Raw genomic sequence first — 144,179 nt, 5'->3', positions numbered from 1 at the left:
AAAAAAGATGACTAATAGTGTTAAAACCACTTATCAGTATGGAAAAGAGACCATTCTGACTTTCATTCAGGTAAAGAATCCAGACATTTTTTTAGGTTCTCCATTAATTTCAAGGACATAAGCTACCATACAAGATATGCACTGAAATACCTCATTGAATTGGAAACCTGACTCCTGACAAATTGATAAGATTTTTTTTCTCTTCCCCAAGAGCTGCTCAGTACTTCTTCCTGCCATATTTTTCCAACTCTACACTGCTTTTTTTTATATCCGTTCTATTCTGAGTGCTTACTCACAGGTTTCTATCAGGCTCATGACTTTACAGCATCCCGAATGCAGGATGTAAACTGAAGCATGCATGCGTCAGTTAAACACCAATGTCATTTTAAACTCATTGTACAGCTTTGACTACACAATGATTAGCAGGTCAGACAGCAAAAAGCTAAGAATAGGTCATATAAGGTTTCTTACAAAGCTAAAATTTTAAGAACAAAAAAGAAAAAAAAAAATCCATAAAACTGCTTAGCTCACATCCACAGAAATGTGAACCTGTTTACAGAAGGTTTTGACCCAACTTATGGAGAGAACTTATCCATCAGTGAGCCCAGGTTTTTACACTTCAGCTGCTCACAACTCAACTTCCAGCATCTTACCAAGAGAAACAGGAGTTTCTCTCATCCCCTCTGTGACACATTGCACCAGTAGCAGCTCAGGATCACATTTAGTGTCTTAGCTTTATGGCATAGAACACACTCCCGCCCTTCATTCTTGCCAGGACATCTTCAGGTATAGGAATCTAGGCTCTTCCTCTTTCCTTCCACCAGCTCACTCTAAGATGGCAGGAATTCTGCTTTTTCCTCTGCACACACACCTCCCTCATGAATTTTAAGAGGTTCTTAAGAAACAAGAAATATCCAAACTAAACAAAAAGTTTGGCCTTTGCTCAGCTGGTGCTCTGCACACTGTAGAAGTTTGCTTTCATAAGCCATCTTCAACTCATAATGAAACATCTTATCTATATCTGTTTTTCATACTTGTGATTGTAGGAGTATGTTAGCAATCTGCAGAAAGGAGACTTTAATAAAGATGCACCACAAAGATCTCTGAAATGCAGCTCGTGGGAAGGAGGGCCTTTATTAAGAATTGAGTACCTTAAAAAATATGTCTTCTTACCTGTGCTGATTTCATATACTGGTGTGTCCATTATGGGGGGAGGGGTGTGCAGGAAAAAAAAGGAAAAATGTGAATCCATTTTCTTTAAACATTTTGGGGTGCATTGCAAGATAGCCCTGGTCTGGCAGACCCTGAGTGCACTAACACACCATAAATAGCTGTGACCAGCCTCAGCTGAGGCCACTCCACACCCTTGAGCCCAGGAGGTCTTTTCAAGCTCAGCCCTGGCCTTCCCTCCTTGCCTGGCCCATGACAGAAGAGTGCTGCTCTCCACAGCTACGGCTGGCCACTGAAGATCCTTAATTTAGGCTCTGCCCCACTGACTTTTCCTGGCTCGACCTAAGCCTAGCCTTATTGCTGCATTCCTGCTGGGTGATCACTGGCCTATGATCCTAACCCTGACCTATGGATTGACTGTGGATCTTTGTAATCTTATGGAATAGTTCAAAGTATGTAGTGAAAAAGATCTGTGTTTGCATGCTTCATCTGGGTAGATGTTTTTGTTTTGGTTGGTTGGGATTTTTTGCTCCTAACCCTGACCTATGGATTGACTTCCCAGCTTGACCTTCAATCTGCCTACAGCCGTGACATTGTATGATGATCCGAAGTCCTGGTATTACTTGGTCACCACCTACAGATCTGTCCTGCTTGGCTCTTGTGGGTACTGGAGGGTGGGCTGGGACTAGTGAGGCCCTTATCCTGATACTCCGGGGATCACCCTTGACTTCCATCTCCCCATCCCTTAGCGAGCAGCCCTGATCTCAACACAGCTTGTATGCACAACACAGTACGATCAACAGGCACAAAGCTTACTTTTACAAAGACAATCAAAAGATTATTTGCTGCCAGAATACTCTCTTTTGGGAGAGCAAAACACAGGGGCTGAGAGTCCTTTTCCTGCCTCCTTTCTTTAAATTCAGCATTTCCTTGGTTCATCACGTCTAATCTTTGTGTGCATTAGACATGCTTGGCTTAATTATTTGAAGACAACCATCAGAAATACCAAGTAAAATGAATTTCAGAAGATCATGACACCAAAAGTCACACTTATTCATGTGGAATTCAATGCCCCAGCTCTGGTTTAGTCACAGGTGGTATTACCTATAGTGCAATAGAGGCAGCTTGCTGTAGTTTACCTGGCACACCTTTGGCTGACCCATTCCTGGAATTAGACCTTTCTGTCCTGCACCATGATTAAAACAAATTCTTACTAACTACTCCACTGGGAAAGAAAGTCAATGGATGAGAATTATCTGGAATTTAACTTACTTTTCTTCAGCTTCTCCAAATTAATGGGTATACAGTTGGTTTTCGATGAAGTTGTGGTACTAGCTGCTTTTCACTTCTGTTGTTGTAAAGGTGCAAAACAAATTAGGGAGAGACATCTCTCCCACAAGGGAAGAGGACAGCAGCACGAGAATGGAAATAAATAAAATTAATATGCAATTAATAGTTTTTATTACTTTAAAGTAGATATAATGAACAATTTATTTCAAAACACCAAAGGGAGAGTTACTTTTACAGACTTCAGGGATCATTTGTTACAACCAGAAATAAGATTTTCATTTGTCAGATCATCAGTCACTGTCCTACTAGTACAACAATCAGCAGACCCTGACTTGTACAAATGACCATATGGGAGTTTTATACAGGGGACATATATCTGCCAACTATAATATTTTCCTAAAATAAATAAAATTTATTTGTACCTTTAGAGCTATAATGGATTCCTGAAAAATAAAAGAATTTTAATTTTTTGGAAGTATGTTTCAGGCTGCATTTAAGAAGCAGACTAACTTGAGGTGCACTGACATAAAGGGAACTCAAAATAATTTTTTCAACTGTTCACCCTTTCCGAAGAGCAGATTGTTGGACTTTATAGTGGGCCTTGTTAGACAATTTAAGAAAGTGTTGGCCACCACTTGCATGAGAGTTGGACAAATGATTTATTGTTCACTACAATACAAAGGCCTTCCTTTTATAGGAAACAAACGAACAAAAAACCCCAACCAACCAAAACAAAAACATCTACCCAGATGAAGTATGCAAACATAGATCTTTTTCACTAATACTTTGAACTATTCCACAAGATTACAAAGATCCATTTGAAAAAAAAATGCTATATGCAGCAAATCTGCATACCAAACTATTAATTTTATGGTAAAGATACTTGATCTTAAAATAAAAATTATGTAGATTGTTTTGCAAATTTTTAGATCAATAACTTCTCTTTCTTTTTACTCTCAGATTATGAAGCTTATTCCAGAAATTTAAAAAAAAAATATTATTTTGTACAATCTCTTCCTGCACTAGTTTAAACTTCATTACACAATACTATGAAGTCACAGACCTGTTTTCCAAAAGAAAGCAGGAAAGACCTGACCACAGCAGAAAAAATCTTGGGATGTAGGGGGCACAGAGGAAACAACTTTATAAATCCCTTAAATACTGCAAGAAAAACAGAGGGGGTGAAGTACATGTTGAGTGAAAGAAACAAGGCTTCTGTTTACCGATGAAGGAGAGAGTCATCTTCTTTTTCTTGTGTAATATGTCAAGTAAGAAATGTTTGATTTGAGCAAAAGCCAGCAGTAGAAGGAAAAAGAGTGCTACTGTTCAGTATCAAATCACCTTACATGTAGACCTAGACTAAACTTAGAATGAGACTTGTACAAAAATACATTAAAACAAGGGACTATATGTCTCTAATCATTGAAACACTGATGTTTTGTTCATCACACTACCAAAAGAACTTAAAGCAATTAAGCTGCAAGAAGCACTTCTTTGGGACACACTTCTTAATCCACCTTATCTCTACAATAAACCCGGAGCTCTTGTTCAGACTCTGTTTGGATCCCTGTAAGTTTTCTGCCTCCTTCTGTTCTGCTATCACTTAATTCCATTTTTTTCATAGTGCTGCTGGTGCAATATGAGAAATACCCTTTGATGTTCTTGACTTGGCTACAGCATTTTCTAGATTCTAAAGAGGTGCAAGTTTCGTGTGATACTGTAAGGCAAGAAGCCGTGCTGTGTAGCTAGTAATTTAGCCAGCATCTCTCTATAACCAGCCTCATTCCTTTGTTACCAAAAGACAAGCTACATCTTCATTATTGAGTTCTTCCTTGACCTGCATATTTTTGCAGCTTAGATTGACTCAAAATCAATTCTATACTTCCTAACAAGTGGGAGGAGCCTTTCTTCCTGATTTAACAAGAGAAAGAAAACCTCTCCTTTTTAAAAATCATACCCAGCGCTTTCCAGCAAGATATGAGGTCTGCTGCAATGGAATTACAGCCACAGGAGTAAAAGGAATGCACAATGACTGTGCAATCCAGGGAGAATACAAGCCTTTGTACTAGCCATAATCTATGCATTCAGAGCAGGCTACTTAACTGCAAAGCTCATATCCCCCCAAAGATTTTATCTGTGCTGTGTACAGTGAAGCCTTTCACAGGCATACCTAGTAATTCTACTTGTTCCCTGGAATAAGAATGATGAGGAGTCAGAAGATGCAGCTGCAGGGAAAATCACGCTGAGGTTGAGTGATCTTCCTTTGGGCAACTTGATACTGGTGCTGGAAAATGATGTGCCCATCTCTGACACAGCCCCTGTGGGATGTGGGACATTCATGCAAGACAGAAATTTCAAGAGTGCTAATTCCAGACACTCACAGGACACCCATCAATCTGGCTTAAAAACTCTCAACATACAGAGCTGCAAATGAAGCTGTGGAGAGGGAGGCATGCTTTCAACATGTCATATAGTATATGTGGGCTTTTGACACTCAGATTTTAAAGGCTTTTCAGTAAGGCTTTTCAGTTGAGATATTTCAAGTCACCAAAGAGCTTTGACTTTAATTTCTCTGTGTTTTGATTATCACCTCTAAAGTTCGGGCAATGCCCTTTACACAAGTAAATGTGTAAAGTACTTTAATGCAAGTATCTATGAGAGTTAATTTTCATGGAACACTGTACGAAGTACACAAAAGAAATGTTCACAAAATTCCTGCCAGCAGATGTGGCACACTCTGTTGTAAATGAGGTCTAGCATTATGAAGGGAATGAGAATAAGAGAATCTCTGGCAGCTTTGCAACAGCTTCCCATGAGTCCTGAGTCACCCAGGACACACCTCAACACACCTCAACATCTCAACCCTTCTATCTGCTCATGGCCACTGGGGGACACAGCTGTCTCCTCTTGCCTCACCATGCCAGCTCCTCACTCATGCCCCATCAGGAGGGAGGAGAAAAGCTTGCAAAGTCTTTCAGGACGCTCAGATACCTTACAGGGTTATTATTTCCCCTGTTACATGTTTATTTTAATTTGTCTGGCTATTGAAGAACTAGCCTCAGTGAGGCAAATTATATTTTTGGGGGGGACTTACTGGCACCCTTCTGTGTGAAAAGTGGTTTACTGTGGACATTATGTATCAATGTATATGAAAAAAAAATACAGATTTCATCGATAATACAGGATAAATAGACCCAGTTTTCATTACTGCATCAGACACAGCAGTATTAAGCCACTCTGGGATCACAGCAGTCTTGGGAGGGCTTATTCTCAGTTTTGCTTCAGAATGAAAAATAGGATATGATGATCTAAATAAAGATTGCATCAATGCCCACAATCAAGGAACCAAACTAAATTTGTTGACAGGAATGGAAAAAGACTGTCTGAACAATCCCCACACCTCTATTCCTGCCCCAATGACCTCACTTACTGTAATGTTTCAAACAGTTTAACTGCCACAGACTTTCACACACACATACCCCAAAAAAATAATCACAGCAGTCAGAGGAAGTAAAAGTTACAAATAATGGATTATACTGGATGTCTTCACTTGGTTGTCACAGAGGCTCAGGACTGTGAAGCCTCTTTTACTGATAAATTCCTCCTTTAATACATGGTACTCAGTTTGTTTAAACATAAAGCACTACATTTTCAATAAGACTTAAACTCATGCTAGGCTGTCTCAGATTTCCCTGCCAGTGCTTTCCCCAGATGAGGACTCTCAAAGAAGCAGAACTCTCATTTCTCCTTTTCAGAACTGGTGTGCCATTAAACTAACCAGAGAGCCACTCCTCAGTGTCAGGCCTATGGCCAGGACATGTCACAGAAAGAACTCAGTCACTGCAAACATGCTCTGGGTGAATATCTTCCCACAGAATGAAAGCCTGGCCCATAAAATATCATGGGGAAAATTTATGTAGCAAAGCTCCAAATTCAATCGTCTCAGTCTCCCCCACAAGTAAGGAGCCCACTCCCTTTTGACAGACATCTCCAGCTTTGAGAACTCTCATTGAGTTAAAACCAAAGACTAACCCCATCCAAGTAGAATCACAAGTAAAAACTTTCTCAAGGGAATAGTTCCTTTTTAGATAGCATTATTATAAATTTTTTAGTGCAGTTGCAAATGCAACACACCAAAATTCTCAAAGTAAAAAAAAAAAAATTATAAAAAGAATCGTTGCATATTTCTGAAGTACAAAGAGCCCAGTGTGTTATGTTTTCACAGACTTTATGTGCATTAGTGTTAAAATTTTCCCTTCATACAGGAGATTCCAGTCCCACAGTTTTACCACTGCTGTTTGAACAGAAGCTCCAGTCTTACTCAGCATGAGCTGTTTGGTTTTGTTCAGAGGAATAAATCTCATAGGATAACATGCTCCTTGTAGACACTGGTGACACTACTGAATGTAAACATCTGGATTTATTTTATATTTTCAATAAAATTATATCTTTTATTTCTGATTCATTAGACAGTAAAATACAGCGAAAACAGAGCTCCAAATTTAAGCAGCTTTTGCTGTATTTTTAAAAGTATTTTTATTATGAAATATACCTTATCTCTCTTCCTTCCCTACCAACTACTTTCTGGTATTTATCATTTCTACAGTGATCATAGCCAAAATCAAATAATTTTTTTTTTTCATTTTAAGGAATATTGTATTGACAGGTTTTAAGCTTGAATGCCTTTGTTTTTAAAGCCACTGGAAGGGCTCTGTTCATTAAGGTACATGAGTCACATGCTGCAAATCAGCAATGGGGGGGCAGGGGGTTGTCTGTAAATCTCCTTCTGCCCCATATACAAATGGGGTTTCAGTGCAGGCTAATGTTAAGCAGACAGAATAAGCTGTTAAAGGCTTAAGTTACTCTATACCATATAACTTGGGATCAGATAGGGACTAGCCAGACAACAATATGCATGAAAGAAACTATAGAACTGTAGAATTACTTGTGGACTGGTTGTGGAAGCAAACTCCAAATGGTGGTACTGTCAACTGTTCAGCCTTTCTGCCATGCCAGGTGACATGTTAGGTTTGTATTTAAGCTACCTATCCACCTGCAAGACAACCAACAACAGCAGCCTAAAAGCCAGCCTAGAATCAATCTTACTTCTAGCACTGCTTGCAAAGATAGCTATTTTGTGAAATTCTGTGCCCACAGGTACTCTGCACTGCAGAAATCTCCACGAGGCCTAAGGGCAGTGTTTCTGGAGAATGTTTGCAGAGCACTCAAGCACATTGCTCCCTATGTCTTGGGTAACATGAGCCTTTCAATTTGATTGAGTTACTTCTCTTACAGATGGAGACATTTATAATTTGTTATTGTTATTGTTAAAACAACTGAGGTTTTGAAGGCAGGAAAAAACCCTTATGGAATGAGGTTTCTGAAACATGACCAAGCCAAAGCCACCAAAAATAAGTCTGGCCTGTCTGCAAAACAAAACTCTTAGTCTGTCTCAGTCCATTCCCTGTGTTGCAGCTATGCTTCCAGCAATATCAACTCACCTTGTCACTTAATCACAAGAGGGAAAACAACCTAGACACCCCCAGGTCAGTAGTTGAACCCCAAGTAATTCACCAAACAGTCTGGAAAACATTAGGAGAATAAGTTTTTATTCTCATTGTATTCCTATTAAAAACAACTATACACAGAATGTGGGGTTTAGAAAAATAATCTAAACAGCACAGACTACAAAAACCTGCAGTGACTTCAGCCACAGGACTCTAGGTTTATGCCAGCAGAAGTGGGGGACAACACGAGACCAGCTGACACTCTCCAAACATTTTCAGGGAGCCAGAATGTGAGAGATATTGCCGAGGTGGCCATGCAAAACTTAGTGAAGGTTCAGACTATTGTAGTTCCCTTCAAAGACTTAACAGCAACTTTTCTTGCTAAACTCCTCTTTCTTAAGTAACTATTGGTTACAAGTTCATCAACAACTAATCAAACTGTGTAGTACAAAAACAATTACATCAGCAGACTTCAGAGTGGCACCTGAAAGGCACTCCAAAGACTGTCTCAAAACACCGTCCCCTTTTTCCCTTACATCAAAACCACACAAAACAGCAATTACAGGGAAACCATGATAAAGAGAAAAGGAAGGGATCTTTGAGTCTTTCTCTGAAGGATCCCACACAGGATATTTACTTGGCCAGATGATGACTATGGAGAGAGAATTCCAGATGTGTGGGTCTCAGCTAGGAAAACCTTCCTCTCGCCTACACACCCACACATATCCACTTTATGCAACTCTTAAGCAAGCTTTGGAATGAAAAAATAAGAATTATGGGTGAAATATTTGACATGAACATACACTCTTGGCTTACACAAGCCTCTTGATGGATTTTCAAGAGTAAATATGTACCATGCAATTTTCCTTGAATAGAAGGAAATGCCAGACACTTACACAGTGAACCTCTCTGCCTCCACTAAAGTGAGCTGTATATTTGAGACTTGTAGAAGAGGTTTGGTTGTCAGGTTTTGAGCTAGTAACCATTGAGAACTCCACATTTATCTTGCAGATCTTAGCTGATATAATGCCTTTATTTCTCATTCCAAACATTGGGAGCAAATGAAGGAGTCATATATGAGGACTTCTTGATGGCCGTATCATACTGGGTATACCAGTGTTGACTGTGACTCTCTCATACCCTGCATGAATACCAAATCATCATTTCAGGCTTTCTCCATTGTTCTTCAAGTTACAAACTTTGTTTGAACCTAAGAAATTAACCAGAAGATAAGTAGGACTAAGGAACTATGATTTCTATACTAATAAGAGAAAAAAATATATTGTCATGCCTCTCAGAGCTGATAAAATCTATTTGTGCTCAAAGTATTAAGAGACCATGTGAGGCAGACAGTTGTGGAAGAGACATGACACGACTGCAGCAGTTTTTACTCTGTATTGAGCTTAAGCATCCTGTGAACCTAGTGGCCTTTCAGCTGAAAACACTCTGTTTATTCTTTTTGGTCTGAGAAGCCAGCATTCACAGCAGTTCACAGCAAGTCATACGACCTTCAGGAGAATGAAGAGCTGATATTTGCACTTCATCATCATAAGTCAGGAAGGATGACTCCACTTCCCGATTGCCAAATTTACCATAAATCCCAAAAATTGACTGTGAAAAACAGAAGTTCCAGGAGCTCAGGTCTTCCCGAAAATTTATCACAATGGAAAAACAAAGTAGTTTACCCTTTTCCACACCCACACTCCAAAGGAAAATAATACTCTACCTACTGATCACAGAGCTCACCAGCTGGTCAAGCTGTTCTATTGTTCTGCTCTGGATTGTTTTCCTTGCTGGGTCTTAGTCTTGGAGAAAATTCATCACTGAAAAAAACCATGAAAAAAATTCTTTCTCACTTATGTTCAGAGAACATATATGCATAAGCCAATAGGAAATTTAGGCCTATGATTATACTTTAATACAACACCTTCTCAGATGGCAAGCTCAGAAAAGATGAGTCCATGTTCCACATGGTCCTCTCATTGGTCCCCTTATATAATTTTCCTTTTGTTGCTATTGTAAATTATGGAGCAATTTGGTATGGAGCATGCATCCACAGGCACTGTAGTATCTGAGTATCACACAGACTTGGTAGGATGCATAGCATTCCTAAATACTTTTAATTGAATGTACAAAAAGGAAAAAAAAAATCACTTCCTCTGGTAGAAAATAACCAGCTTAAAACATATGCTTTGCTTTTTCAGCTTGAATACTCCAATATGTGAAGATCGGTGCCTTTGGGAATTCCTGTTTCTGGCCACTGTAGGACTGAAAGTGAAGTATGCATGTTTCATGTTTGCATGTTTAATTCACAATAAGATTTCTACAAATAAGAGTTCTACAAATGTAGGCATCTTGTAATAGCCACATATCAATCCAGATTCTGTCCCTATTTACAAGATTGAAGCTTCCTGAAGCTTGGCTGAAGCCATCCTTCAATTCCAACTAAATAAACAGCTAATTATAGCCTATAGAGATCTGTCAATATAGAGCGACAGATCTGTAAAGGAAGACTTTGGAAAAAAATAAAATTAGTGGATAAATAAGTGATCAATTTCACTGAGAAAGCATTCACGGTAATTGCAAGCTGTTGACTCAGTATTTTAGTACTGAACAGCAATGGCATGTGGAGATAACAATCATAACCAAAGAAATAGACCTAAAAATGCCCTTTTTTTTTTCTCTTAAATACTGAAACTACAAAAGAAAATTTGCAGCTTGTTTTGAAAAAGCCCCATTATTTTTACTGATTGCTGACCTTCATGACAGTTACCTCACTGTCTCAGGAAAGGCAGCAGCACACCATCATAAAGTGCTCTGAAATATACTGGTATAGAAGCAAAGTTTGTCAAGATGGTACCATCAGGCACCTAGGTTTTAACCCCTGTTTGTTTCCTTCCTAAAGAATGCAGTTAGGCAACGACGCAAGGGCTTCCTGTTTTAAAATTACTATTTGCACAGTCTGATGGAAATGTAATGATGGGTCTGTGCTTCTGGTCACTGTGGTTTACCCTGTCACAGTAGTTTTGCAAGGGATAAAGGCGGTGGGGGGTAAGTGGGGAGGATGTGGCCACCCCATTAAAAAACAAAGCAGTGGGAAGCTGTCCACCTTACTGAGGATGCTTCTCAGAATAAGTGACAAGCTGCTGAGATTGACCATAGAAGCCAGTTTATTTCTCTCATGGAACTGGTAAATATTCAGTGCCATCCTCACCCTCTCCCCAGCCAACATTTCCCCCATGTACAGTAACATCTTGCTGATCAAGAACAGAAATAAAAAGAAAGTCTAGATTTTGAATGTAATGCCCCACTGCAAACAGAAAGATGTGACTGCATCCTTGCTGATTAACATGGCTGGATTCCCTTATCTCTAGATAATCATCAGGGTGAATTCAAAAAGATGAGTCAGCCACATTTTGGAACTGCCTACCTATCTCCTTCCACCATCTCAGGAGAGGGGTAGAACAATTTTCATCTGAAGACATGCCTGGCATTTTGGAGGGCAGAAACTGATCTACCACACTGATGCCACAGCCAGGCCACGTCTAGGCTCTCGTCCCAATTATTGCTTTTGAATGAGAATGCCAGTGACACATGAGATACTTTGGCATAGATGCCTTCCAGAACAGTACTGTCTTAAAAAACCTCACCTCAATAACGCTGAAGTTTTCTGTACAGAACATTTGAATAATCCTGAGAGAACTCAGGACCCAACTTTCAATGAGTCCTCTTATTCTTTTAGTAAGGCATTTATTAGTGTAGCTGTTTCCTGCCTCCGGAACAAAGGGAAAAAAAGTAAAGCACACAAGAGACCCTAAAATCTATTAGCATTTGACATTAACTGCATCCAAATGATGCTATTTTGTCAAGGAATAACCCCTCAGCCTTGCAGCATCAGAGCCTTTTTTGGCAGCACACATAAAATTCAGATTTCACAATGGTAAAATGGCATATCTGATTTTAGCTGGAGATAAAAGCACAACACAATTCTTCAACAATTCAGCTGCTGCTGATTATTAGTATAAGCTTTTATTATTAGTATAAGCTTTGAGACTGCTAAAGAAAATGAATCTATTGTCCTGTCTCTGTAGATTTGTACTATCTCCTTCATCTAAAAAGAAGACATTTCTAATTTTTTTTTTTTTACATTGTTGCTGAGAGACAAACAACATACAGTGCAATCTTACAATGCTACAATTGTATTTGTAATTACTGCCATATATTTTCAGTGTTGTTAAGTGTTTCACTTAATGTTATATCTAGTATTTGGGGCAGAAAGTAAAAAATCACTGTTTCATTGGCAAGGATTTTTGTATAGATAGACATAATCGATCTGTCTCATTCCCTGTAGGGTCCCCATCTCTAGAAAGATGGCCTAAAGTGTTGTGAATATGCAGATGTTTCTGCTGAAATCCTTGCCAAGCATTTTGGCAGCTGTGAAATAAATGCTCAGTGTGTAATTTTTGATGGAAACCATATCTGACAGATGGATGAGCATCTTAACTTCACTCTCTGACACTGCTTTAGCCCAAATGTTTTTATACAATTTCTCAGAATAAGAGATAAGAACTCTGAAGAACAGAACATAACAGAACATCACAAGCAATGGTCATTCTTCTAATGACCACACTTCAGAGGTTGCCATGCATTCATGTCTTCACTACAAGAGCAGGAGACATTATTAAGTGAAGACAGCTGACAGACTCCTAAAATTTGCCAGCTTGGTCAAAATCTCCAGAAGCTTTAAATAGCCTTTATATTGTCAGCACCAACCAATAAAGTAAAATCAAATATTTAGTCTTCATATTTGCTTTCCAAGAGCTCATTTTCACATTTTCATAAAATCCACTAGCTACGGCACAAATGATCATTTTTGGAGCACTTTTCAATACCAGCAGGATGTCATCATAGAGGTAAATTCCAAAATAAAAATGTAACTAATTAACTTTGACAGTGCATTTATTTGATGAAGTATCATCTTGCACATCATAGAGTCAGTTACAAGCACCTGCTGCCAGGCTGAAGGAATCACTGTTAATCTGCTTAACTGGCTCCTTTAGCTTCCAGACTCCTTCTGATGCAGTCTCATGGGATTCCAGCAGTGGATCCCTCATGGGATCCCAGCAAAACCTTGCTTCCTTCCATGGTAAAACAGCAAATGGATGTATTGATTAAGAAGAACTGTTCCTTCTTAGAATGTGGAAGTGCAAGCAGGATGGATTAATAGTGATTTGCAAAAGATTAAAAATGGGAATCACATTTAAATCTCTATTCAATTAATTAATATTTACAAAGCATGTTTAGTAACTAGCAAATCTTGGATTATTTACCTTTGATAAAGCGGTATCAAGGGGAGAGCCCTGTGCTGGGGCCCCTTCTGAAGGTTTGGCTCCCTGAGGCTGAGGGCCAGTGTGGACTGTTCATCACTAATGAATGCATTTACATTTAACACTGCACCTGGAAGAATTAGTATTTTCACTTATTCCAAGATGTGAAATAAATTAATTACTCTCAGCAGATGCTGCCTGGCAACAAGGGATCTGCCAAACTAGAATCAGGCGCTCGAAGAGGGTACAGGCAGACTAACATCCTCCCAAGTCAAATAAGAAACCTAAAATGCTGCTGCTGTACAAAGTGCAGCCAGTGGACAGACACTGTGACTGAGTGGCTGAAGCTCCATGCATGCAAGATGGCCTTGGGCAGAAGTAGAACCAGGTATTCAGGATGCAGCTGCTCTTACCCACCCACCCTGAATCCAGCTGTTTCCATCCCTTTGCTGTGTGTCTGAGGCTGCAGTGCTCCTGTCTGCATTAAGCCCCAGATGGGTACTGTACGCTCTTTCCCAAATCGTGTACCTGTTTGCTTTGGAAAGAAGACAAGCCTGCCCTGGGAAATGGTGGGCAACCAAACTAATGGACTCTCTTTGTACAGTACAGTATATTTACAGACCTCACTGGGAACAAGTTTCCACTAACTCATTAATTTTGGGGGCCACTTTTGTGACTGTGAAGAAGAACTTCCATTTTCAGAAATTAGAGAGAACACCCTCCCCTTGCTGGAGCACCTCTGTGTCCTATGCCCTGGACTCCTCTATCTTTAAACAAAAGGTTTTGCTTGCTTTACTGCAAAAGTGCCCAAAAATGCAGCGCTTTCTGGCATTTTGCTGGCAACAACTAGGTGGAAGAAAAATTTGGAATAGCTTCAGCACTTGAAGGACAACTCCAGGTCAAATGTCCCCATGGCAGTTTTAACAGCCCATGGTGTTTCCTGCATGAATGAACAATTTCATGGACTAGAAAGACCACACTTCACAAGTTCACCCATATCCTGGGAAGATTACCATCTCTGGCCCAGACAGCCACAGGAGGTCAAGCCTCCGGTCATAGCCAGGGATGCAACCAAAATTGGAAGATTACTACCAAGAAAAGCTATCACAGAATTTCCCATATGCTGCGTTAACAAACTGAACTGAAAATGCATTTCTTTTTCAACAAAGGAAGCTTGTCAAAGACATGAGACAAAATTGATAACGAAAAGAGAAGTTAATTTTAAGATATTTTGTTCCTGGTTATGTGGTAAAAACATTGACAAAACAATCAAGGTAACAGCTGATCGGGGCAGAACAAAATCTTAATGTTAACAATCCAAAAGCATCCCTTGGGGGAAACTAGCAAACATCTTCATTTATATTTTTTTCATTTAAAAACCAAAGAGAAAAAAAAATTAACGCGGTTTATCTGTACTATTGCTTATATACCAGCAATACACAAAGAAATTTAATTCAATACATAAAAACCAAAACATAAAACCACATATTAAATTAAAAACAAAACCAAAATATTCTGGGGTTTGTCTGTTTATGCCTTCATTCCAGAGATGCCCAGATGTGTATGAGGAATAATGAAATGCTAGGAAGAGGTATCAAGCTTTGTTCAGTGAATTTTGATCGGACTGGAAGAGTCAGACATATTGAAAATCATACAAAAATTTATTTAAGTTTCTTATGGAGCATTAATAAAGATTTCAATGAAATCTGGCATCCCTTAATGACCTAACCAGTTCTACAACCACATCTGGCAAAAGTGGGAATCAGATGGAGGAGTTTGATATATGTTAGTAAATATTTCTATCCTCAAAATAAACCCAAGAATTTGCAGTCAGAGGACTGGTTATCAGCTTCAGGTGATTCACTCTTGAAAAGGAAATGTTTAAACGCTTTTTTTTTTTTTTTTAAAGTACTGCTTGATAGAGTTGCAAAAGAGGGATCCATTTCAGAAGAATGATCTGATTAGTGTGGTAAGGGAGACTAGAAGAGGCAAAAAACTGGAAAATAAATCTCAACTCCATCTCCTCAGGGCAGCTGTACACCTGTATCTCCAGTTACCTCAATGTTGTGTACATAGAGGCCTCCGGGTCAACCATTTAAAAGGTAAATAAAATAATAAAAGTTAAGGTCTGTTATCAAGCAGCAAGTCTGCTTGAGGATCACATATACACACACAAATACCAAGGTTTCATAATTATGGATTTCCCTCTCACAGCTAATCAATCCTACACAGATCAGTATCATCAGCCAGGATCTGAAAGCACATTTTGGGAATCTGATCACTATCAGCAAGTGATCAGCTCCCAATTTAACGTTACACATAACTACTTCTCCTCAACCTCAAAGTTCAGCACAAAACTTCCAGAAGGATTTTTCTGTCACATTCTCAAACATAGTAAGGAACTGCCATTCCACAGTGCTGAGCTCCCTTGCCCAGTTTAGTCCATATTCCCATGCCGAGGAGAAAGACTCAAAACCCAGCAGAAGTATGCAAAAAAGCACCAGAAGGAACACTCACTCTGCTAATCCTTCCACAGAAGCCACCAGCAGTGGAACATGAACACTCAGTGACAGAGAAATCCCACAGCACTGCATCCCTTTTCCTCTACTCGTGCAAATCCTCACACACAGAGACGACTGCTGCATGGTAACTATTAAGTGAGTAACTGAAACGAAGCATTTCAGTGAGTAACTGAAATGAATGCATTACACCATAAAATAAGACTAAAAGAGTTATTTTCCTATACTAAAACTTGTAAGTATAAAAACGGAGGTACCCCCCAGCGGGAACAAGCAGCAATTGCTGGCTTGCTGGTGACAGGTTTTAATTTGTCACAGAGACTTGCAGGCAGCACAGTGGTGTGTTTGCTCGCACGCTACAAAAGCAATTCTTTTTGCAAAAACGAATCACTTTACATTCTGGAGCTATATAAATAATTTAGAGTCAACTAAATTTGCCAAAATATATAAGCACAACACCCTACAATATTAAAGACTCTGCACTATGCAAGAAGTTTCAGCTCAGAGCATGTATTGAAAGCTCATCATTTTGTCCAAAGGATTTCTGAACCCTGAGGAGCTCAACTCAGAGCTGGAAGATCAAATGGCAGGAACCTGGGGTTGGAAAATTACCTCATGGTACTTGCAACATCTTCCACTATCAAAGCTCTAAGTTAAAAGAAATTGTTTAGGCAGTTGACATGCTGTGAATCAAAGAATGCTAAAACTTTACAGAGAGATTCATCTTCAGGCAAATAGCATTGATTCTAACTTTGTATTCCCAGGGCTTCATGTCAGTCAAACAATGTTCACGGGTTTGTTTTTTTCTACATATCTTTTATCGGCACTAAAAGCTCATAGGGATCCATCACACCTTCATGGAAAACTAATTTGAATTTTTCCAAGGCTTTCACATAAGTTAGCAAACTGACAGAAAATATCTGATAAAAATTGGGGGGGGGGGGGAAGACACTTTTAATTTTTTTTTTCAGTTTATTGAAAAATCATATTTTTCAGGCTCAGTTGTGACAGGTCATATTTTGGTGATTAAGTGTTTCCTAAGCACAGGAGGCAGTCTGATACTCTGCTGTTCGCCAGTTCATCCATTTGTCCTTGCCTGACATTCTTTAAGCTATCCGACCACCTCAAACTATTTTTTGCTAGAGGAGAAAAAGCCTTGGAAAATCTTCTGAGTTCTTCAGGGATTAGCAATTAGGCATTTGGGAATTGTAAGAGCACACAATAAACTAAATTTTATTTTCTGGGCGTTCAAAAATGACAGCTTCCTGCTTGAAAGAAAACCAGACTTTACTGGGAAACATAAACTTGGAAAAACCTGAAAAAATAGCAGCAGAAGAGATTGACATCCTTCAGAATACTGTCTGCTACTGTCTACAGTGAGTAGATAGAAAAGGATTCCTTCTTCATCCTGAGGAAGACCAGACTTAGTAGATATCAGGTGAATAGGAAGTAAATGCGTTGCTTTTGATGGATATTTGGTTTTGAGGATTGCACTTTCTAATCCATCTGGCACGGATACAATTCAGGCACTAGACCATGGTGCCTGTGACATCTGCTACCTGCAATGCTCAACATCTGTCCTTGCTAACTGCATTCACTGCTGGCTGTTTGTCACAGCAATGGCTTCAGTGCCAAACAGGCCTCTCATCGAGAGATTGAGGGCAGTACCATCCTCACAGAATCCGTATTTCAAAACACCTTTGACATGGTGCCTCTTCCTGCCTTTTAACAAACAAGGAAAAAAACCATCACATCACCAAAAAAAATAACATTTTAAACTGCAGACTACAGCAAGTACCACAGTATCCTTCAGCAAACTTACATCTATTCTTCTCAGTAGGTCTGATCTTAAACAGCAAGGTACCAAGGCACTGCCTGGTATCAATGCAATCCTGACCCACTGCAGATGCTTTCACATATTCGTGGACTGATGCCCCAAAATTACTGTCTTCCCCCATGAGATACTGCTGCTCCCCCATCCTACCAGGCTGCAGGGCTTTAACCTCATCACCTACTCAGGTTCAGCTCCCTGACCCTGAGAGGCAATGCTGTTACATCCAGCAAAGGTAAGATCCTTTGGAGAAAATCAATTATTGACTGTGGTGTCATGCCATAAATTCACAGCAGAAGCAACAGAGCACTGCATCGCTGATTTTACCACTGAGCTCCACCCATGCAGGCAGAAGATGAGGTTATTGTTGTCACTGCCACTGACCAAACAAGCCCTGCTCCAGTTGCGAGGCTCTTTTTGATTTCCGCACTCTCCCACCCCACCACTTCCAGCAGATCCTCATTCCCTTGCACCCAGAGCACAGTGATGTCTTCCTGTGCAGCTTTCTGGTGTTACCGATATGTCTCTGCTGTTGGGATGCATCTGGCCAACTTGATCCAATGGCCAGGCTTCAAGAGAGAAGCACTCCCAGCTTCCTTCCAAAACAACAAAGGTTTCCCAAACACACCAAGCCCACCCTGTCACATGTGATTTCTCTACTACCTCCTTTCACCTGCTCTTGCCTCCAGTCCATAGCTGCTGGATGGAGAATGGAGAAGGCACTTTTGCTAGAAAGGAAAGGAAAACATCCTGATCCTGGAACCTGTCTACACCAAATTCCTTGCAGTTCATGACAACTGAGATAACACATTTGTTACTTTTAGTAAGAAATCCATTCAGCATACAATTTTTACTTTCAGTAGTAAACGAGAAAATAAATTCTGTTTTATTCCACTGAATATGACATCTGTTTTTTGCAATTTAAGGTAGTAACATGTTAATCTGAATTCTCATAGGCAGAAAAGACTGTGCTACAGTTTCTTTTCTAAGTTTGCTGAGACAAGTCTCTTTTTTTGGGCTTATCTTAGCACAATGGGTTTCAGCTAATAAAGAGTGTCATTCCACCCACATGCAAGAAACAGTTCTTTGACTTTATCCAGATACAAATACACCTGGTTTAGATGGTAAGTTGGAGTCTGAAGGGCTTAACAAACTTATTGTACTGCACCCAAAAAACCAAGAAAACAACTGAAAATTTTGATAACTTAACTAAAAATATTTCGTTTTCCTTGTCCTAGGAAGGATGTGAATCCTATTAATGAATTATCCAGAATGGAAGGCAGAGCAATTTTGAGAGAATCCTACCTAAGATATTTCAGGTCCACATGAAAGACAGCCAGTGCTGTGCCTAGTTTCTTTTGTCTCTTCACAATACTGTTTCAAAACTAGAGAAAAAATGGACAGCAAACTGTTGGAAGAAGGGAAAATGCCAATATCTATGTCATTCATCACCCTTCATGAAATAAAAGATTTCTACATTCCTTTAACAGGTTTACAGGTGCTGTCATAGCAGACTTGAAAGGAAGTGCAAAAAAGTACTTGAACATTATATAAACCTCAAACTCAACTTTATATCATAGATTGAAAGAATCACAGAATAGTTTGGGTTGGAAGAGACTTTTACAGGCCACCTAGTCCAGCCCCCCTGCAACGAGCAGGGACATCTCCAACACGATCAGATTGCTCAGAGCCCCATCAGGCCTGACCATGACTAAAGGGGAAAGGGTGGCATTCACTACCTCTCTGGGCAATCTGCTCCAGTGTTTCATCACCCTAATTGTAAAAAAAAAAAATTATCCCTTATATCTAATCTAAATTGACCCTCTTGTAATTTAAGACTATTACCCCTTGTACTATTGCATTTGATAAATACAAAATTTATCACTGGAGAACTTCTGCTGAAATTTATATTCAGGAGACACTGGCTTTAGGCATGCATATACTATAGTATTTTTGGCCCTCCAAGCACTAATAAATAATGCTTATGCATTTGCATATTACTGCAGTCTCACAAATACATGACTAACTCATTATTTACTATGAGTAATATAGTACCCTGTATAGGTTATTTTGGTAGCACAGAAGCCATGTTTGGCAAGACACATATTCAGGATGGACTGAGGCCCTTCTAAATAAAACTGGAGAGGGTGAAATATGGCAAGCTTATAAGTGCATATTTCTAAAACGTTTAAACATATTCTCAACAATTAATCTAACAACCGAGCCCTACACAAAAGAAAATTGAATACAAGAGTTTAGAATGAAAAATCACCATCTCCTCCCACAAGTTTTAGTTAAATGGCATTCAGTTGCATCAATAATCTCTAAACAGCTCAAGTCCAGTATTGATTACTGTTTTAATAAAACACAAAGCCATAAAGGTTGACCTTTGCAACAGTATGCTGTTGGTGGCATTGTGTGTTATTAAATTCCATATACAGAATAGCAAGTGAAATTACATGTAGATGTTTTAGTGGGAATCGAACAGGCTGCAAAAAGTACATCCTAATGCTTGAAGCAAAGATGCCACATTTAAATTTAAAAATGGGTTCTGAATTCCAGGCAAATCCACATGAACGCATTTTAATTTATTAACTAGAAATAAGTTCTGGAAAATATTTTCAATTATTACTTGCAATTTTTTTTTCCAAATGTTTGAATGCAAAAGTTATAACCATTAAATAAACTGTAATTTATAAATTAGGCAAAGTAAAAACCTACACAAAATGCACTAAGATATAAGATAAAGGATTTCATTTCTTCCATGCTGAGAAAATGCAACATTTGCACACATTTGCTTTGACAAGGGGAAAGCAATGCTGGAGCCTCAGCCCAATGTGAGGGATGTAATTCCCCCTGTAGAATGCAAAGTTTATAAGCATTCCAGTCCCTCAGGATCCCAGATACCATGCTACAAGCCCTTGAGAGACAGAAACCTTTAACTCGGGCAGCACCTGGTCCAGTTACCCTTCTGCAGTGCCATATTTACATTAATACCAGTCCCACAATGAGGAAGGAACTGTTTGGATTAATCAGCTAAAAAACAGCACAGCATCATTGCCTTAGTGAGCAGAGCTCCAGCTGGGCATCCCTGAGCACCCCCAAGGGCAGCTGGAGCCCAGCTGCTCCCACCAGCTCTCTTGGGTCGGAGCTGCTGCAGAGTCACGTGCCCCAGGCTGCATCAGGAGAAGATACAGTTTTGGGCTCAGAACACAAGCCCAAAGAACAAAGAGCACTAATAAAGCCAGTGCTACAAGCGATGCATACAGCTGGGATCACCCCAGGCCTGAGCCTGAGCAAGCCATGGAACAGACACTGCTGTAAAGATGGGGGATACAGAGCCAGTGGATCTGTACACGGGTGCCCTGTGGCAGAAGGCACGTCCTGGACACGTCCCCTGCTGCAGGTGACCAGAGACAGCACTTTGAGTCTCATCCGAAAAATAAGTCAGGCACTACTGAGAAACCCAGGTCTCCTTGTGTCACTGAAACCCAACACCATTTTTATCTTGGTCTACCAAGAATTAATAGGAAGCTTCTTCTGCTTCATCAGCAGGGAAATAATTTTGCCTGAAGCTGCCGCCAGGGCGCTTGTGCCAGCCAAAAAAGAAAGACATGGGTTTCCTGCAGAGGCACCGTCCTTATCATCTAACTTGACAAGCCAGCTGTGTTCAGAGCAGACTGGTCTCAGGGGAGTGGCATAGGTCAGTTGTAAAGACCATTTTTATTCTTCACACAGAGAAGCAGCTAAATCAGAACTGTATTAGTCAGACACTTGTCTGACTGACAACCCAGTTCCTTTGGCTGTTTTCTGATCTTTCAATTCAACCTTACCAATTCACAGAACAAAATGCTACATACATATTCTTTTCCTGCAGCATTTCTGTAGTCCTTCCAGTCGTAAACTGCAACAGCCTAGGAGCCATGGCCAGGCACACAACCCAAGAACCTAGTGCCCCTTGATCCTAAGGCTGATGCAGAAGGAGTGAGACAAGGAGAGTTGCACTAACTCTTTGAGGTAAAGGCCTTCTGCACAGCTCACAGTGATTGTAGTGACTCAGGCTTTGCTGACCCCTGGTAAGAGAAAGTGTTGTGCCTCTAGCTCTCCTTTGTCCTGTCCTTTGCAGGAAAAGAGACACTAGAAACAGGCTTTCTGCAGAACTCAGGTCCAGGGAAAGAAGGGCATCTTCAGTTGGGTCCTGAAGATTCCTTACAACTGCATGTGTTGTCAGAAAAATTAGTGTGTAGAAGAATTTCTCTGGTTTTATTCCTCAACACTAAATGGAAAAGAGTATTTTTTCCATTTCATGCACAAGACTTGCATTCTGAGCATTCCTTCAATAACATTCAGTCATAGTTTGACAATTATTTAAATTACTATCTTATTGTTTTAACTACTGTGGTGTAAAGAGCTGGAAATATGCATCAGACTCAGTTCGAACTTAATAGTTAAATTTGCAAGAGGCAGCTGTTGCTGGGGGAGGAATAACTCAAGACCAAAGCAGAAAATGACTGTGAAGATGTCCTTCCATTTTATCTGACAACATTTGCTCTCTCTGAGCCCACAGCCATTCAGAGACCAGAATCACTGGCCATTCTTTAGGCTGGGAAATCCAGCTCATCTGTACTCTTATGGGATGACTGGCTGACAAATTTTTTTATTTGCTGGTTTGAGTTTATTTTACAATGAGTGATTTTAAATCACCAAATCATAAGGAAAAAAATCCTATGTAGAAGAAAAGGTTTGAAAGAAACCCAGTAGCTCCAAAAAGAAGGGATGACAGCTAAACAGCCAACTAGAGATGGAAAACCCAAACACAGTGATTCAAAAAACAAACCCAAGATCTGTTTTCTCTAGCAGGTAATTAGCAGTAGCCTCAAAAAGGAAAAAAGAGGCATGGTTCTGAAGCAAGGCAATACCACAGCAGGGTCCTTTCAAGATTCCCACCACGTATTTGTGACAAGAGGCCTCCTTTAAGCTCAGGACAGCACTGGGTCTCTAACACATTAAAGCCCATGTGCTGATCTGCATGCTGGATTTCTGAGTGAGTGAGTAAAAGTAATGTGCACTGTCCTGATTCATTCTGCTACTGGGGACACCTTCAGGCTTTGCCCCCGTTGCTTAAGCAGCAATTACATCTCATTATCACGCACAAGGGAGTTTTGTGATACCTTTTATCATTTCTACACTGTAACACATTGCAGCACTGTACTCTATTCATATGGACTTCTCCAGTGAGATGCCTCCATTTGAGATACTCCCGGACCAGATGATTTTTCTGTAAAGAGCAGTGAGATTATGGCTAATTATTTCCTGCTGTCCTCTCTGTCTTTTTTATTCCATTAAACAAACAGACAGTGTTTGGTATATGAGTAAGAAATGTAGTGTAACAGAAAATATGTTAGAAAGGAAATGATTACTAATCACTGCTTTTTGCCCAATACAGCTAAAATGACCTATTTCCTCAGCTCATCAGCTGAGCAAACTACTGACTTCAAGATGTGAGAAACCATCCTTTTTCTTTGACGGCAAACACAATTTTGTTTCTGTAATGAATCCAAGGAGCAAATATGACCTGGGCTGAAAGAGAAGCACACAAAAACTAGTCAGTTCAGAAAAAGAAGACATGAATGGGAAGCAGAGAGACAAACCTGAAACATTGTCTAACCCTTTATTAAGTACAATTTTAAAATATGGAACTCAAGAAAGCATCAGTTAGGTTAACACTTGCCCAGGACATTACAGTACGTGTGAGGAGGTAAAATGTAAAACTACTCATAAAATAAAATTGTACTGCTTTGAGCAGCAGGAAGATAAAAAGTTAACCACAGCCCTCAGGTGACTGATCAGATGAAAATGAATTAAAGATGTAAGGAGCATGATTCATTATCTGGTGGAATTAAAAAGTTAACTACCTTATGAACACATACAAAACCCCCAAATGGATATACTTCTCTTATACTACATTAAACTCCTTGGGTTTCTCAGTATTTCCAGGACTGAACATGACTTTGGGACAACTAATCACTATGTATTCTTTATAGTTTGCACTATGAGACACACAGTATCCAAATGTTTTGATTAAACAAGCTTTAATTTTGGGGTGGCTTGTTTTTTCCAGGAATTAGAGGAGGCATTTCTCAAACATCAGCTCATCTGGACTTTTCAAATGGCAAGCTAAAATCATATATTTACAAGTGGCTTTGGGGATTCCCTTTTACTTTTCTCTGACTCAAAAACAGCACTAAATGTTTCTTTCCCTTATATAAAGAATCTCTCTACACTGAAGCAAGAGGCACACTTTGCAAAGAAAGCATTCTAAAATATGGAGTTTAAAAAAAAATATTCTTCCATAATTTCACCTACAAGTTGTTCTCAGACCCATGGCAGGGAGAAACGAGCTCAATGACAATAAAATCTAGTCCTGACAGGAAGGAATTAGTTACTGGCAATACAGTTATCTAAAACCATACACATTCTCAGGAAGAAAGAATGTAATATTGAATTAATGCTTCAATATATATCCAGCCTTGAGTTCAAAAGGCACAAGGCGTGCTTCAAAGAAAAGGACCTGCAACTTACATCTAAGTGTACATAAAGGCTATGCCTAAATTGGCAGGGAATTCAGCTCAGTGCAAGCAAACAAGTAAAACAAGGCAGCTGGTGTAAGGCCTCTGCATCTCTAAGAATTTCTCCTTCAAGTCCAGCTTTAGTCGGGTTGGCTGGAAGACAAATGTTCCCTCTCAGTGGACACGGTTCGAAGATGTCCGATGGATGAACCACTGGTCCATCTGGAGATGATTAGCTCTCCCTTAGGATGATGGAGAGTTGGTGCTGTTAACCCAAAGACACTCTTAGACAATCACAAAAAACTTCTGCTTCTCTCTTGTCAGTTCATGGTCCTCTCCTGGTTTTCTCAGCTTCACTCCAGGACACCATGCCTGTGGCATTGTAAGTGATCTACAGGATGAAGGCAGGTTTGCTCTCTTATAAGCACTTGAGTTTGCTCCTCTGTGCTCACAATGATGGCTGCTCCAGCTCAAGGGCTGATAGGTGAGACAAACTCCAGCTGTAGGAGGGAAAAAACCTCCAGCACAACTGTGGCTGACTTAACCAGAACACCTCAGGAATCAGGGACTCCTTTTTTCCAGCCCCACCCCACAGCCTGTCATTTGCCTACCGGAGATTTTCAGAGCTCCCCTCCTGTTGACTCTCCAAATACATGCTTGGTCACGGGAACATTTTAATACAGTATTATAAATAATACTCTCTTTGGGAGAGGGAGGCTTTGCAGCACTCTTCTGCTGGCCACTGGTCCTCTGAGGATCAGATACAGGTATCTGACTCCTCATAGGGTTCCCACCTTCCCAAAATATTTGCCAACTCTCCTTGAAGGGGGCAAGGTGAAGATAACACCATAAACATAAATGACCCAGAGAAACTCAATTACAATGAAACCTTGAAACCATCCTGCAATTTTGAAAATGCTGAGAAACTTCTGCAAGTTGTTTAGAAGGGGATTGCCTTCTCAACTCTCTCCCACCCTTAGGCTGACAAAACCTCGTGGCTTGCCACGGCCCCGGCTCAGAAGGTGCTCCAGCCAGCGAGGGCTCTCCTGCAAGCTCCCTTGGGCCACAAGCACATTCCCTTGCCCAGAGCTCGGGCAGAGATCTTGAAAGATGATGTTACATTGCCAATCGTTCAAGATTTATTTATTTCAGCGTTTTGACCAGAAGAGCTGTGGGTCAGACACCCTGGCTGACGCCTTGTTCAGGACTCCCACCCTTCCTGCAGCTGCCCGAGGCCCGAGGCCCACGGCCAGGGAACGCCTTCCCTTGCCCCCGGCTGCACGAGGAGGGCGTTGGGAGTGCGGATGGAGGGAAGCCCAGGGGGCCATCGGGACCCGGCGGGGTGAAGGGGCGCGGACAGGTGCCGAGCCCGGCCCGGCCCTGCCACGGCCGCGAGCGGGGGGCGCAGCGCGGCCGCTCCGGCGTCGGGAGGAGCCGCTCGGTGCCGCTCTTTCCCCCGCCGCCGCCCGTCTGCGAGCGTGTGTCAAACCCACGTGCTCCGCCGGCCCGCGCAGCCCGGAGCGGCGCCCCGCGAGCGGCGGCGGGGAGGAGGAAGAGGAGGAGGAGGAGGAGAAGGAGGGCGGTGTTTTCCTGCGCGGCGCCGCGGCCGTCGCCCCGCCGCCGGCGAGCGTCAGGCGGGGGGGGGCCCGGCCCGGCCCTTCCCCTGGCCCCCGCGCCCCGAGGATGGCAGCGCTGCCCGCACGAGTGGCTGGCGGCGGTGTCCCTCCTCTTTTTTTTTCCGGCAGCGGCGGCGGCGGCGGCAGCGGCGGCGGATCATTGTTGTGTGGGAGGAGGGCGGCGGGGATGGACTTGATCTCTCGGGTCTCCTGCTAAGGCGGCAGCACAGCGCGCCCCGCCGCCCAGCCAGCGCCGCGCCGGGCAGGGAGGGACCGGACCGGGCCCCCGCCCGCTCCCCGGCTCTTTATTTTTAGGGGGCTCTGCTGCTCCTCTCCCTCTCCCTTATCTCCCCCCCACCCCCTCTCCGCCCGCACACACGCACAGGGACACGCACGCACCCTCCTCCGGTGCCCTTTCATCCTTCCCCCCGCCGTCCTCCCGCGCCGTCTCCTGCCGAGGCAGATGCGCCGCGGGTCACCGCGCAGCTGGGACTATGGTGAAATTTCCAGCGCTCACTAACTACTGGCCCCTGATCCGGTTCCTGGTCCCTCTCGGCATCACCAACATCGCCATCGACTTCGGGGAGCAGGTAAGGCAGTGCCTCTCTGGGGAGCAACCCTCTCCCTCCAGCCCGCCCTCCCTCAGCGCCGGGCTGGCGCGGTCGGTGCCTCCGCCGGGAAGGGAAGGGACGGAGAGCCGAGCCGAGCCGAGCCGTGCCGAGCTGAGCCGTGCCGTGCCGTCCTGCCCCGGCTCATCGCACCGGGCGGGGACTGCGGCCCCTGCGCCTGCGGGGACAGCGAGCGGCTGGTGCCGGCGTGCCTGCCCCGGCGGCCGCCCGAGACCACGGGCTGCCCCGCACCGCCAGGAGATGCCCGGGGAAGGATGGCAGGGTTTGGGTTGTTTTGAGGAATTTTTCCCGCTCGCATTTCAGGATTATATAATCTGAAATTACATAATGCATTGGCCGGGGGCTGGCAGTGGTTTATCCCCGCGCTGACACGGCCGCTCAGGTGCAGCAGCCCCTAGCGCAGTGCAGCGCGGCTCGGCGGCGGCCGGAGCGGGGCGCGGGGCGGGCGGCCCGGCTGCCGCTGCCGAAGGGAGGCGAGTCCCCCCCGCCCCGCGGCGTGCCGCTGCCGCAGCGGTTCGGCCCCGGCGCCGAGAGCCCCCGGCGCGGCATGGCGGGAGGAGCGCGGCATCCCGCGGGGAGCCGCTCCGCACCCCGCCGGGCAGGTGAACCTGCGGCTGCACCCCTGCCCCCGCCGCCGTTCTGTGCGCCTCGGCACTGCTGCAGTTCTGTGTTGGTGACCTAAGGCTGTCCCCTGGCATGGACACCGACGAGATAGCCCGGCGTATCCGAACCCGCCGTCAACCTGTCTCCCTGACATGCAGCCACCCCATTTCGTCCTCCCAGTCCCCGCTTGCTGCGTTTGCACTGAGAACGTGTCCAGGGCTTGACGTACCCACTCCCCTGCCCGAGCTAGTGCTCGTTTGCCCCTGCACTGGGGCGTGGGGGAATCTCTGCTCTCACGTTTTGGTATTTATGATAATCCAGGCCCTGTCTTGTGTTAGGCTGCACTATATGGGACCTGTCATTACATTTTTAGTAGGATGGCATACACTACTACTTACTTGCAAATGTTAAGCAGCCACACCAAGTATTGCACCCCAAATAGCTTCATCCTTGTCCTAAGTTGCTCATTTTGGCTAAGAAGCATAGACACTTGCTCCTTTCTTGACACTTTCTTGAGGAAAGATATCAGAAAAAATAGTGGGTACTTACAAGCATTTGTAAAGAAGAAAGTGAAAGGAAAAATACTACAGTGGGAAAAAATAGCTAACATTAATCATATGTTTGTCATGGCTGTGTCAATTGCATTTTGATTCCTAGTCCTTTAAATAAACTGCAATACTAAAAAATTCAATTTCATCCTTGTCTAACAACTATGTGCTTTTGTACTAAGTCAGTCTGCTTTAAAACATACTGGGGGCCGGGGAGGAGGGGAGAGGGAAGGGAAATCTAAATATAGAAATGACAAATGAAAATGAGATTTAAGTGCTAATAACTATGCCATGTTAATAACATATAGTAGAAGTTAAATTGAAAGCAGTGCACTCAGCAAACTGAGTATGACAGGTGCATTCATACGGTTTGCTTCGTACAAGGTCAGTTCAATTCAAGGTAAATGTCAGCCTATAAAAAAACATCCCCATGGCTTCAGTGTGCTCTGAACCAGGATTTCAAAATTTGCAAGAGATTTTATAAGCGAGAGTCCTTCTGTCTGGCTGGGTACCAGTGACACAGGAGGGATGTTAATCTATGAATGATACATGTAAACACTTTAACAACTTTGACAGTGTTAGGGACAAAAATATCTTAGAAAATTTGTTTCGTTTGATAGCCAAGTCATAGGATTGGATTTTCAGGAGAGTTGGGTTTATCCCTTGTCTCAGATGGCTGCCTGGGGAGACATTTAATTGAAAAGGGAGAAATCCAGCCTGCTAGAACTCTAGCTTCTCTCAGGAGCAGAAACTGGAAAGATAGTTTTTCTTACCAGCCTAGATGGAAATCAGGAAACTGAAGCATGGACAAAGCCACTCCATGTCTGAAGGGTTCGTCATACAGACAAAAGGACAGTGATTTTATTTTCCTCTGTGTAATACATGAAGTTACTTTTTGCACTTGTACAACGTTACTGTTGGACTTGAGAGACTGAAAGTACATTGACTTGCTGAGCCAGTCACCTTTCTGCTTTACATTTCCAAAAAGTGCAATAATTTTAACGTGAGGGATGAATGGAAGCAACATAGAAGAATGGGTGTGCCAACGGATAGCTCTGCAAAGGCTGCAGTACCCCCTCCTTTGAATGTATACTGCAGATAACACAGATTTCTAAGAATGAAAAGGGAAGAAAAATTTGCATTACTTGCTCTGGACAATACTGTAAAAGAGAAAGGAGAACTGCAGGTCAGAATAAGAGATGATTAAGGAGAGAATGGACTTTGCCTGACGAGGGAAGAAGAGATGTGTAAGAAATGCTGTAGGTCATAAACCCTTTTGATGTGTGGTATTCATACATTGCTCCCTCAAGTGAGGAGAGTATTTGGAAGTAGAGCATTCAAAGCAGAGCCTTCTTAGCATAACCTTATACTATTAGATACCTCAGATTGAAAAGTGAGAAACAAAGAGAATCACATCTTTTTTTTTCCTGTTACCTTGAGAGACTTTTCTGGGTGTTGAGTAGTTGTAGTCAATAACAAACATCACTAGAAAATTACCAGATCCCTGGTATGCAGCTGCCTCTAGGTTGAGGGAAATTTACAGTAAGGCTAAAGATTGTTTGCAGAACATAGGTTAAGGCTGTCACCATTGCCCCATATAAGATGCTTGGCATGGCAAGTCTGTTTAGTTTACAGGAAGTAAAAAATGCTGGCACAGTGCTTAAGAACTAATAAGCTCAGCTCCTGAAGTCACTTTCAGAACCGCTACAGCCAGTGAAGAGTCTCCTGTTGACCCTGGACTCTAATCCAACAATGCCTTAGGACAAGGCTATATTACAGAGTTGCTCCAATCTAGTGAGCTGACCTCAGTTCTTCACCTCATAAATTCTCTCAGACAAATACCTGATTTTTTTCCTCTACTTAAAAAAGTAATCCTGATGCATGACCAGGTAAATTGCCAGAATATTAGAGAGATAAATAATTTCTAACTTACATTCTTGATTTCCTTCTGCAACCCATTTCCAGTTTATTGACAGTGCTACATGGCTTTTATGAAATTAAATACTACATACCTTTCTTCTTAAAAGTATGGCCTTCAGGAAAACAGTCACAAATCTTTTGGCTAAATGTTTCTTCACCACTCAAATCTGTGTCTCTATGTGTCGGTAATGTGTGTTCATGTGCATGCATCTATATTTATTTTTTTCTCCAGATGTATGCATGCACTCACAAATATACACAACACAGCATTTTCATCCCAAGAGTTTAACACCACCAGAAGAGAGATGGTCTCTTTTATTCTGCCATTGAGAGGAGCTTTCAACTCTCAACATCTTACCCTGAGATTCACAATAATTACTGTTGTATTTAGAGCTCAGTCGTTGGAAGGCAAAATTTGCATTAAAAGTTCTGTCTCCTTTGAAAAATGTTGGATGTACTTGCTTAGAAATAAATAAACAAATGCCTCCCGTGTGATGGAGAGCAACACAACCTCAAACAACTCAACCAGCAAATAACAGCACTGCTACTCTGTGGGCTCAAAAATCTGTCACCACCCACATCAGTTTTCCTTTTAACACAGTTCCAGAGCTGCTGACATATATTCTGGTGGCCTGACTTGTAACATAAATGTGCATTTGCATCAGCATCTTTACAAAGGGGGAAAGCTGAGGTGGGCATGAATTCACTAACTTTGTCAGAAGCACAGACTCAACCGTAGGCAGCACTAAATACAGTTTGCAAGCGTGGCTGGCAGCTCTCTCTGATGCCCACAGGACAGCAAAGGCCAGGCAGAGAGCAGTGTTCAATCTCAAGGTCTGTTTGCAGTAGTCCCTTAATTATCAATGGGAAGGGACACTAGTATGGTTTTTTGGTTTGAGGTTGTTTTTTTTTTTTTTTAACTTTGTAGCTACCATGTAGCCAGCCCCAGGATCATTAGTTTGTGTCACTGTCAGTAGTTGTTGGCCAGGCAGTTTAGCATGCCAACATCACTTATGTGTGCATCCACGGTGTTCAGTGGCTTGTGGGGCACTGGAAACTGAAACCGAGCAAGCACAGCTCTGTTGCCTCTTTCTCCAAAAGGCACTCAGGTGCTCTGGTCCCTGCAGAGAACTTGCCATACATTGCCCATGTTGTAGTGTTTGAGATCCAACAGATGGTCCATAAAGGAAATGCTAAGTGTTTTGGATTCCAAATTATTTTGCAGTAATTGCTGTTTTTTCTTGTATTTGATTGGGGTTTTTTGGACTGGTTTTTTTTCTTTTGTTTTGTTTTTTTGGGTTTTTTTTTTTTTTGAAAGTTGCCAGAAAAGGAGAACAAGTCATGAATAATGTATCAAAAAGAATTAGTGAGCTTATTGTCTGCCCATGCCATTTGCAAACTTAGTAGGGGGTTAAACATTTTGATTAATGCCTTATGAAGCTTGGTTTTGGGGTAAGCATTATTGTCTGGACGTTCAAAACAAGTAATGGGAGAGTTCACATTCCGAGCTGTTCACCAGGGATTTGCGCCAAGTTGTGTAACCTTTCCATGGCATAGTTTCCCTGCCTTTGAAGTGTGCCTAGACACCTACCTGTATGCAGATGTAATGAAAATTCATGTGTCAGAAGCACTCTGAATGATGAGATGAAAGGTGCTGTATGAGTGCAAAGTACTCCTGTTATTGATGTTGTAAGAGGTCAGGGACTTGTTTCAATTGTGTAGGACTTTAGTACCATATAAACAAGACAGCCAACAGCGTCCTATAATTGGTGTACAACATGACTGTATATTATTACCACAACCACATTACTATTAGGATAGGCTGATAGAAATGTCCTGTTTATTTTAAATGAATGTGAATTACACAGCTTTTTAAATTAAATTTAGATTAAGTTATGTTGAAGAAAGAAACATATACAGAGTATACTATCAACAGAATTCTTTTGTTGTTATTATTTTCCATGGCATTATTTTGAAGTAGTTTTTATTGCAGAAATCACAAGCCAAATGGTCAGGGAAATAGCTAGGAATGACCACTGAAGTATATCTAACTTTCCTGTTTAGAGTGAGCAAATCCAAGTGAGACTGTCTATGAAGGATTAGAAACCAAACCACACACATCTGAAGTAGTAACTTCCAGGATCTATACCTCAGTGCTGTCTCCAGAGACTTTTTTGTAAGCAGTGCAGCTTTACTTCCCTGTGCATGCCAGCCTGAGCCCTCCAGCCCTGTCTCCTAAATGGTCATCAGCCAGGCTCCGGGGGTTTTCACACCAGTGCTAGATGGGCTCTAGACCACATGGACAGCTCTTGAGACTGCCCAAGAGATTAATTAGGCTTATATGTCAGTGTTAGTGCAGCGGACATTACACACCAGGCATTGCATTCACTACTCACACAGAGCGTTTGCTGGCATTTCACAGCAAGCAGAGCATGCTGAGATCTGGGAAGAAGTCAAAGATCTCATGAAACATTTGCAGATAAAAGCCAAATCTCAACAAAGCGCTAATGTTCTTAAAGGTGACAAAGACTTACTCCTGGCAGCTAAAACAATATCCATTTGAATTTTATAGTACGCAAGGTACAAAATAAACAGGTTTTGAAGAGCACTGGGGCTATCGCCACTGGAGATTTCACATGGTACTAGAAATTATGAGAATGAACCTGCACTACTAATGAAGTGTCCATTCCCTGCAGTGCTCCATGTTGCCGTACTGTAAAATACATAATCTTGAGCTAGGACCTATTTTGCTTAATTTGTCAGTACCTTCCCCTTTTTTATCCTGCTCTCTCCTTCCTTCACAAAACCATCCAGTTCCCTGCCTCCCACCTCCCATGGCTGTGTTAGCTCGCCACTAAGGACTTCTCTGGACTTTCTTATGCTTCACTGTTAAGAGCAGCCGGGTTTTGTACTTGATGATAACCATTAAGCATGTCTGAAGGCATTTGCTATCTATAGAGCGGTAGAGAGAGCTTGTTTCCAGGACAGGTTGGAAGGGGCGGGGAGGATGGGGGCGTGGGGGACAGCAGCTCCGTGCAGCACCAACCAGCCACTTTTTAATGAAGCAATTTAATTAATCTCAAAACTGTAAGTTCAGATTATATTTGCCCACCAGGTTGCTAGAAAATAAAAATGTGGGGTCTGTGGGGTGGAAATTATTCTCCCTACCAGATGTCTAACTCATGCAGTGGGAGATGAGGAACATTTATAACTTTGCCAGGCAGTCCCAGTTCCCAGTCTCCAGGCTGGTGGGCCTTCACTGGAGATACTCCAGTCGTAATATCTTCTGATAGCCACTGAAAAAGGTGCATGGGGTAACCAAATACTTCTCATGCTTATTTCAGAGATAGGCAAATTGGCTTCTCCTCCCTATGCCAATGAAAATCTAGAAGATTAAAACAGCATCAGGACTTTAAAGCAGGAGTTGAAAATATCCCAAGTCTAATTTTAAAACATGGGTTCAAAACTGAAATTTTCAAATGGGTTTGAACCACTGTATTCTACATCATGTTGAGAAATCCCTGAAGTAAAATTTTTGGATGTGAAGTCGTCTGACCATTTGCTTTGTTTCAGGACTTTTATTGTCTATTTCTTTTTGCTGCCTTTTTCCAAAGCCGAGAAAGCTGATTTCTCTTCACATTTGCTTTGGTCTGAACTGAATTCTTTCTAATCATTGCTCATTTTGCTGCTACTTGAAGAAGTTGGTTGCATACAAAGGCTTATATGACATGGCCAATCTTATGACTAAAGTGTCTTTTTATATTCAAAGAAGGCATACACTCAAGGCTCTAGCTCTGGAAGTGCAGATTCTATCTGTTCCTATCTTGATCTTAGACAAGACATTTCTCCTTGTGTGAGTTTCGTCAGTTCTAAAATTGTGATGTGTTTCACAAGGCAGCTACAAAGTATATTCCTTCATATTTGTAAAACATGGATGTAAGTTGTTGTATAAATAGAAAATTTAAATATATCTGCCAGCTCATGCAGAAAACTCCATGCATAAAACTGAGCAATGTCAAACGGATTTTGCTTTGCAGCTACTTTGAGAAATCTGTGATGTTTTTAAATAACAGATATTACTGCTGAGCTCAATTCCAGTTTAAATGACCTATCAGAACAAGCATTTCTTTAAAAAATATGGGTAATTTGTAACTATCTTATATTTTAACAAGCTAATTTAATCAGCCATTGCTACCTCATGCTCTTTGTATTTGGAAACCTATGGATTTGGGGGTGAAGGAAACAGGAATGTTAATATGGAATTAGATCATCAGATTGCACTTCTTTCTGCTTGCTTGATTTTCTACTGATGTGATACTGCTGTAGTTATGGCTTTAGACACCACCACTGTCTTTTCAGATAACCATTAGATAGAGAATTAAAAAAGAACCACCATAAGAGATGTAAATGGCCTGTGCAGTTCGATGTCGGAAACAGCAAAGCTCTGCAGTTTTCCCATGTTCTGCCTCCTTCATGGTATCACCTCTCTTTCAGATTTTCCACAGGATGTCACTACCTTGCTATAGAGTTTTTCTACATGTGCACTTTTTCTTGATGAGTTCCCTCCCAATGTAATGCAGAATAAAAGAGCCTGGGTGAAACATTAACTAAGAATAATTCCAGGTGTAAATATGCATTTTGTTCCAAAGAGAGCTGAAGTAGAACATTGTTACTTGCAATAGTATAGTTGATTTCCACAGCGTTTGCAAGAGCATTCTAAAAAAGGACAAAGGAAAAATACTGGAGAGTAAGGAGCAGTTTGTTGAAAAATAAGTGCCACAAGGGCATGAAATCTCAAGTGCCATTTTAATTATTTTCCAAAAGATGATGCAAAAAATTCACTGTTCCTGTTTTGGCTGGAGTGCTACTGTTGGAGAAAGGGTGGTCACTGTTGCCCAACACGTCCAGTTTGCTTTACTGATGTAGTGGTTCAGCAAGAGTTCAGCTTTTTGTGTGGGAAATGAATAAACTGCAATACACTACTTATTTTCAAACGTTTTGCTTCACATAGTATTTCTGCATTGTTAAGGCAGTTTTTTTCAACCCTTTTCAATTTTTACAGCCCAGAAAATTTTCACTGGAGTGCAGAGAAAATTCATGTGCATAGGAGCTGGAGAGCATACATGGTTTTATATTTCTTCATTACCTGTTTCCAACTCTTTGTAAGCATTCCCTAAGGTACAGGGTTCTGTGAGGCTGAAAGCTCACTGAACCAAAACATGTGCCAGTCTGTTTGCTGACAAATGCATTTGAAAGGCTTTTGGCTGGGAGGTGGTCTGTCTTCTGGCCTTTTTACCCAGTGTTTTGCACTTAAATGAGTGAATAAAGTCAGATGCAGGGTGCACCTGAACTTGAATGTGCCGGCATGAAGAATGCAGTGGTGCCTGTCAGCCGGGACTGATGTTTTTCCTTCATCAAGTCAGATGTGCAGCTTGTGTAGTTATAAGGGGTGCAACCACATCACCCAGTGTTCTTCCCTTGTTTTTTTAAAGATGATGTTTGACATCTACTTTCCTCAAAATGCAGGGTTTATGTCTAGATTTTATTGGGTTCTTTTTCCTGTTCACTCCCTACTCACCTTTCTTCCTTCTGCTGCATACCAGTGACCAATGTCTTATTTTTGTAACCTCTGTGTTAGTATGCAATAACTGCTGTTCCTGTAGCTTTGGATAGTTAAGGTGAGGTAGCCTCTGATCCACCCCTGGCATCTTCACTCCTCAAGACAAAGGCTTTCCTTGCCACAGCATACTAATGTGCTCCTAGAATTTGGCAACCTTTGATCTCAAATCTGCTGTCCTGCAGATGGAAGACAGATACTTGAACAAGTCCATCTTTGTCATTTCTTCTGTCAGCATCTTACCAATTAAAAAACCTTCAGGCCATTTGAAAAGAAAATGAATTGTTAGCAGCATCTTGGAGTGGGAAGTCACTTCACATTTTTGGTTCTGTTGAGAGGGGAAAAAATGTCAGTTACACAAGAGGAAAGATTATAGAAGTGAAGCATTTATAGCTTGGATGGAAAAGGGAGTTTGATAACCATCTGCAGTTGTATGAACTGTGGTGTGGTCATGAAGGAGAGGAAAGGGGAAACGAGGTTGGCTTGGTCACTGCTGTGGAGAAGAATGTGGGCAGGAGTGGTGAGAAAGACTGGAGTGGTAAACACAGTTTAAACTGAAAAGATTTCCAGATTATTTTCCAATTAAAAAGCAGAATATTTTCCCTCTCACACTTTAGTTCCTTCTAAAATGTGGCACAAAGAGTGCTGACCTTCAGACAGCATTAGTTGTTGGTGGTAGTGGTTGTGTTTTACATAGGCTCAAATTCAGTGAGTTACCAAAAAAAAAAAGAGTGTTGTGATCACTGTAAAGTGATCACATGATGGATCAAACCTGAAGACCCCACTTTCAGAGCTTGAGAACCACATCCTCCTCAAAGGCATTCAGTGCACTCTAGAAGGGCACTCTAATTATGGGCTCTTACTTAAGGTGAAGTGTAAAAAACCTGCAACTCAGAGGTGAGGAATTTCCTTTATTAATAATTGGTGGTCATGATACAGTTTTCTCACAGCACCCTGTTTTTCACATGCTGCCTCCCAGATTCAGCATACAGAGAGCACTTGCTGGAGGGTAAACAGAGCTACCTAGCTAGTAGAAGTATTGACTGTGAACCCTTGTCTTGTTCCTTTTAGAAGCATTCACTGGAGGCAGCGTGCCCTTTGCTACCCGAGTGAGCAATACACTGTGTTAGGGTCTCCCTGGCAGAGCTGAGGGGAAAAAAATTCCAAACAAAATGCAGGAACCTTTCCAGTATGAGAGAAGTAGAGTGTTGAAATGTCCTCAGTGTGGAAGTAAGGGATACCTTAACTCTGCTTTTTAGCTGGAGGCTTGATGAGTTTTTTTAAAGGCATAAGCTTTTGTGAGACAAGTAGTGGCAAGCACAGGGGAGGTTTCAGTCCTGTGGTCCCATATGTTGTATGCCTACAGCCCTGTACCCTTTCTTGACCTTCCTCATTTACCCTTTCTTACTGCCTTTCCAGTTCTTCGGGTCCTTTGCTTGGTTGTCCCATGGGTGCTGGAGTGTATCAGTCACACAGACATCTCTGTGGCTTTGTTGCCAGACTGGAGCTGCAGTGCAGCACGTCTTCCTGGTTGCTACCAGGGAGCCCATACATTTTGCCCTCACCCTGCTACTGGTAATTTATTCTGTCAGTCCATTCCCCTTCCTCCTCCACTGTGGCATTTTGGAGATGACTTTGAACATTATAATTATTTTCAACCCACTCAGCCCAAGAGGCCAGCTAAGAGGATGAGGTCAAACCAGCCACCAACTCTCCCCAACAGAAGTGAAAATGCCAGGTGATGTACTTGACATCTCTGGTCATTTTTCTCTGCACTTAGCAGCACACAACAACTGGTAACGTGGGCCTCCAAATTTAGTCTGACAGCACTGTCAGCTTCCCCTGTAGTTATGTTGGGTCATAACTATTTTGGAATCTTAAGCATTCACTTTAAAAGAGGAGGAAAATTCAAACCGCACAACATTTTTCAGCACATTAAAACACCAAAGGCAGTCATCCACCAAAAGCTTTTTTTTTGACGCAGGTAAACACATTTTTCACATGCTTCTTTAAGACACACATGCATATGTACGTGGTGTGCTGTGAGCAGGAGACTGCCTTATAGGAGAATTATACACTGAGTGGTGCTAAAGTACTGTCTTGATTACTACTGACTTATATCCAAGACTAAATAAATGGTTGAGGAAATAAGGAGATGGGCTGTAACTGCTCATGTACCTGATTTGTTGCTTATAGTTTCAGCCATCTCTGGTTACATGTTGCATGTGCAAATGCTGTTTTGTATTTGAATTCATGGTTTTGTACATGGATTTTAACTTCTCAAAATGTGATCTTGAGAGCAGTCCTGATCACTGTTCTTTATATACTTGTGGGCAGTCATTTTGCTTCAGAGTGTTTTATTTCTAAGCATGAAAGCATGACGACCTTTCAGCATTCAGAGTCTTGTTCTGATATGAACTTTCTGAGATGCAGTCAACGGTCTGCTGGTTAGGACATGCTCCAGCATTGTAACAGTCTTGGGAAGAGCTTTCGTCAGCAGTGCATTCTGGATCTAATATATAAGTAGTGTGGGTTTTTTCTGTTAATACTGTTCAGGGTTTCTCTCTTTAAGTAAATTCACAATAATTCACAGCAGGTATCTTGCTTGACATTTTCTTTTTCCGAGCTTGACCTGTTGATGAGCTTTGAGTCGCTGTCCAGAAAAGGCCAGTGTCATTGTGGGATAGCTTTTCCAAATCACAGCATGCCGTTCTTGTCAGCTGCAAGCTCCTACCACTTTGTGGGTGGTTGCATCACTGAGGAGAAAATAGCTAACGAAGGCACAATCATTACCTCGGGACTTTGCCAAGGAAACCTCATGTGAAGTTACATATTTGTGACTTTGAGCTCCAAGGGTTTGGTCATGCTTGCAGTAATCTGCAGATGTGGGGTCTGTTGTACTCTGTGTGCATCCAGAGATTTGAAAGGGGAAATGAGTGGTAGGAAAGAGGGGTTTAGATCAAGCTGTCTGAAAGGAAAAGGTCTGACATCCTTGGCTTTAGAAATACCACCACATCCCAGAAGTCCTGGGTCATGAAAGCTTTTCACTGCTCTAGAAGGGCTGAAATGCTCCAGTCAAAGCGACTGCAGGGCCATAATTTCATCACTAATATCTTCTTGCTGCATAACAAACTAGAAACTTTTTCCTCTGTCATTCTGCTGAAAGTCTAAAGTAGACAAAGGAGGCATGCCAGTGCAAGTTTAGTTTAATGAGAAGGCCATCAGGTTCTGTATTGAGAGCAGCATTGAGAAGAATGTTAAATCAATAGTTGTCCAGCTGGTGATAAAGGATAACCTGTGCTTAACTGTAGAAATAAATAGAGGAAAAAATATGACTCATTAATATCCTTGACCTTTTTTCAAGAACAGAGAATAGTAGCAGCACATGAAACCATTAGATATGAATATAGTCTTTTGAGAAGTCTGAGTATGGAGTGCTATGACAAGAAATAAGCAAATTGGCTGGACAGGAAAGTGATTCTGTCTGCAGCCAGAAGAACAAAGAATACTTGAGCTTGTTGTTTTGTGTTTTTTCACTCTTAACACACTTATAGCATTAGGGAACCCTAAGCACTGTTCTGCTTTTCTGTTGACACAGCACAGGGTGAGGGATGCACAGAGAGGTTGGAACAATTACAAGAAAGGATTAGTAGCTTATTTGCAAGAGGTTAGTATTGCAGCTTTTGGGAGTTGGTTTCAAAGGCAACTGCAAGCATGAGTGTCTCTTGTTTGCTTTCCTTGAAAAATAGTGCCTCTATAGTCTCTTGACATTTAAAATGAAATACCTCTACGTTTTCCTTCTTTCTGTTTCAACCAGATAAGATTCTATAACCTCAAATCTTCTTCGTATATCCCTTTGTTTTGCAATTCCTTTGTGAAAGAAAGAAAACAACCATTGAGAAAGAGAGAAACAGGAGATAAAAATAGGGAGCTGCCCTCAATTCAATTCTTTTTTTGTCTTCCACTGAATCCCGGTGTGGCAGTGCAGTGATGCAGCACCATAACCAACAGTCTGGCATCTGCAGCCTGCCAAGCTGATCCCTGAAGGATCAAGCATCATCAATCTCATCTTTTTATTTCTGGTTTTGGCTCTTTGTTTATATATTTATTTAAGAAGGGGGAGTTTTGGTTTTAGCCCTTGGCTGAGGCCTCCCATGCCCTGCTTTAGGTGGTGGCCCTGGACAGCTCCTGTCCCTTCACCTTGTCACCCTGCCTCCTATTTACTGCCCTTTTTTTAGGCCACAGTAGTCTGTAAGCTTCAAATACCTGCTTCTCTTCTGTCTCCTCTGCTTTTCCTTTCCTGTGCCTGTCCATAGGCTGCCTCCAAGGCACATCCCATTGCTGTTTGCAGAGAAGCAGCCCATGGTAAGCACGGCAGCAAGGTGCCCACTGCCTGGCCTGAACAGATTCCTTCCTTGCAAACAAGATGCCTGGTTCAGCAAAAGAAATGCTTAATTAAAAATCTTCTTTGTGTTTGTGGCCTTTAAATGTAGGCCTCACTTCAGCTGATGAACAGGTATTTATCTCATATGAGACAGCCAGAATTCAAATGAAGAATGTGAGCTTTGTAAAGCTGCAAGACTTTTTATCTAGAAAAGGGTCCATGCTTGCTGCTCCTTCCTTCAGACATGCAGTTGTGGTACCGGGCTGCGCATTACCCAGCTGTACATGTTCCTCCTTTCACATCCCACGGTGCAGAGCCAGGTCCAAGTCAGTCTGGTTCAGATACTTTTTCTCTAGGACTGGCACGGTACAATGCTGGCAAGGCATGGCTGTAACTACTTCACTACCTGACCCGTGGCTCCCTCTCATCCTCACCCAGGTGGCCTGTTTTGAATTCCTGCTCAGCATGATGCCATGTAGGAGAAGCAGTGAAATTTTTGTCCCTGCATGCTGATGTCTGATGGCACATGGTAAATGCCTGGTGTCCTCATTGGTGGCTAGTTTCAAAGTACCTACAAACCAAGGTCAGAGTGATTATTCTCACTAAGTCTTAAAGCCAATTTCTGGATCACAGACAAGAATAGCATTGCCTGCATTCCCCACATGCCTGTTCATCCTGCTGTTAGGTCTCATGGCTGTGGTTAGGTCTCATTGCTCCTGAATACAGGAATGTTTTCTTACCTGCAAGGCCAGAGATAAAGTTGTTGGAGTGCTGAGACAATCTAATCTCAACAAAGCCCCTTTCAGATCAGAGAGCGCGTCTGCTCTTTGGTGTATTCTTTCAAAGACAATCCTTTGAGGATACCTGGGAGGAGCATGCCAAGCTCAGTCAGTTGTATATGGGCATGGATATAAGGTGCAGAGGTCCAGGTGTTGTGTAGGTGATCGCTGTAGGCTTCAGAGAGAAACGTCCCCATTGTGAACCTGTGCATCCCTTGAGGGACTTTGATGTTCATGACCATTTTTAACATTATAAGTGTTTTTAAATGCTGTGTATAATTTGTCTTCAGACATTTTCAGGTCATAACTAAACTACTAGGCTTGTTCCAAATTGGGAATGGATGGCATGAATAGCACAGTGTGAGTCAGACTCATCACATGTTCCAAATTAAACTTGTGCTGAGCCAACATTGATCTTAAGACTCTTTCTGAAAATGTCTCTACCTTACAGATATTGCTGATAGTGTTTCTACAGAGGTTGACAATGAAGAAAAATAATATAAAGCAGAAGCATGGAGGACAACTGTATGATGGGAGGACTCAAAACATGCAACTAGGAGAAAGTCGTCTGAATAAAAAAGTGTGTGAAATAACAGCTTCAGCAGCATATAGGTTTTGGCTTGCCTAGCACTCCTAAAAGTTCAAATTGCAAACCTCTAATGTTGATGAAGCAGAGTTGTCTCCTAATGACTAGAGATGGATGTTTCCCTACCTAGGCATTGCAAGGTGCCGGAAGTATAACCACAAAGGGCTCCCGTTTTCTGGAGGTGGGGTGGAAGAGGAGTTATGAGGGTAACATAAAGATCAGAAGATAGAAGGTCTTGGAGGATTGATCTGATGACCTGTCCCCAGTAGAGGTAATGCATGCTCTAAGTGAGATTTCACCTGGGATATTTGTCACAGTTATGGACATACATACTTTAAGCAGGTCAGTTCAAACTTGTTCAAAAGATTAGGCAAAAGAAACCCCAGCTATTAATTTCTCCTTTTTGTTTTTCATCATCTTATCTGTGAAGGTGAAACTGAAAGGTTTTGGTTTCTGTGGCCCAGCAAAGAAAGGTAGAGCTTGATTAAGGTGTTTGTCTGTGAGGGAGATGGGATCATGTTTTCTGATGGGAAGATGGTAGCCTACCTGCAAACAAGAGGAAATTGAGTAGCAACATATGACTGTGAACAGACAATGAGCGCTTTTAAACTGGAAATGAGGAAGGCTCCCAGCTACCAGAAGAATGAGACTCTGGAAAGAGCAGGGTCAGGAAAGCTGACCAACTTGTTTTTAAGATTGAATTAATGAAAGTCATGCTATTGCAGATGTGTCTGGAGCACCACAAAGGATTGACTACACCCCTGCAAGTAGTTTCCATTTCCTTTGTGAAGGGAAGGTAGTAAAAACTTCTTAATCTGAATATGCTGTGTTTCTAAAATACTTGTTTTTCAATATTTCTACCTTCTTTAAAACAGGCCATTGTTCACTTGAGACCTTCATAAATCTTGTTCTCTCTTAGGAGTGATTCTCAAAAATGGAAGGTGTTTCCTCACCCAGGGACACAGAGGCAGGGGGCTGCTTCTGCAGGGCTGACATTGCTGCTGCTGCTGCTGCTGCTGCTGCTGCTGCTGGCGAACAAACAGAGCTCTGTTCATTTTCTGCTCCAGCAGAATGAGCAGGGGGTGGGGAATGGGACAGAAGAAGGATGAGCTCGGGGATGGAGGCTGCTCAATAGAATGAGAAAAACATGATGAGAGAAGACAATGTATATTCCATTTCATAAAGAAATTCATTCAATTATAAATGTTAAACAAAATTTGGAGGATTTGCCCTTTTATTGTTGTTCACAGGACCGCTTATCTGTTCATTTTTTCTGTTTTGCATGCTAATGATGAATCAAAGCTGATCATCTTGTCATTGCCATTGATCCTGATTTAGGAAAATCTAAAAACATAAAATACCTTCCGTTTTTCTCATTGCTTCTATATTCTCCCTGCATTCCAAATAGCAAGCTGCTGTTGTGATATGAAAATCATTTTAAAGACTGAAGCATCCAGACTGTATTGAGAGCACTGGAAGAGACATGCTTGTCTTCTGCTGGCCACTTTGGAAGTCTCAGTCTGGATATTTTTCATCAGTTTGAATTATGTTGCTTTGGTCCTTCTGAAAACAAAGCAACTAGTAATGAAAAAAAAATCTATTACAAGTTTTAGAAGACACAGTACTTTCAAAAATGTGGCATTTTAGAAGTGTGGGCATTAAATTTGTTTGCCTCTGCATGACTGGGCTACTAAGAAGCTGTACTGGTGTTGTTCTAGTAAGTTAAAAATGTTATTTTAAAATGTTTTTGTACTGTCACTAGAACAATGCATGATATAAGAAGTGCAAATTCTGAAACACAAGAGTCTTAATTCTGTGAGAGATTCTGCATTTTCATTTGGGTGAGTTGAGGCTGAGGGAAAAGACTTTCTTTTTTCTTGGGGACTTTGGTATTGCTTTTAGTTTCACCATACACATGCAAGTGTTTCAGCACTGATGAAGCACAGTTACTCTGCTGACAGCAAATGGAAGCAAAAGGCCCAACCATGAGGTGTGTCCTCCCTGCTTTGACCTGTGGCCATCATCTGGCCCTACTCCTCCTTCAGCCTCGCTGAGGAGGGATGGCCAGGGAGAGGGGTAGGCAAAAGGTTTGTCTCACTCTGTCACTGCCGTATGTGCAAAGAGGTGAATCCTCCCGCCTTTATAAAAGCTGCTTTTTTTTTTTTTTTTTTTTTTTTTTTTTTTTTTTTTTTTTTTTAATTAGGGCAATGTTCATTTTTCCACAAATGAAGTGGCAGATCTGTTTACTTTATACTTACATTCTAGGCTCAGGAAGGTTGAAATCTCACTGCAGCATAGCTGTTCCCTTTTCATCTCTATGATCACTCCTCATTGCTAGAGTAATGCATGGGAAAATGGGTGCAGATTTGGTATTACCCTAAATATCTTCTCTCCTTCAATAATCATGATGATCCCTGCAAACATAGAAGGTAGCAATGCCCTTAGAAAGCAGAAAACTGATTTTCTTTCTTCCCCAGTATTTTTAAAAGACTGGTCTTTTTCATTCACTCTTGGTAGTGAATTAGGAATTTGCTGTATCATTGTTAACAAAGAGGAATAAAGACAGTCTGGAAATAGAAATGGCTGCAGCCTGTGCAGATAGATGTCAGCTGTTGCTCAATGTCATTATGAAACTGTGAAGTCATCAGAAATAGTCCCCACAGGGAGTGTGAATATTGGGCACAATGCTGAAAACAGAGAGACAGAAACCTGGATGGAAAAAAAAAAAAAAAAAAAAAAAAAAAAAAAAAGGAATATCACATGACATAAAAGTGGCTCCAGTTCTTTTTGGCTGTCTATAATGTCTGATACTCACAAAAAAGGTACATGAAGATCCATGACCAATAAATGCACTCTTAATCCAAGATGGCCTGTAGAGTTTCCCTATGCTTAGTGGGAACTTTGTCCACATTAACACTGAAGCCATGCAAAAACATGACCCTTGAAAGTGAACAGAAGGAGGAGATTTAGGAAAGGATAACTTATCTTGTTAATGACACCAAGGAATAAGACACTCAAGAGAAATCCAATAGCTTCAGCAGTAAAGGTCCTGTAAGCACTGTCAAGGATGAAAAGGAAAACCTTTAAGAAAAAGAGGCAATAAATTTGTTTTCCAACTCCTTTATCACCCATTACATAAAAAAGCCTGAGGGAACAAGATCTTACAATTGGAAAGAGTCTTAATGGCCCAAAACTCAGCCCAGACATTGGAACAAAGCTATAGTCATCACATTTCTTTGCTTTCTGGACAAAGAACTTATTATGTAAAAAGCAGAATAAAACTCAAGAGCCTGGGACGTGCCAATAAGCAAGCCTCCCTTTACTCAGACAGTAAAAAAACAGCCTGTTAACCCATCAGACCAATGTGGGTTTGAGATGAAGATCCACCAGTTTTTCACCTACAGGAAATGACACCATCTGTGCCCTTTGGAGTTGCTCTTGTGACATCAAAGCCAAAGATTCCACAACTTCCATCAGAAGTTATTGCTGTTGTGAAAGTGAGGGGTATCTGCTTATTCATATAAGATGATTCAGCTTCTTTTGCTTCCAATAATGTTGAAATCACTGCTGAGTGCTTGTTGCATAGTAATACGATGTTTCAGAAGAAAAAGAAAAGAATAGAGAAGTTAGTATTTTAAATGCTTGTATTACTGTCTCAACAATATTTCTGTATCACTTGTATCATAGACAGAGAAGTCAGCAATAAAGGAGAAGGCAGCTGGCACTCATCATTGACAGAAGAGGAGATATAGTGTGTGAAAAAAGTATTTTTACTTACAAACTCATACCAGATAATCCTAATGAAGCTGCAGGATGTCAGTTGTAGAAAGGAGCAGCCAAATCTCACAGATTTTCATGAAACTTAACAAAATAAGGTGAGGAATGTTCTTTTAATCATCTAACAGCCTGGTCTTTATTTGTAACTGAAGGGTCCTTCTTTGAAGAAATCACTGGTATTAGTAAGTATGTAGTAAGATGCAGAGCTCCCAGGAGAGATAAGGAAACCACTGCATTTGCCTTCACTGGATACCCAAGGAGTGCTGTCTTTGGTGCCTCCATTGGACATAACTTTTGCCCACTGACAGAAGGCTTCTGCTGAGAAGAACAAGCTCGGGCCTGAACAAGCAAAAAGATTGTTTTCACTATATGGAAGTGTGAAATGTTTTCTGGGAATAAAGCTCAGATCAAGCTGATTCCTCATAACATTAATCCCATGAAAACGAAATTTAAGGCAGTGATTCAGGCAAGTTTCTGTTTGAAACTAAATTGAGAACTACTGTCCGTGAATAGTTCTATTTTCCACAGTTTTCTCTGGTGACAAATGTTTATGTTACCTGCAGAAGAATAACAATACATATAGCTGACTATACCCATTCTTAACACAGTCAAAGGAGGAGGGCTAGTTAAGGCCATGAAACTGGCTGCTCTGAAGCTACAGCTACATTTTTTCTTCCTATTTTAAAAGTGAATAAAGAACCAATGTTTCAATATTGTATTGTCTCAATTGTATTTATTAAACTAATAGCAGGAATAGAAAAAAAAAAACCATTAGTCTAGCCAAATCAGGTAGTGAGCAAGCCTCAGACAGCTCACAATTGTGGAGGCTATACAAGAGCTGTAGAGAGCAAGCAGCATCATTTGTAGTATTATGTTTCGGGAAAAAATTAGAGAAAAAAAGTTACAGGTTATAAGATGATATAATCCCACAGAAATGTACAGTTGCATTAAAAGAAAAAACCCACAAATGGTTTACTTGATTTATCTACATTTCAGGAGGTTTTTAGTTCAGCCTTTTACTATAGCATTTCAGTATCTCATAGGTAGCGTACACGCAGACTTAGAAATACCAGAGCAAAGCTTAAGATAAAAATTAAGTGTGCTTATATGGTGAAAGGGAATTTTTCATTACAATATCTTGGCTGCCTTACTGTGTCTGTGACCAGAGAATTTTGACTTGAAGAAAGGACAGTTTCTATGTTTCAAACAAGCAAATAAGAAATAAGTTCAGTTACAACATTCTGTGTTGTAACACCATGTTTCATTCTAGATCATCTACACTGTAGTTACTTAGTATTCTGAACACCCAGCATATTCTGTTTAAAAAGAACAGGAAAAAAAAGAAAGTACTGTTTTCTTCTAGTGTTCTTTCTAGTTTGCATGACACTGCAACTGTAATTCTGTATTTGCAGTTACAGAAGTAGTCAAAAAAGATTGTTTTCTCCAGAAACCCAAAACCCACCTTTTCAATGGGGCTCATTGCTTCTAAAGAGTGTGCTTTGCCTGCTAGCAAACATCCATCTCCAATTTCTGTGCAGATACGCTTGATCACATGTATGTGAGTCATGTTGCTTCTGGAAATATAGGCAATGAATTCTCCAAATACCAAGCTGACCTGATGTACTGAATGGCCACTTTGCTGCTTCCTGGGCTGGGGTACAGCTGATGGCAGCAACGCTGCTGTGTTCTCAGCTTAGTTGTCAGCAGTGGGGTTGTTCATAGCCTGATGGGTAATAGCATGCAAGATAAAAAGTGGTAAAATAGGTTTTTCAGAAAAACTCACAATCTTAAAGAAATTCTTTTTCTTCTATCAAATCACCTCCCCATCCCCTTCCCACATCTCAGCCCCTCTTACTCAATCAACACCTAGTTTCTTCCCTTCCACGGCCAGGATCCACTGGGGATTATTTACAGTGCTGACACTCTCACTCTCATGTGGGTCCCAAAGCTATCTCTGGCAGCTTCAGCACAACAAGAGTGCAGCTAAGCTGGGCAGAACTGCACTGCTGAACTGGGGAGCAGTGACAAACCAGAGGGCTTAGTGATACCGCAGTCCCCTGCAGCTACTTCCCTTTAGAAAAAAGCTCATTAGTATTAAAGCTAAATTTTGCTTAAGTAATTGATGTACTTTTGAAGTCATCAGCTGAAGAAGTAAAAGTTAGGGACAGAGATGCTGTAAACAAATAATATGGTAATTATAATTCACTGCTGAATGTTTGTCCCAGTTAAGAACTCTGTGTTCAGATTTTTCTTCACTGTTAGTGACTGTCAACATTTCACCTGCCCTATCTAATAGGTGCAGTTCTGTGATGCAAGTCACTTGCTCCTTTGCTCAGTTATTTCCTCTCTGTTCAATGAATAGTTAGCCAATCTAAAAAGAAACATGAATTAGTCTGTAAATACTATGTTTGGGCTGCAGGCTGTTAGGTAGAAGCAAATTCAGCCAACCATTGTGTATGTGTGATAAAATGAAATCTGTGCATTGATTTTTCCCCTGCTTTGAACTCTAGGCCATCTTGTATTTCTGGATGCTGCTAGAACAATGAGGCTGTATCTGACAACAGAAGTGGACTTTAAAAGGCAAAATATAAATATTTGGAATGTGCCCAGGGAGACGAGTCTCGCATCTTCCTTTTCGCAACAGTCAGTCCTGCTTTTCACTGAAAATTTGCCAAAATTCAAGTTAGTGTTTTTGAACTGAAGAAACAAAGCAAATGAGAAAATGTGCCACCTTGAAAACAGATCTCCTGCTGTGAATGCAGCAGTTCAGTAGCAGGGACTTGATCCTGAGTGTTCTGTGGTGTCAGGGGTACTGGAGGCTCCTGCAAGACTGAGCTCTGGAGATCCCTGCAGATGTGTTGCACCAGACCTGGTACAGGGAGCAGCTCGCTCTGAAGCTGTCATCCTGCACCTGCTCATACTGCTGAGGGGCTCATTCAGTTTAAAAAGAAAAACTCAAAGTAATACATGCAGTTAAAATCCCTCCTCTCCCCAGCAGACCAAAAGGAAAGCAGAGTTTGCCTGGCCTGAGGCCAGCTGTGGCTGGTGTTGCGCCATTGCTGTTTTCTGTGCCAGCTGCTGTGGGTTTCAGAGATGTGTCTCACCTGTTGCTGGCAGGGGACAGTGCAACCTGTGAGCTGCACCGAGGAGATTATGAGCTCTGTGTAAGGCACCTTTAATATTAACCAGGCTCCCATTTTGTTTGTAAGCCCAGTCTCTCCTTCTGCTATCTAAATTGCCTCCACATTCCACATTTGGCTGCAGCTGCAAGCACTGATGTTGCAAGGGTTCCCATAGAAGGTTACTAAACCTTGATGACCCTTGGTTATCTGGAAGAACTTATCTTGCCAGCTGTTTTCAAGAGAAGAAGAGATGCAGAAGGCAAAGCTAGGTCAGTGAAGGTCCCTGAATACTTTAAAGGCCCTCAAATTCCTTGGCAAACAGTGATCAAAAGGAAAAATTTCCAAAGCTGGGAAAGGCAAACAGCGTTTTTTGTTTTGCCTAATTCTGTTAATTCCTTGTGCAACTGTAACAGAAACTTCTACAAAATCTCTGCACTGTATCTCAGTCATATCTGCTCCTGCATTTACACACCACCAAATGCACACAAAATGGAAAGTATAGTGCTTGAATAAATGAGGATGGTTGTGTATGCGTGTGTAGGTGAAGGCAGGCATGTAGGATTGGACAGGGATAGGAATTGCTCTGAATAGACACTTGGACCACAAGGTTCTACTTCCTTAAATGTCAACAATTTGAATTTTTGTGTGGAAGAAATACATCTTCCAGGGGCTGCTGGAGGGAGGGAAAAAGGTTCATCCCTAAGCCTATCTCAGGCCAAGGGAAAATAAAGACCTACAGGTCCGTATACAAACTCAGTTTTCTGACAGGCATAAAACTCTGAAAACTTTATAAGTCTGCATAATCATCTAATAAAAAAATGATAACACAGAAGTTGACTGGGCACACGGGAACTCTAGGGTAGCAGCAAGCAGATCCAAGTTTGAAAGCCTGTTTATTCATTTTTTTTCTCTTTCATTATGTTGATGTTATCAGCCATGACTTCAGAGTCAGATTTTAGGTTGGTATTTATTATACGTAAACCTACATGTTCAAATAAGTCATTCTCAACAGTTAAGTAATCACTAGATTTGTGCACATGATTTGTGCAATGTTAACAGCACTTAAGGATGATGTGCTGTACTCCCTCTGTGAAGTTTTGTTTCAGGAGGTAGAGACACTGTCTGAGTATTTCTTTCATTTTACCTAAATTCTTATTCCATCTTGGTTTAACCTGATTTTCATAAGACCCTGGTTTGTGTTTGTCTGTTTGGACAACCTACAGCTAAATTAGTGTCTGTCAGGCAAGGTTATGTGATGTTACATATTGCCTTAGGACTCTGAAAACTCCATCACTCAGCATAAACTGAAGAGTTGCAGCTCCAAGAATTTGGAGGCTTTCTCACTTGATAACTGAGAAAGCCTCCAGAGCCACCAGCATGTTTGATACCACTGAGCAGCTCCATTCAAGCAAAGAAAAACACTTGAAATCTTAGAAATATAATAATATTAAGCTACAGCCTTTTCCAATTAAGTCTAATAAATTATGTGAAATTTCTACCTTTAACTCCCAAGTATTATAAATACTTCTAACAGGATAACTAAATCCATCAAGTCCATGACTTTTTCCACACCGTGCAAGAGCCATAAACTTCAGAAATCATTTAGGTTTGTCTTCTACTAATTTAAAAATAGAAAGCAAAAAGGCTTTCTATGTGCTTGAGTGGTGTCTTACAAGTAGTCTACAAAATAATCATGGTCAGTGTCAGTGTGGTCCTGGTACGATGCATATGAGCAGATCCTTGTAGTGCTCTACTGACTTCAAAGCAGCTTTGTGTATGCCTCAAGAAATTATTTCATGGTCAGGCTTGAAAAAACTTGGTAGCAATCAAGTGTTGAATGTGGCTCAGAGATAAAATAGCAAAAAGCACTGAGCAGTCTTTGAGGGATCCAGTCTCAGGTGAGCACTTTCTTGTGTCACAGCCTGAGAAGCTAAATTCATATTTTTTTCAGCATGATCTGGCATGAGTTTTATTAAAATCATCTTCTTTTTTTGTGCAGCCCCTTCCACAGTACTTCCTACTCATCTGTGCTTCTCTGTTCTTTTCTTCAGTACCTTCACCTCTTTCCCATTTTCCTGATGACCACTGTATATCAACTATTTAACAAGTTGCTGGCCTGACAGTGCTCTGAACTGCTCATTTGTAAGAGCTGATTTTTCTAATGTCTTCAATTCATTAATAATCTCTCTACTGACATCAGTTTCCTTTCTGTGCAATTAATTTCATCTACAGTGAATACTGTCTGGCAAAGCTTAAAGTCTTGACTCTCTTCTTGCATTCTTTTTTCCTTGAGTTTGTATTGCATTTCGCTGCTCTTTACTGCATACCCTTGATGTCCCTTGATAGTCTCCTTCACAACTTTTGTTTATTCATTTTCTGCTTTATCATAACCATCTGTTATCTTGGACTCCTCTTTTAACATTTTCCTTTGTAATCATACCTGTTGCACAGGCTTTCTTATTCATACTGCCTGATGACTGTGCTTCTGATCTCTCAGCCTGCTACAGAAGAAACCCAGCATCTGCTCATGCAAATCTGTGCCAATGCTGTGTTTATTACTCCCTCCAAACCACAGAATTTTTCCTCGAAACAAATATTGTCAAAAGAGAAATGAGACCAAGTGGGACAGTTGGTAGAAACAACACATCCAAATGAACACACATTATTTTGCAGTGTATCCCGTATCTCATTCAAATACCTCCTGGCATATGCAAAAACTGCCCAGGCATATGCAAAAACTGCAGATTTTCTCCCAAATTTGCCCTAAACCGGGACAGAAATGGTTGTGCTACCTTGCCTTCTGCCCAGCTGCCTGCCTCTGGAGCCCGCTGGCTGCTCTCCTCGCCCTAGCGACCGTATTTGTGTTGACATTGCAGTGGCAGTGCCTGGTAACAGGATCCGCTATTTACGTACTGCAAGAAATGACTCCTGCTCTCCGAGTAGGGTCTCTTGCTCCGTACACTGAACCTCTGCAGTTATGTAGATGAAAGATACAAAGAGTTGAAACCTTGTTGAAAACAGAGTAAGCCACTGTTGATTAGATCTTTTTTAAGTTAATACTATACCCAAATTTGTTTTCGTCAGTAAGAAAAACATTCACTTTGCTGGATCTGGGTAGAATTCATGGGGATAATCAGCAATTACAAGCAGATCACAATTACTAATTCATTGCAGCATTCCTGGAACATACTGTTTCCATTCCTGGATTGTTACATTGACATTTAAATTATTAAAGCTGCATATTAACAAGTCATACGTTCTCCCTGGAGGACCTGAAATATTCTGGCATTTCTATTAATGAAAACACTTCAAAAAGTTTTTTTAAAAAAAGTTTTCATTAAGAGCCATAGGAACATGCAACCATGTTAATAGGCAGCTACATGTCCACTCAATTTAGGAAAAGATTAGCAACCTTAAAATAGAGGAAACTTGTTGGGATGCTTCTGAGAGCACTTTTTAATTTCTTCATTCAGAGATATATGTATTTATGCAGGCTTCTCAGGTCAAAATAAGTTCTCTTGAGTTGCTATTTTTGAACAGTGCTTAACATTACTTCTTGATTTAGTACAAATTCTTTACAGCATTGCTCAGCAATGTGTTTTTCCAGTCTTGCTCTTTAACCTCCATACAAGTGACTTGGTTTGCATGAAAACTGAATACAATATCCACGTTTCTGGTGTTCTGTCCCAGCCTGCTTCCTTCCCTCCTCCGCACAGGTGTGGTTGTTGCGCTTGACTGCCTCTTGCAGGGGCTTGAAAGGCACAAAGTATCTCCCCCCAGTTCCATGCCTGTGGTGCTGGCGAAGGCAGCTCCCTGTAGCCACAGCATCATTGAGGCATGAGTGCTGTGCATGCTGCTTCTTACTTTTTCCACCTGAATTTAGGTTTATTGCCATTATTTTTTCTGCAAATGTGGAAGCCACCCCAGAAGAAACCAAACAAATTCACTCAGTGATAGAGGACCTGGTGCAGCATCGATTGAAGCCAAAGAAATGTTTCCATTGACCTAGGGGGAGGCAGGATGTGGGGAGGAGGAGGAGGAGGTGTGCCAGAGAGGCTGATAGGCAGCTGCTGTGCCTGCAGCCAGCAAGGGCAGCCTTCTGCTGGGCAGCTTCCAGCATCTCCACCACCAGTGCTGGGGTTGTCCGTTTCCATTTTTAAGGAAAGGGCAATGGTTGTTCGTGTGCAGTATTGCAATTTGCAAAAACAAAACTATTGTGCAAGACATGACATCTATTTTACTGTGAGATTTCTTGTCACACTCTGTCTCTGATTAATAGGGTGCACATCAAAACATAATCCACTGGTAAGGGCCTCTCTTTTGGGACAGAGGCACTGTGTGATGTCTCTTCTTCCCTTAGGACCTGGATTGTTTTTAAGCATACTTCTATCAGGTAGTTCCTTGCCCTGAATTTTCTGGACTATTTGTCCATGCAGTATTTTTAGTATGTTTGCCTGCTGTCCTTTGTACGGGAAATTGCTCAAGGTTTTACACTGTGAGCTGAAGGGAGAAGTGAGCAGAAGTAGTGATGAACACTTTGGTGGGATGGTTCCTGCTGTTGAATGACAAAACGCTTTGAGGTGAGAAGCAAACTCTGTAGGAGAGACCAGAACAAGCTTGCTGCTCCTGCCTGCTGATGGCGAACAACCCACCATGCCTGGGTTCAGCAGTGCAAGGAGAAGGAGGAGTTTGGGAAAGTAATAAATACCCTGACCTGGCATCGTCCGAGGGATTTAGGCTGCCTGCTACTGCTGCTGAGAGTCCATAGCAGCTGGGTGCCTCATCCTTGGGAGAGTTTTTGGGAAAAAAATCTCTCTCCTAATTTCACCGAGGAAAACCAGTAACTGGAGTGTCAGCCTGACTATGCACTACAAAACCAGATCAATTAGTTTGATTTGTTTCATGTCAGTTTATTAATTTCTACATGCATTTTATTATTTGGTAGAAATTCTTTGGTTTGCCCACTCAAAAGGTATCTGAAAGCTTAGAGATATAAGACTGTGACTCAATGGCATTTTTAGCAAAACAAATTAACCCTGCAGATGCTGAAAGATACAGGCTTGTTATTTTTCTTGTCAGCATTGTTTTCAAGCAGATAATAGTTCCAGATATAGTTTTCTTCTTTTAAATACCTTCACAGAAAACAGGTTACTTCCCATAAATTTAGCTGCATGTTTTGTGTATAGGACTGTTATCTCAAAGCACACCTCAGATACCTGTTCTCTAACTATTTTCTGAGGTAGAGTAGTAGTATTTCAAATGTTCTGAATAAGGAGTAAGTTTGTGTTACCAACACCAGATCATCCAGTGCCCTTCTAGTTGTCCATCAGTGTCCAATTGGATGTCTGTCTAGGCTAGCAACTCCTTTGGACAGCTGTTGCTGAGAGACTTGTGGAATGACTTGTCCACTATGGAGGTATTGTCTGTCTTCAGCAGTGAAACTGCAGTGGACATGGCAGATCACATGCTCCCATATTGGCCAGGAGGATCATCTTATTTGTTTAAAAGCTCTTCTACTGCTTAGTAAAAGTCTCCTTTTATTCAGTAAAATAATTTTAAAAATCAAGATTTAGATTTGATGAACTACAGTTTTGCTAAACCTGTATTATGTAGAGGCATGCACAGATCTCTTTTTTTTTGTTGACTGCACTCAATTGTCTTTCCTTGATGGTGCCGTATTCCTCCAGCCAGGGTGAAAAACCTCCAGTCATTCTCTGAAAATATATATAGAAATTGGATATCTAAATCCACACAGTGAAGGTCAGCATGGGGTGTTCTTTATTTCTATGCTCCTACTGCATTTCCTGGGATGTGGTTTCTACATACTTAAATTCTCAGTGCACATTGCAAAGACGCTGGTACAATGGAGGTCACTTAAGTCCACAGCCAGGCAAGAAACAGGACCCACTTCCTTCACTTCAGACGACATCCTTAAGTACTCCAGGCCATGTTTTGTCTCTGTTAAACATCCTTCTGCAAGGTACTGTCATTTTCTTTTTAATAGTCTTTGCTTCTTACCACTGACAACAGAATGTGGGCATCCCTGCATGTCTCTGTCTATTACCCCTGTATTGGCTGTGGCCTCTAATTGTGACTTGGGTTTTTCTCAGCAGTGAAAGAGCCACAGAGCCCTTATCCTATTAAAACAGCATTTAAGTTAAAGAGAAGCAAATGTCACTTTCTGGTGGAGATCAGCCCTTTCATACAGAGCTCTTCTTTTGCCCATGGGGCCTAATTGGTTTATATGAGGGTTCCCCCTGGGGTATTTGCCTGCCTCCCCACCCCCACCCCCCACCCCTAACCCAGGGCCAAATCATGCTAAAGGTTTTAGTTGTGACAGCCACGACTAGCATCTCACTGCCTTTTGTATAACATTATGCTTCTAAGCTGTTGTGGTGTACTCAGAAGTGGTTCAGCTTGGCTGAAAGGTGCAGCTCCGTCCTCCAGGACAGCTGTGTCATGATTGTTGTGATTTTTTTTCCTCCTTTGTCAGATACCCAGTAATGAGACTTAGTTACCCAACAGCCATGATCTGTCTGCACAGAAATGCCAGACCAAGGAGAATTAATTCTTATCCCCACAGTTGTCAAAGGATGTTCCTGCTAAGCTAAGATGTAACATAATCAATTACATTAGTACCTGTTTCTAGGTAGAGCTACCTTTACATATAAACTACAGTCTGAGAAGCTTACATGGAAGGTTGTTTTTTTCCATTATCATTTGTATTTGTGCTGCTGGTGCAGGCAAATCAATTCTGGCTCCTGATTTTCTTTTATCTTCTTCTTTCTTTCTGCTATGTCACTGCCCTCAGTTTTTCAGACAATGTGCCAAACTAGAAATTAATCCAGTGTCAGGAGAGCAGTAAGAATTACCAACAAGAAAGATTAAAAAGCAAGATACAGTTTGTAAATACTGGTAGCAAAGGCAGGAAATTCACTTTTTCTTCCACTTCAATCTAGCAAGTCTCTTGGGTGAATTATTCATGCTGTTTCCACCCCTGGCTGTATTTAAAAAGGTGTAGCAACAGCACAGCCTCGTCTGAGAGTCATTTTATTCCTACAGCCTTTCACACACACTCCAAGGGATGGCTTCTTAGGAGTGACCTTTTTTAAATCCTGTGGCCTCCTTTCATGCAGCTCAATCCCTGCAACTGCAACACAAATCCAATAGAATAACCACCATAATGAATGTGGCTCAGTTTCTGATGTTACTGATGTGTATCTGCTCCTTTTGCTTTTTTCCCCCTCCTCAGAAGGAAAGCAGAGAATAAAGACCAGCTGGGAAGACTCTCATCACTTCATGTCATTTTTCTAATTAGCCCTTAGGATTCTTCCAGGAGTCTCCAGGGGCTGAGCCTAATCAAAGGCTGGAGATACTGTCAGGAAGCAGTGGCGTTCATTCAGAGAGTATGCTTTCCTCCTGACACTGCTTGTACTTCCTTTCAAGTTCTTTTAAGAATCCTTTTAATTCCCTTATTGCTCTTTTAACCTCCTTGTTTTCCTGCTACTATCAAGGAGCAAAGGAATAGGAAGGCTCAGCAGTTTCTTCACATATCACAGTACTGAGGGAGGAAAAACTGAAAGGTAATAGGACTTAGAAAGAATATCCTTCTTCAGTCCAAGGATGAAGCATCTGATTATTCAGCCTTTTAAGCAAACTGCAAAATGACGAGCCAAATTACCCTCAGGTTCCATATATTTATATTAAAGCTGTATCTTTTGAAGCATGTGTGTTCAGTGTAATGCCAGTGGTATGTTAAAGTTGGGTCAGTAAGATTAGGACCCTGAAATTGTCCACAGAGTTATTTTGCAAATATCTTTTGTGCATAGAAGTCATCTCAAATCACACTTCAGATACGAGTAAATATCCCCTGATATATATGCTGATATATATCAGTACTCTAACTTAGTGAGACTTTTTAATTGTGATATGAAGATTTAATGGCAATTTTGAATAAGATTTTATTTAAGAAAAACCATTTCTAAAATGGTGCTTTGTCCTACAAAACCACTCTGGGTCATTTCTCAGCATGCACCAAAAGCAAAAAACGATGGACTTGTCAGTCAGGCAGCACAACCACTCTGAAAGCAAGCGCCACTTACCAAACTTCATCAGGAAAGAATGATGTTTCTAAGTGTCAGAGCATGATGTACTCAATTTGGTTAAGAACCGCCCAAAGATAACGCTCATGCCAGTTCAGTCATGATACTGGGAAGAAATCTGTCCATTTTTAAAAATAAAATAGAAACTTCAGGGTTACCAAAGGAAAAAAAAAAAAAAAAAAAAAAAGTAAGCTAAAAATCATGAGTTCCTTTTGTTATTAGAGGCTGAGCATCCATTTCCCCATCTAGCATCTTCTTTAACAAGCAATTTTCCTACTTTGTTTTCCATCCTGCTTGTTTTATTTGACTTTGTGCCTTGTCAGGGACAAAGTATAGGAGAAGAAAACTTTTTAATAGCAATCAACAGTCTTCTCTGACTTCCTATTTTTGTAGTACTCTCTGTTTTCTGAATTTAGGAGGACTAATGAGAACATTGGAAGAAAAGAGGTGGCAACTTGCGCTACAGCTCTTTGCAGAAAATTGAGTTGATTTTGCAATAGAAGAGATGTGTGTGCTGAGGTAGTCTTTACCTGGAGGCTGCCATGTTTTTATCATCATGATCCTTTTGCAATAACTGGCTGGCATTATTTATTTATTAAATTATTTTTGTTGTTTCACATTCTCTGAAAGCCTGCAGCCCATAGGAAGGACATGACATAAGTGTTTCCTCTTCCTAAGACAGGCACAGGCTCTTCTGCAGTAGGAGCCAAGTTTCCTTCAGCAACAGTAGAAATTCAGTTCCACATTTTCCCCTCAGTTTTCTGCATCACAAATTTGCATGCTGAGGTTTCTTTCTCCCTGGCTTTAACATCACTCCCTGCTTCACCCATCACTTTTGGTAGTGTTTAAGAGACTCTGGTATTTAGTTGGTGCCGGTTCCCTGTTTTGTACTGTTAACCTGCTGCAGACACCTGGTTTATGGTATCAGCTTCATATGATGCAGTTTTTATGCTGCCAAAAGAAAAATTTGGTGTTGCTACAGTTATAGTTTTAAGCATAAGAATTCCCAAGAAATTATGACTTTATTCTTATATAGCCCTGTTGTGCTTTTTCCCCAAAAATATGCACTATATGCTTTTAGACTTTTACTGGATAAACATGAATCAGCAAAGCCACATATGCTTTCAATACAGCAGAAAGTTGTTGACAGTATTTTTTTTTTTAATCCAAAAAGGGCCCAAACCCAAGTTTTGGCAGGCTCAGCAAGAGAGTTGTTTAAATCACCATTTTGGGGCATCCTGCCATCTTTCTCAGTGTACACTGCCTTCCTGTTTATGCCCTTCACTCCCCCAGAACCACCAGTGGTGGATGAGGGGGGGAAATTATGCATAATTTGAAGCCAGCCTATGGAGAAATATTGGATTGGAGATTGAAAGTAGTTTTGTGGTAAATACAGATGTCCTGTTTAAAAGTAAATAATTTCTCTCAGCAATGCCTTTTCGGCTTGCTGAGCTTCCAGAGAGCGTTAAGGGCTATGATAAGTTGGCATTGCTGCTGCGGTATCGTAGCAACTCCAACAAATCAAGGCTGCACCCTCAAACAATGAATCATTCATTTAGAAACCATATCTTCTCTTTCCCTTACTTGTGAAAGATTTATTCCTTTCAGGAGGAAAATTTATATCCACCATGCAGACGTAGGCTGCACAATACCTCGTGGAGCGTGTACAATAGCTTTGGAAGGATTGCTCAGGGCATTGCCTTCTGCCAATGCAGTCATTTTAAAGAAGCCTGAAAAAGGCAGCAGTGGTAGATGTTTGGATAGCTGCCACTCTCCAAGGCTGCTTGCCTTCAACCTCTGCATTTTACCTGTCTTGCTGAAGGGAACTAACATCACATCATTATACCTTTGGATTTAGCTGTTTCTAGTAAGGTAGGTGAATCACCTAGTGAGCCAGCAGCTGAAAGTAATGATACTGCCAAGTTAGTTACTAATTATCTGCCTCTAACAAGCATCTAAGCTATAAGCAGGGGGGGAAAAAGTAATTATTTTCTTACTAGGAAATCCAAGCTGAGCACATTGCTAAGAAACACATCAAAAGAGTTTGCTTAAAACACACTAAGTCAGATTTCCTAAACTCTGCTAGACAGCTTTGAAATCTGAAATATCTGAGAACCACTGTAAGAAGCCATCTGAATGAGAAGACTGTGAAGAAGAAAAGTGCCCTTCCAGGTCTGTGTCCAGTTGCTGAATTAATAACAGCATCGGAGCACAGGCTTTCCTTTTCCTTTGATGTGCATATTGAAAGAGAGGACTTGGCTTAGAAGACATGAGCCGGTTTAGTTAAATACAAATACAGAACTGAAATGCCTTTGCACAGTAAGAAGGGCTGAAATTATTCTACCTGTGGACTTAAGCCCTTCAGAGAAGTAATATAGTGAAGTTATTTGATTAAATTAATAAAGACAGGCATATGCCATACTTAGGCTTGTTGACAAAGAAGTAAATAATAAAAAAAATTTCTAGGGCATCCGGTGTAATCAAATTTTATTATAGTTGTCGTGCTAATTCTTGAATATTAGTTCAGGTTTTTCAGAGATGACAAACATCCAGATTCAGAAATTGAAAACATGTGCTTCAAAGGATTAAAAAAATACAAACCTTTATTTTTTTTTAAGCTAATAAACAGATCTTTTTAGATCAGATATCGATCTTCTCCTTATTGCTCCAGGAATTCTAAGGCACTAGGGCTGCTGTGTTGCCTTTTTCTCTTTAATTGGTGCATGGCAAGTTTTTCAATCCTTATTGAAGGATTTGAAAGATAAGGTGAGAGAAAACTTGGCAAAAACATTTCTTCTATGTATGGCTGACATTGTCAATAAAGAAGTCCTCATTTCCCCTTTCTCTGCCTCCAGTGTTTTTTTCAGAACTGTACAGGAAAACAATGATGAGTGAATAAATGAGTAGTTTCATTGGCAAGTACTTTCTTTTCTTCATTGGCCACAGAGTGCCTGATAATTCAATTAAAGTACTTTACATGGAAGATTTTGGTATCTGACTGTGCTGGTTTTGGCTGAGATAGAGCTAAATTTTTTTCATAGTAACTGGTATGGGACCATGTTTTGGATTTGTGCTGGAAACAGTGTTGATAATTTAATAAGTAAAATAAAGGAAGATTTAGTTATTGCTGACCAGTGCTTGCCCAGAGTTAAGGCCTGTTCTACTCCTTACTCCACCAGCCAGGAGTCTAGGGGTGCACAAGAAGTTGGGAGGAGACACAGTCAGGACAGCTGACCCCAGCTGACACAAGGGATATTCCAGACCAAATGCCATCATGCTCGGCATACAAAGGTCTGAGGAAAGAAGAAGATGGGACATTTGGAGTGATGTCATCTGTCTTCCCAAGTTACCTTTATGCATGATGGAGGCCTGATTTCCTGGGGATGGCTGAGCACCTCCCTGCCCGTGGAAAGAGGTGAATGAATTGCTTGTTCTGCTTTCCTTGTGTGTGTGTCTTTTACTTTTGCAAATAAATTGTTGTTATCTCAGCCCCTGAGTTCTCTCCCTTTACCCTTCCCATTTTCTCCCCTATCATGGTGAGGGGATGGAGTGATCCAGTGGCTGTGTGGGCTTCACCCAGCTGATGTCTGATGTCAAACCACAAGCACTGCTCCCTCACAGTGTGCAAAGTTTAAACACAACAACTATTTGTGCTTTGTTTTAACCATGAAGCAGTGGAGAAATAAAATGACCTCAGTCATTCACTGCTGTCTTAAGGAAGCATCAGGTTGTCTGTTGCACGTCACTGTAGAAGAGGACAGTATACAATTGATAGATAAGCTCTTTTGAAAAAGTTCATGGTGATATCTTTCAAAGCTATAATGTCCCACTTTGTTTGGGGTTTTTTACATGAGGGCTTTTTGTTCCTGTTTCAAGATGAGGAAACTAATATATGCCAAAAAAGCCATGATTGGGGTTTAACCTACTTTAAATGTAGCGCTTGAAAAGGACTTCTGATGCACACAGAACTGTAAAGATCTATCTCTGGTTATAGGATCATCACTGGTATGCAACCAAATTTCAGTAGTGCATTACAGCCCTTAGTTTATTTTCTCTCTTTCTGTCATCAGAAAAGACTGGAAACAGTATTTTTGGTTATCATAATGTCTTAATTAAAACTAAATATGTGCAGCACTGCTAAGCAAATATAGAGGAGGCACTCTCTATGCTGAAAGGTCTGGTCCTTGAGGAACAAAACATTTCTGCAGTATTTGCAAACAAGTGTGGTCTGACTTCCAGTTCCTTGGAGTTACATGGTGTATGTGCATTATTTTCTGTTCACCATCTGGAAAAAAGTTACTGGCTTTCTAGGGAATTGCTTGTATCCTCACTCTTCTTTGGCAAGTAAGCGAGAGAGGTTTGAGAGGTTAACCTCTAGCAGAAAGGTTTGTAAAGGTAGGACTGTTCACTACAGAAGGAGGCAAACCACCTCATTTTCCGTTTCAGATCAGCTCAAATTATTTAGTTGAATTTCGGCCTTAATTAAATAGAACTTCAGAGTAGTGGTTTTAATCACCACTGTCTGGTTTGGCTCCCAAATTCAAAATTCTTGTTAAAATCCATGAGAGAATTGTGAATGTTTTCTTGCATGTGGATGGATGGTTTTTTTTTTTCTTTAATTAATGTCATCCTTTATCTCTTGGCCTCTAGTACATTACAGTGCCACCTCTGAACAGAAGATAAGAAGCACTGAACTTCTCTAGCCAAAGGCAAAAGCAATTTCTCTCTGTGGACCCCATGTGACTGCTTAGAACATTATATTGTCTTCACTCAGAAGGAGTGAATACTCCTTTCTATCAGATACCTTCTAAAGCTGTTTATGCTTTATGTCTTTGGGGAGTAGAATGGTAGGTTTTCATTCATCATCTGCCAGATTGGCTGTATCAGAATTTCAGGTCTGGCATTTGAAGTTATGACTGCCCTTGTGCTCATGAAAAACTCAGGACACTTTGACAGATAAAACGAAATCATAGTCTTGATGACCTTTTCCTTGTTAGAAGAGATTGTTTTTTTGGACTATGGCCTCTGGCCTTCAAGTGTAGTATCAGATTTTTCCACTCGTGTGCTGTGAGTACTTAGTCATTGGGAAATTCACTGCCAGACAAATCATAGCTCTGTCTTTCCTGTTGTCACTTTTTAGTACCATTCTTTGAACTGTTCATGTGCTGATGAGTTTTTCAGCAGAAAATACAGGGGAATAAAGTTCATGATTCCTCAGTGAACTGCTCACCACATATACTTCTTCAAAGGACTGAAAAAATGGAGAAGATAGACTCAGTTTTTAATTACTCCCAAGAGGTCCTGTTTACTTCTCCTTCCTCCAGACATTTACAGGATGTTTATCCTCACTGTAGCAGTCATTCACTCTCAGACATGCAGATGAACACCACCCCCAGAGGGGCAAAATGAATAAACTTTGGTTCATTGACTGGTCTGTGGTAGGAAGAACAGAAAACTGTAAGAAACCTTTCCACCTAGGTCTATTTGGCAAGAAAGAAAAAGGAAAAAAATACATGAGTTGCTATCTTCAGGAATTCAAGCCTTCCTGCCCTGAAGTATATTAAATTTAGAAAACATATTAGTGCACCGCAAAACCCACAGGACAGATTTCAATTGACTCCACCTAGATTTTGGTGGCAAAACATCCTGGCCACATAAACCACTGGAGCATTTTGTATGGAAATGTTGGCTTCAGCAGTTATTACTCACAAGTCAAAACAGAAAGATTTATTCCATTTTCCATTTCAGTTTTCCTCCATCTTATAACCTCATGAGGAGAGCTTCCTTCTTTTCAGATTATCCAGATGCAAATACCTATAGAAAGTAGACGGCAATGAAAAATTCTTCCTGAAGCTTCTTCCTGCTGCATTTTTCACACAGAAGCTTGTTGGAAAAGATTTCTAGAGTCAGAGAGGATGCTTGGGATTCACCTCTGAAGCATCTGCAGCTGCTGTGGAAAACAAATGCAGCCACTTTTATGATTAGGCGTTTTGGCTAAGTTTGTTCCTGTATATACATTTTCTAAAAGTAACACATTAGAGCAGGTAAATATATTGGAAGGGACTGTGGTCTAATGTGGTGAGGCTCTGTAGCCCTGGAAGATCAAAAAGTGTAATGCAAACAAAAGAAAGTCAAGCAAAACTGAGTAAGGAAAACACAAAGGGGGGTGGTGTTACATAAAAGAAGACTTTCCAGTGGACTGAGCTAACAAACTAATTAGGGTCTTTTTCATTCCTTGCCTATTTTTTGAGCAAGGCTCAAACCACATTGGAGGCACAGCAGCTGGCTCCTACGCCTGGCTGGTGTAGGAGGTCTCGTGCCTTTCCTTACCTTTCTGAGGTTTAAGCAGGTGAAGAAGAACACAGATCCTGTCACACACTCTTACCAAAGCAATCCTCAGACTCTGCAGCCTTACAAGCCTAAGCACCTTATTAAATGCAAAGGTCTCAAGATAGCACACGTTAAAAAAAAAAAAGCACCCCAAAAAGTCCTTAATCAAATTTCTCATTATCTGGACTTGCAGTGCACATACAGTTATCTTCATTGTATCTTTTAATATATATTCATCAGTTCTCTTTGCACTTGTAGTCATGTAAGACAGTGATACTGATAAAATATTGGGTTAACTGATGCTAAAGGAGATAACTTGGGCATGGCTAATAAAAGTTGCAGGCAGCATGATTAAAAGAAAAAAAAATCTGTAAACATAACAATATTGAATGGCTCTGGCTGGTGCAATGAAGGTGCAGTGTGCAGAGAAAAAAGAGCTGGGTGCAGTGGTGTTTGAGAGCACAGGAAAGTAGGGGTAATATGGTTGTGACCAATCCCTCCCTTGCAGGCTTTTGTGAAAGACTATACATTTGTCCTGTTACTTGTTAGAGAAAGGGGACACGGGGAGGCAAAGAGGAAGCTGTAACCATAGTGTGGGGTGAAAAAAACAGGACTATAAAAAAAACCCCAACAACCAAGTCCAAAACCTGCCCTTACATAACAGAGCTGTTGCACATATGTACCAGGCTTTCAGAAGCTCTGAAGCATACTGCCTCAGAGACTGGCCCAGCTGTTTGGTGTTAGAAAACAGCTGGAGAGCTAAGGGAAAGCACCTCTGAGATGTGACCTGGAGGACTTAAGCCAGAGCCCTCTGCTGAGGTTGTTTGAAATCTGGTGTTGTACTGAAATAGGGGGTGAAATGGGACAAGCAATCCAAGCAACATTAGTACCTGTAATAATAATTGAAAAATAAGATGTAGGCACTCCTTTGTTTTCCAGGCTGTTTCTCTACCTGCAAGTGCACAAGATGCATATATTGCTGAAAGGGATCATGCCACGTATCTTTTTGCCCTTGTTACCTTTGGAAGGAAAGTGGTTTTCTGTTTCAGTTGTTAGAGACCCATCTTCTAAACTTGAGCCAGATTATATGCAAGCCGTGTTTATACCCATTTGTTCTAAGTCCAGCACTGTCTTCTGAATTAAGTGACACTTCTTCCCTGTTTTTTCCATCATGGTTATGTTGAAACAGAGCAGCTTCTCAGCCTTCCCTTTGCTATGGAAAACAACCTCTTCTGGTTTCCACTCACTTGATCAGGTTTCTCTGTACCCCTGGATCAACTTAGTAACCTTCTACTGAATTGGGGATGCTCTGAAAGCCTCCTTGATGCTGTGGAAAAGGAAATATTTCTCAGTGTCTACCAGAAATGCCTCACCAGTTCTCCAAATGCATTTGCCTCTTTCAATGTCTGCATCACCCTGCCGGTCAGTCATTTGGCAGTGTGTTTGTGCACCTAGTCCAACGGACAAGTTCCTGGCTCGTGCCAGAAATTCTTGTTGTTGGTCTCCAGTGTTTGGCTTGGCATTTTCAATTTTTTATTACACAAGTCTCAAAGCTATCTGTGCCTCTGGTGCTTACCAGATTTGCATCCTTAGCATATGTAATCTGCATATTCTCAGTGTTTGTGATGTGGTGAATGAAAACTAATGAAAATGTTAAAGAATATCAGCTTGATCTTCAGCGCCCCACCAGTAAATTCCTTTGAGGCCTGTGCATCTCCTTTCAGGATTGCTGATTGCAATTCTCTTTGAGTCAGCCCTGTAAGCATTTCAGAGGTCCTCTTCTAATCCATGTAATTATTCAGTCTGATGAATCCTCTCCTATGTGATACCATATCAGATGCTGTTACCTAATCAGATTGTACAAACACCAGCATGACAAATTAATTAAACCCCCTGCAATTTCATGCACTGCTTCTTTCAAAGGTTTGCAGTGCAGACTGTCTAGCTGTTGTTGTCTGGACCCTGCATAGAGCTTACTGAGTATGGCTTCAGTCCTCAGCTTTGCTTGTGTTCACTGTTGTTGCATTTGCTGAAAATACAGTGGGAAGTACTCTTTTGATTTTATTCCAGTTTAAACCATTTCCAGTTTATTCCAGTTTGAACCATTTCAAGTAATAATAGAAGGAGGAGAATATTCTACTTCATTGGCTGTTTTCTGAAGTGTTCATCATTACTTTCTCTCCTATGTAAGCGCTGCTTAAAGATTTCCTCTCTTCTTTTTTTTTTTTCTTTTTTTTTTTTTGTTTTTTTTTGTTTTCACTGCTGCAGTATGCAAGGTTGGTTGTTTACTGGATGAGGGCAAAGTACGTAATGTGGTCAGAATGCACTGGAGTAGCAGTGCCAGCAGTACTCCCACAGACCCGTGCAAAGGCGTCTGCAGCAAACTGGGATTTTTGTGAGCTGAAACCAGCAGTCCTGCTTCCCACTGCCTTGGTAGCATTCCACCATGAGATCTATCTCCTTGAAAATAAAATGTGTGTGTACAGCCAAATAGGCTTATCTGAAGAGCATTTGCAATAGGCTTGCAGCTTTGTTTCTCCCAGGTGACTTCACGATCTCCTCTGTGGTTAATACTCTTGGAGGAGATGCACAAGTAGAGATGTGTGTCCTAAAGGAAAAGAGAAAGATGATGAGTCTCTGAGCCACACCTTGCAACTCTTTTTTGGTCTGACATCTTCAAGCCTGATGAGTCTTTTCTCATAGCATCTTTCAAACCTGGCCTCTCCCACTGTTCCACATCTGCCACCACAGGCACAACTGCCTGTATATTTCTACATTGTTTGCTGCCTTCCTGCTACCAACAAATTGCTCCTCTCTGTCATGGGCAAGTTTGGTAAGCATGCCAAATTCAAAGTGCTGAGCATCCCAAAGAATTCACTGATTTATCACCATATCAACACACCTCAGTGTTCAAAAATATTTTAAATGTTGCAGAGCGTAAGAATTTAGACTGTACAAAATGCTTCCAAACAGAATACATCTTCTTGCTCTGACCTGGATTTCACTTTCCTCTTTCAAAATCTATTTATTCCCGACTACTTTGTCCTGATAGAAAACCTTGATCTGTGGCATGACGGAATGCTGGCAGTGAAACAACCAATAAGGTTATTTAGGAGCAGGAGGTTTTGGTATTTTGGTCAAGGTCCACTGTAGGCTTGCTTTGCAGTTTATTAGTTTGCTGTAGGCAGACAAGCCAGCCTGAAATCAGAAAGCTGGAAGGGCCCTGGGTAAGGGCTTCCAGGGTCACAGGGACAGTGGGTCACTCACCAGCCTCTGTGCAGCCCCTCCCTGTAGCTGTGGCACTTTGGCTTGCTTCATATGTTGCACAGTCATACAGTACAAAACCTGTTTTAACTCATGGGTACTTTAAGGTACTTCAGTTCTCCCAGTGTCTTGAGAATAACAGTAATCCTAATCTGAACCAATATTGTTAAAATTAAATAAACAAGCAGATAAATAAATGTAATTTATAAAATTCTTTCATCATAACACAATGTAAACTGTGAAGTAATGCACATAAACATTGCCCTGGAATGTAAACTTGCATGGAAGTTTACAGCACATTTGTGCCCTCAAATATCCACCACAGGACAGAAAGCAAAGAGTATTACATGACTGAAACTTCAAGACTGTTTCACCTAACAGCTGTAAGAGAAACATGACCAAATTGTACAAAACAAGACTTCTGTCCTGGTCACAAGTAGAAGGGTTGAGGGTTGTTAGCACCCTTTAAAAGATGCTATCTTTGGAATAGTAAAAGCAATACCAAATTCAACAAAGCAAATCTTAGTTGCACCACTTCATGTAGAATTATACCATTCCTTCTTTCCATTGCTGGTATAATTTCACCTGTTTCATTTTGGGAAGGTGGAAAAAAAGAGAGGAGGAGTCTTGACATTCGCTGCATCCTTCCATATCTTCTGGTAATACACCTGGAAGAGCAGAAGCACTCAGAGAAAGTTATTCCTCAAGGAAAAAGCACTTTTTGATTTGCACTGATTTCAGAGTCCTGATCCACTGGATCAGGTCCTACCACCTGCATATAATAGCACTTTAAACACATTTACTTACCATTCATGAAACATGAGTTTTGAAACAGCTTATATTATGTCAGTACTGGTTGAAACCCCATCTTAAAAGGGCCTGTGGCTCTTAAAAAATTCTAACCAAAAAAATACAATGGCCTTTTTCAGAGGCTTTTCTCTTTATTTTGTACTTTATATCCTTGTTTCTTTCCCAGAGATGTTGGCAGCTGTTCCAGTGCTGGCTGCAAGAGTGCTTTCCCAGTGCAGGCAGTAGGGATGGGCCTGGCTGAGTAACTGCCCTACTGCTTCCCTTTCCCAAGCAATTAATGCTGACTGCTGCAGGAAGTCAGCAGGCTGGAGTGTACCCTCCTGCACCCTCAGCTCCACTGCCAGTTTCGATGAAAGGCTGTCCCTCCAGCAGTCCCTGCTTAGGAGGGGCCGTGTGTCCCTGCCGTGCCCTGTGCCTGCTCTGGGCTGTGATTGCGCTGCGAGCCTCGTGACACGAGCATGAGGAGCGCGCCGCTTCATCCTGCCTCAGCCGGGTTTAGCACAAAATGCTGGGGTTTACTGCTGTTGGCAGTACATCCATTAGTGCTGTAAATCTTTGTCCAGAGTCGAGAGCCAAGAGGGAACACGGTTGTGCTGGCCCAAACTGGGGCTCAAGAGGTGATCCCCAAATTGGGGGTGAAATAAATGCCATGACCGAAGAGTTTCAAACAATTCTTTGTCCTATGTTGTTTGGGTTTCAAGATAAGCTTGCAACAGAGCTTCAGAGTAGAATTGCCTTTTAATTTTACAATGCCTGTAATTCAAGGCTCTTTGGTTATAAATCCCACCAGTTCCAAGGAGAAAAGGCTTAATCCACTAGATACCACTGTGACAAGCATCTGCTTCCTCAAAGGCATCTTTATTAAAATGAATCAAGATAGATAGTCTTCTGTGGGCAAAACATCATGAAAGCTCTGTAATAGAAAAAAATATCTTATTTTCCTTAAGGTCTTCTGATCAACAACCACAGATGTATTACAGACTGGACAAAAAAAAAATATATATATATATATAATTTTATTTTGTAGTTGAGTGGGCCGGCCTTCTGTTTGAGGTGAAATAAGTCATAGCTAACAAAATGAATTAAATTCTTCACCCAGATTTGAACTGTATTTGTTGAAGAGATTGTTGACTTACAGAATTATTGCATCTCAGTTCCTACTATAAAATAAGGTTTTTGGCACTCTTGCCTGGAGTTGAGAAATCAGTCACACTGTTGCTTAAATTTGCTGTGATGGCAACAGTTCTGTTCCAGTGTAACCTCAACAAAGGATTTTCTCCAATATCAAACACTTATAAAAGGAAGTTGAAACATAAAGTCAGAACTTCTAAAAAGAGAACACAGTAGTAGTAAGGGAGTTGCCTCAGACACAGTGAAATATGCACAAAGAGATACAATAATTGCCTCTACATCTAAGTTATGAAAATACAGTCCTTATATTTAAGCCAGTTTGGCCTTACCCCACGGCACAGTGGGAGGCAATTTGCCAGGCTTTCAAAGCCATCAGCTATCTGTGATGAGACCCAACCTGTGAGGGTAACTGGAGCCCACTAGGTTCTGGCTGGGATGGCAGACAGGGACTGTGTACAGACCTGCCCCATGCCTGACAGAGAGCTGCCAGGGATGCATTCAAGGATGGAGAAGGCGAGAGGAGGAAAGTGTTAAAGTCTAAATCATCTGACAGTGGGCAGCAGTGAGAAGCTGTGTTCTGTGATGCCATTTACTGCTCTTTGTAAAGTGCATGGTGACCTAAAGAAGGCTGAAGTTGCTGTTAGATCAAGCCACCAGGGACAAACCCCTTTGGGGTTTGTAATTTACCCACCAGCAGCAGGCAGAGAGATACATGTTCCTGGGGATTGGGCCCCAGAGCTCACTGGGGTTAGGAGTCCTGTCCTACTTTTTCATCACAGTAGAGTCACCAATTTCAGAGAATTCACTGCCTGCAGTAAATCTGTGGTGATCTGAGAGAAAGGCTCTTTTTTGGATCATCTGATCCCCAAGTTAGATTATTCAAGAGAGGTGTCATGACACCTGCATTCACTTTACTCTTGTCACAGTCATGGTTTTGACTCTTTGGACCAAAGAGTTCCAAATAAAGAGTTTAGAAAATACGTATGCTGTGCAGCATCACTAAAGTCTATAAATACCTGGTGTAGAAAAATATGCTTTTACAGTTGTAGTAGGCTGATTTTGAAGATCCACCCCTTTAGGATCACAGTTGCCAGATTACAGTCCTTTGGAGGATCATCCCACAATACTTCCACAGCTCTTAAGCTGCAGTTCCTAAACTAGATAATTTCTTGAATTCCAGCAAACTGTAACCTTGTTTAAGCTCCATTTACAAACTTTCCTTTGGGACCTGTGACAAAGTATGAGCAAGTTTCTTCTAGGCTGCTCAGAACAAACATAATAGATTATCAGCAAGAAAATGACTAAAGGGAGTAGCAATCAAAACCATCACGTGGCATTATCTCAAATAATTTTTCATTTTCTTTGCAAGCATACCTTCCAGTTTTTGTTGTAAGACACAACCAGCATTGGGTGCTTCAAAATATTTCAGATGCTTGCTCCCAGTATGATTTTGTAAGGTCTGTTTGAGGACCTCATTTCCCTGATGTCAGAAAAAATTTATTTGTCAAGATCAGCATGGGCTGATTTGTTTCCAACCTGCACCTGAAAATGTTAGTGTAGTCTTAGTGCCTTCCTGGCACTTAGGTCCCACCACTGGCTGTGCATATCCTAATTTCAATTTTTCTACCATGCAAGTAGAAAAAGCAGAGTTCTGTTGGGATTACTGTGTGCTGTTGGCTTCATTCACGTGGCTGCAGTGTTTGCATTCTGGTATTACACACCACCCCTACAAGAGCTTCAGCATTATATTTACCCCTAGGGTGTATGCCACTGCTGTGCAAGTTGGTGGCCTTAGCATCATCACATTTCAGAGGCTGTTTTGGAAGCAGTTCATGCTTTTGTCCAACTGCCCTGCAGGCCTTGACTAAGTAAGCCCAACAGCCATATTTTGTCCTTTCGTATTCAAGATTCAGCAAAGGATAAATTATAACCTGTTTTTCTTGTAGACAGAGAAATGCAGTGAAGTATTCACTCAGGTTACAGGCTGTGCTACGCTATCAAAGGCAGCCAGCTCAATTTTTCAACCCCCATAATGGCAATAGTGTGACAGCTCTCTCTCCCTGCCTAAGAATTTTGGCAGGATGCCCATCTGAAGCCAATTTTGTATTTTGCATCGGAGCAACTTGGAGATAAATTATAGCTGTTCTGAATCAATGTTTTACATCCTCTGTACTTCCCTGCTCATCAGCAAGAGAACAAAAAACCTCACGTATGGAGAAAGTAGAAAAGAGATTGCATCTCATTTGACTGTGGAAATAGAGGGATAAATGACTCAGAAAGTAGAACAAGGCTGGTCTGGGGGCCAGGGAGACTGTAATGGGAAGCTGTTCTTCTGATGAAACCTCAGCACAATGTAGATTAGTGCCGTAAAAGAGTGGTAGATTGTCTATCTTCACTGCATTTCTTACCACTTTTGAAATCCCTGAGTAAAGACACCCATTATTTAAAACCAGTGACTCAGATAAAGAACCTATTAGGCAAAATTACCTGTTGCATGATGGTGTACCAGGATCAGTTCCACTAAGCTTTGAGAATTCCTTTGTGTTTTTCCTGAACTTAAAAAGTTGGACTCTTGTGCCGTTATAAAACAAATGAAAATGAGATAGTAAATTTTATCTGTGCAATTCAAGTTGAGGAGTTAAAGGGACTAGGGTGGTGGAAAAATGTTCATTGCAATTGAAAGAATCACTTTTAGCAAGGAGGGATCACTGCATCAGGAATACAAGAATGAGAAAGGATGTCAGTAAAGACAGTTTGAAGCTTGGAGTTAAGTTTGGTGGCTAAGAGAGCATTGAGTTTGTCAGGGGTGTCATGGTGGCAAATATTCTGCTGCTGAAGGAGTCTGTAGAAATGCTGTTAGCAAAACCCAATTTAAGAATCGTTGTGGCAACATTAGCAGGTCCTCAGTGGAGGAAGCCATCCATAGTATGTCTGGTCACATCTTTAGCTGGAAAATGGTGGGGGTTTTTTTGTTTGGTTGTTGGTTTTTTAAAAATTTGTGTTTTGTGAACCCAGGGGTAGACACCTTTGAAATTAGATTAAGCATCACACTATAACACGTATTTGGCATGTTATCAAGAACCCTCACAAACTGACTTGTGACTGCACTTCTGATTAAGACTCACCCTTGCTGGACACATAGAAATCAAAGTCACAAGACTTGCTACAACTCCATGGGTGCTTCCAAGCTCTCTTCCTCTGTGGAGAAGTCTGCCTAGGTACTGCTTAAAGAATTTTGAGTGGAAGCACTAGCCAGGAATTTGCTGAAGGTATTAGGCAATTCATTATTGCCAGGCATTTAAAGATTGCTCCAGTGCACCCCTGTCTCTGCAGCCTGTGTGGCCCAGTGTATTCAGAAAGAATGTTTTTTTGACTCCCTCTATAAACTTACATGTTACCAGGAGGTTAATGTGATACATTTTCCATGCCTTCCCTTTTTCATTGACTCCAGTAAGGACAGAGCATAGCTCTCTTGATTGCATTTCACATGAACTGGTATTTCACCATGTTCCCATTGTCACAGAAAGTCATTTATTCTGAGAGCAACAATTTGGCTCCCAGCTGCCGTGAGATAACATAAGCAGCAGTAATCAGGTTCTCCCATGGCATCCCACTCTTCTAGGTCAGAAGGGTATTTCAGCCTTGGTTGTGTAGAAATATTACTGTGCTTCCCCTTGTGAAAGACAGGGTGTTTCAAAAAGAGTGCATGATTTCTAGAGAAACTTGTTTGTTACTTGTGCTCCGTATAGCCGCCGTTTGGAAAAACCCATGTGCAATAATTTCATTGTGGGTTGACTTGTTGACTTTGTGTCACTGGATACTGAGAGAACCAGCCGAGCTATTTTTAAAAGGAAATGTTAGCCAGTCCTGTCAACAACACCTGCAGGAACGAGGCAAGGAGTCCAAGGTTCTCAAAACTTAGGCTGAGGACAGAGAAGGCTAGATTTTCTAAGGGAAAATTTTACTTTGGGGAAAGACTACATCTTCTCCTTTCAGTGTTGCTCTAGCCCACGTCTTTACCACCCGCTTTGCATTTATTTTCAGCAGATACATTAGGTTAAATTCTAGAGGCCAAATTACTGATTTAGTGGGACTTTCACTTTCTGATATACTGAGATACTGAAGTATTGCAAAGTTCTGTAAGAATAGGAAATACTTTAAAGTGAGTTTTGCAATAGCTTTAGAGAACTGAAACCACAGCCACTATCCACAATTTGTTTTCAAGTCCACTGAGTAACTTCAACCTCATCCTAATAAAACTGCTACAAAGAATAAGAATGGAAGAGAAAAATAAAACAGATACAAATGAAAAGTTTTCCTACTGTTGTTGTAGACTTTATTTATGATGGGTGTTTCCAGCAGAGGAAGCACCAAGTTTGTGTTTAGGCTAGCGATCTGGGTGCCCTCTATTTGTTGCTTCTAAGCAATTAAGACATGAGCTATTCTGGCAGCTCTACCCTTGCAGTCACAGGCACTCACACCTAACAAACTCAGCTTTGTGTAGCCGAAACTGTGCTTTGCCCAGCCGACAGCATGCTGGAGGGAGCAGCTGCTTAATGACAGCCCTTAACCAGCCGTGCTCCCTGCTCCCGACACAACAGCTGAGGAAAATAGCAGACCTCAAATATGTTCTGCTCGGCTGAGGATGGGCAAAGCCCTGGAACATAAGTAACAAGTCCCTGCTGGACCACATGGGCAGATAAATGCTTCCAGAGTAAGGTAATGGACAGCAGATAATTGCATGGTGCACTAAGTACGTGTAAAGGTGGGGCTGTACGCGCGTTTGGGGACAGCTGGCCAAGCTCCAACTTCCAAAGTCAGGCACAGAAGCCTTGTTTGATGGTGATGTGTATTTTTTGTAATCACAGTAGCTTTGACATGTATTTTATAGATTGTTCAGTGGTTTTTGATATATTGCAGTACTTAGGCTTCTTCCTAAGCCCAGTCTTGGACAAGTCAAGAATTTTCTGAATTTGCTCAGCTGGCTCCTTACCTCTCCTGTCTGTGGTGAGATAGAGAACATTTACTCATGCTGAATTAACAAAGCCTGCAGTCTTGCTTTGGTTTGCTTTAGCCTTTCACCACATGCAAGAAATGTTCATTTAATAACAAAAATTCAGTTGCTTTACATATTTTGCCTAGCTCCACTGACGACAGAGTTGCATTTTGTGAGGTACACTTACTTTGATCTGCTGCTGGCTATTGATGAATGTGAACCACATTAGGGGAGAGGAGGAGCAAAGAGCAGATAACAAAAGATAGCTCTCCCTAATTCTCACTCTTTCGACTTCTGAGTAACAAATTTGTTTTTCTTCTTTACATGAAACCGCAAAAAACTCACTTCCTTCTTAACCTACGACAATGACCATACTCCAGTGGAGCAACCCACCTCTCCCAGCTGTCTGCCGGTTCTGGCAAAATCAGTAATTAGAAACATGGCTGCTCTGATCTCTAGAGCAGCCATGAATTGCTAGGATATTACAAGTGGTGATAATAAAAGGTTTTGCTGTAGTATTGATGGTCCTGAATTTGATTGTTGGCTTTCACACAGTTTGCTGGGTGTAATTAATGCATCCCTTAAAATCCATGCAGAAGGGGAATTGAGAGGATATATCAATTATTTGTCTTCCATGTAGGAGGACATGGGCTCTGAATCATTAACAAAGAGTGGAAAGTGTATAAAAATAAGAAAAATTAAACAATAAAAGTAAATGTTACTGATCTTGCCTCTAGGGTCCTTTCCAGAAGAGGCAAAATAGGAGAATCAATCACCTCACAATTCCTGAGAGAAAGAATTCATAGTAGGGTACTGCAGCTTCAGTCTGTGGAAAGAGAAATACTTTGCCCTTTGCTTTGAGCAAACATGGGTATTGTTCTTGTCTCCTGATTCCTTAAGGACTTGAACCTGTGTGGTCTCTGCTGTGTGTTGATGCTTGACCTTCACTGCTCTAAGCTTGATGCCCAGGAGCACACAGCACAGCTGAAATACAGGCAAGATTTCTGTGCAGTTAAAGTAGTTTAACAAGTTTTACTGAACCTGTGCAACTCATATTTTGCAGGTGCTCAGCCAAGTTTTGGTCAGGTTTAAAGGAATTTTTTTTATAGCTTCTGCCAAATTTCAGAAATTTTCACCAAATGCTTTATGCATCAAGATTTTTTATAACTTGAAATATTTAAGGAAAATGTTTTTAAGAATCTACAAAGGCAGGGACAAACCTCATTAATTTTCCATAATCCTTCAGCTGGCAAAAGTACTTTTGCAGATATGTTGAAGTGTTTGATTGGATTTTTTCCCCCTATTTGAGTATTTTTTTTTGAGAGAAAAAAAAATGGATTTACATTACATGCAGGATCTTGTAATTGTGTGCATCAGGTGACCTTATGTGAAAAAATATGACTTAAGAAAGCTGCTTATCTGAAAACATGTGAAAGCAGAGGCCTGGCTTTATAATGCAAGGCATGAACATAGAAATGCAAAAGAAACAAACACAACATCTAAATTACTGGGGTGAAAATTAAAAGACAAGTGGAGCTAAATATATTCTTACCATCAGGTAAAAACATAGGTGATTTAATGTGGAGGACAAGGTATTTGGTGAAAGTGAGGAGAAGTGGTACTGAATGGTGAAACAAAAGATCTTTCAGGAAGAGAAAAGAGCATGTGGGAAGTGGAGTTAGGCTGATGCTAGCAAACTTTAATGTGCAAGGGAGGCAGATGTGGACCTTCAGATGCCAGTTTTGGTGACATGTTAAAGTTCAGGATGAGAGTAGCCTCTCAGGTGATTGTCTAGGGAAGGTGTGGGGTCTCCGCAATATCTCCCAGATGTTCTGCCTGGGGCAGCGCTCTAAGCTGGCCCCTAAGGCCCCTTCCAACCTGAACCTGTCCATATGCTTTGGAGCCTAGTGAGGTGTAATCATGGAGAAAGTGGCGCTCTCCATTTCAGGATGAGAGAGCCATGAGCAGTACTTCAGCAAGGACTGAGTTAGTGCTAAAAAAAGGCAATATGCCAGAGTTGTGAGAGACTGACAGGTGCGGCACCTGCGTGGATTAGATTTGCCGTGTGCATACAAACAAGTCTTATAACAATATTTGCAGAGATCTAATTTATAAACATGGGAAAATGTGATTTTATGAAATGTGCAACTGACAGTAAATCAGCTTACCTTTTACTTTGGGGATATAATGTGTGGAAGAGAACAGAGCCTATTTCTGTGGGAAATTAAAAACAAAAGAAGGAGCACTGCTGTAGATACTGTATCACTTGTGGTTAGGGCAAATATTCTTTGTGTGTAGATCCATATGATATGATTTGTATCCTCCCCAGTGTTTTCTAGCACTTAAAAGTAATCAAAATGGAATTTGGTGAAGAAATGATAGCTATTCCACTGGGCATTCTGAAAAGACAGGGAACCAACCTTCTCCTAGTTTTCTGTGTCTCAATTTATGTCTCTATTTTATCTGTCTGTACTCCTAGACTTAGAAACAGCTTTTGAGAGGAGAATAAGTCTTTGGCATGAAGAGGATCTGAAGACAAATAACCTCAGCCCAGACTTTGCCATGCTTATGCAACATAATCCCAAATGCTTCTCACCTTTGCAGATTAGCTCCAGGGAAACCTGAATGAAAAGCTTGCACACTGCTTTGGGAACAAAGCATTCCCTTGCATGTTTCTGCTTGAATACATTTTGGACAATTGATTAGCATCAGTCAGAGGACACCAGGAAAGTCACAATGCAGAGGAATATCTCTGACATTGATTTTGTCCTGTTCCCCTAGAAGCACTGCTTGTCTAAAAAACACCAGGAAAAGTTAAAGCTTTTGGTCTCACCTCAGGAGTCATATTTCTCTGCAGACATCAGTGGAAATGGCAGTGGTTTAGGTCTCCTTCATGCTGGTGTCAGGCATCCCTGTCCCACACAAGGGTGTGTGTCCTGAAGGGCTTCCCACAGGGTCATGGCTCATAGCTCTCTTGGCTTCGGGATCAGTGTTCTCCACATCCCATAGGGAGGCAACCATCTGCAGCAGCTGATTCACCTCTCCAGGACTGCTCCCTGTCATAAATATTCTGGAGCTTTGTTAAATATAATTTGAAATTAGCCACTTTTTGGCTTCACTGAGTCTGGTTTCTTTCCTGTGATCCTGCACCACTATCATCTGTGGTTTCTGTATTATTCTCTGCCTCATTGTGCTGTAACCTGTTTTTCATGAACCTGCACACAAGCAGTAGGTGCCCTAGGGCCGTGTGCCATAGCTGCTCCTCCAGCTCCCAGACATGTCCTCCTCTGCCTTAATTTCTGCACTGGGAAGGATTTTCCATTTTCACTGAGGTGACTGTTGCCACTGCTGCTCTAGGTATTCCTGCATCTCCTGGCTGTGCCTGTTTAAAGGTGCAGTTCCCTGATGCATCCCAGGTCAAGTGAGACCTGCAAGTGCTCTAGAACTATGCTATTTTGGATTTAGGGTATTTATTTAAACTTCTCCCAGGAAACACAGCATGGACATTGGGCAGCAAATATCAACAAGTAAATCTGAGATCCTGATCATGGTCACAGGCATTTCTGGTAGAGCAAGAGCCTTGCAGAAATGTTCATGCTTGCTTTTCTTTGCTGCTCAGGAAGGTGAATGGAGAAACAGTCTCAACTGATGGCATTCTAGTTTTCATGGCTTGATTTTTGTTTCACATGGTATGTGAGTTTTCTTCTTCTAGGCCACATTCTCATTGCTTTAGCAGGCAGAGTAAATTGGATTGACTTTTTTTTGTACACTAACTTTTTTAAAAGATAAAATGTGACACTTGCCCTGCATTGTGAATTAAAAAGCAGGAAGCAGCAGAAGAATTTCAGCTCTCATTTTCAGTCAGTCCTAATGTTCTTCCAAGGACATCCTCTCCAGAGACAGGCCACATGCCACAGGGATGTTGAGGTGTTCCTCTCTCAGGACAGGCATTTTGTCTTCCTTCGGGTGGAGTTCAGAGCTCTGGTCTCTTGCTGAGGACTGGGATCGTTTCTCTGGGTTGAACCAATGTCAGCACTTAGAGCATTGTGGACAGGGATGACTGGCTGTTCTCCCACAGCCAGCTTTAGTAATGGAGCAGGGGGAAAGTGACATATTTTAATAGTGGGCTAATAGGAATTGACCTCAGATGGCATTTCAGACATCTGACACATGAGCTACAACAGATGCTGACCCAAAATTAGAGATACTGAATTAGGGTAAAAGCACTGCAGAACAAAACAAAACAAACATCAACAAAAGACCCTAAAGAATAAACACTCTTCAATCATAATCTTCAAGATGCAAGGTCTGACTCCCTCTACCCTTGCAGGGCTCTCTTCATACAGTATGGGCAATCTTCTTGAGCCTGAATAAATGTGTACATTATTTTTCCCCAGTTTTCTCTCACTTCTGTACCTGTGTTCATGGAAGTCTTACACAGACCTGTGTCAGAGGTAAAAAACTACCTGTTTATCTCAGATTGCCCATGGGGGCTCCTGTGTTTATGAGAAACCCATCCAGAAGCAGAGATGCAGCTGCAATAGCGCTCAGGTAGCACCTACACAGCAATCCAATTATGCCATGCTTTCAGAGCCTCAGATCTGTCAGGTGTCCGTCCCTCTGGCAGCACAGCTCCTGCCGTGGTGACAGCGGGAGGCAGAGCAGCCAGAGCCAGATGGTACTTTTGATGCAGAAGATTTCAATGTGACAGGATTTAGTAAATGAAAACTCAGCCAAGAGTCATCAGGAGAGAGATTATTTGACAGAGGAGATAGACTGTCCCCTACATCAGCTTGCTCTTTAACTGGATACTTTCGTTCTCTTCTGTTTTCTTAGGGAATACCACATATGAAGAAAGACTTGTGCAGGGAAGGGCAACACATTACAAATGTTTGCTGAACCAAACATACATTTGGCCAAGATCCTGCCAAATTGAGCAGGTTTTTGATGTCACCTGTAAGTAGATAACTAGCCTGAACAGACTTGAAAATATCTCAAGCAGAATCCCAGTTTCAAACAAGCCATAGGAACATGCCAGCTTCCAGTATGTCACATTCTGCTTTTCTGGGATAGGCAAAATTGAGCATTGAAAAAAATTAAATTTCTTGGATTTTCCATCTTCCTGTTCAAAACACGTGCACTGGGGTCAAATATTGACTGCACAATCAGTATTTAACTTCAAATGAACTAGAAAGTGTTACATAGTTAGATACAGACTAGTGAAATGTAGGTAGTGTGTAGGTAATAATCAGTTTTAAAAGCAGAAGAAAATTTGTACAATAGATGTTGCTTTCCTGATGGATTTTTAAAAATCTTTTATACTTTTAAACCAATAGCAAGTAAAATATCCAGTAGTCTCGGGGAGGGGAGGATCATGTGGCTAATGGGCAAACCCCATCGAGCCAGCTTACAAGACAGACTTTGAATTTTTGGCAACAGAGGTGTGTAGCCCTAGATTGGAACCAAACCTTTTCTGCCAATGTTAGTGAATAGTACTAAAAGTTCATGCAAAATAGGACAAGTTAGACCCTTGACATTTTTCTCACAACTGTTGCTTTTCAAATCACTGCCTTTGCATGCAAAAGTTTGTTAGATTCATCCATTATGCATGTCCTAGAAATTTGATAAAGGTCTCATAGGTCTTCTAAGAAGCTAAAGCCAGCTGCAGTACCTCATTGTAAAGACATGGTTACTGGCTTGCAATGTTGTTAAGTGTATTTGATATTCCTCTGACTTGAATCTTTTGGGTAGGAATTTAAAAATGCTGGTCCTCTCTGATTTTAGTGAACATTAATGACAGCTCACAATTATTCATGGAAAAAAAAGGTTTAAAGGATTGTTAGGTCCTCTAGTAAAGATTTCATCTTTCTAGTGATAACAAATGTGTTACAGAAGACATTACATAGAAGTAACTGTGTAACAAAGATTTGTGCCTGCCTTTTCTGAGACATATTTTAGGAATATGACTTACTTCATCTAACCTGTCCATGAGTCTGCCAGACTGTGCTCTGCCTGGAGTTGTTCTGTGGGGTTTTTTTCTGTTATTTCTAGAAGAAGGGTCAGCAATTTCTATGGCTTTGTTTTAATCACATTTGATGAATTGCACTTTACTGTGACATTTTCACCTACTACTGTATTAGATTAGTGGTTCATTAAGAACTCAGGTGAAGATGATGTCACCAACATCTGTCTGTCTTCCAGCATCTGGATTGCCTGGTTATCCCATCAAGTATGGTATGAATAAGCCAGTGCAAAGTAGGATGACACCTGAAATGTGTATGATCAACCTAGATAAATATTGTTAAATATTAAGCCGTGTTAAATATTGTCATTAGTATTTATTAGTAGTTAAATAATGCCATTAGTATTACTACTACCTAGTTCTGTGTGACTTCACCAACAAGCTACACAAATCTTTGTAGAATTATGCTTTCTTGTGATACAGATGCTACTGATGAAGTTTCCTTATTGATTTCTGTACACACAAAAAGGGTTCAAAATAGAGTCAGATTAAAAAATGGAGGCCTTGCCCTGGTTTATATTGCCTTCCTTTATGACGGATTTAATTGGAAATCTAACAGGAAATTAGACTGGAAGAATGCCAGCTGCATGGCTGGCATGCCATGAAAGATCAAGTATCTGTGTCTTTCATACTGCGCATCAAAGCAGATTTATCAGTTATCTGGGTTTTCTTGTGAATTTTAGGATATCAAATATGGTATCAACTGCTTCAGCAGCAAAAATATTTGGAAGTACATAGGGTAGAAAAGCTATGCAAGTTTTCCTAGGGAGTTTGAAAATTGAGGATGAAGAGTTTTCTATTTGTATCTTAATGTGAAAAAGGAAAAGGCTACAGAAGCTAAACCATCCCTAAACACAGCCCTACTGACTGTTCATTTCCTAAGGATCTTTCCAAACAAGCATTTAGAAGGATTTCTTTTTCAGGGCTGGCCTCTAGAGCATTTCATCATGTCAGCCACACGTTCCACAGGAGTAAAACTAATGGCAACATATCTCTTACAGAAGTCCCCTTTGGATTTTGCCAGTTTACCTTACCTGGTACACAGGGTGTCTTCAGGGAAGATTACTCAGAAGCTATTACTTGGCTGTCATTTGTTCATTCAAAAGAGATCAGTAAAACCAGAGAGCGAGAGAAAGAGGAGTGCTCAAGTCTTTCTGTCTGTCCTACTTAGATGGAAAAACTTAGTTACCCTGGGGCCAGAGTCATATGGAGCTGTTTTCACTGGCATGAGGTCCGTGCTAGGCAAAGATTTCTCTCTGCAGAGGGATCATAGTGGCATGCCTTTTGAGAAAAAGTTGTTTCTTAAAGCCATGTTTATCCTATGACCTTGTCAGAAGTGGATTACCATCCTCCACAGACTCTGGTATTCTGTAGTTGTACAAAGCAGGAAGAAAGCACTTGTGCTTGTGAAACTGCTGAAAATAATTCAGCTGTTTACATGTGATGTGAAGTTTTTAAACGAGCCTGCCTGATATGGGTTAGCCATTTCTTTTTAAATTGAAGCTGCCAGAAATATTTCATTCTTGACAGAAGAAAAAAGAGGGGAAGAGCCATGATCAAGGAACATTTTATTTGGCATAATTTGAAGCTATTTGTCTATTACTGGCAACAGCAATTGGGAGATTAGGCATCTTTTTAGCAAGTTTAAATTAGAAGATCGTAACTCTGTATACACCTTGAAACTGATTACTTCACCATCACAAGTATCATCGCAAAAGACAACTACACTTGACCATTCATTTCAGAGGCCACAGTCTTTCACAAATTGTTTGAGTACACTTTTGTGCACAGCAGATTTAATATAATTTGAACTGATATCAATGCAATAGATGGAATTATCTGTATCCCAGGAAAAGTTACACACAACAGCTGCGGCTATTCCATATCTAACACATGGTGCTTTCAGGAAGGAACAAACTGGAGCAAGACAGATGAAAACATTTGGAGCTTCAGGCATTCAGGTCAGAGCACATTAAAAGAGAGAGATCTGGCAGACATCAAAGGTGGAGAAGTTGGTATTTTCTACAGCTTTTTGCTCTGTTGACAGTGCAGCTTTAGTTTCAAAAATTAAGAATGTCTTATAGAAAGAGTGGAAAAGAACAGTGGACTCATTTCTACTTCAGGGACACATGTTCTTTTCAAGTCAGTAGGAGTTGCTTGCTTGTATGATCTTTGCAAGGGCAAATAAAGTCAAATAACTGCAATAAAAAGCTTATGCTTGCATTTGAAATGGAAGGACTTCGCCACAATTACCTGATGATATTCTAGCTGGTTTGTTCATTCAGATAAAGTGGTATTTGAACTGTGTAAGTGTCAGTGAGGTTTGGGTAGTGGCTTGCCGAGATGTTCCTGGTTGGCCTCATTGCCACAGCCCTGTCAACACACATCAGCTGTAAGCCATAGGAATTAAAATTGTTAAAACAAATCATATTTCATCCTTCATGCTTTTTGAAACTAATATTATTTTAACAGTTTGCTGGGTGTACCAGATGATTGATGCTGTCACACTGCAGATAAAATCTATCATTCTGTCATTTTTATTCAATACTTTAGAAGCATTTTGGTTCAAGCTGGAATCTGAAGGAATGTTACACATCTTTTTTACAGCTCACCTTAGTTATAAAAAATAATCCATCTAATTCTCAGTGATTAATTGGCAGACATTTCCTAAACACAGACCTAGAATAAATTAGTAAGTTAATTGTTCCTGAATATGTCTTGAAATGTGCTGTAGTTAGTTTTAGATTTCCTGCAAGGGGATATAAATGAATATGGTATCAGATACAAACACACAAATTTGCATATATACAAATATGTATTTGTCAACTACTTGAAAGTAGATCAGTTGTGTTTAATCACACGTATATTTGGCCTCCTTAAAAAATGAAAGTCATAGACTAATATATGGTATTTGCAATAATTACATGGGATGTTGTGAAAAGCTTGTTGCATGGAAAAAAAATTTTAGCTCCTCAGCTTTGTGTGTATGTCAGCTTTTGCCTGGAAAGATGAGCTGCAAGGACTATGCTCTGTTGAAATCATGGCTGAAACCTCAGAGCAGTATTTCAGTGGCATTTCAGTATTTCATGACTATTAACAGGTCATAAAATTACTCTAAAAAGAAAGAGACTGACTTCTGGTGTGGCAGAAGTTCCATTATGTACTTCAGAAATAGACACTTACCTATCTTTGAGTCTACTAGACTTGAATTTAGTCTATATTAAGTTATTTTGCCTGTGTCACAGGTCACAAGTTACTGCTGCTGAATCCAAAGAAATAAAGTCCAACTTGGGGTGAAAACAATGACAGCTAAACTTGCTTGTTCCTTCAGAAACCAGCTGCAGGAGATTGTGTTTGGTAGCCCTCCCCATACGCTCCATCATTTGCTCTTTCTGTGTTTCAACAGGCATTGAACAGGGGCATTGCTGCTGTCAAGGAAGATGCTGTGGAAATGTTGGCCAGCTATGGGCTGGCATACTCCCTGATGAAGTTCTTCACGGGTCCGATGAGTGACTTCAAAAATGTAGGTCTGGTGTTTGTGAACAGCAAGAGGGACAGGACCAAAGCAGTTTTGTGCATGGTTGTGGCTGGCGCTGTAGCTGCTGTATTTCATACTTTAATAGGTAAGGTCACTTCACGTCTAGTTAATATGACTTTTAATTTGTTTCCCTCACCCATTCTTCAAACTGCTTAAGCTGTAGGCTTAAGATTTCATTTGTAAGTACAACAGGAGATGCAGAAGAGATGAGCTCTCTTGGGCTGGTATCTTGCTCATCCACACAATTTTTATTGCTTTTTAAACAGGTTATTAAGGAGCAGATTCCAAGCACAGGGCTCTCCTGCCTGGAAACAAAACATGCTACTGATCTCTTTCAGTCAGGTGTGCGAGCAAAGCTTTGACAAGGTTGACAGGTAGCTCAGTGTACTGTGAGGTACTAATGATCAGCTAGCGGTATCTGCTGGGTTGGTTTGGCAGGCCTTCAAGGTGTGCTTGGTATGGCTGTTTGTCAGTTCTTGGTGGCATTGTTGGTGTACTCCTTCTGTATCCATTCCTTTGCTACTTATCTCACAGTACAAAACTCCCAGCAGGCAGGAACCACATCTACTGCTGCTAGGCATCATCCACTTCTGTTGGATAATTAATCTGTGAGGAAGAGGTTAGTAAGAGCAATTTATACCAAACTGAGACCAGCTCCCTGAGCGTACTCTGAAACAAAGAAAATACACAAGCAGACACAAAATGAACATTAAAAAAGGCAGCCACAGGATTTGCCAGTTTTTGAGAGCCTACAAAAACAGGAAATCGGCTCAAGCATCAGCCACAGCAATGAAAACCATTTGACTTGGAAGACCTTTAAGTTCATCCTCTTCAAGAACTCCACGAGATTCTCTGCACCTTCTGGCTCATTCTACAGAGCTGAAACCTCTGGACCATAGCAACGGGGAACAGGAGATTCTGGAGAAAGAAGCAGAGAGTGCACTGCGTTGAGCAGGTAAAATCCTAAAAAGCTGAGAATTGTAAGGGATGGGAGGGAGGAGGTAATTGTGACAGCCTATGGAGGCATGTGTTGGCTGAGAGGCATTGACTTGGATCAGCACCAGTAGGGTGTCATTCCATCACAGAAAAATGGGAAATGTATGTGTAATGACAGTATCCTGAATTGCTGTGGAATCTCAGAGTGGCCTCAAAGGGAGCATTCATTATCAGGCTGTTAGTATCTCAAGAGCAACATGTGCTGCAATTCATCATATAGAATGGAATAGAATAGAATAGAGTAGGATTATTTCAGTTAGGTAGGTACAAGATCCATCTGGTAAATACAAATGCCCCCACCTCTTACCATTTTATTGTCTGCCAGCTATATTCACCAGCTCTATGTGCCTCCCAAGCAGTACAGTTTGTTTTGACCATCATATCTCTTATTCCACCACTGGTATGCGAGCCCTGTGCCATTTAGCTTTGCTCCATGTTACAGTCATAAAAAATGCTTAGAGTTATGGCTCACTAGCCAGGGCAACTGTGTGCCAGGGATTAGATCTTGCTAATTTTATAAACTGAATCCATGCATTCAAGTTAATACAATTCACTGATTTCGATTGGTCACTTCTTAAACATGTTTACATTTGAAGCTGTTTTATTGAGTCAGTGTTATAAATTTTGGCCCATTGGTACATTTGGCTCTCATATTTCTTTGCTTGGAATGTTTCTTCATCCCTCAGAGCTGCTTTTCTGGTTGCTCACTTGCTTTTCTGCCAGTGCTGGTCAAGATTTTTGGCTTTGCCAGCTGGATAAAAAGTTATTTTCTAGTCATACAGTATTTTATTTTAAGCTAGAATAGATTTTAAGAAAGTTTTAAGTATAACTATCAGATTTCCAGGTGAAAGACATAACTGGATTTTCCGTGTGGGACGTCTTTTGAAAGGAGGTGTTTGGAACAACAGTTGGAAAACCTGTCAGCTAAATTTCTTTCCTTTGCCTGGAAGTAGAGCCCTGCTGAGTTCAGAACCTCTGAAATGCACTCTGCAGACACTGGGGAAAAAAGGAGGCTATGCTTACCATGCTTTAAAGTTTTGAATTAAAGAGCTGCACACAATCTTCCAGCTTTTTATGGTGACAGACTGCAAAATATTTTTTGGTATTTTAACTTGTCTATGCCTGAAAATATGCAAAGGCCACAGCAGAGACTGGCAGAGCGCCTGAGGGAATGGAGTTAGTCAGATTCTAGCACCAATTGCCTGGGTGATGTTGCCAAATTTTATGTTCCAAGTTTCCTTTGAACTTGTTTCAAGTCCTGATTATTTTGCTCTGACCCACAGATACACAGCCTGCCTAGCAGGAAGAAGAGAAGGAGTCCAGTGACAGGCGGCCTCCTAGGACCTGCAAGCGCTCCCCAGCAGCTGCAAGCCTATCACAGGCTATCTGTGAGAGACACAATACAGGTCACTGGTGCTTGGTGGATGAAAAAGAGAAACAAATAACGCTTAGGGGACTGAATTTTTTTTCCACATGCCATAAATATAGGACTAAGGAAGAAGACATGTCTATCTGCCATGGACTGTCAAAGCCCAGGAAGAAACAGAAAACAAAAAGCCCAATGAAATAAGGAGTACCAAAAGAAAGAAAACAAGTGGTGGTAGAAACACAGTGGCCACAATGAATCACCACATTTCCAACTGTGATAGAGACTATTTGCAGTCTACACACACAGCTCCTCACAAACAGTGGCCTCTACTCATGGAAAATATCAAACCAGACTGTTTCACCCAGCTGACTCATGCTTCATTGCTTCAGCACCAGCTTCCCACTGCTGCTTCCCCACTGGGGCTCACACAATCCTTTGCCAGTGACTGGCTGTGCTAAACCACTTGAACTCACAGCTGCAAGCTCTGGGTCCCTCAGTCATCACCCAGCCACATCCTTATGAAGGTCTGCAAAGTCCTCACCAGCAGCTCCTGTCACTCCCCTGTACAGGTAGCAGTAACAACTGAGAACCAAGTTGGCCAAAGGGATTCAAAACCATGTTCTCATCCTACTACCAGTGTTGCTGTAAACCTTGTCAGTACAGTATTCCTGGACTGGCTGTTTCAGGTGTGATCTGGAAATAGAATATAATATTCTGCCTTCCTTTCCCTGGGCTACTGTGAGGGCAGCTACTGCCACCAATTCATCTCCTGGTGGGAAAGTCACTATGGAGCCAGGGTCTAAAGTGTCCTGTTATTTCAGAGACTGGCTTTTTGGTGGCTGTAAGAGAAGGGATTCAAGATGCTAAGCCTGTCTCTGCATAGTTTTGACATCTTACTAAATTGCCAATTGACAGAGGAGAAAAGTCATTTATATAACATTATGCTAACATAATGCATTTCATAGTGTTGCTGGTAAGCCCTCCATACTAAGTGAGCCTTTTAATATCAGTGTCGTGAAGAATATGCACATTTTCTTTGGCAATAAAACAGCATTGTTCAACTTTTCACCAGTTCACTGAGAAATAGTATACTGAGAAAGTTTATTTCCTTTTGAATAATTCTCAGTAGTTCCAGAAATGACAGGGCAGCAGTTACTTTGAGGAAATACCCTCTTTGCTCTTTACTATCCCTGATTAAAAATGACACGATGGATCATTGTCATCACCAGGAGAAAAAGAGTGGAACTTCAGTAACCAGTAAACTTAAGTGTAGGTTAATGTTTGCAGTAATCTATAGCAGATTGGATGGCCAAGACACGTGAGTGATTTGTTTTGTGCCCATTTATTGCTGTCAGGCTGCTGAGCATGGGCCATAGATTGCACAGGGGAACTTCAGCAGTTCCTGGCAATTCCGCTGATGCTTTTGAACTTCCCACACGCATGATCACTGCATGTACATTAAAAATCTCCATAGGAATTGAGACATAGGTGTAATCCCACCAATTCCAGTGTAACACTACTGGAATTTTCCAGAGACTAGGAATTACAGAGTGAGTTGCAACAAGCTGAGGTATTTTTTTTAGTCAGTCTTGTTCCGACAAGATCACTGTATTGTGGTATACTAAACGTTTTGCCCTGGAAAAAAGGGATAGCACAGGAACACAAGTCAGAATATATATGGGCTTGCTGCTTTCTCCATCCCCCTCCTCTCTAAATAAAAATAAAATGTTATTCATTAAAAATTTTCCTACTTCAGCATGGTCATTGCTAAAGCAGTAATATGCTTCCCTGGCTGCCCCAACCCTTTTCCCACAACAGGGGCAGTTTCTTTTAAACAAGGTACTCAGGACAAAGGAAGAAAGCCTATGACCAAAGCACTTTTGGATAGCAGTGATTGTGTCTCAATAGGCAGAGGATTGTGTGAAATAGGATCATTTTGAGACTTACAAAATGTTGGCTTATATGAAGATATTTCAGATACTAAAAGTCATTCATAGATTTGGGAAATGTGATTGTAGTAGTCAGTCTTCACTGCGATGCTCCTAAGCTGTTTTGGTTTTCTTTAATTCATGTATTACTATAAGTAAAGAAATCTCAACACCTTAAACACTCATCTGAGCTTTCACATGGGAAAGCAGGGGCTTTCTCTTCTGTTTTAAATTCAAGCTAACCAAAGACATAAAGAAATCTGTATACACTGTGGCGTCTCCAAATGAAGATTTGCTTTTGTTTTTTAACACTGGTATTTTCCTATCTGCCCAAATCACTTAGTTGAACAAATTAGCTCAGTGCATTAAGCATGGTGCTAATAACACCAAGGTTATGGGTTTGGTCCCTGTACAGGCCATTCACTTAAGAGTTGGACTTTTTGGTCCTTGTGTGTCTTTTTCAACTCAGAATATTCTGTGACTGAGAAACTAATGAGCACCAGTTTGGGCCATGTTTCTGACAAGCAGCAGAATAGATTTGTTACTTCTCAAGTCTCCAAGTTAATTTTTAAAACTGGCAGCAAAGTATGTAAATGGAATGTATCTAGAAAGAAAACACTAACCCAAAATAATGTTTTGGATTTTTTTCTTCTGGTAAAGCGATTTTTGACATATGTAGCTCCATGTCTGGAAGTAAATGGTGTCACTTCCTCTGAGAGTTTTTTCTTTGTGATTTAAGTATAACATGCTCAGTAGCAGTCAGCTCCAAAATAACTACAGTGCAGGTATTTGTCTGAGATTGCTGGCATCATTAAGAGTGTGTTATTTTAAGGGTGTCTAAAGTTTGTATGGTAGTAATTGGCTTGCTAGAGAAATTGGTGTAGACGCCAGGAGGTCCAATTAGGTGTACAGTTTTCAGTGTCATTTCTTGACCTTCTGGGTCTTAAAACTCGACTGGAAAAACCAAAAGCAAGAATTTCTGCTTAGCTTCTGTAGCAAATCTGATCCTTAGACATAGCAAAACAAATGAGGTATTGGAGAAGAGCAAACAGGCAGCTTGTCTTGAACTTCTCTGTTTTAGTTGAAATGATGCAAGAAGTGGGAAGTGCCATCTGCTTTAGATTCATGTAATACTCTCTGGCTCTGTTGTCGGTGTTATTAATTTTTACCATTCTTCATAATAAGTTTGTAAGGTTGGCCAAGGTTAAGTTCTAATTGCATCAGCAATTGCTTGATTCACAACTCAGTGACACATGCCTGTATGTTTGTCAGTGAATCTCAGGAATTGAGACATAGGTGTAATCCCACCAATTCCGGTGTAACACTAGTGGAATTTTCCAGAGACTAGGAATTAGAGTGGGTTATGAGAGTTGTGAGGACAGAAATATTCATGGACATCAGCAAAAGTGATTGTGTGCTTTCACTGACATATAAAATAGTTGACTATTTTGAAAATATTGTTTTAAGTTTAACCATTATGAATTTAAAACCAAAATCACATTAAAAAGTGCAGTCAAACTTTTTTTGATGGGGAGCTTACAGAGCTCAGTGCTGATATCCCTAGAAACCTTAAAAATGTGGTGCTATGAGTTGTAATGGTATAAGTGCCTTGAGAGTGGCCTGCCAATAAACTATGACTCTTTCTTAAAAGTAAGAGTAATTCAGCCTCTGACCCTCTGATTCTGTGAGTTTTTTTTTGGTTTTTTTTTGGTTTTTTTTTTTTTTTGGAAATAAAAAATTTTAGGTTAAAAAAAAAAAAAAAACAACCAAAAGAAAAAAAAACACAATGGCCTTTAAAGAAAAAAAAGTTACTTATTACTCACATTCTAAACACTTTAGAAGTCTCACTTAAAACAGATGAAGGACAGGGAGAGCAGGGAATGATGACTTCTGCAGCGTGCTTTGCTTCTGGCAGTGCACTGCTGGAGGTGGCCCCTCCACAGAAGCAGGTTCCTCCGCCTGTGGACTACAATTCTCAGTCCCTGTGTGGAGGATAAGATGGTGTGTTACCGTTTTTGTGTAGAAGTGTAAAGCACACTCAATGGAACCTAAGAAAAAAGTTCCATGAATCTGGCCTTCCCACATGGCTTGCCTCACAGACCTTTCAGGTTTCTTCCCTTCGTTGAAATAAGTTGATTCAGGAACATCCATGTACTGCCCTGCCATAAAAGCAGCTTTCCACAAGGACTTAGCACACAGAAATCCCTTCATAGCTGAGAGTTTTCAAAACACCAAGTGAAGATTGGTGCATGGCTATTCATGCAAAAATATAAAAGAGGCTGTGCTTGATGTTTGGTTGAACTCCAACAAGCACCTGAGCACTTAAGGGACTAAACTGCCTTCTTAGAACTGCAGAAAAGTTGGAGTCCTGGTTTAAAATTCTTCCCCAACCCTCGTCAAAAGGAAACAAGTCTGGGAGTGCCTCAGGAAGAAGGCTAAGCAATTTGGGATTTACTGAGTGAATTTGGAGACTGTGAGTCTAACAGTCATAGTTCAGGTGAAAGACAGATAGGGACCAGCATAGGGAAAGGGGGAGTTTTTAACATTTTTAGCATCTTTTGGGCAGTCCTGGTTATCTGGAATGAGGCTTGTGCTTGTTCACAGTGCTGTCATACCACCTTTTATTTTACTATCTTGTTTACACTGTCTTATTTGGACTTAAACAGTCTTTTCAGTTCTGTTAATCATTTAACTGCTGTATCTCTCAGCCATCACAAAACAATGACAACTTAAACTCCTCTTTAATTGCTTCTAAATATTGTTTATGAGTTATGAAATGCAGTTTTAGGCTAAGAGGATTGAATTTGATGACTAATGTTAGCATTTGTCAATCCGGTTATGAGACCTGCATGCATGAAAAGGATCTCTTTCCTGAAATACCCTATATGAAGATTTGTACAAAGATAATACGGTTGTTATAAATGGAAAATTAGATAGAAGTTCACATTTGAAATAGTTAACTTTGAAAATACACAAACAGGAGAGAACTGAAATAAGGTTCCCCAGACACAAATAATTCTGCCATTACTTGCCTTGGGGGAGATCGGCCTTACAGCCTAATAATTCTTTTAACAGCTATTACAAGTGTATAGGGGAAATCAAGTAATGATGTGCAGGTCTAGAGCATAGTTTATAAAAGGTTAAAACTGATTTGGATTATTTACCGCTGCACATTATATTTGTCTCCATAGTTCAGACTCCAGTCAGAGCCTTTGTTATTCCTGGTTATTGGGACGAATTTGGGGTTTTTAAAACAGCTGGATAACATGGGTACAAACAGAACTGTAAGCAGTTCTGCAGAGAGCTGTGTGGGAACTTCCCATGTCTGTGCAGCCTTCAACCCAACACTTTGAGAAGAGAGGCCTGGAAAGAGAGTTGTCCAACACTAAAAGTTGTCCTGGGTTGAAACAGGACAGTGAAGAGCATGCTGGCAATCAGAAGTGGGAACCCCTGATTTCCAGAGGTGCCCTGTTCTGTCTTGTGGCTCTGGAGGTGCTGGCTTTAGATAGGGAAGGAACCTAAGGCCAGTCAAGGCTGCCCAGGGACTGCACAGCAAAGCACTGTGTCCTGTCAGGTCCTGGCAGAGGTGGTCATTAAGCAAAGTAAGGGAGGGACATAATGAGTGTGATTTGTTGCATGCCATCACAAATCACCATATCCTTTTAGAGCTTTGGGCAGGTTTACAGGTAATGTCATGAGAATGCAGTGATAATAGATGGTTTCAGCATTTATAAGGCACTATGTCCCATGAAATACACAATGCCTGGTGAAAAAGCTTTTCTAACAAAAAGCCTTGATTTAATGAAGGAGCAGTAGATTTTCTGGAGTGCCAGTGTGTTCATTTAGCAAACAGATGTGGCACTTACTATGCTCATCTCCCAATCCAGCCATTTGTTATCACGCCTCTGCCAAAGGTTACTTTAAAAAGAACCATGAGAGCACTTCTTGGTCATAAACAGCAGCTGATGAGGCTGCAATATCTGAAGCCCTTGCAGCTGTTTGCTAAGTGGATGTGTTTCTGAGCTCCAAGGCATTACAGTCTTTCAGGTACTTCTGAATATCTCACCCAAGAGTCCACATGCAACCTTTGTTTTTCATTCTTATCTTGTTTCTCTACAGCATATAGTGATTTGGGGTATTACATTATTAATAAGCTGCACCATGTGGATGAATCAGTGGGAAGTAAAACTCGGAGGGCCTTCCTTTATCTTGCTGCCTTCCCTTTTATGGATGCCATGGTGAGTGCCTGATTCAGAACTGAAATTTAATGTTAACGTTACATTTTTGTGACCTTAGCTCACAAACTTTGTAACCTGATGGGAAACTGAAGTACGCAGAAGTAAGGTGTGTCCTTGGCAAGCAGCAATTCTGTACATACCTTGACCCATCTCCTGCTACTTGGAGAAAGCATCTGAGTGGACTTTAAACATCCAGAGATCATGACAAATGTCAAAAACCTCAGCTGCCTTGTCAGAGTTACAGTATGTGCCTGTTGGAAACCACTGGTGATCTTGTGATGAGCTGCACTGGTTGTCTTTATGTGACCTCATTCTGATTTGTGGTGAAAGATTTGAACTGACCATGCATTCCCAGACCTGCAGAGCTCACAAGGAATAAAATCAATAATTTCTCAAAGCAAATTTGTCAAAAAGATGTTTCTTACCATCAGTTTTTGCAAGCACAGCTAACCCCAGTATATCTCAAATGCTTGGGCAAGAGAGCCACACATGGCGAGAGCTGCTGCTTCCCAGATCACCAGGCTCATTGGTTGTGGCCTGCACATGAAAATGTGGCAGCTCTCTTTAATGCCTCTACCTCTGTGTAAAACTGGTAAAGGAGAACATTCTTATGCCAATGCCTCCACCACTTTCTCACCACTTTGTCTGCTTGAAACAGTGACTGACAATAAAAAGAAGTTGGATTTCTTTTCCAGACAGGACTCAGTATAAGTCAGTGGGCCAATGAATATTACACTTCAGAAGTGCATCCAGAGGGTGAATTTATTAGATTTACTATGATAATTCATCCTGGGCAGCATCTGATTTGTGAAGGGCTGCTTTCTTACTAGATGTGCTCAGAAATGTCTATACAGTCTGTAAATTTATCCCTATTCTCCCTGCCAGCCTGGCAATGAGGGACTCAATGCAACAGTGCTTTCTCTGCATTAATGGCTTAATGTTTGCCCAGGCTCACACCAGGTACTGCTGCAGATTTTTTGTGTACAATGTAACAACCAGAAAACAGCATTCTTGGACCTAAAATCATTCACAATATCATAATCACTTCCCAAACTTAGTTCTCTGTCTTTTTTTCAGGCATGGACCCATGCTGGGATTCTGCTGAAACACAAGTACAGTTTCCTAGTGGGATGTGCCTCCATCTCAGATGTCATAGCTCAGGTAAAGGCTTCTCAGAGAAGTCACTGTTCCCATTGTGTTATGGAGCAGATGCTTTCCTAAACAGGAACTCTCTAGCACAGTGTCTCTCTGTGCCTTCTCTCTCTTCCATAGACACCAGAGGAAGTAATCTTGTGTGCTGCCCTCTGACTGTTCATCATGTGAAGGCTTTTTGCTGGCAGTTGTGGTTTAGGACAGTCTCACTTGACTGGATCAAGTCAGTTCCCAGGGCTGTTTGGCTTAGGGTCATGTCCTGGAGCACTTCCACAGCCCTGTTTCATAATGGCTGAGAAACGAGCTCTGTATGTATGCGTGTACATTTGGGGAAAAGAAAGGTCAGGCAGAGAGACCACGGGCTGCTACCAATCCTGCCTGAGGCTGAGAGAGTGCTTTGTAATAGATCTTTCTCTCTCTGTACATTCTCCTGTACATTCTCCCCAGCACTTTGCACAGTTGCAGTGAAATCCTGAGCTGGAGGTGAAGGCATGATTCTCCAGCTGACCTGTCAGTTTTGCACGTGGTGTCTAATCCAAGGAAATGCAGTGTAAGCTGCCTTCTGAGTACTTGTTACTGTTCCAAAAGGTGAAGGCTCAGAAGTGCTCCAGAAGGGGTCTGTGGTGATAATCCCTGGGTGATTCAGAGAAGACAAAATGTTTTTTGAACCTTCAGAAGGGAGGTGTTAACTACCCTGTTGCTTTGTATTAGGCACACTAAAAAAACAGCATTCATACACACTGTGTTGTAGCATTTAAGAACCAATATACAGCCCTCATTTGAAAACATATAAAAATGTTAGGAAATTAAGAGTCCCAGCAACTGTAAACAGTGTCTGTACTGCAGTATTACCAGCTGTATGGTGTAATGACTGGAGAAGAAAGAGGATAAAACAGTACGACATCGAAAGAAATATGAAATCAATGGCACTCAGTTTAATTTTCCATAACATTTTCCCATTTTCCTTCCACTGAACATAAGGAAACCATAAACCAGGTTGAACTGTTCAGTCAGTTGCTACTCTGTATTTGTCAGGTCTACCCCACTACAGTAGTGCACTAAATCCCCAGAGATAATACCAATTACTGCAAATGACCTTAACCCTCAGGGTCTCCTCTTGTTCCGACGTGACCTACAAAGTTTCCTGACCCTGGGCGTCAGGTCATGCACAGCTAAATACAGAAACAAGTTCTTATTTTGGCCGTGCCCTTTCCACAGCGATTGGTGAGTGGGGTGCCAGAGTTGTGAAGAATAAGACACCTGTCATCTTCTCTCAACAGAATACTACACAGAGCAAGAGCAAATCCAGAACACGAAAAGTTGTGGCAGTCATAGCCCAGAACTCTACATCTACATATGCACCCTACACAGGGAGTAGGGGCACAGGCAGTAGCCACTTTTTCTTGAGTAGCTTGATGTGCACACTCTTTGTGACTGACTTTGCTTCTATTTACAGAAAAGCAATGTTTTTGTAGGTTTGAAAACCCTTATAAGTGGCCTCAGGAACATTTGCAGAGTGTGGTTTTCTTAACTACTTGTACAGCTCTAGCAATGAAGGACAGAACGTGCTCCTGAACAAAGTGTATTTTATTTCTTGTAACTCACTTGAATGCCAGCATGTCCTGGCAGGATTGTCCTGGTTCTGCTCTCCACAGCACCATACACAATTGGCTTTCCAGTTGTGTCCCCCATGCTGAGTCATTTGGAATTTAACAGGCATTTCATCCACTCTATTCTTAACAAAGAGAATAATATCATATTAATCAGTTGCTTTACATTTTATGGATTGAGCATTTAGTCTTAAGAGGCTGAATTATGAACTGTTCATTAGCCCAAAAGTTTCCATTTAATTTACATTAATGTGGCACTCAGCTGAAAAGCAAATAATGAAATAGTGAAATTTCACTTGAAAACGTTGAAAATTAGGTTGACATAAGACTTCCTGCTCCTAAATGTTGAAGTGAATATTTTAAAAATCTGGCTTTTAATTGTTACTACCCTCCCCCCTGCGCAAAAAAAACCCCAGAAGAGTAGGGCTTAGAAGCTGACCCTAGAAGCATGTCTCCAACCTCATCGTGTATCAGAATAGCACATTCTCCTGGGAAGGGTGACTCTCAGCCACATGCTTGCTGCCAGACCTTGCCAGACTTTCATGCCAGCCTTCTCCTATTTATGGGTTTCAGTCTGACACCTGTCCAAACTTCAAGTCCTGTTTCATAGAGTATGAAGTTAACTCTTGTTCTTCCCATTTGTGACCAAATACTGGGGGATCCTGACTAAAGTTTCCGTAGATATTGTAGTCATGCAAGTTGTTGCTTAGTAGGAATCAGACAGGAATCATCCAGGAGGTGTGTTGGCCCTGGAGAAGCACACTGACAAATTGTTAATCACCTGCTTGTTTTCTCTGCAGGTTGTTTTTGTAGCCATTTTGCTTCACAGTCACTTGGAGTGCAGGGAGCCTCTCTTGATCCCAATCTTGTCCTTATACATGGGAGCACTTGTCCGGTGTACCACGCTCTGCCTCGGATACTACAGGAACATACATGATGTTATTCCTGACAGAAGCGGGCCTGAAATGGGGGTATGTCTTCATGCTTGTGGTTTTTTGAACTCAATAATTTTACATGGGCTTTTTTTGTGTTGTAATACTGCATTAAACCACTGTGCATGAAGGGCCTTCTCTCTGTCCTGCCGGAAAAAACATTTTCAGTTAAAGAGGCATGGTGGAAATTATTCCAGCAACAGCACATGTGACACAGTGCCTTCCATGGTTTGGATGTGTCTGCTGAGAACCTCTGTACTGCACTGTAAGACAGCACAGCATGAACTAAGTGAACACCTTAGTTCATATGGAAGAAGATATCAAAATTTCTCTTTTTCTTCAAATGTCATATTGTTTTTCATGGAGCTTTGTCTGGTAGTCAGAAAAAATTATGCAGATACCTTATGCATTATTTATTGAGATCCATGACACATCTACTTTTGAATCAGTATTGCTACCATGTGTGAAAATATTTTAGGCTCCTCATATTGAAAATGATTGAAATTAATGTACCAAACTGACAGTGGATGGGAAAAGCAGAAAACCTTTCTCCATGCTTTTGGTCATGTGCTGCATGCTTTTTTCCCAAACTCACTTCATTTTTTTTACCCTGTATTGCAGGGAGAAGCTACAATAAGGAAGATGCTGAGTTTCTGGTGGCCTTTGGCATTAATTTTGGCAACTCAGCGAATAAGTAGGCCCATTGTCAACCTTTTTGTCTCCCGGGACCTAGGTGGCAGTTCTGCAGCCACAGAGGTAAGAAAGGCAGTGCTCTCCATTACTGCAAATGATCATTTCCATGGGCTACCCCTGTGCCTCTCTCCTCAGCCAAGCTGACAAGAAAAAATTGTCTTAAGTACTTTTCTGTTTAGTGCTCTTTTTCTGCTTGAAAAGAAAATTGCTTGGACTCTCACCATGAGCCCTTCTGCCAGGTCTACTGGGACCTCAGCCTCAACAAGACTAGTAGAATTTTTTTGCTGAACAGTGCCTGCATCCCAGGTTTTCATGCTCTACACATAGGTACATATAGTCTGGAGCATTTAGATCCCAGAAATTTTAGGACAGTTGACAGTACTCCTATGTCCTACTCTTTCCTGTCATTTGTATTTTATGGCTGTGCAAACTGAAGTGAAACTACTGTTAGCAGTCAGTGCATCACACAGAATGGTGTAGAGACATAAAAAAGCACATATAAAAAAAAATTAGCCTCCTGGTTGGCATATGAAATACACCCTGTTTCTGTTGAGGAATTTCAGATTACTCTAGTAAGTCTCCTACAGCTGTTGGGAGGCAGATTTCTGATTGTGATGCAGAGCCTTTACCAATGCTCACCACAAGCTGACCCATTTTACTAAGAAGTCTGGGGGACTTCTGCTGCCAGTTTCATGCGAGGATGTCTAGATGCATATAGCCATAGGATAAACAAAGCTATAAGATACTAAATGAAAAGCAAAGTTCAAAGAACTGCTGTTAATTTGTCATACATGATACAGTGCATTTCATTCACTGAGGAGGTGCCAGGGACTGCAAATGAACAGCTGTGAGAAAAGAACTTAGGAAACTTAACACTTTTACATATGTGATTCAGGGATCAGCCTATGTGTTAACAGTGGTCTCCATACAAGGGGAGCCAAAAATTAGCAAAGATCAGTTTTGCATTTCTTGGCGACTTTCAGTTTTAGACACATCACATTTCATGGCTAGCCAGTTCCTTTTTGTTGCTATTAGGGTGACTCCAAATACATATCACAGCTGGGGATTTTCTGGCAGTTTTACATGAATAGTCATGGTCACATCCCAACTTTCTCTGATTTCTGAAATAATTGCCTTTGCAAAGGGAGGTGCTGACAACACAAATAACATCAGTGTCTGGAGCATCTGTATCCACAGGACTTTTACAGGTCCCCTATTCAATAACAGCAGCAGCTTTCACTGTGGGCAGGGAGTCCCTGTGAAGGACTAGGCTGCAACATGTTCATGAGGATCACAAATCTACTTGCACTGTCCAGCTCCCTCTGCTTTTGTTTCTGACTGCCAGCACAGTTGTGGTGATTGGGCTACCCCTTTGGTGGTGGCTTTCATAGGGGCCTTTCTCATCTGTCAAACACAGGTGCTAGATATTTAGGAAAACTTTCATGCATCTATGTTGAAATAACACTAATTGAGGAAAAACACTGGAAAAAAATCACTACTAAAAACTTAATACTTTCATCCAAGCAGCATCTAGCATACACAATACGGTAGTGAAATACTTTTCTCTTTAGCAGGTACTATGTCTTTGCAGTCTTTTTGGATTTAACAATGAAAATAAGCAAAATAGCTTTTATATTCCTTACTCAATTTAACCTAGTTAGGTTTCATATAGATGGAAATTCTGATGAAAATAAAGTAATGGGAGGGTGTGCAATTAAAAAGGGTGCTATCTTAAAATTCCAATTTGTTTTATTTGAACCAATTACTTTTTCAAGGTACATTAAACATTATTAATGCTATTATTAGCAGGAAAGGATCTATATCACTCTCTGTGGATATCACCATGTTCCACTCCATTTTAAACAGGACAGGGAACAAATCAGCTTGCTACATGGTCCTGTGTTTGTATAGATCTTTTAACAAGCAGAGACAGCAGTTACATTTATAATGGGAAAATGGGCTCAGATAATCAAGAAAAGGTGTTTTGAAAGTTTGGGAGTGAAACAGAAACAGCAGTAGTTAAAAAAGGTCTTTCTTAACACTACCATTGCCAGATGTAAAATGAATCAGAAATATGTGGATTGTAACAGATCTGAACCTGCAAACAAAAGGCACCCAAGTACTTTGATTTCTGGAGTTAAGAGAGTCAGGCAGTTCTCAGTACAGATGCATACTTCAGCTCTGAGGAGTAGAAAACTTGGAGTGACAGTAGATTTACAAGTAGCCACAGGAAGAGCTCCTAAATGCCCTTCCTGCATGAAGGACATGTATTTGGACTTTTTCTTCAGCAGTCAGAAAAGTCACCAAGGTATTTCATACATTAATATGGGGCAGGGGGGGGAGTTTATGTCTTTGATAAACATCTTGGACTGTACTTACGAGAGAGTAAAAGGGCAGTGAATTGTTAAAATTTCAGGCAGTGAATTGTTTCTTATAATAAAATGTTCACCTGGTATTATTTTTGTCTGGTGTTCATCAATGAGCACCAAAGTGGGGAGAGGTAGATTTTTTTGGTCTTGTAAGTGCCTCCTGCCTCCAAGGAGTCATATTGATGTCCAAACTCAGTCAGCCACTGAGATCCAATGATTGTGTACAGTCTGTCTTACTTGAAGCTATTTTATTTATGGATAACCAAGTAAAATGTATATAAATTGAAATTATCTGTTATGATCCAAAACTGCTGTGAGCTCTAAGGCATTCTGCTGCTCAGCTATCTGTAGGTAAAATATCTCAGGAGCAATATGGAGGAAGGTGTTGGCCTGGTAAGGGGTGCACCACAGCTCAAGTTAACTATTATCTCAGAGCATCAGACTGATGCTCTGATGATGGTGAAATGACGAAGTTGACTTAGGTAACTTCATGGCACAAAAAAAAATTCATAAGCTTAAAATGCCAGGCCAAATGATGGCCATTTTGATGGTCTTCCTGAAACAAAAAGCTTCCAGTCGCTGGTCTGGTTTTGCATTTGTGCCAAGGTCACTGTGGTGATACTGGTGGGCAATAGCACCCTATGTTAGTTTCACTGTTGTGTTTGAAGTTCATGTTTCTCTGTCTCTATTCATAGGCAGTGGCGATTTTAACTGCTACATATCCAGTGGGACACATGCCCTATGGCTGGCTGACAGAGATCAGAGCTGTGTACCCTGCTTTTGACAAGGTGAGTGTCCCTGTTAGGGCTGTAAATACCTATTGTGGGGTTTTGCATGTGTGGTCCTCCTAGTTCTCTCTCTTTGTTATTCCACTGATAGGTTTTCTTAAAATCAGTTGAAATTAATTGGCTTTCAGAAGCTTCAAGCTGTTACCCGATTTATGATTTTAACCTTAGCTCTGTGTTACAAGGTATTAAGCTGCCTTTTGGATAGATAGGTGCTGTATTTTTAGGGATTAAAAAAGTCCCCAAAATGAAGTAATTACTTAATTCATTAAGTAATGAAGTGATTTCTCACAAAGTGTCATCACTGAATGAGCAAGCTCACGTCTCCGTTCCAGTTTTTGTGGTATCTCTCAAGTGGGTTTGGGTTCATTTGCTTATGTTAATATTTAGCAAAGGGTGTTTCATAGACTGACACTAACACAGATAACAGACATTCTTTTAGTAGTACTGACTTAGCTGACCAAGGCTATGAAGATTTTTGTTGGTAAATCATGTAATTATGTAAGAATGCAAGGACTGTTCCTGGAATTGAGCACAGAGCAAAAATTAATTTTATTTAGTCTCTTTTTTTGCTCTGATTTATGACTGGTACTCACTAGTCCATATGTTAGACAAAGAACTGTCCTGTGACTCTGGAATTCAAATGCCAGATCCATTCCTTCACTTTATTTACCAGTTAGTAACTGAACTTTCTGGTTCCAAATACTCATGAAAAATATGTATGTTTTCTCTGGAATGTGTTTAACTGGAGCAAGCCCTGTTTAATGTCATCCAACATATTTCCAAGGAGAATTTAATACCAACACGAAGTCAAATCAATCACAACCTTCTAACCTGCCTGTGTACAACTAAATTGACCTGTCAGATAAAATCTAGGCTTTCTCAGAGGCCATGCTGCTGAAAAGGAACTGCAGATGCAAACCCAGTGAACAGCAAGATAAAAATAGTTTGGGACAGGAAAATCAGGAGCTGCTAACCTCATTTGATGCAAGCCACAATCAAATGCACTATTGTCAAGCAATAGTAACAGCAATTAAGACTCCTAAATTCAGGTCACATTTAGCTGGTGAAAGATACACTGACAACTGCAGTGGTGACAAGATTAGACTATGATTTGTCTATTTGTTTATTTTGGTTAAATGGCTTCTCACAGGGCTCTTGTGGGACAATGTGAGGAAGAAAATGCTAGGGTAAGGCACAGATGGGTACAGTTTATCGAACTGCTGGAAAAGTACTTACAGGAATTTTAGTTCCATGTTTGAAGAGCAATTTGTAATAAAATGTACAAAATGAGACAGCAACAGTATAAAGGGTATCTCATCCTGGCAACCATATGTGTAAATGTCTTCACTGTACTTTTCAGACAATAAATACCAAACCTGAAATCCACAGCGGGTTTTTGAAGATTGCTGTGAGAACTGCTTTTCCCTCAGTCATGCATCACCTTGTGTCACTGTGCCTTCCAAAAGCTTTGTTTCCATAATATAAGTCTTTCTCAGAAGAGTCCGGATAGAAACACTTTTTTTATTTCTGGACCCTGTAAGGTGTCCATTGTGATTTTCAGAATCCAAAACATTGTGTTTCATGCAAACTCCCATTTTCTTTATGGGAGTTATTCCAGTTATTGAGGAGGCTGGCAATGCTGATGGCTGTCAGAAGCACACCGACTGATGGGATTTGAGATGCCCCTCTTCAAGATTATTGTCTACACAAGGGAAATCATTATCTCTCTTCACATTTGTAAGAGAGATGCAGAATCCTACTTCAGTCTTTAATGAGACTTTGTGTCCAAAGCAATCCCATGGCCTAGCAGTTACATTCAGGCTAAGGGTTACCACTGACGTTTTGGAAGAGAGCAGGCATATGCTAGTTCTTTGCTCTGTATGCTGTTTTATATGGTGATAATGCCATTGCTCCTAATGGACCCTGCCACCTGACTCAGTGCAACACCAGTTTTGAGATTTGTGAGTGCTATTTATCTGATGACTAGATGGGAATTCTTTTTGCTCCATAATGTTTTGTTCTGAGAACTAAGTAGTGTGGAAGAGTTATGAACAAAGAGTATGTGGTCAAGATATGGAGCAAAGGGCAGAGTATGGCAAGGGCAAGGATAGCAGCAGTGAGGTACAAACAAATGAGAAAGCTTTTTCTTAGCAGCGCTTTTGGATGGCTTGTTTTGGGTGTGCTTTATTTCCTATTTGTTATTTTAGGCTTGTTAGAAAGTTGAGCCGTGCAGCAAAAAGTTCATTTAAGCAGTGGTGAGTGATGTAAGCAAAGCTAATCCTCATATCTGTGAAAACTAACAGCAAAGCAAAGTATTTCTTCAGAAACACAATTAATAGTAATAGATGCATGAAAAAATGTTTACAGGGAGTTTTTATAACCTGTTCCCAAAAAGGTCAGATGGAGTGACTTCCTGCTTTAGGGTCTGGGTTGCCTACGTCTTCAAACATCCAAACTTCCAAGCAGGTATTTAGGAGGAACATGGGGCTATGTAGGTCCAATTGCTGCACTGATCAGAACAAAAGCCTTAAATTGCAAAATTCCATCAAGCACCTGAATGTGTGGAGAATAATGTAGTGTTCACAATGTTCCACTCCCCAAGTGTGTCTGCAATAGTTCTATTTCTCCTACGAGTAACTCCATTAGAGAAGGCTGACTCTGTGACAGGTACTGCTGTTCTACCCAAGTTACATCTAGGGTGTATAAATGTACATCTCATGGTACAGGTTTTATCAGCAGGTGCAAAAACTCGTGTATCTCAAACAGTCCCAGGGCAAATGCAATAGATGACCTAACAGCCTCTTCTTTAAGGGCTCCTAATGGTAACCTCCTTTGATATCCTCCTCTCCTTTCACAGACCATTTAGTTGGGTTTTATGCGTTCCCCAAGGGCAATTTTAAATCTTCAGCTTCATTTGCTATATTAGACATTTGGAAGAAGGCTTTTGTTGTTTTAAATAAAACTTTGCTGCCATGTGAGTACAGAGCCCATGTTCAAGGTGGAACATCTAATAGTCCTAATTATGTTCTGTTCATTAAACTGCATTAATGGAGCCAGCTGTTCCAGAAGCTTTGTTTATATTACCTGCTTGTCTAATTGGATCAGTAAGGATGCTTGCATTCTTGATTTGGTACCAATTTGTGGTAAAAGGGAATCAAATCCAGTTTTTCCTGTGAAAACATGCCACAAACATTAAAATAAGGTTTAAAAAAATCATTTGGTGTTTTCTTAGAAAGAGCTACCAACCTTTTTCAAAGCTGAATTTGTTAAATAGGACTTATTCTTTGGAAAAGGAGGGAGATTACTCAGCCCTCAGTGACCATAGCAGCAGTTGCAGTCAGTTTAAGCAGAAAATGTTCTGTAGTGGTACAAAGTACTCAGAAAGCTCTAGGTTATAAAGCAAACAAGCCAAGGCAGACATGGACAGGCACAGACAGTCAGGTCCAGCACATGACCCTGGTGCCAGCAGCTCCTGGTAGTCTGGAGCCAAGCTAATGCCCGCTATCTCTTTCTCTTGCCCTAGAATAACCCCAGCAATAAACTGGTGAACACCAACAGCACCGTCACAGCGACACATATCAAGAAGTTCACTTTCGTTTGCATGGCGTTGTCCTTAACGGTAAGAAACCTTTGTTCACCTCAGTGGTTTTCATCTCAACCAGAGAATTGTCTCTTCTACCTAATGCTAAAAGCACTAGCAGTTTAAGACAGGTGAGTTGTCTTGTGAAGTTGTGTTGCTTTTATCTGGAGAAGGGACTGTGATCATAGCATTGGAGTAACAAGAAAATCAGCTGTCATTAGCTCAGGCCAGATATCTAAAAGGTACTCCATTTTGTTTTCACTACTTTTCATTTCAAATCAGCCTCCCATGCAAAAAGAATCAGAGACCTGCTTTTCTTTTCATCTCTTTTTGTTTATTTTTTTAAATGAACAAAACTTCAGGTAACCAGTGTGTCAGGAAGACAAAAGACTGTATTTGTGTCACATGCAGCGGGATGGCAGCCTGTCCCTGAGCATTTTTCATTTACTGTGAATGGTGAGAAAGGCAGCATGGGTTGACCCTGCAGTAGCTGCTCCCTGCTGCCTCTCCTGGCACTGGGTTTTCATGTGGGGATACTTTGATGCACATTTGTTCTGTTTGCTCTCAAAATTAACTCAAAGGGCAATCTTGGAGATGGTACTGACACTGACTAAAGGATCTAAATCTATGCCATTTCATGGGGATGATTTTCAGGGAGAAATTTTGCTGAGCCTGCCATGTTTCAAAATGACCAATTTGCACACATAAATACAGTGCATTTTCCCCAGGAACACTGTTTCTGCAGTCTTCTCAGCAACAAACAGGCAGTTGTGGAAGAAAACTGCAGCTGGTGGGAATCATAGCAAATAATGGAGCATCTGCTCCAGGACCAGGGTAAATCCAATGTCTGTTTCTATAAAGGATAGATTTATATTAGTGCTCAGGGCCAGGACATCGTCTCAACACGGTACCTGGACTAGAGGACAAAAGAAATGGAGAACCTAGAAAATAAGTTTTTCATAGAAGAAGTCCTTCATTACACTAGAAAAGTACTTGGGAAATGTGGCAGTTGTTTTAGAATACAATGCTCAAAGTCCTACAATTGAATCTACTCATAACCTAGTCAGGTTTGCTGTTTACCCTCAGCATTGCATACTTTCCATGGGGTACCTGGCTGCTTTGGAACTCTCTTCTCCCTACATCCACCAATTTACTATTGAGTATGGGAGTTCTGACAGAATTTCTCTCTCCCCTTCATTTTAGTGTAGAACCTTTATGTCTGAGTTGCAAATGGCTTATGCATGAAGAGCTCTGTGCTGTTTCACAGTTGAAAATGAAGCAGTTCAATCCATCCGTAGCTGAATTACATTTCTTCTGCTCTTTGTTTCCTAGACTTTTTCCCTAAACAGCTACAACTGGCCACCATCAAAGACAGAATTGTATGAACCAATGTGGCATCTCCTCTGTCTTTTAATTTTCTTATGCTTGAACTCTTTTCATGAGGCTTAGAGACAAACAGCTCTTGCTCTAACTTCTGTTTCCTACAGCAAGAAACAGACGTATGCCTCCACTGAATTGGCCATTGTCTGGAGACTTTCCATGAGACCCTAGCTCTTGTTATCTACCATCACATGCCTTAAGGTTTTCTTTTGTGTCCTGTTCCAGACCAAAGTTATGTTCTCTACAGTTGGAGCCTCCCTCAAACTCTGTCAGTGTTGCTACAGACCCACAAAAGGGAAAGCTTTCCCTGTTCTAAATTGTTCTGAGAATACTATTTCAATCTCAGAGTTTTCTCTGAACTGACTGTATTCTTAATCCTCCATGATATTTATCGGGTTACTCTGGTTCTGATAGATTACGAGCTTTTCACATTACCATCACTATCCTCTTCAGAGTAATTTTAAATCACCTCAATTAGCTTTTGTTTTGTGACTTCCTGGGATTTTGCATCCAAAAGTTCTCATTTTACTTTCAAGGGCAGTTCTTTCATGAGATCATCATGAGAGATCTGCCTGCAATGAAATTCCAGAAACGCTTTTGAGGTCCATAGCTTTTCCTGTCCCATTTCTATTTTTGCCTGCTTTTGACAGATTCTTAGGATTGCTTGTCAACAGGCAGAGCAGAAAAATAGACATGAGCTCTAAAGATTCAGTTGTATTCAAAGGCATGAGCCTGCAAATGCTTCAGCACACAAACTCAGCAGATGTTGAGATGACTCATGTTAATGTGTGCCACAGGCTCTAAGGAAGTAGACTTCAAATTTGCCTCTGTTGTGGCCAGGTGAGCTCCCATGGCCATTGGTGATAGCTGTGTTTTAATTCAACAAATGGCAGTCAGACCAGTGGCATCACCACTGGTACCATCTTGTTCTTTCAGGTCAGAGGGAAGGGCTCCCAGGCTGATAAGACAAAACAAATCCAGTACTTAGACATGTTATGTAAAGGCATTTTCCAGTGGATGATCTGTAGGATTCCAGAAGATGTAAAGATAAAGGAGGTCCATTAACAACACGAAAAAATAACAGTGAAGCTTTAAGTACAAGCAGCAGCCATGCAGGGAAGTACCTTCCCAATATAAAACCTTGGGAAACTTTCTATCATCAAAGACATACTATTTAAATAGAACTGGGAGAAAAATGTCCTACCTCCTTCCACAGACCAGTCATGCCTGCATAAGAAGTACTGCAATCCTACTACAGCAAGAGAAACACCTTGTCACTGTTGTTGATAGTGACATTATTAGGTCAGAGTAAAAAAAAAGGCATAGTTTTGTTAAGAAACATAACTTCATGGTTTGTTTAAATCCTCATGGGATCTGAAAGGCCATACCTGAGCCTTTCCAGGCTAGCTTTGCAGCATGCACATGTATTCTGTCAAGGATGATCATAAGTACTGTCTCATGGCTTTGAAGCTGCTATTAATGCTAGGGTATTAAAGCTGCTTCTTCAAAAAAATGGGAATTAGTTGTATTGCTCAGTGAAAAATGTGCAGACAAGCTGTTTTATTTAAAGGCTTTAAGTAGAAGCCATTAAACTTCTGATAGGTAAGACAGCTGTTGTGATTAGTCACATTGATGTGGTTTTTGTTGTAAGTGGGGATTCCTTCCAAAGCCGTGTTTTGTGACTGTGCAACTGAATGTAAAATTTGTGTAGCGGAGGGAAGGGAGTTTTTTCCATACAAATAAAGGACCATTATAATTTTAAAAAGTAAGTTGTGCTTGGTAATTTGCATGCAGTTCAAAGGGTGCCCATAATGCTGTTTGCCAGTATCTGCTACTTCACTGCCAGTAGACACTTTGGGAAAATGCTTCTTTCCATTTATTAGTAGAGATACTGCTCCAAATGCCAATGCTGCTGCCATTGCAGATCAGGCTGTTGAAGCAGTAAACATTTTGGTTCAGTGCTGTTTAGATGGCCCTGCAGATCAGCCCTGAGGTTTCTGCACAGTTGTAAACTAAGGGGAGGCAGAGACTCAAGAGAAAAGTTGTACATCTGTAGCCCATATCCCTTTGGTTGGGGGATGTGTCAGCCTCAGTACACTGCAGAAATGCCAGAGTAATTTGTCTGGGTGCCAATTTACTGCATTTCTCCACTGCAGCAAAGGTTTGCTCTGTCAGGGGAGAGCACTCCCTCATATATGAGCTGTGCATAGAGGGGCAGGCTCTGTGAGGAGCAAGCTACTCAAAGGAACCCTGCCATACAGGGGAGTAATAGCAAACAGGCTCTGCTTTAGCAAGGGGTTTTCTTAGAATATTGGTAATGTCTCTGAGCTTGGATAGCAGAGTGCAAAATTCAGGGGTTTTTCCAAGGCAGCCTGTGATGGGGCACAGATACTGCCAAATTGCCTTTCTCTCTCTTTTTCTGTTTTGCTTTCTTCTTTTTTTTTTTTTTTTTTTCAATTTTCTCCCCATTTTCCAGCTGAGTTCTTTTTTAAGTCTTCTGTGACGACACAGAAGTTGCAGTCAGTTAAGATCCTTTTCCCTGGCTAGTGTTAGCTGCTGGCAGCCACGTGATAAGTGTTTGGTCATCTGCCTCTGAACTGCAAGGCTTTGCAGGCTGATTTCACGTCAGTAGTTAGTGCTGCTGTACAAAAGTAAGAGAGGTCTCCTTTGTGAGGGCTCAGGCTGCTTTCCTGCAGCCACTGCAGCCTCATCTGTGTGGCCACAGCCGTGCCCTCACACATGTCTGCGTGTGAGGCCGTGTGCCCTGAGCTGAGAGCCATGGATTGTGCAGGCAGCACTGGGAAAGTGGGACAGTAGTAACACTCACATCTCAGAATCATACTGGAGGGCAAGTCATGTCTTAGTTAACACCCTCATTTTAGTAGCTGCTGCTGGGGTAGAAGCATGGCCAGCTCAGCGTGGCTGGCAGCAGGTCACTGCATGGGGAACATACAGAGTGCTGCTCAGAGAAAGCAGCTGCTCAGAGATCACTGTGAAAGCTCCCTAGCTCTCCATCACTGACAGTGACCCTGAATAGTCTGCACTTACTTGTTCATTTACAGCAGGGAAGGAGCAATCAGTTCTTACAGCAGTAGTTCGAGAACTGTGCAGTTTAGTTCAGCTTTGAGTTCCAGCAGCATCAGCTGAGACAGGCCGCAGTGGTTTTTGGGATACATTTCCAAACACCAGCTCCTGTTGCTGCATGGTTCATGTTAGATGAAGTGTCAGCAAGACACGTGGCTGGTTATCTTCATATTCTCTAGTGTTCTGTGGATTACAACAGGTTTTCCCTTCCCACTAAGACAGGCTCAAGGTGCCAGGGTGACATGCTGTGTGCACCACACCATGCTCATCCATCTGTCACCAAGCTAATGTACAGCAGGAGAGCTGCACAGTACCTCGAAGTTTTAACATGCATGCTACTAGAAACAGCTCAAAGCTCTTTCCAGCTATTTAAAAGGAATTTCAATCCTGCTTTGCTTTTTTTTTTAAATGAACATGTGGTTATGGACAACTGGGGAAGGTAGCAGTTTTCATGAATAAACAGACTGATTAAAGGGAGAAGCTAATTGTATAGAATACTGTTTTATATTTAATTAGTTAACACTGCTTAAGAAACAAAATCCAGATGTTCAGTTTTGCCCTGTGATTTTTCATTCCTTTTTATTCCAAAAGAATAAAGATAAAAGATAGCTTGGAGAGAAGGTGTTCACATTTACACTTGTATGTGTGTGTGTGTGTGTGATTTATGCAAGATTTATAAATTTCATATTTGCTTGTTACAAACATACTGATGAAAACTCTAAATCTCTTTAAAAAATAAATAAAAAGAACCATCACCATGAAGTTTCAATGAAAGTGAAGGGTCAGGCACTTAAGCTGAACAGATTAATGGGCATCGTGTTGCACTAGCCAAATTCAAATTCCAGGTCACCTGCATTAGATTTAAATCTCAGTGCAATTTTAAATGTAATGTACTTAGGAGCAGACAGCTGGTCAGTTTACTGGTTTATGTGCTTAACCCTGAGAGTTGAGTGTGTGTGTGTCAATACATGTCAAAATGTCACCTACTTTACAGTCAGGGTTGGTTTATTGACTCCTCAATTATGTTGCTCATAATTGAGGAGTCTAATGATAATTTTAAAATGTTTCTAATACTAGTAAAATTATTTTCTATTTTATTTGTTAGGTAATCTCTTAGATTATATAAATAAAAAGCTAGATGATTTTTTTTGTCAAAAGAGTGTAGTATTTAGATTAATAACTTGTTCTATTGACAGAGGATTAAAAAGTTCTGATTTCTAAGGATTCCTGCTGATGAGCAACTGTAGTATGAGGAGTTACTACTGGCAAGTGTTGTTTCTTTCATTTGCTGGTAATTATCAGTCCCTTAGGAAGAGCAGCACACAGACATTTTGTCAGCTCTCCAGTGATTATAACTTGTAGCACAGCAGCATAAACTACCATCACTTGGCAGTTATATTCATCTCATAGATTAATGTATAATGTGTGTACCTGATAAGCATGTAATCATACTCAGTATCATTCTAAGTGAGGGGTTTTATATTATATTATAACCATCAGAAGGTTTAAGCTGCGGCATTTAACCTGTTTGCTTGTGTATCTTTTATTTCTCCCCAACCATGGGCAAAAAAGAGGGACAGATGCTGGGAACCATAGACTTGAAAGATTCAATAGAGGGACCCCATCTCCACCTGAAAACAGCAGAGTGAGGTCCAGAGTCACAGGGTTTCTCTTGCTGGATCCCTGTGATGGGATCAGTTTCAGCCTGAAGAGGGGAGGAGGAAAGTCTTTGTTCCATTTGACAACAGTTTACTTCAAGCCATCCCATCATTTTCCTAATTCTCAGTTATCATCTGCTTGGTTATGTTCTGAAATTAATCACCAAGCACCTAGGAGATAAGAAAACCCTGATCAAGAACAAGGAAGCCAGTGTAACAGGGAAAATTCCCTATATGAAAAAATGAGAAGCACGGAAGACAAGACTCAATAGTTGCTGCTTCCTGCTTAATTCTGTCAGAGCAAGAGTCAAACACTGTGGAAGAGTAGCAGCTGTGTTTCATCCAGGCTGAAAAGCCTTGTCTGTTTAAAAGACAGCTTGAGATGCCTGAGCTTTTGCTCTCTGCTTTGGATTTGGTTATGCCAGAACTGCCAAGCAGGTAGTGGCTGCTGACTCTTCTGTCCAGTTGATAAGCAAGGCTCCACCAGCCAGTGAATTGTAGCACTGGCAGGTACTATTGGAGTCAGAATGAATAAAGGGAGAATATTCAATACAACTCAGTGTATTATTGCAATAGCATTGCCTTATTGACTTATTCCCTGATGCTGTGCAAACACTCTACTCAATAGTTGTTCAATTTCCAGTTGAACTCAGTAAATCATATTTCCCAGCCTTAAGTCTGGCAGCTGATTTTTCCCGTGAGGGACACTAAAGACTCTACAGTTTTCATAGGCCCATTTGCTCTCAAATATTCAGTCTGTAGTGTAATAAATATACCATTTCATATCCCTTTCTGCACTTACAAATAAGTTCATTTTCCACCTGATAAACCATCCTGTGTGAAGCTGTTACGTGCATTAGAGTGATGTATTTGATGTTTTCAACTATGCTGTCTACTAAATAATGAGGCATAAAGCAACTCTTGACAGAAGTTAAAGGAGAAAAGTGAAAGAATTCATTTCATCTCTGCAGCAAGCCTGGCTGCTGGCCTACTAGGTACCCTTAGTGTGCACTCAGGATAACATGAATTAGGTTTGCATCTTGAAAAATGCCTAGGAACATGTTCCTATATCACTGAAATCTTTTGAAGAAGGGGAGTGTCCTTAGCATGAAATAACTGCATGGCAGATCCCTGCAGTGCAGAGCTCCCACTGGGTCCCAGGAGTCCTATGGCATTTAGCCACCATGAATGCACTTCCTGAGCTGCAGTAGCTAGAGAAGTATCACACACTTTGCTTTCTTTCCAACTTTGGAGATCAAATACCTGGAAGATTAAGAGAAAGAAAACTGCATTCAGGGCCTGACCCAAGATTAATTTTTAGATGCCTTAGGAACCTTCACTGTAGCCAGGGGGTATGCAAAGGAGTGTTTTAAAATAGAGTTTGCCACAAGCAGTACATGTGAATATGTTTTCACAAAAATGTAGATAGTGTTTTTCCCCTTTCTGAAAGAAAATAAGGTCCATTACCATTACTACTGTGAACTCAGTATTAGACTGTCAGTTAGCAAGAAAATGTAGAAATACTTGAATTTATCCTCTCACCTTTTGTATTTAAGCCAACAGAGGAGAAGGGTTGTGTGTGCTCATTTGATTAAGTTTGGTAATGATCAGCCTAGAGAGGGCGAAGTGATTTGCAATTCTGACCCATGCAAGAAACTGTTGGGGTTTTTCCTCCATTATTCCTGTTACACTCTCACAAGCCCTTTAGCCAAGTACCTGCTGCCTCATCCCCATGCTTTCAAGTGATTTAGATGCTAAAAAAAGGATCAAGAAAAAATAAAAAGTAACTGTTTCTGTTTCCTTGTGACTGATGCCATGTATTTCCTCAGTGTATTGAGAGGATTGCTGCCAGAAAAAAATCACTCAGTAGTTGCAACTTGGATAGCTTTGGTAGCTATAAACAATTCAGGCTGCTAATACTGGTTCTTAGTTCACAAGCTGAAATCTGAACAAAGTGGGGATTTCTGAGATCCTTAATTTAGCCCTTCTTCACTGTGCTTTATATCTAACTGGCATGCAATGCTAAAACCTCCTCATTTCCCCATCTCAACTCTTACGAAAATGACAGACAGCAGGCGTTCTGAAGATGGCCCACAAGGACCAAAGTCTGAATTCAGAAAAGGGGTGGTACTGGAGAGGTGTGTGGTGAAATATGAGCATATTTAATACTAAAGAGAGAGCTAAAGATTTAGTCTTTGTGCATTGATGGTGCAGAAGAGCAGCTGAACAGGTAGGTACAAAAGGAACTGAAGTTCACAAAGCCTCATTTTTTCACAAATTTTTGACTCATGACCTAGGGAATAGCATCCTAGTCTGAAGATGACAAGCTGTATGTTGAAGTTCCTTGGCATTTCAGATACTGAGCATCTTCTCTGCAAATGGGGAATGCAATGTGATTTGATCTGTTCTGTCTTGAGGATTTGGCTACTGTAAGCATTTCTGCTTTACCAGAAGAAACAGCTGTGCCATGCCATGAAAAAAAGAATCATGATGATTTCTTTCATGTGAACAAGGCAATCTGTGGATTTATCAGTGTTCATGTGCTCAAACTAAAACATTCCACAAACTAAGTTACTTTGTAGAAATCACAAATTTTAATTCTGGAGCAGAAAGTTTCAGATGGCAACAATGCTTTTTTTTTTTTTTAAATGCTTGTGTTTTGACAAAGCATAAATGTTTTTGGCACTATGTTTTGCAGTGTTGTAGTTCTAGAAGGTCAGTTACCAACGACTGCACTAGAATTTATAAATGGAAGGTTATCTAAGAGCCAACTTTCTTAAAGTGACTTGTGTTACTGCATTAACTAGGGTGAGCCTTTGCTGTCTTTTAAGGTTGACCAAGGTTATATGATTTTTTTTTTTTTTTTTTTTTGGTGGGGGGATGGGTTTAGGAAGTCTGACTGCAGAATTTTAGAGTTTTAATAATAATTGATTTTTTTCTATGCATCCCACAATGTCAAATTGCAGATTAATACTGCCTCATTCCCCTTCCACATTGTTTACAGCAGTCAAATTTTATAGTATACTGTCCAATTCATCCAGGTTAAAGCAGTGGTAGATCTTCCCTTGTCTAAGGTCTTGCTTACAGCTCTCCTGAACTGGAATTTTTCCTGAATATCTCCTTTTCTGCTTGTGAGACTAGTCGATTACCCCTGAAGACCTCAGAGTAGCTACTGCGGTGTATCTCCATTCCTGGTATTTGTTGCTTACTTTCAGGAATACCTTTCTATAATAAAGAAGAGCTTAGTCATGGCTAGCAACTCTTTAAGAAACAGTACAAACCGTATTTTTCTCAGAACTGAAGTCCTCCATAGCTTTATTTAGTCTTCTCTGTAGTTCTTCCTCCTGAGTTTAAAGATAAATGGAAGAAAATGAGACAAGCTGAGTTGGTCAGAGTGCTAACAATGCCGAGGTTGTGGGATCAATCCCTGTATGGGTCATTCACTTCAGCACTGGATTCAATGATCCTTGTGGGCCCCTGCCAACTAAGAATATTGTGTGATTCTATGAAATGTATTTAGGAGCTATATTTTGCTGCCACCTTATCTACCTGGGACATTCTGTGTCAGAAGTTGAAGCCATTGCAGAGGCCACTGGATTTGTGTTCATTTTTTCTTATCTTTTATTGGCTGTCTTTGTTTTGCATCTCTGCATTGCTTTATTGTCAAAGGTTTACTAAAGTCATGGCAAATTTAGACTGAGAGACAGTAAAATCCACAGGAATAAATGTCACAACAACAATCTGGTCCTTCTCAGAGGACACAACCCCAGCTGCTGACTACACCAGTATGTGAAATTCCCTGGGTGACAGAGTTCAGTGTCCTTATCTCTTGTGAGTGTACACAGAAAGAACACGAAAAACACAGACAACTCTTCAAACTTCTCCAACTCTCTCAAATCTTACTTCACCAATGATCTCATTACAGCCTTATTGCATTAAAAAAGATCTCACAAGTCTTATCAAGAATATCCATACTTTAAAAAAACAGCACTAACTTTTAAGACTTAATCTGCTATATTTTGACTTTACTTTTGTAGACCAGATGAAGGTCAAGGACAGCTTTTAGAGTAATAAAAACTCATCTACTCATCCAATGGAGCAATTTGTTTTGACTTCTTTGATTTTGCCCATCTCTTAGCTCCAAGACTGTTTTTTTTAATCTTCAGGCTGCTGGCACAAAAAATAACAATTGGAAAATGGCATATTGGCAAAGAATAACAATTGGAAAATGGCATATTGGCAGATAGTTGCTCAAGAAGCTTTTCACCTTTTCAAGGTCAGGTTTAGTTCCCATTTCAGTAAAAAATTGTTTCAGACACGAATAGAAGCATTCCTGCCTGCACAAGAAGATGCTGAACCACCAGAGGCAGACTTTATGAAATCCTCCCAAGAGCCTCGTCCTATCCATGGTACTGCATTGAGCCTTTGTCCTGGAACAAAGGTTTTTTGTTTGCTCCAGTGAGGTGGAGATTAATGTCTCCTTCATGATTGTTCAGGTTTCACACAAAGGGTCTGTTTTGCATGAGTGGTTGGAGCAGGCAGAAAAGGAAGCATCAAAAATTGTCCCTGCAGCAATGTTTCTGCTCAAACTCCATGTTCACAGTAGGAAGAGCAGCAAGGGGGGCAGAAAACTTGGGACAGAAGAAAATTACTAAGTTGGGAGATGGACAATTTTCAAAAAGAAACCAGAAATCTGATATCTTTGGTTTATTGAGGCTTTTTAGAAGTGAAGTAAAATGTTCTTTTTCTGTAAAAAAATTAAGCAGCATAATTCATTGGGAAGATATAACGACTACCTTAAACAATTTAGTGACCCAACCCAGCATGGAAAATACCACCTAAGTACTTTCAGCAGCAGCTGGGAAGAAAGCAGATGTGTCATTGTGTTAATGCTATCTGAGCATCAGTGAATTGTGCAGCTGCTGAACATGCCTTTATTTCTAAAGAACATAGTGCTCTGTCACTCTGGAAAGCTGGGGGAAGTGGGGAGAAATTTAAAGATGTATAAACCAATTCTTTCAGCAGGAGATATAAAGTTAGGGGGTGTTCCCACAAGCAGGCTCTGGTTCCCCTGCTACTTTACAAATTTTATGAAGTGTGATTGCAGCTTTACACCCCCTGCACAGAACACAAAGTGCACAGAAATCTATACTGACTTGCATGTGCCTGAGGGATCATCATTGTCAGAGAATGTCCTTGTGATTCAAGTCATCAGCATTATCATAAATCAGTTTCAAGATGTGACTGCGGCCTGACATTTTTACTGCTCACAGATCCAGGGCTTTTGGTTCATGGGACCCCACCATTCTTCTGGTTGGAAAGGCCTCAGGAGTTCATCAGGTCCAGCCTTTGCACAGAGCAGTGTCTGCTGTGGTGTCAGAACAAGTTCCCTGGGGCTTTGGACAGCCTGTTCCTGAAAACTTTACATTTCCCACACAAGAAAAGGACCCAATTTCTGACCTCTTCTGAGTTAGAGGGCGCATGAACACACACATCATAATGTGTCTCAACAGGGCATCAGACTGCAGCAACCTTACAACTCAGAATATTCTGCGGTCCGTGACTTAACGCCTCAGTTTCAAACAATTTAGGATGATGAATTTAGGTTGTTTGCTGTGTATCAAAAATTCCTCAAAACTGCAGGTGTGGCTCTGCAAAGGCTGCTGTCTGACAGGAAATACAGCAAAGATAGCACAAGTCTGCAGGCTCATTCTGGCAAGGACCAGGTCTTGGTATGCAGCAAGCTTCTGTAGCAAGGCAGTGATGCTGGCCTCTGTTGTGAAACCCAGTGATTCCTCCACAGATTCCAAAGAACTTTATGATTGTTTATAGAACTGTGCTTCAAAAAAAGAAAAGAAAACATTTTCCAACCTAACAGAAAAAAAAAAAACAAAAAAACAAAAAAAAACACTTAAGTCTTTAAAGAAAAAAAGGTTTTTACTTTATTATTTTCATGGTAAATTACATAAAATTTCCCATCAACAGGCAATAATGCCTTTGTGATAAGACCTGGACTTTATGATTTCTTGGCCCACAATAAAAGACAAAAGCTCTTCTTTGTGTAAATCAATGAGGAGCTGCATCGCCTTCCTTCGTAAGAACCGTGTTCTTTCTGTATTTTTCAACTACCTGAGAGGGGCATGGTAGCTTCAGGAGGTATTAGGACTTTGTATTCTGTGCCACACCTCTATTCAACACGGAAGCACACCTCAAGGGGAATCTGAAAAAGGGGGTAACTATTAACTTCTCTGTTGTTTCAGTACTAGTAAGGAGTTAATAGTTACAAACTGCCATTACTTTGACTCTTCATAAAAATACAGAAGTGCTGTTTCTTTTAACAATAAGATGCTAGAGTAAGATTTTGAGTGAAAAGCTCCAGCACTATGTAGTCATTTGGAGAACTAAATTTTCAAGGTTGATGAAGGTATGGATTTGAAATAGCTGTAAAAACGCTACTTTGCACTAACAAATTAATCTACTTTTTTTCCAACATCTTACAAAATAGATTACTGGAACAGAGAAGGGAAATCCAGCATTTGACACGGATGCTAGTTAGAACAAGATATTATCTTGACGTCAAAAATATATCTGTGAAATCAGCCCATCTTGTGCAAGACAAGCTCTGAAAGGAGACAGAATTATGGAAGTTCTGTTTATGTCAGAAAGAGGGAGACCATGGAGACATTTGGCAAATCAGGAGATCCAACCACATAAGACACAGGCTACTTTTTGATTTGTTTATTGCTCTGTTCAAAAGGCTAAATCATTCCTCCACACTAGTAAAAGTTCTAAACTTAGCTTATCCCAAAGACCCGAGGTGCAATTCAAAGTTGAGCTGTGTAATAATTTTCAAAGTAGGTTTCCTCTGCCCTCATTGGGCACCGTGTAGCATAAATGGTAATTAGAAATGAACAAGGCATTGGTTAAATTAAGCTACAAGCCTCAATACATAGATAGAACAATATTTTTAGGGTAAAATATTTCACTTGGATATTCTGCAAATATAACAGATTCAACAAATGATATGAAACATCTGCTGAGGGGTTTTTTGTAGAAGAAAAACAGGAACTGCACTTCATCACAGAATAACCTTTACCAGGTTAACCGTCTTCCACAATAAAATCTGTTTCCAGACTCATTTCAGGTTGGCATATGTCTAACCTATTTTTAAAAACATCCATTTTGGATTCCTTAATTTCTTTCTGAGGAACATAGAGCCATACCATGTCTCTGTCATCTGTCATTGTTTCTTCTTACTGAAGACTGCACACAGTCTAACGAAGTTGTACAGTTGTTCATAGCTCATTGGGATACTATTTTGTGCATTATAGTTATCAATGAATTCTTGAAAAATAGGCAGTTTTCTACCTATTGTGCCGCAAAGCAAATCAGTCTGGCACCCTGCAGATTACTATACACATGACAATAGCCTTTGTTAGCATAATGTATTATAATGCATTATGTAGTGGGTCTCTGAGGTTTAGTAATCCCTGTCAGCAACCAGAATAAATGGAAATAGCTTCCAGGAGATGCAAGGCCTATGAAAAGACTGTTATTTTTCAAGAACTAGAAGCATTCGGACTCACACATGCAGCCTTTGAAACAAAATCTCATGAACAATCTTTCATCACAATCATTTGTGAAAGTCAAATGCTATAATTGTACTTAAGAGAATAAAGAGAAAATGAACTGAACACTAGCAGTTCTGTACTTTCCCTATTGAAAAAAAAATATTTGGCATATTCTCTTAGGCTTGGTGACAGCAGAAGTTTTTAATTTTGACTTTTGAATATGATTAGACATGGAATTTGTTAGCTGAAGATAGCCAGGTTCCACATAAAAATAGGCACACCTCTTAGAGGAGGGTGTCTAAGCCACAAGTGAGAGCATTTTCTACTTCAATGCACAACTGTATTGAAAAAAAAAATCATTAATATTAGACAACAGAGCATAACCTGCATGGGATGAAGGTGCACCAGGATTACTGAACTCTTGAAGCCATAACTCCCATGCAGACTGGGAAAGGCATCTCTTACACTACACTTACCCTGCTTTTTATGCCCTTCCCCTCGGCATCTCCCAGTGACCTTTAGCAGAGAGATAGTACTAATCTAGCTGGAGCTTTGATGTGAGCTAGTACAGCTGCACTAGTTTCCTTATGGTGCTGTGAGCTATTGATATATTTAGTAAAGTTTTTCAAATTTTACTAGTGTAGAACAATTGAGGGCAAAATACCAAAACCCTCCAGATCAATTGAAGTTACTAAAACATCTTCAGAAATGCTTAGCTAACAGTTGTTGATACTATAAATGATACATACCACTGTCTTTATGCAGAACTGCTTATTGTCTGTAACATTCCCCTCTTCTGTTTACACCTTCATTTCTTCCTGTATTTTTAAAGCACTCATCACTGGTTAAATGATCAAAGGCTTTAACAAAACTATCCTTTAATGTCATGCTGCACTTATACCATAAGGCATCAAAAAATCAAATAAGCTCTGTTGCTAGAATTCCACAAGAAAAATCCTTACACCCAAAGCACTGAAATGCTTTGGCCTCAGCAGAGTTGCCAAGTACAACACTCAACAGCCAACTGCAATTGCAGCCTGAAGCTGCAGTGCCACTCTGCATGTACATTGCTTGCCTCTGCAGAAGCTTTCACTGTTTAGTCTTCATCTCTTGATTAGATTAAATGAAGGTATAGCTGTAACCCTAATCAAGCCATTTATTCTATATTTAACCTTGCAGACATGCACAGAAATGCAAGTGGGGCGAGAAAGTGTTAAATTAGGAGAAAGATAGGAAACATCCTATTGGTAAATCTACTTCCTAAAATCTTTCCTCATCTGAGTCACAGGAAGTTAGCACTGCTTATTCCAGTAAAGCCAATCTTTAATTGTCTGTGCCATGTTTTTCTGGGCTACTGTTACCATCTTCTCCAGTCTTTTGTCAAGCATCACCTTTTACCAAGGTAATGGCAAACATCCTAAAGACCAATCAGAATCACAAAAAGCTGACTTCATCCTATTTTCAGAATACGCCATCTGTAACAAAATCAGCAGCTGAAATACCTTCCTGCTTTGCATGTTTAGTGTTATTCTTTGCCTGAAGTAGAGCCTGGGTTTTTTCCACTACATTTTGTCTTTGAAGCAGTAAAGTTGCAAGCACTCAAGGATTTAAATTCAGAGGGCTTGAATGATGCAAAGCATTAGTTTATTTTCCTGATGCTTTGTTCCCTCTGGGCATTGAGAATATCATCTCATAAGATGATAGAGAGGGCTCCCTTAGCAAAATGAAACTAGTTGTCAGTACTGCAACCAAAAAGATGGAAGGATGCTGAGACAAAAATAGAAGGTCCTTCTGCTGCCGTGCTTCACCTCCTCAACCTGCTTATTCTTGAGCTTAGCAATCTTTACCCATCAGCTGCTGTAAAAGTGCTCTTTGAAGCCGTTTACCAGCACAACTCTCTGCTGATCAGGGGTGGGGAAGACTGCAGTTTGCAACAGCTGAGGAGGAATGACCACACACCACCCGGGTGTGAGTCATTCTCCCTGACTGGCAAACTGACCTTACTCCAGTGGGAGCGGGGTGGAGGTTGACTCTGTTCTTATTAGGGCCAGAAGGAAACCTTTGGAGAGCAGAAATGAGTACCATACCTTTGGTCACTCATTGCTTGCCTGTCTAACCATATTCAGCACTCTCAAGTGGCTGTTGAAGAGGGAAAGACTGCTCTGTTTGCCTTTTGCTGGCAGTGGGCAGGCTCTGCTGTTAGCATGCACGTATGGAATCTGGCAGCAGCAGCAACTGCACTGCTCATTAGGACACTAAATGGCACTGTGCAGTGCAAGCAGTGTGAAGGTCCTTGCTTTCATGAAAACAGCAAATTATAAGTGAAGAATGGACATCTTTGTATCTTTATTTATTTGGCTTTGAAGAAAGATTTGACAAAATATTCCCTGTATGACTGCTTTAGGGTCATTCGCAGTGAGAGTACAAGTGACTGCAGTCTGCCTAAGGGTGTCTCCAGCAATGAAAGAATTCACTCTGTTGTTGTACAGTTACTTTTTAATAACTGAATTCTCAACCACACATTCCCCTCTGCTCTAGATTGTCCCCTCTGCTTCAGTCATACCCTGTACAAGTAGATTGGCACAAGAAGTGCTCAGTTCTTTTGTCTTCTGCTCTTACCTTCTTCCACTTACTGTTCTCTGTAGAGGTGATGGAGATATACTCCAAGACAGCATCAAATTAGTCAAGTAAAACATGCAATTGTAACAAAAAGATAGTAGTTCCTACCCTAAGAAGTGGAGAAGAAAACTGAAGATGGACCTTTATGCAGGAAGGTGAAATGTTTTGTTCACCACACAGAGAGACAGAACATGGAACCTCCCACAGGCCTTGGGAAGCTTCTGCAGTCTGGGTGCTTGGAAGCTAAAAAGAAAGGACAATTTTTAACACCGTACCAAAGAATGAGAATGAAATCCCAGCTGTCTCAGAGATGGTAGGATTTCAGAGACTAGTTTGAAAAGTCATCTGAGCATGTAGGGCTGTGACAACTGGATTAAAAGAAAAGAGCTAGCTGCTATGATACTAAGTGGTAGGCTAAATTATAACAGAGTGGTTATAGAGTCTTACACACTATATTGTACAGCCCATGTGCATAATTTACAGGGTACACAGATTTGTAACCTGACAAGAGGAGTGCCAGAGCATTTAAGGTCCCCAGTTTTGCACCATTCAGTCAGCTTACTTCCTTAATATTCACTTTACAATAAATAACAATATAAGAAGAACAAGAATAATTGTTACAAGAATATTGTTACAAGAATAACAATAAGAAGTAATTTTTAAAATCACAAAATAAAATTAAATAACAAGGTAGTTATACCTGAAGGTACACTTTCTTATAGGGAAAGTCCTGTAAGGATTGTCATGACTGTTCTTCACTGAGTGCCTTGAATTGAAGCCAGACCTGCAGCTGCCAAAAGCCCCTTCAGCCCAGATGGAAACCTCAGGACTGACCAAAAAAATTAAACAGCATGTACTACAACTGTACCAAGTGCCATGGGTTTTTTATGGAAATCTTCCTTTCCTGTATGGACTAAACAGCACACTCTTTTAATGAAAACAACAGGACTCAGTGGATTTGTAGCCTGAGAGCACCATGTCTGCAGGACTGTGCTGAACACCTTTGCCTTGCTATCAGACTTATCGCATACCAACAGTACTCTTTTCAGCAGCAAATTTAAACCCCTAGTCTTAGATTCAGGTCAGATCTCTGGATCTTGGAGGACTTCAAATCTTTAGTTACTGAAAAATTTGATAATCTGTTTAGGAGTACAAGTGTTTTAACCAGATCAAGTGCTGTAAAAATCTGGGGTTTCACTGTTTGGATAACAATAGACCATTCAAGTACAACCACTTGCAGAAACCATAAAAATTCTTTCTCTATGCATCACACTTGGATGTGAGGAAAATTAAGAGTAGGAATTGCTTCTGAAGTTAAGGTATCCATCTTATGTACACGTGTATTTGAATGAAAGCTGAATATAAATATATAGTTTGTGTATTTACCATTAGTAATCTACTCATAAGTAAACAAATATTTTAGTCAGAGAGGGCCTACCTTTTCTTGTGCTTCCCTTCTGAAATATAAAGATTTTTTTAATTTTGTTCTTTCTAGCTCTGTTTTGTGATGTTTTGGACGCCAAACGTGTCAGAGAAGATTTTAGTTGACATAATTGGAGTAGACTTCGCTTTTGCAGAGCTGTGTGTCGTTCCTTTGCGCATCTTCTCCTTTTTTCCACTTCCAGGTAAAAAAATAAACGGAAAATCAAAGTTCTGTAACCTCAGGGGCTCCTTCAGAGCATAAGCATTGTATAATAAAAGTTAATACTTCTATCGAAGAGCAAGAAAAGCTGGACAACCATTATCAAAATGTTTCAGATTTCTAGCTCTGTAATTAAATACATCTTTTAGTGTTTTCTGTTTATATTACAAGACAGTTTCATAATAAAGGTAAATTACAAATACAATAATAAGTACATGTAGATACCCTTTTTGTGCCTGTCACGTCATGTGCCACACAGGAGCCAGATGGAAACTTTTCCATGGTAGAACTTCTCTTTAAGGAAGGGGATAGCTTGGGGTTTTTTTAATGAAGAAAACAGAATGGACTGACCAATAAATTGGTTTTAAGAGAACAGCTCTTAGAGAACAGCTCATTTTTCTTGTTTCTTCATTTTCCCAAATCAGTATATTAGAGCAATTTGAACATAAGATCTACTTCCTTTCTAGTAGGGTGCAACATTACCAGCAGTAAGTTTTGTAGTGGTTATTCCTGAACAGTGCTCTCTGCATGGAAAAACTGCATATGAAATGACTGATTTTATTTTTTTTACTATTCTTGCCTCTTTTTCTCCCCTGTTTATGAACAGTGACTGTCAGAGCACACTTGACTGGTTGGCTGATGACTCTGAAGAAGACATTTGTGTTGGCACCCAGCTCAGTGCTGCGGATTATCGTCCTCATCACCAGTCTCATCGTGCTGCCTTACTTAGGGTAAATCATTATTCCTCACAGAACCCCTGGATTTGCTGTCCTCTTCATTCCTCTTCCCTGTCACTTGATAGCTGAATTTGCATAGTTCGGAACATTTTCTCCAAATACTAACCATGATACAAAGCCTAAATAGTGTCACTATCTGGAAGAGAAACATTTATAAATTTACAAGTGTGACTGCTCTAGACAGGCACAATAGTGATGTTCCTTTGGAAAAAATACACCAATGTCAAAGAGGCAAAAATGTATCTTAAGGGGAATTTATTTCCATGTTATTAAACTCACTGTTAAGAAAGCTAATGGAACAATATCTTGTTTATAAGTTTAATAATCTATTCTCCAGCACACTGTACAAGACTTTAAATTCTTAGTCCATAATTTGATTCAGTGTGCTTCTTTTACTAAACAGTGTAGCCATTAAAAACAAACAAGTCCTTTAAAATACCAGTTATTCTCTTAGGCAGTGTATTGTGTCTCTGAAGAAAATATTTCTATCATCAGATTGGTTATATACGCCAGTGAAAATGTAATTATGAATCATGCATTCTCACACAACAATGACTGCTTTCTTTCTATGCCTCCAACAGAGTTCATGGAGCCACTCTTGGAGTAGGATCCCTTCTCGCTGGTTTTGTAGGAGAATCCACCATGGTTGCAATAGCAGCCTGTTACGTCTATAGGAAGCAGGTAAGAATTAGTCTCTGTGGGATCTGATGAAAGCAGGTGGTGAATGTAGTGAATTTTAGTTCAGATTAAGTTACACTTCAGCAACGTAACTTTCCAGAATCCTCACTTTGGTTTGCTTGCCTGTCAAGTCTCAGGAGTGTGCAGCTTGGAAAGTGTTTGGGTTGAAATAAAACCAAAAGGTCCCCTCCAGCTGTTAATGGACACCTAGGCCATGGGACATGCTGGTCTGCAGTCAGAGACCTCTTGCTCCTCAAAACACATGTATCATGGATATCCTGTCCTTACCACCAGCACTTTTGCACTGTATATTTGCTGCTGCAGTACGGCTTAGCACCTTTATGTAGGCACAGGAACTACTCATCCAAGCTTACAATATGTGTATGTATGTGTGTATACAATCATAGAATCACTGAATCACAGAATGATAGAATGCTTTGGGTTGGAAGAAACCTTAGAGTTCCAATGAGTTCCAAGTTCCTTCACATGGAAGGTGTTATGTAGAGTTACATAGAGTGCACATTTACATCTGTAGGTATACACTATGTAATACATATATCTCTGTATTTATACATTTTATTTCTTTATAAAACCAGCTCTGCTGAAAATCAACAAGTACAGGTGCTTATGGTTTTTTGCCATCCAGAGGAGTGGCTTAAAACAAGACTACTCCTGCAGCAGTTGACAGTAAGAGCTTATAAATAATTAAACAGGTGCTTTTTTGCATACTTTAAACACTACAACCCTGCATGTGTGGAGCAGTGGTGAAACATGGATTTTGAAGAAGATTCCACTAAATTAGGTCAAACACAAGATAAATATTGGCTGGGTGACTGGGTACATTGCAGTACCTGGATGTTGCTCCCTTTCAGTTATATGTTCATGGCACCATGTAGGGCACTAGGTCCAGCTCCAAGCAGAACCAGCAAGGTGTGTACATCATTCTGTAGTACAGAAAGACTCTGTGGATGGAAACAGAAAATATAATCCATGCAGTGACTTTTTTTTAAATTAGACTTCTTACAAAGTGCCAAGTGGAAATACCCACCACTTCTATTTTTGGAAAAAAAAAAAAAAAAAAAAAAAAAAAACAAACAAAAAAAAAAAAAACAACAGCCAAACTACAGAAGATGGAATATCTAAAAGCCTTGTATTGGAACAACCTAAAACCAATTTTGATATGTGCTGACAGTACAGGCCATGGCAAGATATCAAACTGTGCAAGGTTCATAAGGCAGTAGAAGAATCATAATGTCTGTCATGATTAATTTGTCATGTTTGCCTTGGGAACCAAGGAGAAAAACTTTAAGACACTGAAATGGCTTGTCTTGACCTTTGGTTTCACAACATCCTCATTACTAGTTTGTTACCATAGTAGCTCACAGAGTCTTTCTGGCCAAGGACATTGTGCTTAATTTTTCTCAGCAGTGAGTGCAGGTAGTAGGAGTAATAACTGTGCCAACCTAATTTATTCTTTATTCAGTGTGACAGTGGCAGAGCCAACCAGTAGCTCTATTACACCAGGTTGTTCTGACCTGCAGTTGGAGAGCTGCAGATCAAATGTTATGTAGACACCTCTGAAATTTTGGAACTCTGATACACTCATCTCAGCTGAATCAATAATACCTGTGGGGGATATTTTGTCAGCTGCACAATTGTTTTCAGTAAAACTAGTCAGCCTGCTGAGAAATGGGTAATAAGGAACAGATGCTTCAACTTGTTTTTTAGGGGGCTGAACTCTTCTTAGCTTTACTAATCCAGGACATCCTGGATGAATCATAGGACTCTTGAATGACCTCCTGCTCCTGCTGGCCAAAAATACTCTAATATTACTTTGCTTTGGTGAGGCAAGAGATTACAGTGGATCAGCAACACTAAGAAAAGCCAGAATGCTCACATCTTGTAAAATTCCTGAAGTCTGACATTTGAGAAATTAGGTTGCCACCTCGCCTCCCTCCCTAGAGAAGCTTTTCTTCTCTCACTTTTTGTTTTCCTTCCTTTTTTAAAATAAAAAGTCTGTGATGTAAAAGATTCCAGATGCTCTCTTCCCTCCAGTCTTGCTGAAGCTTGTTTTGGATGTCGCTTAGCATAAGAAATGCCTGATTGCATTTATGTTAGAAAGGAGAAAACTGAGCCCCAGAAAGGCCATGGAAATCTTCTGAGTTAAGCCAAGTCATTAGTGGCAAGCCACAAATATGACACAAATATTATAGTTTTTAATAAAATACACTAACAAACCATATTTTCACCTCACTTCTCCCAGTGTCCAGAGTTGATGGGAGTGTGATCATGCACAATTTACTGATAGGTTTCTGGGTGCTTGTTTCAATCTAGAAAAAGAAGAGGAATGAGAATGAGACAGCTGCAGAAGGTGAAGACTCTGCAATGACCGACATGCCTCACACGGAGGAAATGACAGACATCGTAGAAATGAGAGAAGAGAATGAATAATAAATGGGATGCAATTGTTCTCTGCAGGGACGATTGGAGTGACGCTTCAGCATCTTGTCGTCTCTCATACTTTTTTGTTTGTTTGTTTTTATTTTTGTAATAAAGAGGCCTTGATTTAAAAGGTTTCAGATAAATTCTCTAGCATACTGAGTATGCTCTCACTGATGAGGGACCTAAAAAGAGGTCTTTGCTTCTTTTTTTTTTTTTTTCCAATTGAATTTTTTTTTTTCTCACTCCATGCAAGCGTAAAAGATACAATTGCATCACTGTAGAGTCTTCCTTCCTTATGCATCCACCTTCTCTGGACAATCTGCATTTGTCAACCAAAGCCCTGCTCCTGTGCGCCTGTGCGTGTGCGGACCTGCGCTCGCACGCTCGCACACGCACACCGCCACGTGCCACTGGCTCAATGCTACTGCCATAACCCCACTCCCTCCCCTCTCTCCTTTTCCTTCCTTTTCTTTATGAGAAATGGAAAAGAAGTTTGGAATACAGAGCTTTATTTTACTTGCTTGAAAATGACTTTGCTACATAAACTAATATACTATGGTGAACTATATCTTTTTGTTTGGCCTCATCACTAGAGCTTATACTGCACAGGGTACAAGACAGGGAGGAACTTGGGAGTCTCCCCATAAAAAGTGGAGAAAAACATGTTCCTCTCTCATGTTGAAAGTGTGTGGATGTGTATATACACACACAGGTACATGAACAGAGACATACATATATATATATATATATTTATATATATATATGCATACGATAAATAAAATACACACAGGACAAGAACTCTATTTAGCTTTCATTCCATCAGAAAGATAGTAATCTTTTGAAAAATATAAACATTTAATTCAGAATTTTCTTGAATCATTAAGTCCCACCTTACATATAATTTTCTTTAGGAAAAAAAACATGCACTTTCCTCTTGTGAAGAGGGTGATGGCAACTGCTAGACTTTGACTGTATTTGAATAAAAGAAAAATAAATATTGACAAGCTTTACCAAAGTTCTTGTCCACTGACCTAACTTTAATTTTTAAAGGTTGATTTGTTCTCTATAATTATTTCTGGTGCCTCTATATTAAAAAAGAATAAGATCAGATAATGTATGCAGGATACCATGCTAGATAATATTACTACACATAGTTCCATGAAATTTTTTATATAGAGATGTACACATACGTGTGTGTGCATGTGTATACTTACTTCTATACACATGCACACACACACAAAGAAATGTGTGTTTTGCTATAATGTATTTACCTATGCAGTAGATCAAAATCCATGTGGTGAAGCTCAAGTACTGATGGTCCTCCAAGCTGAAAATTAGGGACTTTGGTGACCTGTCAGCTCTCAAGGCAGCGTTGTGTGGGAGCGAGGAGCCATCCACATCAGCCCCGTGGAGCTGTGCTTGTGGCTGGAGTGCGCCTTAAATAACAGCCTGAGGTCGGGTGGGAGACTCAGGCTGGGTGGAAATGAAGGCTGTGTAAGAGGTGAGGGAAGCAGAGATGTTTTGGGTATCACCAGTGCTGCTGTGGCAGCAGTTTGTGTTTCTGTGCTCTTCTGTGTTTGGCTGCGGGGCAGCACTTGTTTCTGGTCTGTAGTAGCTTGGGTCCTTTCAGATTTAATCATGTCAGAGTCTGGAAACCATTATCCTCCATCCTATATCCATAAATCAATTAATTTAAACCTTATTTAGTAAAAGTATATTTTTCTAAGTTGTGGAAATTATTATTTAATTGTGGACAAATTATGTTTCTAGATTTATTTGCCAGGTAGTCCCAGCAGTCAGAGAACTGATCAAAACTAAACATTACTTTAAATGTTTTATCAGTATATGTGTATGTAGACATACACATGTGTATAAATATATATATATATTGTATATTATGTACATTTATTTTAAACTACAATAAGTTTCCTATTTTTCCAATTACAGCTAAAAATGTCTCTACAAAACTACTGAGTTGACTAGTAACCAGTTATGGCCATCATGAAAGGCATTGTATCAATGAACTTTACATTTTATTGGAAATATTTGTACCAGTTTGTTACATATGCAAATACAATAGGAAAAAAAAATTAGAAATTACTGTGTTAACTGACAGATTTGCTAAATCAGTTTACGGTTAATGAGCAGTGGCACTAGAAGGGTAAGGCTAAAACCAGTAACCATGTTTGCTGTGTCACCACAGGGTAATACTTTTTGACAGTAGATTAAAACAAAATCTTTTTAAAAAACCCTCAGACAAATTAATGTGTGCAGGATGTAAACTGTACACATTCATGAATACAGGTTCTCAAACAGTCATATGTATATAATGTGTATATAGACAATTACAGATCACAGTGGCCATTTGAGGTCTTCTCTATTCATGTAGTTTTGGTTTCTCCAGTACATTTGTCTCCAAGTCCACAAGATGCAGTTTTTCAGGAACTGTAGAGATGAAGCACGAAAATATTTTTGTGTAATGTTTGTATTTCTTTTAGTACATGACTAAAATTCAAACAGCAGTACTTCTGAAAAATTTTGAGCCTTACCAATGTAGGTTTCAAGGTAATGATTGCACCAAAAAGTAAAAATCTGAAAACAAAGGATAACACTGAGGCTTGTACTATAGATAAAAGATAAACAAATTTTTAAAAATTAATTATTGGTCATACAGAGCTAAACTAATAGCACTGTAAAAGATAAATTTTCAATTGTGTGTGTAATACTTACTAGTCCTTTACTTTGCAAGATACTGAATGAGCACAGGAGTGGTGGGATTTGGGCAAGAATTGAAGCAGTGACATAAGGACACATGCATTGCATCTCTTTCTGCTTCCTGCAGGTCATGTATTTCTTTACATTTCTCTGCTGGATTAACAAAATGTGATGACATTTCTGCAGGGAGTGGGTCCCAGCCAGCCCCTCGTGCTGGTCCCGCTGCTGGGCAGGCAGGGTGCTCAGCGAGGAGGGAGCTGTCCCTCTGTCCCTTGCAGATACCAGGCATGCTTCTGGAATGTTGGCAGGAGCTTCAGCAACCTGCTGAAACCTCCTGCTCTCTGTTAGTGGCAAATTGAGCTGGGCTGGTGAAGCAGCCAGTGTGGTGGGCTACAGGTTGGGAGTGGGCAGACATCCTCTGCAGCCAGAGCCCCGGTCAGAGCATCACTGATAGTGTGTCTGTAAGGTAGATGCTGGCACATGCCCTGTCCTGCACTTCTTCCTTTCCAAAAGTACTTCCTTGAGTTCTAGTGCAATGGCTTAGCCGTGTCTCTCTTGTGCAGTTGTTTATGAAATGGTTGTCTATCTCTGTGGTAGTTATTTTGCAATAGAAACCCATCCTGTTTCTGTGTCAGAGAGCTGGAGCACCGTCATCTCAGTGAATTCATGTGGAGACTTGGCCTTTCCAGACTGAATTACACAATTGAAGTTACAATAAAAAGAGGAAAAAAGTTGATCTGCATCATACATCTTGTATTTCAGAGCAGCTCACACAGAGGGAAATAAGAGCAGAACACTGATAAGCTGTGGATTAATGTTCCTCAGCTTTTAATAAGTACATAAAGTTGTGATAATGTGTCTTGAGCTTTCGTTTTTCAGAATTAAGAGAAAACATTGCAGGTTTTTTCCCCTCCCTGCCCTAAGCAGGCTCTCCAAGCACGGGACTTGATGGACAAAGCTCTGCATCTCTCAGCCGGTGCTCGAAGCCATTCGGGTGCAGCAGCGGGTTCCCAGGCGTGGGGCAGTCCTGCTCCCCATCCCCCTGGCACAGCCGTTCCAGGCAGGAGGGCTCAGATCCCTGCTTGTTTAGGTAGAGCCGCCCTAAGTGAAAGGATTGGGTAAGTAACAGAGAAGTCTTCTTGTTTTCCACTCATTTTGCTGCTAAATATTTCCTTTGAGCAGGAGATTTATATCTGGCTCTTGCCCGGTGTTTCACCAAATCTGCAGCCAGAGCGAAGCAGCCCCAGACGGAGGCTTGGCTGATGAATGCAGCTGATTCAGGGCAGGCCACGGCCCATGAACAGAAACCTTTTGAAGGCAGGAGCGCCTTCTTTTATGGGATGGCGCCGCGTGCTTAGAAAGAAGGCAGAAAGGATGCTTTCAGGCCGGGCAGCCAGAGGCGTCAGGCATGGTTTGGTGTTGGGCTGCAAGGTGGCAAGGGAAACAGAGCATCCTGCACTTTGGGCATCCCAGCCCCGCTGCTGGTGAAGTGCAGGACACTGGGGGCATGGCGAGGGGCAGCATGGGCTCCGCCTCTCACCGAGGGCTTGTGGTTGTGGCGTGGTTGGCAGAGGCTCGAGTGCAGCTGGTTGTTTCCTGGGGACAGTGGCAGTAACCCTTGGAAAGCCTTGGAATACGTGTATGGGTGTGTATATGAGAGTGCTGCACAGGCAAGTTTGTTATGACCTTTGGATTGTTCCTTGGAACAAGGGTTCAAGTCTAAACATGATCTCAATGTGGGACTAACGCTAAGCCATTTTTAAAAATTGCAGTTGAAGCTACACAAATGAGTAAATGAAACAGCAGACCTTATACCATTAAGCTAAAATATGATTTAGATTAGTGAGCTGGAATGGGAGAGAAAGAGGACATGTTGAAAATCTTAAAGATACTGTATATCCCTCCTAAAGACAGCAGGATGGTGTGGAGATGAGGGAATCAAAGGGCAGAAAACACCATTTCCCTTTCAGCTGCCCTGGAGAGGGACTGAGGATGAGGAGTAGTGTGTCTGTGTAACACCACTTCTGAGTATGCTGGTTTCCCAGTAGAGGAGCCTTCAGAGACAGGAGTGTGAAACATCTTCGAAGATGATTCAAGCAGAAATAAAGCAGCATGCAGGTTTTATAATGTGCAGTAAGGAGGCACTACGTGTCTTCCAGTTTCTGAGTAAATGGCAGGGCTGCATTGGGGAAATGTCACTTAAGTATTAATTAAATATGATAAAATGATCACAATTTTGGTAGCAAATTAGCAAGTCCCAAATACCAGCTTAACCATAAAATGTTAGGATTCCCTTCCCTTTTTCAAGTTTGGCTTTCTACTGAGTACAGCAAACCATCTATTTTGAAGGAAGTAAGGTCCTGTGGAGGGCTGCAGTGCAGAACAGGCTGTGGGGGGTTGTGGTAGAGTCCCAGGCAGGAAGAGGAGCTCTGAATTTGTTCTGTGCCCTGCAACACGCTGTGTAGCAGCCTGGCAGCATCGTGAAACAAGGCAGAAGTGTCGGCTTAGCAGTAAACTGGGTCCAAGCGTGGTCACAAGCTGCAGCAGCCCTGCAGGGCAGCAGGAGGGCATGGGATGCAGGGCAGCCCGGGCTCCAAGCTCAGGCTCAGGCAGCTTGTGTGGATTTGCTTTGGAGAGCCAAGTTCAATTGTCAGTGCATAGATGCAATCCTCAGCAAAACCACTGCCAGACCTCTCAGTAATTGGCACCTTCTGAACAAAAAGGCCAAAGACAAAGTACGGGGGCAGAGAGATGGAGCTTTAGGCTCGGCTTGGAGCACAGACTTGCACAGAAGGGCATTTTGGCTGCAGCTCCTGCAAATTAATTGTAGGGTTAGAGAATGAGCTTCAGTCTCAGCATTTCATAACCATGACATGCAATCCATCTCAGTAAAACAGAAGGATGGCAGTATATTTCTAGGTGCTCTTTTGTCTGTAATCCCGAGGGGAAACTTTTCTTCAGTTTTACCAGACCTTGTCACTGCTCAAATCAATTTATTAGTTTTACCTCATTGTTTTCTGTCATTCCAAGTCCGGTGTCTTCAGATATTTCCTCAATTTCTTCTGAAGGTTCCTGCTAGGCTTATTTTGTCTGTTGGCATTTTGAGAAGAAAAATGTAATCGTCATGCTGACTGAATGTCAACTAATGCTGTGATTAAAAAGTAGCTTACAACAAAACTCTTTTTTGATGGACTGTTTTTTACTTCACATTTAATAAGCTGGAGAGTCAAGAAGTAGAAGGAATTGGGGGGAATCTTTATCTAAAATCAAGAATTAAATGAGTTAATTTCTTAACTCCAGCCACCTTGTGACTTTCTAGTGAAACCCTTTACCCAGTCTATTCCAGCAAAGTTAGCAGTGCATCCCCAGAGCAGCACAAAATAGTTTGAGACATGCAGATTTTGTGTATTTTACAACTGAATGTATAATTAATTGAAAAATCTGATTAACAGGGGTAATTCATTAGGTTTAAAATTCATCTGGACATGAGCAGCGTGGTCCAGTATCAAAGGTGGTCCTGCTTTGAATGGAGGGAGACATAGCAAGAAAACTGCCTGCAGTACCCTTACAACCTAAATTGTTCTCTGATTCAAACAGGAACCTAGAGAGGTCCCTTCATCTTAAAGGACTTAAGATTGCTTGCCTGGTTTTAGGCTTTTTGTTCAGGATTGAGAGACAGTGCCTAATAGGGGCCTACAATGTAGATATGTGAGAAAAAATGTTGAGCTGCACAGATTCTTTTGCTGATGACAAAACTTTGGTATTGCAGAGCCAGCTTTACAACACCCTCCCACCCTCTGGGAGCCCACAATGAGAGCAAAGCAAAAATAAGCTATTGTATCTGCAGATAAAGTATTTGAGTACTGTACTGCACTTCTCCCATTAACTCTCTAAGCAAAACTGCCCGAAAACAGCAAGCAATTGCTCTTATTACCTGCTCCTCCCACCTCTCTTCATGTGCATCATTCAGCATTTTAAAAAATGCTACCCTTTCTCATAACACCCCTTTCTAATCAAGGTAATGCAAAGTAAATACTTACATTTACGTAATAGAATGGCTTGGCCTATCTGTAAATGAGAGCATATAAATCCCCTCTTAGGAATGGATGTAAAAATTGGAACAGCAGCTTTATCCATAATTCATCAAAAAACCCGCAACAGAAATGCAAAGAAAAAACTGCAGAACTGAAAAAAATATTAATTTCATTAACTTTTAAGGAGACTACTGCCTGGGGGGCAAGGAAGGTGTGTGTACACATGCAGAAAACAGCAGAGCCTGGAACTAACATTCATTGCTCAATTTTGTAGTTTGCTCTCCGAAGCAAATGTAACTCTGCTTTTGTGTCTATTATGATGAACAAAAAAATTCCCTTCTAAGCTACAATGAAACAATTGGAAGGCTACAGGCAATAAATTAACTGGTTACTTAGATCAACTGATTTTATCCACCAAGTTTGCAAGCACCATGAAACTGCAAAAGCAAAATCCTGAAAAACATTAAAGATACCTAATTTTGTAGATGACATTTCCTTGCTTATTACCATCAACAAGTTTTTCACTTGGTTTAATAAAATTATTTGCAATATTTTTGTATATTTTTAAAAAGCAAATGCACAGGATGCAAGGCTTAACATGTGTTTTCAAATGGCAGAAACAGCCCCTGCTATCATAAAGGCAATTGAGCTCAAATCATGTCAGGTTTTGATCTTTCAGAACATTGCTCTGTCTGCTCCCTTATTTTAGATAATTTAGGTTATTTTGTGGTGTTACTGCCTCTGCCTTAGTTTTGTGAAGCCAAACACCTATGGAAGGTTTGTGATAAGAGACTTGAAGTTGGGATTGCAGGTAGTGTGAAAGTCCCCTGTGCTGCTTGTGCTATTTGACGGGGAATTTTGCCACCACAGAAATTCAAAGTGGACTTGACTCTCTCTGGTGGAATGGCTGAAATGCATTTCATGGGGTTTGGGCAGCACAGCTTAGCAGCACTCCGTTTGAGAATTCCCTTTGTTTCACCTGCATGGGACAGAAAGCTTCTGAGAGTGCCTGAGGAGGAGCACATGTGGGTGTAGAGGACTGAGTGTGTGTTTGTGGACAGAAAGGGAGAGATGGCTGCAAAGAATGAGCTAAAGTGACTTTTGCAAGCACCCTGCACTGTGTTACCCTGCAAGGACCATACTGGAAGGCAAAGAGAGCAAGAAGCCCTTCATTTATCATCTTTAGTGAAAGCTTCTCTGGCATTTAAAGGTTACTGGGTATCTTAGTAGATCCTAGTCACTAGAAAACACAAGCTTTGTAGTGCTAGGAGCAGAGCAGAGAGCAAACTCTGCTGTGCCTTTTGCAGTGGAGAAGCCAGTGTCACACAGCCCGCTCTCTCCAGCTTGGCACACTTGAGCAGGGCCAGCCACAAGGTCAGTCTAGAAGGCAACTACAAACCTTGAGCAAAACCTAAAGTACAGAGCAGCAGCCAAGAACTGTTTTGTCTTCACAGCAGGAAGTCATCATGGAGAACCAAACCATGTAGTGGTAACTCCCGGGCAGTCTCAGTTCTGATGCAGTTTCTGAACAAGGATAGCTTTGGCCACATCATGCAAGGTCAGACTGACCATTTGTAAAATGATACTACAAGCACAGAGGGTTCTCCAGTCTCAGAGGGGTGCTATAAGGATAACATTCACTAATTCTGGTGAAACATGCTTGGATACTACAGGGAACAGTGTCACAGAAATGCCTAAAAATAATGAATTCATATTTGCATGTTCTAATTGTGCCTTTGGGTTCTCTAAAATTGACTTGTTTTTAGTTTTATAGAAATACTTTTAGAGTTCAGAGTGAGAAGTAGTGTCTGGAAGCAGCATCCTAAAAAAAAAAAAAAGGCAACCCAAAATATGAAGGGTCTTGCTCAGAAAAGAGGGGAAAGGAAGTTTGGGAGCCTCATCTCTTCCCAGCCTGGCCCTCTGACCATGGATTATTCTGCAGGACAATATCTTGTTTTGTTCTCAGCAGGCTAACAGTGCTGAAAGAGGCAAAAGCAATAGCTAGCCACACTTTTCCAAAGTTGCCCTGAGATTAAGGTAAATTCTCAATCAACACACTTCTCTAGGGAAAAGGCCCCATTTTTCAGTTTGTTCCTATAATTTGAAAGTAAAGCTGAGAACTAGGCAAATACATATTTCACCTGAGAGGTATCAGTGGGTTTTCATTTCTTTCAGAATATCTTTCAGCATCAACATCAGATTCTTTCTTAGGATAAAGCTGTCTTTATTCAAAGCAGTGTGCCTAATAGCCATCCTCAACTACTTAAACAAGTCAATTTTGCAAGGACTGTAGCTGTCAAGCCAGAGCACTGTTTGGAACTACAGTACAGGGATCCTAGATTTTAAATGAAATGTTACCTCATGCATCATTTTCTATCATACTTGTAAAATTCCAGTTAGTTTATCTCAAAATAAATGTTGCTTTCTGTAATTTGTACACACGCTAAAGCTGCTGGTATGTTTTTTTGATAACTGTTCTGCTTTGCTTTAAACATGTGGGTTTTCGTTAAACAAAAATGAAGGTTAAAACTTTGTACATTTTTAAGATGACTGCTAAGGTCAGAAGTATAAAAGTATATGTCGCATTAAAATTGAGTGCTGTTTATGTATTTAACATAGATGTACGTTTTTGCATTGTTAAAAAGAACGATCCATGCTTTCTTTGAGGGGGATCTGTGCTCCAATATTGTCCGATAGCTTTCATATTCTAATTACTTTAATTAAAGTTCTAACAGTTTGCATATGATTCATGATTCTGATTTCTTCTGTTTTATTAAATCTGATAATCTGACATGGTCTAAAATGCTCTTCTCATTTGGAACAAGAAAAATATACCTCCTGGTGAGAAATTAATCCAACACTCAAATTGTTTTTGAATTATGAGCATGATGTTGCCAACTGCAAGGTCTTAACTTGAAGTTAATGAAATCCAAAGGCAAAATGATGCAAGAAAAGCTCTTTATTTCTACAAAACTTCCAAGTGTCGCTGAAATACCATAGTCAGAATACTTTTTCCATACCAAATCAAATACTTTCATCATTCCTGTTAAACGGACACTTACTATTTAAAGGGACAGCATTACTCTCATCAGGCCGAGGCAAATTCAAGTGTCAGGAGAAGATTCATGCATCTGGCTGGTCACCAAAGCTGTTCTTATGAAGCTGCAAAAGCATTCTTAATCAGAAATGGATTTTTATTTTGATCACATTCCTTAAGTATTCCCAAATGACCAAATGTGAGCCACTTAGAGCCAGTGAGAAGACTGGCTTTTAGTGTTTTGACACTTGAGCAAAACTGGTTTTAAAATGATCTTGGAGAGGTACCATGGTAAGACTCTGCTCATGACCCCTTGGGATCCTGGTGCCTCAGCTCTCCTTACACTGGCCCACAGCAGAGATCCAGCCTTAGGGTTTCCTGCACCTTGTCAGCCTTTCAGTTCCTGCCTGTTTCTTCCTTCCTGTCTCCTCCCTTTGGGGCTCTATGACCACCCTCTCATGCCCCTGGCATCTGTGAAGTCCTGGGAACTACAGCTCTGTTTCTCCTGGGCCTTGGTGAAGGGCTATCCAGGGGACATTCAGAGAACCCTGAACTGGCTCTAGCCATGTCCAGCTCCCCCATCCCACTCTCCAGCCATGGCTGCAGAAAGGATTGGCTTATGTCTAGTTACATTCTTGAGGCCGTGAGGATTGAGCAGAGTCTGAGACCGTGAGGATTGAGCAGAGCAGAGAACACAATCAGGGTATCTACACCAGCAAGTGATGTCTCTCACTGGGGCTTGCTGGCTGCTGGCACCCGATGGCACGGCTCTCCCATGCACAGAGTGGTCCCTGACCTCCCCAAGCCCTCCCTGCCCAGAGCACTGCCCTGGCAGGAGGCCATGCTAAAGAAAAATAGGAAAAGAAAAGGGAGTTTGGATAGGGCTCAGAAAAATATACTGTCCTTGTTCCACTCATGAGGCCAGGCCAAGGGAGCAAACATGCCATGGCTTGGAAGGCCAGAGCCTGTTTGGAAACAGGTTTGAGAATTGCTGCCACACTGCTTCATTTTGAGCAGACTGAGCAAGGCCAAACAGCACAGAGTCACATGGTGGCCAGTTTGGCATTTCTCAAATGAAGCTTTCTCTTTCAGGGGCTTTGTAGGCTTTATTTCATTCTTTCTAAGAAAGTAAGGGCCTGATCTGAAGCAGGGGAAAAGTAAGACATACAGTATGAGCGCAAATAGCATTATTACTTTACCTTCTTAGCTTGTAGTCTTGAAAGTCTACTCTCCCTCACACCTATCAGCAGCCCCTCCTCTGACCTCCATCAGTAATGATGACAATTAGCTCTTCCATTAATGATGTATATTGAAATATAATCCATTTTATTCCCCCAAAGGGCATGCACAGACCTCAGATGAGAAAGTGCCCAACTCCAGACCGAAACCCTCCCACTTGTGGATGGTTCTGCACAGCATTTACTTTTGTGTCCAAAAATCAGTGACAAAGTGGCAGAATGCAGCTCTGCTGGAGGTCTACAGCATCTGTGCTGCTGGGGGAAGACCTACTCTGTGCCAAGGAAAAGGCTTCTTACCACAGACAGGTAAAAAAGTACTGACACTAACAGAGGTATGGCACTAAGGGAGCAGAAGCCTCGCCATTGTCTGTAAATGACACTTCTGAATGAGGATGTGTTGGACGGCACAGCAAACACTCTCCCAGTCCCTGCAACCTGCATGGAGACCCACGGAGAGGAAAACCAAAGCCTGAGTGCTGCTTGACAAGCCAGGAGAAGCCAAGCAGCAGTTATCAACTCTGCACTGGCTGTTCTGCAGCTGTGAAAAATGGGCTCCTTCCTCTAGGTGACATAAAAACTGTGTCTCATGAGCAGACATTTTCCTGTCAGCTGGAGCCAGTGCTCCCAAACTTACAGCCAGAATAGATTGCTCTGTGCTGAGCCCACCCACCATACACAAGTGGTAAATTCCCACATCCTCCAGTGGAGCATTTCTTTAAAGAGCCAGGGGTTTTGGTGGCAAGCCCCACCGATGATAACAGTCCCTGCAGTGCAGCAGGATGCCTTCCCAGCTGCAGATCTTACACCTTCTCTCCTAGCTCCTCAAAGGAAACTTCACACCATTATTTCCATTGAATTTTCCATGCTGTTGTTTTACATATTTCTGGGAAGGCAGACACACCAGAATGAGCATCCATGGGATGGGGTGTTGGGGGATTGTTGACCTTTCGTACAAGGTCTTACAAACAAGGTGATTGTTGAAGCTATCACAGATTTGCTTTAAACATCCCTAAGCACTGCTCCAATTAATTTTTCTTTTTCCTTATTTTTTTTAAATAATGTTTCCAGCTACCTACTACCTTCTAGAAGGCACTGTTTTGTGTAACTACAAGAGGTTTTATGTTTGCAGCATATGTTTGATGAGACAAAATCCAGAACATCTGAGCGAAGGGAGCTCTGAAGAGGGCTCATCAGTAAATGAACACCGTGGAACCACTTGGCTGTCTAACAGCAATGTTAATATTAGATGCTAAAAGCTAGTGTGCAAGAGTCTTGTGCCAGCCCCTGGGGTAATATCAGCAGGAGGTGCAGCAGGCCAGTGATGCTCTGGGTGGGTGTTTGCTGGGGAGGATCTTAGGGTCACTGAATGGAAGATGAGAGTCTGAGGCTTATACGAGACAGCTTGTCCTACTACTGTGCAAATGCTATTTAAAAAAGGGAAATAAGCTATTAAATCACTGATATTTGGTAGGTTTCTTGCTGGTTTAGTTGTAAACCATCCCTTTCCTCTACGTTTTCAACCCTATTAGCCAAGCAGCTTGACAATGACCCCGAGAAGAAATTTTATTGGCTCTTCTGTCTCCTTTTTGAATATAAACCCAAAAGACATGCTCAGGTGAGAGAACAGAAACTGCTCTAAACTGCTGCTTGCTGGCTTCCTGAAAGGAACACAATCCTCCAAAATACAAGCGCACTAATGATGCAGTTCACTGGCACAGAAGCTGAAGTTTGGCAGCAAGAGATGAACCTGCCTAGGAGGGGCAAGAAGCAGGGTCTCCCCCAAGCTCTTACTTTCAGCTCTGCAGAACAACTCCTTGAGCAAAACACCAGGTCTTCTGTATAAAACAAAGGCCAAAATGTTATGCAAGTCTTGAAAAAAAAAATTCAAAGTAGAGGGCCTGGAAAGAGTTTGAGTGAAATGGACACATTTTGCAGGTTTATGCCCCATCCTGTACTTTCTCCTTGCTCTATGTAATTTGTTATGTCTCTTACCCTTTATACAAAAGCAAAAAAAAAAATCTTATGATGCAGAAGACACTCAGAAACAGTAATGACAACAGTAATAGTTCAGCAAGTGTCCATCTCTAAATATATAGCCTATTCACTTTTACACTGAGTATGTCTTTCACCTAGAAATAATTTTTATCATCTCATTAACAGCAGTACAGGTAATAATATTCTGTTTTTCAAGGTACTTTAAATCTTTGTAGTATCTCAGCTACAACTGTTTTTTCCCCTTTATAATAAGGACAGTAAAAATAAATTATGCTTTGTGCACTTTCAACTGCAGTTGGAAACTAACAGGTTTCTACACCTTAAAAGTTATTTGATTTACTCTTGGACAATGTGAGAATCCAACCTCACCATTTCTCACCATATGTCATTTTTGACACTATGAAGCCTCTTGTTTGTGAAGCAGGAATAGTTTATCCCAGAACCACTCCTCAGGATTTGCTGTCACACAGTGATTCTGTCTGTGAAGACTCATATGCCTCAATACATTGCATGAAGGTTTGGATGAATATATAGATAAATCCTGATACTAAGCAGCCAGAGAGAGGGCTTACTACAAATTTCAGCTACTAGCAGATTCTTATTCTACGTGTAAAACAGATGAACTACTTGATATTCAAAAAGCTAAAAATGTAAAGGCACGAAAAATCTCAAGTTTCTTATCACTTCATTTCACAGTGTTCCACATGTCTTCAGAATGTCTTTCACCTATCTATGCACTAAGAACTTCAGCTAATACATCCTGTCATGAGAGTCTCTAAGGCTGATGCTGCTAAACCCTGGCCTTTTGAGATCACCGGATCACAAGGCCAAGATCAGTAGATCACTAGGTCACAAGGCAAAGCATTTTGGCCGCACCGTATTTCCTCAGCACGGTCGGTGTTTGTGTAGCACCAGCGCGCTCGGCATTTGCGGGAGCAGCACGGTGCGGGGACAAGGAGCAGAAGCCCCGGCTGTGCCTTGGCAAAGAGGGCAAGGAAGGGCTGCGGCTGCCACCAGCTGGGCGGTGTGGCAGCCTGGGCTGTCCCCTGGCCTGCAGGGACACCTGGTGACAGACCGGGAGGGGAGGGTCTGCGGTGCGGGACCCGGTGAGGGCTCCTGGGCTCCCCTGCAAAACCACTGCGAGCCGGGGGCAGCTGCGGGCCAGAGGTGAACATCTCCGGTGAAAGGTCTGTGAAATGCTGTAAGACCGTTTCAGAAGGAGGGTACTTGTTTCATAATTATTGTAGATGGTGGGGTTTTTTGTTGTTTTGGTTTGTTTTGTTTTTGTTTTTGTTTTATCTAAGATGTATGAGGCACAAGGGCACCATGCATCTTAGATTATGTAACAAGGGCCATGTCTGAATTCTGTCCCATCCCAGCAGCCACAAGCAGTTGAAGAAGTATCTGATTCTAGAAAGGTAAGAGAGATGGAGATTGGGAGGGAGGAAAATACCCACCGTGTTCAGTCTACATAAAAACATAATTTCAATAAAATGAGGGATTGGGTTTTTTTCAATTTTAAAAAAATTGTATTTTTCAAACTGAAAGCCTGACACTGAAGAGTACATGCAGAGGCCACCTAACAGCCCATGCAGCACTGACTGCTGCAACAGCCCAAAGGAAATGTATCCCATCAAAGACCTTGTGGGCAGGTGTCTAAGAATACCACCCCAAACCCCACAATTCCAAAAAGGGGCAAATTGGGCAAACTGTCCCCTAGAGGAGACAGCTGATGATCACATTCAGTGTGCCCCTCCTTCCTGAGCATGCCGAAGTAACCTCCCAACAGCCCTGATAAAGCAATCTTCAGTCAGTACTGACCAGTTCTTCAATGGCCCAGTGTGTTTCAGGGTGGTTTTTTTGCCATCCCAATGACTTACACTCTGTTGTGAACAGAAGTAAGAGAATTTCATCAGCATCCAGGCAGAAATGAGTGCTCTGGGGAAAAGGGACTAGAGAGATGCCTACTTTGGGAGGCTTCTATGATGCTGAACTTCCCGCTTCACTTTCAGCTCTGTGGAATTAATAACATTTCTTTTCCATTCCTGAGAGCCTGAAGTTCTTCTCAAGAAATTCATAAATGGACATATTCTTTGAATGTGTCTGGCTTGGAGCACATTGGTCAATGTCATAGCACAAATATTCATTGCAGCCAGCTTGAAAACACGGCTCCTGTCATCTTTCAGCATTAAGCAAAAAGGGGAGCATTCATGAAGAACATTTGGCCACCTTCAGACATTCTTATCCTGTCCTGCCAGCTAGCATAGTGGGAAAACAAATGGCAATTATGTCCAGAAGAAAACAAGATGCAGGAGCTGCACAACCAACACTATTTATATACCAGGGACACAAGATGACAAGCTGAGCCCTGCACTCCATACACAGTGCAAGAGCTCCCTCTCTCCACTTCCTTCAAAATCTGCATGGTTCTCTGACCACATCCACCACCCAGGTGAGACAGAAGTTCCCACACTGCTCTCCAGCCTCCTTCACTAGCTCTGGATGAGAGGGCTGTTGCTGTCACACAGAAATACACTTGGCCAAGAGCTGGCAAAGCTTCGGCTCGGCTGTCTGAATAAAGGCACAGTCCTGAACCAAGCACACCAGCTCTTGGTGAGCTCCTACAGGACACCATCAGGCTTCTCTGAGCCTCACCGAGCCTGAGCTTGGACAGACTGCCTGCCACAGCACCAGGCACACTTTATAATTTACTAGGAAACAAAATAAAAGCAAAATAAAAGCTTGGTGTAGAGAACAGAAGCTTTTAGCAAAAACCACATCTGACTTAAGCACCTTGTGCCCAGTCCCACCCTTCCAGTTCAAGATACAAGCCAATTATGTAAATTGTTTCCAGCCCTAATGGCTACAAACTCAGCCCCCAAAAAGCCCCTGCTTTAGCGGTTTCTGTCATACATTGAGAACTACTGCTCTACATGTGTGACAATATTTTTTCAAAGAGGTGATAAGTCTCAAGAATGTATCACAATTCAACAATTTCAGTTAATTTATTTTTCCTCCTCTTCAGCTTTTCTTGGATAACAACAATTCAGGGAATTACTTGGTTTTGCTGCCTGTGTGCAAGAAGCCAATAATTACTTCTTTTACATAGGTTACCATACTTCACAGCTTTCATGAACAAACTAACTTCAACGTGGATTACAAAAACTGAAACACTAAAAATATAAAGTATATGACATAAAAATATAAAGTATATGCCATAAGAAAAAAAATGCTGCCAGATGAGTTTATTAAGTTTTTTATTCCCTTGTAGCTCCCAGAAATTTTCAGTAACAAACTAATTGATTTAGAAGGCAACGAAAACATGACAAATATAACAGAGTACATGATAGGCCTCATTAATGTGTTTGAAACACATTTTAGAACACAATGAATACACATTTTCATTGTGTATATTACCTTCCACAATAATAGTTAACAAATTAATTTCAACTAGAACAGAAGAATTTTGCATGCCACTTTCTCCAGAATATTCAAATGAAAAGTCTTCATAACCTTACCCCATTTACATATGAAGGCCTTCTAAGTGACCTGTGCATGCCCAGCATTTCAGTTAAATCAGCTTTCACTCTCGTGTTCCAAAAGTCATCTGCAGGACATACTTCTACTTGAACCTAAAAGCTGAATGCTTCATTATTTAATTATTTTTAAAGATTTGTCAGCAGTTCCAGCATCTGATACATTCTGTATTCTTTCAGTTTTAAAGCATAATGAATAACTAAGCAGAAACGGAACCTCTCATATGTCCATTCTTGAGAGGAGTAAGCTGCACAAAAAGTTTATTTCCATCTACTGCACTCCCTGGACAAATTTAAATCCTCATGTTCTCCCGAGCAGCTGCCAGAGAGGATTAACACTACAGGAGCAATAACGGGAACAGACAGGGAAGTCAACAGGCATGTGGCTACCTTCTACCAGCTGTCATAATTTAAGTGGGAATTCCGTGTAGTCTTTGACTTTGTGTCCGACTATAAAAAAGCTTTTAAACTCCCTTATCACATTTGCCTCTCCATGGGTTGAAAGGGGAAGAGCAGCTCATTGTCAGTGTAACAGACGACTGGCTTCTAAATAAGAGACACTTATGTAAGAAAAAACAACCCAAAGCATGAGAAAACTTAAGTAACATCTCTCTTATAGCATAAACCATGGCAGGCATTAATTTCCAACTACAAAAGAACTGTATTACTTCCTGAGACCCAATTTTGTATAAATGGCTTCGAAGCACTATTACAAAGATCTGCCAAAACACTGCCACCTTACTTTCCCAGAAACTTCAATTGTCATTATTTTGGGGAGCAAAAAGTTAGCCCATGTCTTACCACAGAACCTCACTAAAAGAAATAAGTCTTGGCAATTCTTTTCAGAGTGAAGTCCTTCAAAAAAAAGGACTGCAGAAGCTTCCATTTTTTTTTTTTAATGGAAAACACAGCCATGCTTGCCAAACCTCTACTATTTAAGAAAGTACCTATTTGATACTTTATTTCAGATGTCAACTTCCAAAACACGGATTTCAAGCTGTTGATTCAATCACATGGGTTTTGTCATTGTGCTGTTTCAAAATAGCACGGGAAACCTCCATAAGCAGCACAGGTTTGTCTGCCTAAAATCACTTGTTCATAGCATTGTCTCTTGGCACATTCTGACTGGAATATTATAATGTCTGTCATCTTCAGTTATGAGAGTCACCACAGGCCAGTCCTCCTCGGGGTCATTGGGGTACAGTGTGATGAACTCATCAGTGCTGTACTTATAGAGTCGGTACACTTGGATGGTATACTGCAGAGCGTAAGCAAGAAGAAACATTTCCACCTACATTGGAAACAACAAATATTTGCATAAAATTCAACATGCCTTCTACAAGATTTTCCTCATAAAAATATTGAACTAATACCTATCAGATGTTATTTTTCAAAGACAAAAATTGTGAAGTGTGAAGTCCTATACATGAGCATCTCTCATTCAGTATCTCCCTCCTACCCCTCTATGATACCACGCATTTAACAAGGAAGTTCTCAAATCCACAATGGCATAGCAGTAAAATAACCCTAAAGAAAAACTGCTTCACACAGAGTGTCCCACTGCTGCAAGCAGGTAGGAAAGACATTCCCTTGCATCAGTGTTCATCCTGTTAAGTCACTTAAAACCAGACAAGAGCAGGTTTCAGACAATGATCCTTTCGCTCTTACAGGGTGCTTTGAACTTTCCAGCCAAATAAAAAGTAAATGGAAAGCCCTTACAAAGCCCATTGACTGGAGAAGAAATTCAGAAAAAAAAAAAGCTGTGAAAAGCTTCCACTTCAGTGACAAGCATATCCTGGTCTAATATCAATTTACAAAGAATCTTACTGAAATAAACAAATATAGTCAGCACAAAAAAACTGGCAACATAACTTCTTGACATAAACTAAGCAGCAGAAACGTCACCAATGAATCACCTATTTTCACAGGAACAGCAAACTGCCTTATCTATACTACAGTTGTCAGATTTTTAAGATAAGAAACAAAACCAAAACATAATACTTCCATGTTTCTAGTATCTATAATTAAGTTGTGAACTACATTGCAGTGACCCACTTGTACTGAATTCAATGGGATTTTTTAATGGATGTTTCCAAAATCTTTCAGTCTATTCAGCTAATTAACTACACCTCATTTTGGTTTGGGGCTTTTTCATAATTTGTGTACCATTTATGACATGTACAAAACAGTAATTTCCACTAGCTTATCAGAATTCACCCGTGTATGTGTTACACATGGTCTTCATAATTTGAGTATTAGCTTTTATTGTGGTATTTTTAAAAAAGCTAACTAAGAGATCCATAGGAGTGTTCTATTAATAGCAAACCCTATTTCCAAAGAATGCTACCTGCCAGCCACCAGACAAAATGTAGTGTTTCAGAGGGCCTTCACACTTCACAGACTCTCACTACAAGCAAGCCGTTCTAACATATTCTTCCCAACAAAAGGCCAGATGCTTCAGTCAGCCCAACAAAAGCTGAGAAATTTCTTAAACCACTTGAAACTGAAAACTACAAAATAGGAAAATAACACTTTAAGAACAACCTCTTCTTACTTGTTCAAGGCCTCCACTGTGACCAATATGATTCAAGTGATTATGCATTAACTGACAAGGGTTGCTGGATGTATCCCGTGCAAACAGGAGCCAGGAGAAGACAGGCACTCTCCTTCCACTTTTATCAGCATTGTATAATTCAATGGCAGTGTTAAGCATCAAAAATTTCAGCGCTTCATAAAGACTGTACTCCTCCTCTTCATTTTTAAACAATTTATCACAAGCTTCTTGTTTCTCAAGAGGACACTTTATTTCACTTATATTCTTCCACTAAAAATAAACCAACAAACAAACCATTACACACAACACAAATCAACAGCCATCACCCTGCCAGAGCTGCAAAAAGCCACTTGTGAGTTGTCAGATGCTCAGCACAGACACCCAGAATTTAACTTAAGAAGGGCTTTGTGCCTTTTTAAAAACAATCAAGAATATTTCCACAAGTGTACCCCAATCAAGGTCAGGCTGACTTAGTCTGATTTTGCTTAAATTGATCCATAAGCAAATCCAAAGGAAGGGATGCTAGAAATTGCTGCAAGGTAGCAGAAGAAATACTGTTGCGGGACAATAAGCTGTAAGGTAACCTTTTTGTTTCCTGTGCCATAAAGCCTACATACTTCATATTCTTTACATTTCTGTTACTCAAAATGCATATTTCATTCCAACCCTCAAACTGCTGAATGCAGTATTCCAAATATTCTTAAAAGCCTTCATAAACAGAACTTGCATTCACAGTAAGACAGGAACAACTGAGAAGTTTTTTAATAGGTTCCAGAGTTCCAAGAGGGAGAAAGCATGGGGCTAGGTAATATAGTATGAACACTTAGAGGCACAATCATGCTCCTATGACCTGAAATACATGTATAAAAACGGAACAAAAACTACTCCTTTGAAATTACTTCAGTGTTGTTGTGTTTTTCTTTCCTTAATCTCGTCCAGATAGCAAAAGGATTTGTCTGTGGTATACATCATTCCTTCAAATAAATACAAGAAATAATAGAGGCAGAAAGCTACTCTGTTATATTCATTTTTTCATTGAAATCTGTCTAATTAATAGCTTTCTGCAGAGCTGCTTGCAAATTAATTCCAGCATCAGGCTACTGCAAGTAGTAAAAGACCAGACACCTCTCACATATCTGAACAGACATTCTTTACTTGACTTTTTTGCAATATACATACAGAAAAGGGACTTTCACTACTGAAAGCATCCTTATGTTAGATTCTCCACATTCAAAAATCTTTTTCACTTTTCTTATTTGCAAGTGAGCAAAGAATATATAAATACTTTTCCAACCTTTTGCCTTAGAAGTATTAAATACTCTTTTATTTCATCCCTTATTTCTCCCATCCTCTTGCCAGGTTTCTGTCTGAGCTGCCACTCCTTGATCCAGTCATACTTGCTCAGCAGGTTTTCAGGAAGCTGGAAGTTGAGAGAAGAAAAGGCAGCTTAAGTTAAAAGTGTGGAAAGGAAAAGCCACCAACCTACATATTTTAGCAGGGTCTGCATGAGACATTCACCATTTACATTTCCAGCAGCATCCTGACAACTGGAACTTTACTCTTCTCAAGAGTCTCACTTTTGTATAGGCAGCTTCTCACATGTCTTTTCCATGTTCA

The 144,179-nt window shown here is 40.9% G+C and overlaps 2 protein-coding genes across 5 annotated transcripts in view; one reads left to right on the top strand and one right to left on the bottom strand.

Annotated features, from left to right (window-relative positions):
- The first annotated feature begins 26,292 nt into the window (after positions 1 to 26,292).
- Positions 26,293 to 123,578, top strand: ANKH (ANKH inorganic pyrophosphate transport regulator). Its single transcript, XM_041476042.1, has 12 exons — positions 26,293 to 26,419; positions 81,856 to 82,072; positions 90,400 to 90,518; positions 91,596 to 91,679; positions 94,081 to 94,251; positions 94,834 to 94,968; positions 97,970 to 98,062; positions 101,586 to 101,681; positions 119,450 to 119,579; positions 120,204 to 120,327; positions 120,915 to 121,014; positions 123,346 to 123,578. The coding sequence occupies exons 1-12, from the start codon at positions 26,324 to 26,326 to the stop codon at positions 123,460 to 123,462; spliced, it is 1,482 nt and encodes a 493-aa protein (XP_041331976.1). The 5' UTR covers positions 26,293 to 26,323; the 3' UTR covers positions 123,463 to 123,578.
- Positions 123,579 to 139,712: 16,134 nt separating this feature from the next.
- The window catches only part of OTULIN (OTU deubiquitinase with linear linkage specificity), an 11,748-nt gene continuing 7,281 nt past the window's right edge, over positions 139,713 to 144,179 (bottom strand). For 3 of the 4 annotated variants that reach the window (XM_041475952.1, XM_041475953.1, XM_041475954.1), the window contains exons 6-8: positions 143,857 to 143,982; positions 142,563 to 142,832; positions 139,713 to 141,299 (exon numbers count right to left, since the gene is read on the bottom strand). In XM_041475952.1, coding sequence (XP_041331886.1) covers positions 141,105 to 141,299; positions 142,563 to 142,832; positions 143,857 to 143,982 — 591 coding nt within the window. In that variant the 3' untranslated portion in view covers positions 139,713 to 141,104. Of the gene's footprint in view, positions 141,300 to 142,552; positions 142,833 to 143,856; positions 143,983 to 144,179 lie in introns of all 4 variants that reach the window. The other variant, XM_041475956.1, reaches the window with a different exon arrangement.

Source organism: Pyrgilauda ruficollis, unplaced genomic scaffold (assembly GCF_017590135.1).
Source record: "Pyrgilauda ruficollis isolate IOZ18807 unplaced genomic scaffold, ASM1759013v1 scaffold37, whole genome shotgun sequence".
Lineage (NCBI taxonomy): Eukaryota > Metazoa > Chordata > Aves > Passeriformes > Passeridae > Pyrgilauda > Pyrgilauda ruficollis.
This window is presented reverse-complemented; position numbering and strand designations above follow the sequence as displayed.

Coding starts and splice junctions, on each gene's coding strand:
- ANKH (XM_041476042.1), top strand. CDS start 26,324: ATGGTGAAATTTCCAGCGCTCACTAACTACTGGCCCCTGATCCGGTTC. Junction 82,073..90,399: donor TGTATTTCATACTTTAATAG/GTAAGGTCACTT, acceptor GTTTCTCTACAG/CATATAGTGATTTGGGGTAT. Junction 101,682..119,449: donor GCATGGCGTTGTCCTTAACG/GTAAGAAACCTT, acceptor TGTTCTTTCTAG/CTCTGTTTTGTGATGTTTTG.